At 32.6% G+C, this 113,364-nt stretch overlaps 12 protein-coding genes, 1 non-coding gene and 1 pseudogene across 14 annotated transcripts; 6 read left to right on the plus strand and 8 right to left on the minus strand.

Annotated features, from left to right (window-relative positions):
- Positions 1-5,097: 5,097 nt before the first annotated feature.
- TRNAD-GUC (transfer RNA aspartic acid (anticodon GUC)) lies at positions 5,098-5,169 on the plus strand. Its single transcript has one exon. It is a non-coding gene; the product is annotated as a tRNA-Asp (tRNA).
- A 2,060-nt stretch (positions 5,170-7,229) lies between these two features.
- On the plus strand, positions 7,230-7,401 carry LOC125810817 (small polypeptide DEVIL 3-like). Its single transcript, XM_049490306.1, has one exon. The coding sequence runs from the start codon at positions 7,230-7,232 to the stop codon at positions 7,371-7,373; it is 144 nt and encodes a 47-aa protein (XP_049346263.1). The 3' UTR covers positions 7,374-7,401.
- Positions 7,402-25,988: 18,587 nt separating this feature from the next.
- LOC125810808 (transcription factor DICHOTOMA-like) lies at positions 25,989-27,064 on the plus strand. The gene is made up of 2 exons (XM_049490296.1): positions 25,989-26,732; positions 26,825-27,064. The coding sequence occupies exons 1-2, from the start codon at positions 26,048-26,050 to the stop codon at positions 26,863-26,865; spliced, it is 726 nt and encodes a 241-aa protein (XP_049346253.1). The 5' UTR covers positions 25,989-26,047; the 3' UTR covers positions 26,866-27,064.
- A 14,677-nt stretch (positions 27,065-41,741) lies between these two features.
- On the plus strand, positions 41,742-44,429 carry LOC125810814 (cyclin-B1-2-like). Its single transcript, XM_049490303.1, has 4 exons — positions 41,742-41,956; positions 42,030-42,130; positions 42,985-43,082; positions 44,184-44,429. The coding sequence occupies exons 1-4, from the start codon at positions 41,831-41,833 to the stop codon at positions 44,282-44,284; spliced, it is 426 nt and encodes a 141-aa protein (XP_049346260.1). The 5' UTR covers positions 41,742-41,830; the 3' UTR covers positions 44,285-44,429.
- Positions 44,430-44,996: 567 nt separating this feature from the next.
- Positions 44,997-49,680, plus strand: LOC125810770 (uncharacterized). Its single transcript, XM_049490259.1, has 7 exons — positions 44,997-45,643; positions 45,737-45,859; positions 47,403-47,752; positions 48,125-48,869; positions 48,978-49,074; positions 49,164-49,218; positions 49,328-49,680. Exons 1-7 carry the CDS (start codon positions 45,163-45,165, stop codon positions 49,388-49,390), a joined length of 1,914 nt encoding a protein of 637 aa, XP_049346216.1. The 5' UTR covers positions 44,997-45,162; the 3' UTR covers positions 49,391-49,680.
- A 2,003-nt stretch (positions 49,681-51,683) lies between these two features.
- Positions 51,684-58,735, plus strand: LOC125810680 (nuclear matrix constituent protein 1-like). The gene is made up of 9 exons (XM_049490153.1): positions 51,684-51,838; positions 51,946-52,125; positions 52,906-53,115; positions 54,127-54,380; positions 54,493-54,763; positions 54,847-54,930; positions 55,367-57,396; positions 57,663-57,828; positions 58,211-58,735. The coding sequence occupies exons 2-9, from the start codon at positions 51,946-51,948 to the stop codon at positions 58,427-58,429; spliced, it is 3,414 nt and encodes a 1,137-aa protein (XP_049346110.1). The 5' UTR covers positions 51,684-51,838; the 3' UTR covers positions 58,430-58,735.
- A 663-nt stretch (positions 58,736-59,398) lies between these two features.
- LOC125810752 (probable histone acetyltransferase HAC-like 1) lies at positions 59,399-69,828 on the minus strand. 2 transcript variants are annotated; one of them, XM_049490235.1, is made up of 17 exons: positions 69,689-69,828; positions 68,595-68,806; positions 68,371-68,470; positions 67,972-68,143; positions 67,570-67,812; positions 66,118-67,430; positions 64,623-64,910; positions 64,265-64,537; positions 64,032-64,160; positions 63,558-63,758; positions 63,309-63,451; positions 61,905-62,208; positions 61,143-61,282; positions 60,559-60,637; positions 60,126-60,368; positions 59,637-59,860; positions 59,399-59,555 (listed from the first exon to the last, which is right to left on the minus strand). In XM_049490235.1, exons 1-17 carry the CDS (start codon positions 69,689-69,691, stop codon positions 59,495-59,497), a joined length of 4,128 nt encoding a protein of 1,375 aa, XP_049346192.1. In that variant the 5' UTR covers positions 69,692-69,828; the 3' UTR covers positions 59,399-59,494. The 2 variants fall into 2 exon arrangements, with proteins under 2 accessions (XP_049346192.1, XP_049346193.1); XM_049490236.1 differs by having other exon boundaries at positions 69,778-69,820.
- A 1,974-nt stretch (positions 69,829-71,802) lies between these two features.
- Positions 71,803-76,787, minus strand: LOC125810753 (uncharacterized). The gene is made up of 9 exons (XM_049490237.1): positions 76,558-76,787; positions 74,233-74,353; positions 74,005-74,123; positions 73,497-73,622; positions 73,270-73,390; positions 73,078-73,162; positions 72,691-72,804; positions 72,559-72,598; positions 71,803-72,144 (listed from the first exon to the last, which is right to left on the minus strand). Exons 1-9 carry the CDS (start codon positions 76,732-76,734, stop codon positions 71,992-71,994), a joined length of 1,056 nt encoding a protein of 351 aa, XP_049346194.1. The 5' UTR covers positions 76,735-76,787; the 3' UTR covers positions 71,803-71,991.
- Positions 76,788-77,914: 1,127 nt separating this feature from the next.
- On the minus strand, positions 77,915-79,851 carry LOC125810754 (cinnamoyl-CoA reductase-like SNL6). The gene is made up of 4 exons (XM_049490238.1): positions 79,428-79,851; positions 78,753-78,935; positions 78,427-78,580; positions 77,915-78,239 (listed from the first exon to the last, which is right to left on the minus strand). Exons 1-4 carry the CDS (start codon positions 79,806-79,808, stop codon positions 77,926-77,928), a joined length of 1,032 nt encoding a protein of 343 aa, XP_049346195.1. The 5' UTR covers positions 79,809-79,851; the 3' UTR covers positions 77,915-77,925.
- An 847-nt stretch (positions 79,852-80,698) lies between these two features.
- On the minus strand, positions 80,699-86,485 carry LOC125811111 (proline-rich receptor-like protein kinase PERK8). The gene is given in 9 exon segments (XM_049490605.1): positions 80,699-81,161; positions 81,243-81,404; positions 81,974-82,121; positions 82,779-82,858; positions 83,035-83,105; positions 83,515-83,601; positions 83,895-84,125; positions 84,128-84,307; positions 84,883-86,485. Coding segments are annotated over 9 exon segments (2,031 nt in total). The 5' UTR covers positions 85,766-86,485; the 3' UTR covers positions 80,699-80,972.
- Positions 86,486-89,005: 2,520 nt separating this feature from the next.
- On the minus strand, positions 89,006-91,481 carry LOC125811121 (probable endo-1,3(4)-beta-glucanase ARB_01444). The gene has a single exon (XM_049490616.1). The coding sequence runs from the start codon at positions 91,313-91,315 to the stop codon at positions 89,210-89,212; it is 2,106 nt and encodes a 701-aa protein (XP_049346573.1). The 5' UTR covers positions 91,316-91,481; the 3' UTR covers positions 89,006-89,209.
- Positions 91,482-95,441: 3,960 nt separating this feature from the next.
- On the minus strand, positions 95,442-97,713 carry LOC125810975 (probable endo-1,3(4)-beta-glucanase ARB_01444). The gene has a single exon (XM_049490472.1). The coding sequence runs from the start codon at positions 97,696-97,698 to the stop codon at positions 95,653-95,655; it is 2,046 nt and encodes a 681-aa protein (XP_049346429.1). The 5' UTR covers positions 97,699-97,713; the 3' UTR covers positions 95,442-95,652.
- A 5,172-nt stretch (positions 97,714-102,885) lies between these two features.
- LOC125810963 (protein trichome birefringence-like 19) lies at positions 102,886-104,480 on the minus strand (annotated as a pseudogene).
- A 4,866-nt stretch (positions 104,481-109,346) lies between these two features.
- Positions 109,347-111,208, minus strand: LOC125810918 (protein trichome birefringence-like 19). The gene is made up of 3 exons (XM_049490421.1): positions 111,137-111,208; positions 110,376-110,891; positions 109,347-110,161 (listed from the first exon to the last, which is right to left on the minus strand). The coding sequence occupies exons 2-3, from the start codon at positions 110,889-110,891 to the stop codon at positions 109,376-109,378; spliced, it is 1,302 nt and encodes a 433-aa protein (XP_049346378.1). The 5' UTR covers positions 111,137-111,208; the 3' UTR covers positions 109,347-109,375.
- Between the last annotated feature and the right edge of the window lie 2,156 nt (positions 111,209-113,364).

Raw genomic sequence — 113,364 nt, forward strand, 5'->3', positions numbered from 1 at the left:
TTTACCGGAAAAACTCAAAAAAATTTGAAAGTCTGAAAAAATCCGAGGTTGAAAAATCCGAATTTTATTGGTTTGGTTTGGTTTATAGATTTAAAATTCCGACACAAATAATTTGATTTGATATTTGAAAAACTCGAACCAACCCGGTCATGTACACCCCTAGCCCAAAGTAAAAGAGAGGAATAGTAGTTGAGATTTTGACTAATTGGGCCGAGATGGGGACTTAGTTAGCCCATTAAAATAGAAAGGTGGATGATGTCACACCCTTTTTAAAAAAAAAATTAATTTATGTATGTTTTGAAAGAAAAAAGAGTTTCTCCAATTAAAGTAACATTTTGAAAAGGGATTATTTTATTATTCAGAGTCGCCACTTGAAATTGAGTTTTGGTGTTCCAAGTCACCTTATTATTTAAACCCCTAATCAAAAGGAAATTTGACTCTTTATTTTTATTGGTCTGCGAATACAAAGATAGGGTAAGGAATTTTGTTGACCAAGGGGAAGGTATTAGGCACCCCTCGAGTCCCGTGGTTCTAGCACGATTGCTTCATTGACTATATATGACTTAAATTAATTTTCGGATATTGTATTATTAACTTAATAATAAAAGTTATTTACCTCATTATTTGATTTATTTTAAACCTATTTATATTATATTAATATATGTTCATTAATTAAAAAAAATGTATATCACATAAATTTATTCAAACATAATAAAGTAAAGTTAATAGATTTACAAATCTTGAAATGTCTTGTAATTTCTTTTCTTCTCCTTTTCTTTTTCATGTATTTGTATTTATTTATTTTTATTGTGGATAGAAAATATGTAGGTATCTAATTACTAGGAATTAGAATTTTTGTAAGATTGAGATTTTTGAGTTTGAGTATTTTAGGATTGTATTTTTTTTTAGTTAGATTTAGAATAGAAATAAATTTTTATGTGATTTGAAATTAGTTTTAGCAAGAAATTCTAAATAGATTAGGACTATTTTTAGAAGGATTTTTCCTTCTTAATTTTTAATTTTCTTCCCTTTTTTTCTCTTACTTTTTTTGTTTTCTTTTGCACGTTTTTCCTTACTTTTTTTTCATTAATTTATATTTTTATTATTATATTTTTTTTCATTCTGTCTCTTCATATTTTTTATTTATTTATTTTTTTTTTACGTTTTTTTTTTTTTTTTTTTGTTTGATATTCTGTTTCTTTTTTTTTTTTTTTATTCTTTACTTCTTATTTTCTCTTCTTTCTTTATCATTTTTTTAAATTATTCTTTTATATTCACGTTTTTTTTTTTTTTTTTTATGCTTTCTCGCCTTATTTGTTTATTTATTTAATTTAGTTTTCCTAATTATTCATTATTTTTACCATAAATCTCTAAATAATATTCATATATCCTCTTAATTATAATTCGAATTAAAACGATAATCATCTTAACACTTATTATAAAGACAAATTATTTTTTATCAAAAATAATATATTAAAAAAAAGCAGACTAAAACACATTCCTCATAGGTTTTCTAAAGCACTAATTTATATCCTAATCTAACAAGTCTACAAATAATTTCAACAAAAAAATTATTAAGTGAAAACTAAGGTCCAAGAAACATTAGCTATTCAAAATTAAATATCACGAAACCAATTTCAATATTAATTACATCTAAAGAGCATAAAATAATAATTAAAAAAAAATGTATGATACATCTTTTATTTTTATTTTTATTTTTATATTATTCTAAAGCAAGAAACGTAAACGGTTACGTTTTTCTAAGCATTCATAAATTCATCACAAACAATGGTAGATAATAATAACATGCGACTCAGAAAACTTCATATTATTGGAATCAAATTTCGTACGAGCATTCCAACTACATTATGCGAGAATTTAGAGTTACCTCGCTACGAAAATTAATACCACAAAAAACAACTGCTACGATCTACTGATTTCCAAAGTTAATAGCTAATATTAACTTTAAAGAGCCACGAATCCGAAACCTTGAGCGAAACCTTGAACGCTGACTTAATTTTCAAAATAAAACTCACTTTTTGTTATCTTTTTCTCTCTGTGATTTTTTTTTCTCTGTGTATGTGTATGTGTATTCTTTTTTCTTTACTGAGCGTATGTTTTTATAATAGTTTGGGGTGTGAGTCTGGTGCTAATTAAAAGGAACGTGATGGAGTGGGATTAGGATTTAATTTAAAATTTAGTTGAGAATTTTAGGATTGAGATAAAGGAAGAAAAATATTAACAAACAAATAATTTTAAAAAAAATATAAAAAAATAAAATAAAGAAAGAACGAACAGAAAAAGAAAGAAAAGAAAAAAAACGTGTAAAAAAATAAAATAAAAAGAGAAAAGATCGTGCAAGAGGGGAAGAAAAGAAAAAAAAATAGAAGAAAAAAAGAAAAAAGAAAAAAAATAAAATAAACTAAATGGGAGGAGGATTTTTAGTAAATAAGTTAAGGAAGTTGGGGGTAATTAGGATAAAGGTAAGGGAATTTGAAATTTTTAGGACTCTTCTTTTTATCTTTTATTATTATTATTTTATTTTTACTTTTCCATGATATATACGACTATTATTATTTTTTAGACTAGATAAAATTTGAAAGAATAAAACAAAATACGTTAAATTCAAAAGCTTTCTTTATTAAACTTTAAACATAAAGTGAGCTTATAATTTGTTGTAATTTTCAGTTTATTTTAAATAAAACCCTACTGAAATAATAATATTTAAGTATTAAAATTGGGTGTAAAATTTTTATGTTTTGGTCAAAAATTAGGTGTTCACAGATGATTGATGGTATTAGAATAAGAGCAACTTTCACATATAGCAAACACAAATATTATATTTGTATGCTATATCTATAATTTATATAATTGCGCTCCATAGCAAACATAAATATGTATATTTCGCTATACATATACAAAAGAAAGCAGTTGTATATAATTTGTTTCTGTTTCGGTATACATATACAAAAGATCAATTGTATAATATGTGTTTGTATAAAGCGAGAAAGAGAGAAAGGCAAAAGAGAACTAGGCAGGGGAATATTTATATTGTATAATTGTAAGTGTATAGGACGAAAATATATACATTTGCATGTGTATATACAATTTTCTCTCGTTTTATACAAACAAAAACACAATTTATACATTTCTGTTTGTATAAGCGAGAGAGGCGAGGGAGAGATTGGCGAACGAGATCTGGGAGAGTGGTGAGCGAGATTCACCAGGAGAGAGGCGAAATAACAACAGTTTGCTATGGGTACAATTAAATCAAACTATGTTTATAGCATTTAATTTGAATTAATAATTTGGTATTATATACAATTTTCCGTTAGAATAAAGTCTCTAAATATGAGTTTATCTAAAAAGATCAAAATTCTTAAAGGGAGAATACAAATATACGTTTTGTTTGAATTTGTTCATTCTATATTAGTGTTAGAGGGCAATGATAGAGACAGTTAATTAATACGTACCATAAAAACAAAGATCAATTATCTTGCCTTAGATATGCTGAGTATATATAGAACCTTAGCCTATTTTACGTGCTTAGTTTCTACAATGGCATATATTCCCATCAATACCTTAGTCCCATGGACAAACATTATTCGTCCTGATTTGATTGCAACACATAATATTTTATCTTCCATTTTCTTTATGCATTTGACTATTGAAGTTTTATTCTTGATAATGTAAGGCTGCATGTGTACGGTATCCTTGTGAGTCGTGGTTACTGGTCCGACACGTTCTTGGACCCGTGTATAGTGGGAGTTAAGTGCATCGATTGCGTTTTTACTATCTACTATGCTAAATTTTATACCTCAAACATTCCTTTTTTTTTTTGTATGTGCGTCATAATATTTTTATTATTAACTTTTTTAAGAATAATTACACTTGGAAATATTCAGATCTTATCCAAGACTAATTTGGACGTTCCTCTAAACAATGTCATATATGTTACTTGTATACTATATTTTTACAAAAATGTGTTTAATACACTGAGTTTCAGAATTAGGACGATCATATATAGTACTTAGTAACTTTTGTATCACCAGTCATGAAGTTGAGCTGCTTCTCTAATTTCTAGTTACTAAAATTTAGTTTAAACAAAGTTAGGATGAAAATCGAAGAGGACATCCTATACTATTGTTAGCGCGAATTATGCAAATTTGACAATTTTCTTAACCATTTTAGCTTGAAGAATAGCCAATTTAATAGTGAGTGTTACGTTACTCTAAATCAATAGAACTTATCTTGGTCAAGTGATTTAATAAAAATAATAATATACATTGATTGATTAACCATGATTAAGCAACATTCACTGCAATATTTGCTCTTGCATCCTTGATTGTAGGTGACTCATCCCTGATTTTATGTATTTAATTAATAAAAATAATAATAATATACATTTATTTTATATTTTCCGTTGCTGGATTTTTTAGGGTTTAGTATAATGGAGGAGTATCCTTCACTATGAACAATCAAGATGTAAATGATTAAAGAGTTAGACTTACCCTTAGCATGTTGTTAATTAAGTCTAGTTTTGCTTTCAACCGTGAATTCTTAAAGTTGAAATATAGCAGGACTACTTCAGCTAAAAGATTTAATATTAATACATTAATGAATTAATAAATAAATAAATTAAAGGACTAGGAAAAAGAGAACAGCTTGCCGCCAGCCCACTACTATTAATTAAATTTTATCATTAACAATGATTGCACAGCTATAAAACTGGAGATTTTCTCTAATGAGTATGAAGATATATCATGACCACATCAACTTTCAAGATATTCAGCTACTATATGATTCTCAATCCAGAAAAATTAAGGGTCCGAACTCTAGTTAAATGAGCTTGAACTTGTTCTTCATATTTTACTATTTGAAAAATTATGATGAGTAAAAAAAGTATTAGTAATACTTTAGATAACTTAACGTGGAACAATTATCGAAGCAATATAGTAGTAAAATCTTGAAAACATCCATCTTGACTCTCTTTTTCTTGCCTTTGACTAATTAATTGATGAAATCCTTACTAGGGTAAAGTAGATGTCAAGAAATCAAACATAAAAATACGACATCTTTGATTTACCTTACAACAAAGTCGTTGTAGTATAGTGGTAAGTATTCCCGCCTGTCACGCGGGTGACCCGGGTTCGATCCCCGGCAACGGCGCTTCTTTTTAATTTCTGTTCTTCACTTTTCATAACGGGCCGAAAGGAGTTTGACCCAATTATGATGTGGCCCAAAAGCGAGTCCACTATCTTCGTTGATTAAGAGTCAAGACTTGTCCACTTGATATATAGGCCGGCCTGAAGCTTTCTGGACTAATAACAGAACACATAAGAAAGAGCCCTTGTTACAATTCAAAACATAACACACGTATAAAATCTAGAAATTTGTACGATTTAAGTTCTGATTGTATAAATCCAAAATTTTATATATGATTACTCTAGCTATTTGATTATACAAAAAATTGTATACTTACCTAAACGGGCAGATATATACGCAGCTAACATAACAAACGAAACTATAATTATCAAAATGATAGCTATATAATCTTATTATGTCAAATTTTCTCAAAAATCTTACTCAAAAGTTAGGTTGCTCAAAATAAAAAAATAATATCTCGATACGGAACAATGTCTATCACGGCAAGGTCACTGCTCACGTGCAAACATGTCCTCCTATCTACTGTACATAACAAAACTAGATTGGGCCAAAACTTAGCCCACATTTTCATACCCCACTTGAAACTTGTGTGGACTTCACAATCTAATTTAATCTCCATTGTCTCCTCATCTCCCATGTTTCCTTTTCTATGCCTTCTTTTTCTCTAGGTTATGGTCTACCTATTTTTAACAAAAAATAATATTAGCCACTCAAACGTTATTTACTACTCCATTTCTTAATTAAATTGGTACTCGCATCAATTTACGTGTTAAATTATAGCTGCGGTATAACTTTGTCCATCAAAACAATTAGCTAGCATTATTTTTTTCTCTCATGAATATTTGTCGCATCCTTTATAAAAATAAAAACAAAAACTTGTGGTTAGTATTTGACAAATAAGCGATCTGATCTGTTCTCTCAACGTAACCTAGTATCAAGAACAGTTTCAAATTTGGAAATTAGAAAGACGCAGAGACAATGACAAAGCAGTCATTATCCGGGCAGCTTAGCTTCTTCATAAGAACAACAAGAAAAAGACTTGTATTTGACTTGCTAATCAACTGATGTTACGTCTAGAATACTCAATAGATATTTCAACTATATTTAGCCTTAAAAACATATAATACTGTGGTTGATTTTTATTATTTTTATTTTCGGTTACGGAATAAAGACAATGAAAAAGACCGTACGATTATAACAAAATTAACGGTGGTTACATAAATAAATTTACACATTGCCGTTGATTTTCTTTGGGTTTTCCACCCGGTGTTTAGAGCCCGACTGAATCTCTATCGTGCACGATAGGGTTTATTCGGGAGTAGTATTTTCTTCATGCATAAGACTCGAACATGAGATCTGAAAACAGATTGCAATTGTTATCAAAACATAAAGTGATGGGTAACAAACACTAGGCTAGTCATTGGAAGTGGAAGCTGCTTAATGAAAGTTATCAAAAGTAGCAAAAGACCGGGGACATGTTTTAATAAGTTCCCTGTTAACGGTGACATGTTCCTAAATTAAGCTGAATTTGGTTGGAATGAAAGTTATCATCTACTAATTTAATATAAATTTGTATATTTTTGTGTCCCCTGCCTCTCTGAAAGATTTTAATAACTTTTTTATATATATTTTACTCAAATAGAATATAGTTGATCGTGTTGGTTGTTGACCATAGTGTACTAGTAGAGCAGTTTAACCTGTGACTCTTTGACTATTGTGTTCCTAAATTACCAATAATTGACGGGTTAGAAAAGGGGAATTTTTCTAAATACACAATTATAAAAGAATTGATAATTAGAAAAATCTTTTAAAGATATCATTAATTGGAAGAAAAAAAAGAGGGTCCTAGTTTAAAGGTAATGTGTGGCTCGTTTTAGGTGAATATTGCATGTGTTGGACCACATGTACACTTAATTATAGTAGAGTACTCCTTCACTATAAGAAGACCTTTAATTTCCTTCTTCCACTTGTTGAAATATAAGATTCTTCCAATCTTGAAGTACTTGTTTAAATCTAGCTACAATTTGCTTCTCATTGTTGATCATATTTTGTGTATAATAGAGATGATGAAGGGCAAAAATGGAGCTAACTTAAAGTTAAAGAAGAGGATATGCAGTGGAAAACTTGGGAGGTTTCTAAAAGAGCAGAGAGGAAGGCTATACATTGTGAGAAGATGTGTAGTTATGCTACTTTGTTGGCATGATTAATTGCACACCTATAATTGTAAATAGCAAGGAGAAATAATAATATTAAGTTCATTAGAGCAATATAATTATAGTTGATAAATTGATCATCTAGTATTTGCGTTTCAAATATGAATTTAATTATTGTGTACCGATGCTTTCTTCTTAACTTAATTTGTTATGCATGTTAAACTTTATCATCTACTTAATTTATTTTCCTCTTTTCTCTTTTTCTTTGCTAGAACTTATAATTTCCCCTCCCCTAGCTTCTACTTTGCATTTTCTTATTGGAGTTTTTTGAGACTAATTGATATGGTAATAATAGGTGCGGATACACTGGTTTCAATTGAAATTCATAAAATCTATCATCGTTCAGTGTTACTACTTTGCTAGCTAGAGGCGTGCTTATTTCTTTAATTTAATTTACTCTTGAAAATGTATAAATTAAATTAGTCTTAATTACTAAATTTTTTTTTTCCCCTTGACTCCCAACTTCCAAGTTCGCAAGATGCATAACAACGTTGGATCCTGAAATTATTCACTTTTTCAAATTATTGGAATCGCAATTTTATTGCATGCATTTTACTATTGGGCAGTTGGCATAAGCCTTGATATTGCACATTAAACACTAATAACATAATATTTATCTATAAATTAAATAACGCATGCATGCACCATAAGATCAAATCTTGTATTACTCAACTAATTCTATGACAATATATAGGATACACAAGTTCGAGCTCAAGAGAGATTTGTATAACCCCCATTTGTATAATCGTTCAGTCGTCATACGTATATATAATATTTATGATATGCATGGTATATTAGTAGATATAAGAATCAATGTTTAAGGATCAACCATATAATGTTTCTGCCATTATTTGGATCAATAAATAATATCATGTAGAGTATATTATTCTATTTTTATACAAATTTACATCAATCTTATAATATAATATTTGTTAATTTATATCAGGAACGAATTAAAACGATCTAGCTTTGTATTTTTCCTGTAATACTCCTAATCCATACTCTATGATATCGTTCTCCTCAAAATTTCATCATATATGAGTGATATGACACATAAATAATTACTGGATCGATTGCATAAAAAGATAGATGTAGTGGAGTTATCATTCTTATTTTCCAATTAAGAATGTATTTGGATTAATGGCTTGCTGCACCCCCACGGCCGTACGCTCTTTCAAACAAAAAAAAAAATGTTAGGAAAAGACATGTGGACACTGGTCTACATACTACATGGTCACGTTGGAAAAACACGATAAATGTTATCACTCACTAATAATCTGTCTTTTCCTTTGGACTCATTATTTCATGTCACATTTTTCTAATTGAGCCCTTTACTATTAGAAATAATAGAGCTTGAAACTAATATAAAATAAAATAAAAACTGAATATATAGTAGGTACTTGAAGAGTTTAGTATGTGTGTTTGGTAGTATTTTCTCATATTCAGTTAGTCAAATAATTGAAAAATATTTTTAAAATAAGAAAGGTGAGGACTCTGCAAAAAATGTGCTCCTTGGCATGTTCTTTGACACGATATAAAGCTATCAAGTTTAGGTATATTACTATGAGAACAAAGAAAGGATATTGAAGTCTGCCAACTTTGAGAAAGATGATCCAAAATTTGGCATTGTTTAGGCAACACAAGTAGTAACAAATATCTTTCAAAATTGGATTTTACTGTGTCATATGGAATCTAGCTTAGGAGTATTAATTTACACGTACGTGTGTGGCTTGTTTAATTTTCTATAGAAGATAAGTCAAGATCACACAGTATTACTACTGTTTCTTTTGGTCCAGAAAAGAAAGCTCTCCAATTTCCCTGCTAGTAATAAAACTGAAAAGGATCTACAGATCCAAAAAAAAAAAAGTACTATCTACTACTCTAACCTTAAACAGTACAATCGTTCTAAATTTGTCAGCATGCTCTTTCTTTTTTTGTTTCTCATCATTGTGATATCGCTTGAATTTACATTTTAAAAATGTTACTAGGCATCTCCAATTCAAACATCAAATTTGGTGTCAGCACTGTTTTACTGTAAATCAACTTGAACCCACTGTATCAAATTTTATACCAAAAAAGAATATTTTTTTCTTTCTTCATTATTATATTATTATTTCTTATTTCTTATTTCATTTACATTTTCTTAATTCATTAAACAAATTATTTCTAAAACATTCACCATCTATAATTCATATTATTTTCTTATATAATTGTTTAATATAAAATTATTTTATACCATAATTTTTTAAATGATATAAATTGCTAGCAAATATTATACATTATACATAATAATGCATAATACAAATAAAAGTGAAATCATTAATGAAATACAATTAAATAAACATAACATAATTAAAAAAATTATTTTAAATTCTACATAAATATTCAACTTTCAAGATTACTAACATTCTATTTGGATCATTGTTACTCATTGTATTGTATTGTATTGTTACTATACCTACAACATTTGTTTTGATTGTTACTTAAAATGTTTTGTATTATATTGTATTGTTAAATTTCGTTGTTACGTAACAATGAAAACCCCTATTTTATGGAATAACCGATTTGGTGTGTTCCCATTGTTACTTAATTTCTTTTTCCAATTATATCTTTACATAATATTTCAAAATATTGTTTTACCCTTTACCTTATATTATTTAATTCTAGTCAAACCTCCTACCCTAGAATAATTAAGGATATTTTAGTAAATTTATATACGAGTACAATAAGTTTGCATTTTTTATTTTTGTGAAGGTTAGTTGTAGTTATATCCAATTATCCCTAACCTATAATTTATAGTAGAATCAACATAAATTTAATTTATTTTTATTTTTTTGGTTTTGGTTTCCCACCCGGTGTCCCTTATATTATTTAATTCTAGTCAAACCTCCTACCCTAGAATAATTAAGGATATTTTAGTAAATTTATATACGAGTACAATATGTTTGCATTTTTTATTTTTGTGAAGGTTAGTTGTAGTTATATCCAATTATCCCTAACCTATAATTTATAGTAGAATCAACATAAATTTAATTTATTTTTATTTTTTTGGTTTTGGTTTCCCACCCGGTGTCCAGAGCCCACATTGGAGATCCGACTAAATTCAGATCGGGCGCTCCCAACAAGATTTTCTCCATACCCAGGGCTCGAACCCGAGACCTCTGGGTTAAGGGTGAAGCACTCCCACCAGTGCACCACAACCCATATCGGTAACACAAATTTAATTTTTAAAAATAGTCATATATAGAAAAATTAATTTATAAAGAAAGCTAACTTTTATATCTAAAATTAATATTATAAAAATATTACATAAAAATAATTAAATATACAAGAGATTTAATTAAAACATACAAGTTATATGATGTTTAATTAAAAGTTTTGTATAATAAAATAATATTAAATTATTCAATAAAGTTAATTGGTGTGATGAATAGTGTTACACCAAATTTGGTGTAACGCTATTCACACACCAAAATGGTGTAAAATTTGGTGTTGAATTGGAGATGGTCAAATAATTTGGGAATAAAATATTTTTTCTTGTCGATCATATATCATTACTAATAAGCCAAACGACTATATTTTTTCTTTTAATTTTAAAATTTTCAGTTTCAATTCCAGGTGCATGAGTCAATTTATTACAATCTTCTTCTTTACGGATATAGATTATTATGATATCAAGGATAATTAGTGTCTAATGAATAGTTTATAAAATAGCCAGCAATTATATAGTTAAGTATACATAATCATTATGCATATTTTATATATTTCAATCATAGTAAATTTAATCAAACTGTAAATAAATTTAACCAAAAGAAAAATCTTGGATATTATTTTGTTGCGGACAGCAGCCACGTGCGACAGCCCCCACATTTCAATCTAATTATGATGTTAGTCCCATTTATATGAATTGGGCTTTGCTTTATAGGGATGGCCCGCTAAGGAACGCTGGGCTAATATACCGCGGGCCCATCCACTGCCTGAAATCAAGCAATCCGTCCCTTCCCTCTTAATTATTAAAAAAATTATCTAAATATACAGCTTATTATACCATACTTTCTAAAGAAAATAATTTAGTAGTATATTAGTCAATGAAACTATAGTTTCACAAAATTACTATTCACGGGTATAGTTTAATAAAACTTGCTATGAGTTGCGGGACCCATAAATGGTTTGTATTTGGAAACAAAAGATACACTCGACGGATTTGTATACAGTTTTATACAAATCTAACTTATGTCTCCTCCCTCCTCTCTTCACTCACTAATTTTCTCCTAAATCTCTCATCCATATTAATTTTGAATTTTGAATTCGATTTTCTCCCACCTAGTCGTGGCATCACAATTCAAGATAATTGCCCAAACATGTTTAATATTTTTTGATTTTTCTGTTTGTATACGGTTTCTATTTGTCTAATCTTTTTTATAATATTACATTTTGAGTCTTCATTTTAGGAGCTATGCGGTCCACTTTGTGAATGCCAATTCGGTTAAAGATTGTGGGACATAGGGTTTCCAGCAACGGGAAATATTTAGTACTTGCGGGGCAGTTTACAAAATTTAGAGCAATTGAAGGGAAGAGGTTGAATCAAGAGTTAAGATCCAAGCACAAAAACGATTCAATTGTTATGCAACAAATTATCAAATCAAGAATTTAGATTCAAGTTAAGAAAATTGCTTCTAAAAGCAATGAGTACAATAAAACGATGGGTTGTATACATTTTTAGTTTGCATATTTTATTTTCATGTATATTATCACCCACAATATTTAGATTCAAGTTAAGAAAATTCTTCATGATTTATATACATTTACATTTATATACAACTACCCCCTCCCAAGAATTTAGATTCAAGTAAAGGGGCTTTTTCTTTATGTTTTTAGATAGTTTATTTGTGGGTAAATCCGGTGTAAAATGGGTAATGGGGCGGGTATTTGAAATTTGGGTTAAATATTTGGTCAACCTGGATTGATGAGTATGATTGTGTCATATGTATAAAATGAGTCTTCCGTTACTGGGAGGGATAAATGTGCACTGGTTATTGAACGGCGAAGGCACTAATGGACGAAAAGTATGACGGAGGGTATTGACATACCATTCTTGAAAGTTCGGAGGTATATTTGTCATTTTCCCCATAATTGTATGTAATTAGTGTATACAAACTTATTTTTGGACATATTTTTTTAGGGTGTTAGATTTCTACTCAAAGAAGCATCTCAAGAATGCCCCACACATGCAATGTTATACAAATAATGATTTATATACATATACATATACAATTCATCTACTCCATAGCAATACATATTTGTATACAAATACATATATTAATCTATATACGAATGAAATTAGTTTTCAAATACATTTACGATGATGGTGTTCTTAGTGTCGAAGAAGTCATTTTAGGCAAATCAAATATAATTACCTTATTTTATGAGACTATTTTGTATTTTTTATAACTAAAATTACCGTCTTTTCATCATTTATTTAAAAAAATGAGTTTGTATAATTTTTAATTAAAAATTTGAGATATACAAGCGTTAGTCCGCATAGCGAATGAAATTATAGCTATGAAGAGTAATTATGTAAACTGTAGCTATGGAGTCTAATTAAGTTTTTTTTTCTCTTTCCCATATATGAAAATTCCTCTTCTCTAAAATTCCTACCATTCGAAAAAATTACAAAAATCTCTACTCTCTCCTATTTTCGGATAGATCACTTTATGCGATGTATCAGAACGTTGATTGATGTATCTAAAATTGAGATGCAATGTATCGAGACATTGAGAGATATATTTCAAATCGAGAGTTGATGTATCAAAACGTTTTGGAATGTATCCGAATTCCACCAAATTTAAGATTTTTTTTTAATTTAAAAAAGAATAGAAACAAAATATAATTAACTTTAACACTATGAAATTGATATAAAATTTATCATTATTATTTGGGTTTAAAGCAGAGCATATTATCCACATACTATCAAAAACATTAAATACATAAATGACCCCTCAAACTTGGCTCACCACCTCATCTTTGCGTGGAACAAATAGTATCAGGTAGGACTTAGGGGTATGAAGAAAACTAAAAATTAATCAACATGAGTTGTGGTGTACTGGTGGAGTGTTTCACCCTTAATCAAAGGTCTCGAGTTTGAGCATTGGGTATGAAAAAAAATCTTATTAGGAGTGTCACTCTCGAATGGACCCTGCAATACGCGATCCGAATTTAGTCGGAGCTCTAATATGAACTTCCGGACACCGGGCGAAAAACCAAAAAAAAAAAAAAAAAAAAAAAACTAAAAATTAGATTTTCAGTAACCTTCATTCCAAACAATATATTTAGATTTATAATAGTATTCCTTTGGAAACTCTGCCTACGTCAGTATTTAATATTTCCTGACTTATATTATTTATAGCTATTATGTTTACATAATTAATAATCATAAATGGACCTGAATAATTAGGCAAGATCCTTCCCGTTGGATATAATTCGTTACTTGAATGATTAGATCTTATGAAATTATATTGAATATTTGGCGTATTCACCATATTAACAATTTTTTACGGTGCGTAAATTAGGATCTTACTTTTTATTCCTTTAATTATATTCAATTGGTGTTATTTCACGAAAAACAAGTATGAAAAGGAAATTTATTGTTTCACAAAGATTTAGAATAGTAGCCCCTAATTCAAAAGTAGATAATAATATCTATTTGGCGAAATTTCGCAAATAGCCACTATAATAAGCTTACTTAGTCTCCTTAGCTTTAGTTTGCATATTTACCGATTTTAGTTATAGCTTACTCGTTTGTATAATTCGAAGGTACAATTACATACTTTGCTTGTATTTGTATAATTGAGTTATTTTCGTCAGTATTTGTATAAGTATAATTATGTTGGTAGACATTTGTAGTTATATATTCTGCATAAGTAAAATATAGAAATATACCATAAGAATAACTATAATTAATGATTTATACAAATGTGGGTACAACTGTAGATCTAATATTTAATTTGTTTTTCGGAGTATAAATATGATAGAAATTGAAATACGAATTTATACAAACACAAACACAAACATCTGAACTTTAAACAGTTATACAAATTATACTATACAAATTACATCATACAAAAGTTATACAAATTCCGAAAAGTATAAGTTTATATGAACTTTAAAAAGTTATACAAAAAAGATTGAATGTATTCAAAAATAAAACTGAAAAATCAGAGGAAATCACTGTCATTTACGAATACAAACCATCATCTACAAATACAAATTAAACGAAGAATTGTTAGTGGTGAATTATACAAACTTGACGAACTATACAAACTCGAACCGAAGCCACATAATTAAGGCTAAATATTACTGACGAATTATAAATTAGCTAAATTATAACTATGTGAACTAATTAACTTGTATATGCTTGCTTATTCGCGTTATGTGAATCTCTAACTCTTATTCTGATTCCAAAGAAAAAGGAATCAACTAATGGGCTTTGAAATGATTTGAATAGAGCCGCAAAATAATTTTTTGAGGCCCATAAGGGCAACCATTTAAATCTGTAAAATGATGGGCCATAGAACCCAATGGGCTTCTTTACTTCTTAATTTAAGGGCAAACCACATAAATCCCACTAGTTTAGGTCTTAATTATTAAAATTCTCAATAGTTTCAAATATTACTTCATTTACCATATTTTATGCTTAGGATACATGAGTCTGAATCCATGAGATACATGCAGTTTCTGTCGAATTTTAAAATTGAGATACAAAATTTATTTATTTAAATTAATTGATTGGAACTGATTTCCTTAATTAGAGGAGTAATTGAGGATTTTCAAAATACATAGATAATTAATTTCATTTTATTATTCTTTGAAATAGTAAATTCATTAATATTATTAATTTAAGATAACAACATGTATATCTTGGTAATGCAATTTGATTAATTTCAAATTATTACTCTTAAAATAATAAATTCATTAATTTGATGTATCTATATCAATATATGATGTATCCAACAAACTAAACACTTAAATACACGAGTGTCCTGCAAGTACATTCATATGTATCATAGAAGTATCTAGCATTAATTTCATGTATTTGTTATAGGTATCTAGTATTAATTTTATGTATCTATTTATATATATATATAATATTAATTTCATGTATCTTTTATATGTATCTAGTACTAATTTGATGTATCAAGTATCAATTGCATATGTTATATCCAAAAACATGTATCTCGAATACATAATAAGCATATACATCTAATTATGTGTATCTAAATATGGAATATACAAAAAGAAGAAGCATATACATCTAATTATGTGTATTTAAATTTCATACGTTATATCCAAAAACATGTATCTTGAATACATAATAAGCATATACATTTAATTATGCGTATCTAAATATGAAATGTAGTTGAATCTCATGAATTTAGGAACAAATCACGACTGTAGAGTATCTGTCGTATCATTAATATCATCGTGTTGTTAAAAATCATGTATCCAAATTTAATGGTGGATACATATACATGGTCAGACACCCCATTACTAAAAATACAACTCAGATCTTAATTAAGATTACTACTTATTGGATACACATGTTTCAAGGGCTATATCAAAGTAAAATTGGTACTACCAAATCCATGTCACGGTAACCAAAGAAAGCCTTAGAAGAACACCAGCAAACAAAAGCTCTCTACAATACTCCCTTTGATCTTTTGCGTTGTGGCATAACATAATCAAAACTAAGATTCATTTCTTCCGGAGACAAACAATCAAGACCCACTCTGAATTGAAGTTTTCTCTGTAGCAATTACTTTGATTTGATCTAGTTATAAATGAACAATACAGAATAATATTTGGGTTCAGGAGAATTTGTCGGTCATGGTGATGATATCTTGAGAAGAAGAGAGTAGATTATCTATTGTTAGAATGAAATTGTACGATGAAATTCATGAATCATAAAGGAGGAGACATAATTGAGTGATAAATATGGGAGGGGAGGATTAAGAGATAGTGGTTGATTTGGAGTGAAAGAGTTAATTAAGCAGATAATTAATCAATCCTAGTTTTAAGGTATGTGGGTATCTAATAATCTAATTGTATCTTCAAATAATATATTAATATATGGTATAAAATATTAAAAGTGGTAATATATGTAATTGTTTGAAAGTAAAGCTAATATTAGTATATATAGTAGTGATATATGTCTAATAAGGTAGTTTATCCTTAATTTAATAGGGGCAAACTACATAAATCCCACTAGTTTAGGTCCTAATTACTAAGATTCCCAATAGTTTCAAATATTACTTCCTTTACCACATTTCATACTTAGGATACATGGGTTTGAATTTGTGAGATACATGTATCTGCCGAATTTTAAAATTGAGATACGTATTTTATTTGTTTAAATTAATTGATTGTAACTGATTTTCATAATTAGAGGAGTAATTGATGATTTTTAGAATATATGGGCAATTAATTCTGGAAATTAAATTAATCAAATCTCTTAATATAGGGCAAATCAAGGAGTGTATTTATGTTTAATTAATTTCATTTATTATTCTTTGAAATAATAAATTCATTAACATTATTATTAATAAAAAACAAAAACATGTATATCTTGGTCATGTAATTTGATTAATTTCATTTTATTACTCTTAAAATAATAAATTTATTAATTTGATGTATATATTATCAATAGATGATGTATCCTACAAACTAAACACTTAGATACATGAGTATCATACAAGTACATTCATATGTATAATAGAAATATCTAGTATTAATTTCGTGTATTTGCTATATGTGTCTATTATTAATTTTATGTATCTATTTATATGATCTAATTTTAATTTCATGTATCTTTCATATGTATCTAGTATTAATTTGATGTATCAAGTATCATTTCATACATTATATTCAAAAACGTGTATCTCGAATACATAGTAAGCTGTAAGCATATACATAAATTATGTGTATCTAAATATGGAATGTAATTGAAACAATCGAATTTAGGAACAACTCACGATGTTAGAGTATCTGCCTTATCACTAATCCAAAAAAAAAGTAAAAAATTTCAAAATTCTTTCTTTTTTTTAGCATCTGAATTTTTTCTCACAAATACATATAATTTTAACTTAGATACATCAACTCTTAACTAGATACATGTACATCTGATGTGTATCCAACATTGTTGCATATCTAATAGTGTATTTATTATGTTAAGTAAAGCTTGGCATAACCCTTCCCTCTTGATTGAGTCGTTCCTATGCTTAAATCTATTCTCGGCTTGAATGTTAACGGATGAAGAGTCAATCCCTATAATGAAAAACTCATGAGTGAAAATAACAAATAGAAGTTTTTTGATTTAGTATAATATTGTTAATGTGTAGTACCTTTAACAAGAATCATTTGATTTTGAGAATCACCAGCCATTAAAGTATTTGAGAAACAACAAAATCAAAAAATATAAAACCTAATTTATAGAACTTTTTAAAATTGAATGTCAGAACATTATGAACTTTAACTCAGATACAAAACCAAGATACATGAGAATAATAAAATAATAGAAGCAAACATATATGTATAATGCTGATTTGAACATGCAAATATGTATTGAGAGGATGAAGGAAGAAAAAGGGAGAAGATGGAGGAAGAATGAGGGTTAGTGGATGTGGGGTGGGGAACGGCAAGTGTGATTTATGTGATAAAAATTTTGGGTTGTTAATGTGGACCATTAATTAAGGAGATTAAATTTAAAATAATTATCCAATACCATATTTAAGGGATTTGTGTATCTAATTAACTCTTTTAAAATATGTGGTATAAATATTAAAAGTAATAATATATATAATTGTTTTAAACTAGAGGTAAATATAATATATATGGTAGTGATGTATGTGTAGTTAGGTAGTTTTTCCATTTAATAGTAGCAACCCGGAATGTCAATTCCCAATCGTTACATTAGTTTCACTTGCTTCAATCAACTTAATTTCAACCCAAGGGGTAAAATTATTTGTAAGGCTAGGGGTGATAATTTTAGCCTATAAAATGACGATAACCCCTCTAATTTTTAGGCATGTTATTAATCAATCTATCTATTATTTTAATTTACTTTGATTAGAGGTGTACATGATCGGGTTGGTTCGGATTTTTCAAATATTAAACCAAACTATTTGTGTAAAAAAAATTAATTTATAAACCAAACCAAACTAATAAAATTAGGATTTTTCGGGTTTTTCAAATACCAAACCAAACCATTGTGTCGAATTTTTAAATTTATAAATCAAACCAAACTAATAAACCTCAGATATTTTTTTTTCTTCAGAATTTTGGATTTTTTCGGTAAAGTTTGCATACAAACATATAATTAACTTGTGCTCCAAATATTTCTTTAGTTCAACCAAAATACAATTATCTAAGGTGTTTCTTAAGAAAATAACACAAAATATGAGATGAGTACTGATGACACTAAAATATTCAATAAAAAATAATAATGAAATCATCATATAAAATAAATATTGCAAAGTCATAATGAAAATGATCATAATTTAAAAGTATTAAATCATGCTAAAATAAGTTTAATAAGTATTAGTTACATTACTAAATATTTAAGGAAAATTAAAATTAGATTATGTATTTTAATTGTCTAAACCAATGTTGAATTGATTTCCTTTTTGCATTAATATTAATTTGATTTTGATTTAAGTTTTATTATAATTATCAACATCTATGAACTATAATCTTTATTGGACCATTCCGAATTCTAAGTTTTAAACTTGAAATAATATATTAAAAGATAAAAACTATGAAATAGTATAAGAAATATTTTAAAATTATATCAAAGTAAATATTTTTATGTATAAAATAAAATTTTAAAATTAGGGATAAGGGTCTGAAAAATACCCCAACTTTGGTCGGATTTGTTGTTGCGATACTAAACTTTCATGAGGACCTATTACCTCCCTAGACTATTTAATACCGTATTTCAAACATATATATTTGCCCACGTGAACATAAAAAATAATGCAAAATTATAAATAGTAATGTGTCCACGTGGGCACATATATACCTTTAAAATACACTATTAAATAGTTCAGGGGGTAAAAAATACGATATTAAATAGTCTAGGAAGGTAATAGGTCCTTATGAAAGTTTAGTATCGCAACAACAAATTCGACCAAAGTTGAGGTATTTTTCAGACCCTTAGCCCTTAAAATTACATATATAATGTCGGGTTGGTTTGGTCTCGGGTTGTTTTTTTTTAGTTAAAACCAAACCAACCCAAATATAGTTGGGTTTTTTTTTCAATACCAAACCAAGTCAAACCAAACCACTACTCGAAATTTTTTTCCGATTTGACTTGATTTGCGGTTTGATTTTATTTATGGTTCGATTTTGTACACCCTAACTCTGATATAATGAATTCAACACACTGAGAAGTTGAGTTGATATGTAAGTCAAGTTAATTATTAAATAACTCTGTCAAAATATTTAAAAGGGATAAGGGTCTGAAAAATACCCCAACTTTGGTTGAATTTGCTGTTGCGATACTAAACTTTCATGAGGACCTATTACCTTCCTAGACTATTTAATACCGTATTTTTCATCCCCTGAACTATTTAATAGTGTATTTTAAAGGTATATATGTTTCCACGTGGACACATTACTATTTATAATTTTGCATTATTTTTTATGTCCACGTGGACAAATATATATGTTTAAAATATAGTATTCAATAGTCTAGGGAGGTAATAGGTCCTCATGAGAGTTTAGTATCACAACTGCAAATTCGATTAAAATTGGGGTATTTTTCAGACTCTTATCCCTATTTAAAATGAAGAACTTTTTTTGGTTGATAATATATAATCATAGTAAAACAAATAAAAAAATTATTAGATAATTAAATAAATTATATTTTTAAAAAAACTAACAAAGAAATTTTGTTGATTGATTGAAGAAGACCTGCTTTAATTAGAAGACAAGTGACAAACATTTTTACATGAGTTACGACAAAATAATATATACTATATATATTATTAATATGTAGTGACAAACGTATGGTTGTCTTTTCTTCCTCTTATTATCTTGCTGTATAGTGATTGGATTTTTTAAAGGTAAACAAAGAAAATAAATACCAGTATTACAAACAAAAGTTATTGCAAAAAATGAGCACTTCCCGTTATCTTCTCGATGCATTTTATTTAGACAAACGTTTTACTTTGTTTTCTTCATGCGTTGATTATTCATTAGAGAAAGATTTTTAATATTTTGAGTTAAAGAAAGTTCACTTGCTATAAAAATATATTTATACAATAAATGTAATGAATTGGTTATACATAAATATATCAATTTTATATGAAATACTAATTAAAATTTATAAAAAATAAAGATCAAAATTATTTTTAATTGTGAGTTTTGTTGCATTGTTATTTATTTAGTGTAAAAATCCATTAGAGAACTACCAATATTCCTTTGTGCTTCTACCTATTTGACTACACATAATTTTTTTCAAAAATAATAAATAGAAGTTGTGAATCTTTTTTTTTTCATGTTGTAGTATTAGTCGTATCCTTTTAATTTTTGTTATATGTTGTTGTTGTATTTTGATTATCACACTATTGTATTGTTGTTATTTCTTTCTTGTAGTCTCTAGACTTTACAATGCCTTTTTTTAAAATATAAATTAACTGCTATGGTTTCTTCATTCCTCTTCTTTTACTTGGGTTATGCACTTGAACCAAAGATCTTTCGAAAACAACCTCTCTACCTCTTCGAGGTAACGGAAAGATCTGCGTACATACACTCTGCTCTTTCCAGACCACAAGATATGTTATTGACTTATTGTTATTGTAATTTTTTTTTTTAAAATTTGAAACTTATAATCGATCTTAAATATAGCATAATAATTATTCGATTGACATATATTGCTTCCATAAGAATCAATTGATGAGATAGTCCATAACAGCAGTGCTAATTCTAAACAAAGAATTAAAGAGAAAAAAAAAGAATCAAAAGTGCTCCTAGTTATTCCATGGGGACAATGACATTGAATTGCAATTTCCAGATCATACTAAATCACATAGTTATTTTAAATTGCAAAAAAATCATCGAGTTGAAGTTTGGGTAGTTAATTATTTTGAGGGGATTCTTGAGAAAAAAAAAAGATTGGAATATATTTAAATCAAAAAATGAATGAAGAACATCAAAAGTATTTTTTGCCTTTTCCAAATAGTATTGTATAATATTCCTATCATAATTAGACAAATCTGACAGAAAGGCTATTCATGACTACACATCGGTGAGGTGAAATGACATCACTATTAATAATATGCTACTATTAATGTCATTTTCACCAAAAAGCATTACTACTATTTGATTTTGGAATAAATTGTACATGAACTTCAAAAAATTCAAAATAATAAAAGTATTGACCAAAAAGTTACCTCCTCTCCATGTGCTATATATTCTCCCCTCTACAATTGATGATTGGAGACTGACTTTACCACTAATAAAATTCAATATCAAGAAGTAAATCAACAAGGATAAATTAAAGAACAAGAACGAACATGTCCTATAAAAAACACAAACAAAATCATGTGCTTAAAGTGAAAATCCTTATTACTTTAAGGATTGTAACAAAATCACACATGTGTATCAATTTGATTATTTATTTAGTATAGAAATTACTAGTAATATTTTAGATGTTATAACGGGAAAAATAAAAAAGCGTGCACAGACATTTACACATGAAGAAAAGTGTACGATAGCGATAGAGTTGGACTTTCTGTATGTATATATTTGTTTGACAATGATTGAAGGACCCCTCTCTTATAATAATAATATTATATAATACCATAATTATAACAGTAATAAGGAGCTCCGGAGGATAGTATGTATACTTTTCCTATTTTATGATAAGAAAGAAACACAATGGTTGATTGTTCCACAACTTTTTCGAAACCATACAACTACAAAGACCCCAGCTGCTCCCAAGCATGAAATTTATAAATTAATTAACTAGTAGGTACGTACTAATTCCAAATACAATTAAATCCCCTTTATTTTTGTTGAAATGGACAAAAGATGATTGTACAAATTGCATTTTCTTCATATATAATTTATGATTAACAATGATTACGCCTCTATTTCTAGCATCTAGCATAGGAGGCACACACGGAGAATGAGAAAGAAGGATTGCTTCAACAATGACTTATGCTCGAGCCTTGTTTTGTAGTGAAATTATGGATTTGAATTCTTCTAATACTTAATTTATTTTTTGTCAATTCAACTTGGCTTATATTTGCAATAGAGAAAAAGATATTCAATTGAAATTCAAACATTTTCTTTTTCTATTTTTCACTTAGATGTGCTCGAGATGCATACACAGATGAAAAGAAAATGTTTTAGTTCTATTAGGGCATACAAAAGATATCTGGAACCAATTTTGTGTAAAAGAATGGAAAGTGTAATCTTGAATAGTACAAGTTAATTATATATATTTGAAACAAATAGTCAAGATATAACATGATATTATAAAAAAGAAATTTATACTACGGTGTATATTTGGAGTCGTCAACCCCGGCTAATGAGGCTTGCTAGGCTAACCCTCGAGGCCAAACTTGACATTTTATTTATTAATTTATTGATTTTAAACAAAAAAAAAAAATCAAAATAATAGAACATTGAGAAAAAATTAATATTATTATCCAATTTGTTTTGCTTGATAAGATATGGTGATAACTGCTATATTATTAAAAAAATTGTAAGCCAAAACTACATACTATATATTCTACATTTTTCATATAACACATGTCTTTGATTTAAACTAGAACTAGAATTTGAGAGAGAAACTCAGGAGAAGGGCGAATATGTCATTTTGCTACTTTGTATCGAGACTAGTAACTATATAAAATACCACATAGATTGTGTATTAAAAATAATATCATAATTGTGATGTAATTGATCTCTACATTATTAATTAAAAAATGATCAAACGTGAGACAAAATATTTGCACATATTTATCGTGGGATTATAATGTGGATAAAATACAGCTGGCCTACACAACTATTTACATCCACATAGCCATATTTTTAAGTTTGGACAATCAATTTTTTTTCTCAACAGTGTCGTATACATCTCTTTATAAATTTATATTATATAATAATAGTATGCACCTTAAAAGTATATACAATATATCCACATTATATAAAAGTGTACAATCATGTATAAAATCTTGAATAAAAGTGTATAACATGTTTGCTAGCTATAAAAGCGAACTTTTCATATGCTATTATTGTTCGAAATCGGTCCAAGGCTTCATAAAATGACTTTAAATTTAATTATATAGACAAAATACTTTTAGATTATAATTTTTTGCGTGTCTTAAACACACTACAACAAATACTTAATTTTGCAGTAATGATTGAGCGATAATAATATAATTGTCACTATATTTATATATTTAGCAGCAATAATAATATGATATTAATAATCAATACTCTATATAAATGTTCTTAGAGACTTTAGCGATTTTAAAGTCTAAATCTAATGACATTTACTAGTGATAATAAATATTGCCGGCCACCCAAAGAAAAATCTATTAATACTAAATGTCTCTTTTGTTGCTGTGACAACACCATCCATAATCCATTCCAAATTCTCTAACAAAAAACATATTAAATATTCAGGCCGACTTCTTCAAACTGGTTCAATAATAAGGTGAGGTTATATATATTGCCTTTCAAATATGATTTTCACCACTGAAATGTTCTAAATTTGTAATCTAAGCACGATTTGAGTTCCAAACACAACTACAATTTGGGTATAATAAGGTTGAACAAGAGTGATTCAGACAAAACACAACCCGTTTTTGGCAATAAGGTTGAAGCAAGAGTGATTGAGAATGTAAAATCTCTATTATAATGCACTTATCGTCCTAACCAAATAAATCCCTAGTACATGTATTTTAACCTCTTATTGCAGGTATACTGACATTTTTTACTTTTAAGTTGTTAGTTTCACCTTTTATGCACAGTAACATATAGTTATTTCTGACCTAACTATACATTTTTTAAAAATAATTAATTGAACTCGTACGGACAAAAGTGGATATGTGTAGCGAAAACACAAAATTAGCCTAGTTACGCCAATTAAATAAAACATTACAATTTTATTTACTTAGTTCAATATTTAACGGTACTAGGATCTAGGAGAGGTTAGAATCTTAAGAGAGGAATTCCTAATTTTTTAAAAGTATTTTAGGTTTACTGTTGAGGAAGATGTATAAAATTAGGGTTTGGTTGATGGTAAATTGAATGAACTCTGACGGAACCACACTACTAAAAAGAAACTGTGATATATTTGTCGGCTTGCTTAGGATGACAGACAAAAGTACGAGTACCTATCCACAATTTATTCACACACTCCAAATATAAAAAGCTCACCGCCTTAAAACTTAAACGTATACCCTATATATAGCTACTGCCCTTTTAACCCTCCCCACACCTTCATCTGCATCTCATTTTAAGTGATATACTTTTAAAGAAAATTGTATAAAATAGCAAATTATTAATTCAAATTAAATGTTATAGCCATAGTTTCTTTTATTTGTAATTTGCACAAACATTTCATGTTTTTTGTCATTCCATTTGTATACCGAAATATATAAATAGATCCAAATATACAAATGTAGGACCCAATTGTATACCGAAATATACAAATGCAGGACCTATTTGTATACCAAAATATACAAATTCATGACCCATTTGTATACGGAAATATACAAATAAACCCACCCAAATACATATATTTTTTTATGTATATGTATACTGAAATATATAGATTAATAGCCATAACAAACATAAAGTTTGCTATGGAGCCCAATTATATAAATTATAGCTATAACATACAAATATAATTTTTATGTTTGCTAAATCTAAAATTTACTCATACTTTTATGCCTATATAGTAGACATTTGATCATGAAAATTTAAAAAAATAATTGAAATCTTCTAGTTTGATTTGGAGTTTGATCAAAGTTTTTGCAGTTAATACTTAGAATTTAAATATATTTTTAATATTTGAACATGAAATATAATTTAAATGCAATTATTATCTAAAAATATATATAGAATTTTCCAAAAACAAAATAAATTTAAAAAGTTAAGATTTTTGTGTGTTTTTAAAATTTCAAATACAACTTTAAAGTTATAAATTATCTTGTTAAGATAAAATAAAAAATAGAATTTACTTTGAAACAGACAAAAAAAAAAGTGCATCACATAAATTGAGACGAAAGCAACAATATGGTCTTGTATCCCCAAGCTTTTGTTGGGTTCCATCAAATTAATATCTTCTGTTTGTCCATAAATGTTTTGCCTTTGGCTCTTCATCAGTGGCCACTGTCAATTTTTAGGATTTCCATCACTTTCCATGTCTTAAAGTGGATGAGGGCTAAAATTAATTTGTTTCCAGTACTACACATTTTCTCAGCTAGCCCTTCAAATTCTTTCCTTGATCGCTTTCTTTGTAACAGTATTTTTTCGAAAGGCTCCCATCAAGCTTGTGAAAGGGCAAAGGCCAATATAATGCTGTACTACTAGTTAGTATTTAGTGCTTTCTTTCAGCTGTAAACTTGTTCTTCAACAATAAAAGAAGAAAAAAAATGTTCCCTTTTGGAAACAGTAGTAATGGGAATCCTCTTCTTCACTCATCTTTTCTTAGCAACCAAATACTTCTACATCAACATGACCTTCCTACTCATCATCATTACTTAGGAGCCTCAAATGGTCACTTAATCGACTACTCGTATGCAACTAACAATTTGGTCATCAACAAGAGTAAAAAACCAGTGAAAAAGGATCGGCACAGTAAGATTTTGACATCACAAGGGAATAGGGATCGGAGGGTGAGGTTGTCGTTAGGGGTTGCTCGTAAGTTCTTTGATCTGCAAGACATGCTTGGTTACGATAAACCAAGTAAAACCCTTGATTGGCTATTTACCAAGTCTAAATTAGCCATTGAAGATCTCATAAATGATGTGTCAAAGAAGAGTATTCTTGATACTCCTTCATCTATTAATAACAATTCGGAATGTGATGAGGATATGATTGTTCCTCTTGCTGCAGTGGATGAATTAACAAAAAAAGCAAAGCAAGAGAGAGATTCAAGGGCAAAGGCTAGAGCAAGAGCTAGGGAAAGAACTATTAAGAAAATTTGGAACCAAATTGCTCCGAATAGAGAGGCTACAGCTTCACATTACAATAATTCAACAAGAAATTGGAATCATGACGACGTTAATCAAACAATCATGGATGCATCTACCATTTGTTGTACCTCATCACCGCAAGGTAAAACTAAACTATTAACATTGTTCTACTTTATTACACAATTTAATTGTCATTCCGATATATAACTTCAATTCTCTTTAATTAATTTACAGTTCAGAAAGCATGGGATTCATATCACGGAAGCCAAATCTGAAGGGAACAGCGTAAGCTAATTAAGCAAAATTTCCTTCCTGTTTAATTTTCTAGGTTCGGTACTACTATATAGTGCCCTTTATGTGTTTTTGTTTTTCCGATTTCTCTCTTAAGTTTTTGTGTACTTATAAACTTTGTTTTTGTAACTCAACTTTATATCTATAATATATGTATCAACCAGTACACCAAAAGTTTTACAAGTTTTTAATCGACTGTATAATTACAAGCAAAATAACAACTCATTGAAGTTAAAAAGCAACTAGAGAGAACGTTACCTGGAATTCGATCTGGGGAAATAACAGGTAGTCCATTGAAACTGAAATCATTTCCAAGTCTAATTTTCTCCTAAGTTGAATGTTGAAGAGCTATGAAAAAGGATGGTTGATCTCCGGCTTGGGTAGTCCTTCCTTGATGATATATCTTTTGGGGTTTAGTTAGATCTAAGAGTTATTTTTTTTACATGGTATCAGAGTATGACTCATCCCAATTAATATTTACCGATGATGGGCCCGAGATTAAATTGTCCATTCACCAGGTGTTCAGCCTTGGGCATGAGGTGGGTGTTGAAGACATCCCATTGGGAAAAAAAGGATAGGTCTACTTATATGGACTTGGGCATGGTATTAGACCTGTTCAGTTTAATGTTTACCAATGATGCCCCCCCTAGATTTAATTGCTCACGCACCAGATGTGAAGTGGGGAGTTGAAGAGTCCCCGTGGAATTTTAAAAAGGATGGGTAGTCTCCTTATATGAACTAGATTTTGGGCACAGATCCATTTTTCTACAAATCCATGGTGAGATTCCTTAACCCAGACACATCATTTGTAAGTTTTCTGTATTCCAAAGACATGGGGCAAAATTATGTTGAACTTTAGCTTAATAGAAATTATTTTAGGTGGAGGACCAGTAATTTTCCATCTTGACAAAGAAAATATAATAAACCATAATTAAGTATATATAAAACCCAGCTTAAGGAAAATTTTGAGTTGAGTGATAACTTAACCCTGGAAGAACTGGTGCAGTCTAACAGTCACAATGTTCTCTTCTCCTACAGTTGTAAGCCTTGTATGTATCAGCCAAGAAAAGAGGTCAAGTTAATTGCATATTAATACTACTGAAACTTATTAATGAGATTAATACAAATCTGCCACTCTCTGATAACTAAGTTCAACAATTGCTTACATCATACTAACCCTAGCTATTGTATTTCATAATTTTAATTAACTTGGCCCAAATGACAAAACTGATCAAGATTGGATATTAATTCAATCTATTATACTCCAATAATTTAGTATTGTGATATCTAACCTAGAAAGCCTATTTGTCTGGTCAAAGGCACATTCTTGTCATAGGACTGTTAAACAAGTTTTTATTCCTTTATTTTTTCTTTAAGTTGGCCTTTTTCTGATTTTCTTTTTCTTCCCAGCTTTAGATGAGTATAGATAGTAGGGTTGATTTATAGTCCATTCCACAGACATATTAAGAGCTGATTTAGGTCGTATTGAGAGCTAGCGCACATAAATTAATGTTCTGCGTTGAAAGTTATGAGTTCAACTAAATCGGCACCAACAATAGTACATTCACCCCTAAGTGTGAAGGCACCAACAATACCCCAGAAAACTATAACTGGAATGATAATAAGAGGGCACTAACTTGCATGTGCACATCATCCTATCAAAAAATTTAAAAGACTTCTTCTACTTTTACTGTTTTTCATATTACTAAATGCTAGCAATATAAATGCCTAAATTAATTACAATTTTCAATGTCTTATGTTGCATTATATATATAGTTGTAAGAACCTGGAACTCTGCTGCACCAGCAGAACCAGATAGAGATTATTTAAAAAATTAAAGATGCCAAGGTTCATACTTTGTCACAATACTCTTTCTGTTTCAAGTGAACTGTTCTTCTTTCTGTGTTTATTTATCCCAATTTTGTTCACTTTTCTCAGAAGAACTTACTCCATTTCTCTTATAGTACTAAAGTAATACTCCATTTTTTCACTATAATACTACTATCAAAAAGCATTCTTCCACATACATATACTTATGGTTAAAAAATGATCAAATAACTGAAAATTTGAACTTTCTCCATTTTTTGTGCCATTTCCATTGGATTTAACATATATATTTCGGCAATGTAAAATATTTAATAATTAATGTAACTAAAATTTTAACCTCTTATAACAGGTGATCTATCTTTTTTTTTTTCTTCTCTTTTTAGTAGTAGGATCTAACTTCTATATATGGATAGTGTAAAAGGGTACCTTAATTTTTTGAGTCCCACAATTGATCAATAATTTTTTTTTTTGCGTGGAAAATTATGAAGTACTTTGAGTATTTTTTTTATCGTCAAAAGAATATAGTTAACTAATTCACCGGAAAAAGACCTAACAATCTTGCATTGGTTTCTCTAAAATATACTCAATCTACTTTTAATGGTTCTCTCTATAAGAGCCCATTGGTATTGCGATTAAAAACGGCTTATTTTCAAAAACACATTTTTAAAATAACTTTTTCAAAATAGCTTTTCAGAAAAGTGTTTTTGTAATTTATTTTAAAAAGTGCTTATGAGAGTCAAATTACGATTAAGGCAAATATTAAGATTGTTTTATAGAGAGAAACTACTTTAAACATCTATTACAAAAAAATAAATTAAAATGTTCATATTCAAATTTTCAATCAATATTATACATTTTTTTTTAAGGGTAGAAATCTTTAATTGTTTTTTATTTTTTTAATTCTTTCCTAATCTTACAAAAATATTGTTGTTACCTTTTTCTTTGTTTCTAATTTTGTAAAATAATAAATAAAATAGAGAGAGAGAGAGATAAACATTTTAGACTTGAAAAAAATATTTCTCCTTTGTTTTTTTTAAGAAACATAAATTTTTAGTTTTTTCCCAATTGCAGAAAAACTGCTTTTGTTTCTATTTAAAAGCACTTTTACAGGTCTGCCAAACCACCTATTCTTTTTTAAAAAAAAATGTTTTTTTCTCAAAATAAATGCTTTTACACCCTAACAACAATGTCAAACAGGTTCTAAGTCTTTAGTATACTTGTTAAATTAAGTCTTAGGTCTAATTCACACTCCAAAAGCTAGCTCAAAAGGAGGAGGATTGCCCAAGCCTTATAAGGAGTCCACCCATCTCATTAACCACCGATGTGGAACTTTTGTCATTCTTTAACAATACTTTTACGCTTTTATATTTCTTCTTGTTTCTATAAGAGATTGGTCGACTTAATTGTTCTTAAAGACGAGCTACACTGCTACAGTGTAGAAATTTGCTATATTTGTTTTTTCTCGGACACCAAATATTTTAAAAAGTATATTGAAGCATCAAACAAGTATTCTCAAATCAAATTATCTACTTTTTGAATCAGACATTATTTTTTCACTCTTTTTAGTATTGTTTGCGTCTATGACTTGTTAGGCTAGATATTTGCTAGAGCAACTTTCACATATAGCAAACACAAAAATCATATTAGTATGTTATAGCTATAGTTTGCATAATTGCGCTTCATAGCAATCATAAATATGTATATTTCGCTATATATATACAAAAGAAAGCAATTGTATAATTTATTTCAGTATACATATACAAAAGATCAATTGTATAATATGTGTTTGTATAAAGTTAGAAAGAGAGGAATACAAAAGAAAACTGGGTAGAGGAAGATCGTATTTGTATAATCATAAGTGTATAGGACGAAAATATATACATTTGTATTTGTATATACAATTTTCTCTCGCTTTATACAAATACAAACGCAATGTATACATTTGTGTTTGTATAAAGTAAGGGAGGTGAGTGAGAGTGGCGAGCGAGATCTGAGAGAGGGGAACGAAAATATATGTATATATACAATTTTCTCTCGCTTTATACAAATACAAACACATTTTATACATTTGTGTTTGTATAAAAGTGAGAGAGTCGAGGGAGACTGCCCAGCGAGAACGAGAGTGGCGAGCAAGATTCAATAGGAGAAATAGCAAATTAGCAACAGTTTGCTATGGGGTACAATTAAATCAAACTATGATTATAACATTTAATTTGAATTTATAGTTTGATATTATATATAATTTTCCCTATTTACTATGTATATATACATATATTATCTTAAATTATCTATTAGAATACAAAATATGTCAATAATTAGAAAATATGAATCCGATTATTGAAAAAAGAAAGAGAAAAATTAATCTTTATTACAAAAAAAGAAGCTCTTAGATTTTAAAAAGTAAACTTCAAGTGAAATATATATATGAATGTTTTTACAAAAAAAATAACTAAGGCCTCTCATTGAAACGCGACTTTAGTTCCTCAAAAAGTATTGAGTCGCCCCAACTTTTACCATAGGTTAAATTACATGCACTAAGGGGTTGGTTTGTTGCTATTTAGGGTTATGCACGGTTAAGTTATTTCTGTATCCCCTCCGTTTTCATTTACTTGTTCACTAATCTAAAGACCTGTTTGGTCCCAAGAAAAATTGAGAAAAACTTGGGAAGCGGTGTTTGGCCATATAATTTGGCAAATTTATTTGCCAAGAATCCTCAGTTCCCAAAATACTTAAAAAAAAACTAGTATTTCGGTCAAGTTTAATATTTGAGAATTTTAAAAATTACTCCAAACTTTTATATTTTATAAAAAATACCCGTCATTTATTGATTCCAACTAATATTTGTTACTACCTCCTCCAAAAAAGTTCGAGTTCTAATTTGAGTGACAATTGAGAAAAAAGAACAATTTATTTTAAATGAGTTATAATTATAATTGAATCAGTGACAAGTTTGAGTATGCGATTAATGTATTGCTCTTGTCCATACTTTTATTTTGTTGTTGTTGATTGTTATCAATTATATTATAAGGTTATTTTTAACATAATATATTTATTATAAAATGATAGTACAAATTTATGGATATTTTTAATAAATTTTACATCTTATGAGTATAAATCATATTTTTTAAATTAGTCAAATATTCTTGAACAAATTTGGGGCCAATAAAAACATGGTGAAACTTCACCCAAATATGATTTGCCTAGAATATTTGAGAATTTTGGGTCAAACGCTAGCTAAAGGTAGATTTTTAATTGTCACTTCTACCATAACAAGAAAAGATAATTACTTTTCTATTTTACACTCAATATTAATTACTCCCTCCGTCCCATTTTATGTGGCAACATTTCCTTTTTGGTCAGTCCCAAAAAGAATGTCACATTTCCTTATATGGCAAGTTTATAAAAGTATAATTCCTCTTTTATCCTTGTTGGTCCCACTTAATCTTAAAATAATACTCCAATACATTTATGAGGAGAGAGAAAAAAAGTCTACTTTTTAAAGGGCAATTTGGTAAACATTTCAAAGTCTTCATTTATTTCTTAAACTCCGTGCCCGGTCAAATGTTGCCACATAAAATGGGACGGAGGGAGTACTTATTTTCCAAATCATTTTTCATATATATATATATAAAAGAGAGAGAGAGAGATTATGTAGTAAACTACTCATATTAATCAATATTTCTAGGGAAAATTACGCGTATAAGCAAACATATACTAGTTAATTAGTTAACACAACTATAATTTGCATTAATTACAATTCGCGACCTACTTTTAGCTATAATTATGCGGCTCAACTTTTTAGTTTTGTATAATTCGCACATTTGTATAATTCAGAATTTATATAATATAATTTGTATAACTTTTGTATAATTCAGAATTTGTATTATATAATTTGTATAACTGTTTAAACTTCTAATGTTTCGTAATTGCATACATTCGTGATTTCAAGTTTATACAAAAATAACTAAATCATACAAATGTACCCGCAAATTACACAAATGAGACATCTTAAATTATACTTACAACTAGGGGTGTACAAAATCGAACCAAACCGCAAACCGAGTCAAATCGGAAAAAAAAAATCCGACTAGTGGTTGGTTTGGTGTTGAAAAAAAAAACCGGTCTATATTTGGGTTGAGTTGGTTTTAACTAAAAAAAACCTACCAGAGAGACCAAACCAACCCGACATTATATATATAATTATAATTTTTTTATTTTATACATAAAAATATTTACTTTGATATCATTTTTATATATTTCTTATACTTTTTCATAATTTTTATCTTTTAATATATGGATAACGGTCTGAAAAATACCCCAACTTTGGTCGGATTTGCTGTTGCGATACTAAACTTTCATAAGGACCTATTACCTCCCTAGACTATTTAATACCATATTTTTTACCCCTTGAACTATTTAATAGTGTATTTTAAAGGTATATATGTGTCCACGTGGACACATTACTATTTATAATTTTGCATTAGTTTTTATGTCCATGTGGGCAAATATATATGTTTAAAATACGGTATTAAATAGTCTAGGAAGGTAATAGGTCCTCATGAAAATTTAGTATCGCAACAGCAAATCCGACCAAAGTTGGGGTATTTTTCAAACCCTTATCCCTTTAATGTATTATTTCAAGTTTGAAACTTAGAATTTTGAATGGTTCCATAAAGATTATAGTCCATATATGTTGGTAATTATAATAAAACTTAAATCAAAATCAAATTAATACTAATGCAAAAAGAAAATCAATTTAACACTAAGAATGACAATAATATTGAATATTGTTCTTTGGTTTTACATTAGTTTAGACAATTAAAGTACATAATCTAATTTTAATTTCCTTTAGTCATGTAACTAATACTTATTAAACTTATTTTAGCATGATTTAGTACTTCTAAATTATGACCATTTTCATTATGACTTGTTAATTTGCAATATTTGTTTTACGCGATTTCATTATTATTATTATTATTGGATATTTTAGTGTCATTAATCATATCATTGTTTGTGTTGTATTCTTAAAAAACACCTTAGATAGTTGTATTTTGGTAGGACTGAAGAAATATTTGAAGTACAAGTAAATTATATGTTTGTATGAATACTTTAGTGGAAAAACCCGAAAAAAACCGAGTTTTATTGGTTTGGTTTGGTTTATAGATTTAAAAATTCGACACAAATGGTTTGGTTTGATATTTGAAAAACCCGAACCAATCCGACGATGTACACCCCTACTTACAACCCGTAAATATGCAAACCATAGCTATGGAACATAATTAAATTTATTATAGTGACTATTTGTGAAAGTTTCCCTATTTTTAAGGTCATGCAGAGTCTAATGGACAAGTAAAAGTAAACAGATGACGTATTAGTCTAGTTATTCCATTTTCTATCTTAATAAAACAATAAATAGATTTCCACATAACTTACACACGTACTATTAGTTATGTGTGATTGATTATAAGGTAGCAACCAAACATGGTACTTTATGTGTTGAAATTTATATTCCCTTCTTCCACTTTTATTTATCATGTTGTGCTTTTTGAAAGTCAATTTGACTGATTTTCAAAATTAAATTAGATTACATTAATTCAATATTTTAAATAAACACATTAGATAATCAAAAACTATACGAAAAATACTATAAATTGCAATTTTTGCATATCAATATGATGAGAAAATACATCGTAAAATGTTAATCAATGTTCTTATATAATTTGACTCTAAAAAAGAAAACCATAACAGTTAAAAATAGATGGATGGAGTATATAATACCTAAAATGCTATACTAATTACCAAACATGATATTGTTGTTAATGTATGAATAATTTACTTCCTAACCAACAACTAAACTACTCCTAAGTCCGGATTGTATAAGATTCATTTACATTTTCCAAGAATTTAAGATAAATCTTTTATTCTAGATTATCAATTACACATATTATAGAAAATGGCTTGTAAATTGTAGGGGTGAGGGTCTGAAAAATACCTCAACTTTGGTTGAATTTGTTGTTGCGATACTAAACTTTTATAAAGACCTATTACCTCCCTAAACTATTTAATACCGTATTTTTTACCCCATGAACTATTTAATAGTGTATTTTAAAGGTATATATGTGCCCACGTGGACACATTACTATTTATAATTTTCCATTATTTTTTATGTCTACGTAAGCAAATATATATGTTTAAAATACGGTATTAAATAGTCTAGGGAGGTAATAGGTCCTCATGGAAGTTTAGTATCGCACTAGCAAATCCGACCAAAATTAAAGTATTTTTCAGACCCTTATCTCTAAATTGTAATTACATATTTTGGTATTTTAATTTATTACCCCATATTTAGGGATATTTACCTCGTTGTTGAGCTACTGTTGTTGTATCTGGCAATACTGTTCATTAATGTAAATGTGTCAATATCCTATTCAGTTTCACTAAAACTCCTGCAAAACCTTTTTTATGCCAAATATTGATCGTCTCCCAGTTAACTGAACAACAAACTTCCAATACAAATCATTTGGTTGCTCTTTCTTTGACTACTAGCAGATAACTCTATGTGCACCCAATTTTTGAATAACTGCATTAGTTTTGCACTTGTAAGATTAAGATCGATAATACTTATATTGATTCCGTACAAGTTCTTTATATTTTAGTATAATAAAACTAAAATCTTTCATGTGAAGTTAATGGACTATATAATACTTATAATTTAACACTAGAAAAAAAAAATTATTCTCAGATTGTAAGCTAAATTTTTTCTTTTGGATCTGGATTTCAACTTACGCCCCTCAACTTTAATTTAAAAATCAAACACACAACCCACCCCCACCCCCCACCCCCCATCGCTCTATTTTGACCCATCTTATTTTTTTTTAAAAACGTTTACTTTTTTTCATTTTGAATAGTAAAATATTACTCTAAAGAATCTTTTCCAAGAAAAGAATATTGTACGAAGAAATAGTAAGTTGATCAAAAGTAAGAGTAGCAAGAGAGTCAAGTAAATAAACCAATTTTAGCCCTTGATCGCTGAAGTTAGCAATATGAGCAGTAACCTTCAGTTGAAAATTCAGCTTATTATAAGACGTACAATATATTTGGGAAGAAAACAAGGAAAAAGTTCAGCTTATTATAAGCCGAACAATTCAGCTTACATTTTTTTTTTCAATTTTTATGTTCAATTGATCAATTTTTTTAGAAAATATTTTTTTTAGAAAAATAAGCTACACAAATTACATTTTATATAATTGGTAATGTCCTTCCTATCATCCAACACACATCATTTTCACCTCTAACCCCATTTCGATAGTCCCATCCCCACCACCCCAGAGTACCCCTACTCTACCTCCACCTTACTGTATATCTACTCATCTAGATTATGTATAAATATATTTAGGATGATATTTTAAATCATTTACTTCACTATGGAAGAATCCCTTTCTACGCTATGTTCTCAATAAAAAGTCATCATTCTTAGGGATGTCAATGAAGCGGTGCGGGTTGAGCTTAACCTACAAAAAATTTAATTCGCCCCGCCCCGCTCGACATAACAATTTTTTTCATTTTCGACCCGCCCCACCTGCATTATCTTTCTATTCATTGTAAGGAGGAATTCTCATCTATAAATAGTGATGTCTTCCTTTGGATATTTAAGAAGATGAGATACAAGAGAAATAGTGTAAGAAATAATGAAAAGTGTTATATTGTGTATATTGAGTTAGTGTAGTGAAAGAAAGAGTTGAGACAAAAGAAAATATTCTTAGTTTTCAACTATATTCACTATACAAACAAGAGAGTAATTATATGTTGAAGAAGGTATTCTTTTGTGGAGCTTTGGACTTGCAACTAATCCGGAGTTGTTTGAGTTGTACGATGTTGTTGTGCCCTTGAGGGGACAAGTCAAGAGTATTACTGCTGGATCGGTATAGATTATGCTGCAGTGACTTGAATCTCTTTAAAGAGAGCGAGATATTCGTGCCTCAACCTAAAGATTTATTTATGCATTTTTATCATATTATTTCAACTATAAATTACTTTTCAAAAGAACATTTTTCTCCATACCTAGCACACCCATAACGAAACTCAAGTCTCAAGTACTCTAGGAATTTCTTAATCATTTGTACCTTATGACTCTTTGGAAGTTAAAAGGAGAAATTCTTTTAGTTTTAGTTTTGCTTTTTTACCTAAAGACCACAAGAGGAATCAAAGATTTTTAGTTTATAGATTATGAATCATAACTTTTTTGACATGTCAAGTTTTAAACAAATTATTTCACTTATACATATTAAATAATATTCTCAAAATATAAATACAAGCTAAAATGCTAGTGCTGTTATACACAATTAGGGGCTATGCGCCGCCTGAGGCCCAGACCATTTTAAGTTTTGAGTATCCTCTACACCTAATGATATCTACAAATTTACCACACTGATCAAACATACTGACGTGCTATTAGGCATAAAACACAATTTTGTTGTCAAATTTCAGTTGATATTTATGCTCTCCAATTTTGAATATTTATAAATAGACATTTAAATTTACAAAAAAATTAATCAAATAAACACATGTATTTACGTAACATTCAACAGGACAATACACATCCCACGTAACATCCTTCATTTATGATACTACGTAAGACGTGTATATCTACTTTTGCATACTCAAAATTAAAGAGAATATATACATACAAACTAATGTCAAGTAAAAGAGAATATTTGAAATTATAATGTTGAAAGAAATGAGATTCATATACTTACCTTGAACTTCTTCAAATAGTTGCTTCTGATGAATCTCCTTTCCAGATCAAAGCATTATTATTTTAGATATACAGTGATGAAGAGAAATTGCTAGTAGTAAAATATAAATTTGAGGTGTTACCTTAAGTTTCTAAGTATTAACCAGCTGGTCAGAGTTATGCTCTGCTGGAGACCCATGAGTCACAATCCTCTCATTAAATTACTCTATTTATTTCACTTCTGGGGTCAAATTAAGGCAGACATGTAATGAGTACTATAAGTACTACTCCTATATTTAATTTAACATAAACAAATACTGCAGGTTTATATATTTTAATATTTATTCAATGACATCTTCTGTACAAATACAATTCTACAAAATAAAAGATTCACAACCTAGTTTTGACCTCTACCGTATATCCTCGAAAAGAAACGACAAATTAAAAATTATTAGCACGGGAATCCAAAGGAAACATCTACTCTTTGCTAATTACTCCTATTAAAGATGTAAAGACAAGCAAGCACGGAGGAAACGTATTATTTTTGGTTTCCTACGAGGTATTCGATATTCGTGGAGCCTCACTAATTCATTTTTGAGGACGGCTTTCCTAATATTTTTTTTTTCATATTCAAAACTTGAACCCGAAACTTCTGATTAAGAATGGAGAAATTTCAACCATTTCCATCACAACTCATGTTAGTCAGAAGAAGAGGAATTTCAACCACTCCACCACAACTCTGATCAGAAAAAACATACTAGACAGGAGAAATAATTTAGTTTTCTGATTTTCCTCAGTAATTAAAATTAGAGGTATTTACTTCCATTAATCACAAGTATAAAAATCTGAGGGGTCGTTTGGTAGAGTGTATTGGAGAAAATAATGCTTGCATTAGCTTGATGCATTATTAGTACCTTGTTTGGTACACTTTTCTAACCTATGCATAACTAATGCTTGTATTAGTAATTAAAATTAGAGGTATTTCTATGCATTAGTAATGCAATGAGTTCTAATGCATGCATTAACATTATTAAAGACACAATTATCCTCAAAAACTTTTTTTACATCCTTTCCATTATATTTGTTGAGGATATTTTTGTAAACAAATTTTTTTTCTAAAAAAACTATGTAATGCATAATATTTTTAGTACACCAAACCTTTTTTCCTGAGTTATCAAATAAAAGGATCCCAAATTTATTTATTTTTTAAAAAATTGGTACACCAAATCAAACATTGCATAAAAAAAATCTTATCATAACTAATTCAAGCATAACTAATACAAGCATTACTAATGCAAATATTACTAATACACTATATTTTATATTATTCTTGTACACTCTACCAAACAATCCCCAACTCTTATAAAGAGAAAAGTAAAGGCCTTTCCAGTACTAATCAGAAGATTTAGTAGGCCTTGTACAATATCTCTGTTAAAGATTGATAAAAAAAAAGTATTTCATTTGAAGATTTGAAAATTATTTTTGTGAATTGAAATAATGAATCAAATAGCGAACATTTGTAATTCGATGCAACGTTAATAGAGTCGTCTAATTAATTTATCTGAAAAGTTAGTGTTAGACTGTCACTGCGCTCTCCATCGTCTTACTTAATTATATATTTGACACGTCTCCTCACGTTTAAAACTAATACGTTAACCTTACTAATAATGATTGTTAGTAAACTTAAACCCAAGACTTTTATCTACTTGAATATCATATAGAATTTCGTAACCATATTTCATCTTGATTTCTTCAATTTGATATGTATCTACGCTCCAAGTCTACTTGTAGAACTAGAACTTGTATGTACATGATTTAATTTAGTTTTATTATTTTCAAGTCATCTTCATAAAATCGCAACCTTGTACAACATGATTGGATTTAATTTGAAGCATGGCTCATAAAGCAGACCAGATGGGACAGGTGAGATTTGTTTAATTAGTTTAATGGATTCTGGATTTTTTTGAATATTTTACTCTGCAAAATTTGACCGAATATATGCACAAATATTTACGTTGGAGCTGCTTATCTTATTCTTAGGTTAGCCATCAATGGTTATTTTTAATGAGTTACCTGCATACTCTATTATTTTACTCACGTCAAATCATATTATTTTATGTTATATAGCTTTAGGTTTTACAGATGAATTTAAAATGTCTTACACGAGACTAATCAGAGATACTCCGCAATTTTGATTTTTTTAAACTTTATCCAAAATAGTGGCGGAGTCAAATATTTTAATAAGGATTCAAAATCCAAAAAATAGACACATAAAGTAGTCAAAGGGGGTTCAACATCCACTATATATACCTAAAAAAATAGTTTAACTGAAACAAATCCAATTTTGAATACAAACACTGATATATATTGTTATCGCCAACGTATAATACACACAACAAAATAGTAATAACATACTAATTACAGATAGATTAATATAGAAGAATGTAACAAAAAGGGGATGAGATACTAGAACAGAGGGAGGGGATGAGAGATAATTGACAACCAAAGCTTCCACATAACCCTAGACCTTTTAACAATAACTAATTGGGCATGGATCCCATAAAAAACTCTCCAACATTTTACTCGGTCCAATATTATCAACTGGATCAGTCATATTTGCCACGTCTAGGCCATAGTCCCTTATGAAGTCATCATGGATCACAACATTAACCATGTATAAATAATATAATTTTCCACCAAAGGAGGTTCGAATGAACCCCTAAGGTGGCTGATCCAAAGTATGAGAGTCAAATTAATTAAAATTTGTGTGAATTTGAACAAGAATTTTTTGGAATATATTATTTTAAAAATAGAATTTGAATAATTAGTAACTAGGAGAACAATTTAAAATTAATATAGAAAAATATCCAAAATAATAGTTAAGATAAACAAATTAAAATAATATTTTTTTTCACACACTCTTCTTCACCGTGCAAGGATACAGAGGAGTTGTAGGCTCATATCTTATAACTTATCTAGAGAAACACGACATCCAGACTATACTTTTATACCTAGCTACAAGATTCGACCATCATCACTTCTAAAGTTTTCATATAGTGCTTGGATTTGAATTAGAGCTTCTAAAGTTAAAAGATAGCTAGTGTCTAGGATTTAAAGTTTGAAATTTCAATGTAAATTTTGAACTTTTTCAATAATCGAGACAATTTTTACACCTCATTTGGAGGGTCGTTATCTGTTATATTGTATTGCATTTTAAATATAATGTTTAATTTATTGGTACTTAAATTTTATTGTATCGTATTGTTTAAATTTATCGTTAGGTAATGATGAAAAAATCTATTTTATGTAACGATTGAATTGGTGTGATCGCGTCGTTACCTTAATATCTTCTTTTTATTTTGTCTTAATTTATTATTTAATAATCATATTTCATATTTTATCCTACCTTTTCATAGTAACTCTACCATGTACTCTATTTTTCTTTTAAGTTTATCATTCAAATTATTGATGTATGACATTATATATGTTGTGATGGAGGTCAATTCAATTTATCCAAATAGTGTATTCATTAAAACAATATCATACGATACAATACAATACAATTCGATATACTATGAAACGATACGTAACAATCATCCAAACAAAGTGTTAAGTCCTGTGTCCATGATATTCAGAAATTATATATACACGGAAAAATAAAAAAAATATGTTATATATACAATGTAATCTTTTTATTGAGGGGTTCAAGTGAACACTTTGAGCTTAGAGATGACAATGGGGCGGAACGGGTTGAGATTAACCCCAAAAATTTTAAACCACCCTACTCCATCCCGCATAACAATTTCTTTTTAATTTTCAACCAACCCCACCCCTGCCCCCACAAATCCGCCCCGGATAACAATGATCTTATGAATCCACTTTGCTCCATTTTAGTCCATTTAAGATAAATTAACCCTCTCTTACACTAAATACTAGGAGAAAATCTTGTGTATAGTACACGTGAATTATTCATCCATCTACTTTTATTTGTCCAATACATAAAAAATAAATGTTTATTTTTAATTCACAAATCTAATTTTTTCTTTTTACCATATAGCTATACAAATATCCAAATCACAATTCTTCTAGTATTTATTATGAATTTTGTCATAAGGCTATAAAAGAAATCCTGATCACGGCTATGCTTTAAATAACATGTCTAAAAGCCACAATACGTGCAAATAATTGTTCTTAGACACCACGAGAGGTCCAATTACCATAACAAACAATAAGACGGGCCCACAACTAAGAGGCCCAATTACACCATAACAAAAGGCTGTAACCTCAGTCTTGCTCCTCCTTTTCTTGTTCAGAAAGATTTGTTTCCTTGAATTACTCTTACAGAGCAAGAATAAGAAGACAGAAAGAAAGAAAGAAAAAGAAGAGCAATGGAAGATTCAAAGAAGATCGCACACGAAATTGGGGGAGTGAGAAACGATGCGTTTCGATTCGGGCTTCATGGTGTTAAGAGCGACATCGTTGGATCTCATCCTCTCGAGTCTTCTTATCACTCTGTAATCTACTTTCTCCTTACTATTATTGATTCATTTGCCTATACATATTTTCTGATCTCTCATTTGGGTACAGACGAAGGCTAGGCAACAGGAGATGAAGAGGAAGATACTTGCAAATACCTACGGGTCGGCTTTCCCTATGAAGTTAGAGCTCGATCGCCAAATTCTTTCCAGGTTGGTGTTTTTTTGTTACTCTTAGTATTTTATCTCTTAACGCATTGTTAGACTCTAGCTATAGTGTTAGTTTGGTTCGAATTCTGTGGTGAATGTAAGGGTTTTGATTGCGAAACCCCCTTTTTGTGCTTCACTAGGGTTTTATTCCTTTTTGATTGTGGGACTTGAATAGAGCGAAACTAATTTATATGCCTCAATCTCAGCCTTTTGTTTTACGGGCAAATTTATTGAGTTTTCCATGCTCATGGTTTGGGACTCATTTTTCTTTCTTCTTTGGATTTCGAGTCTTCTGGACCCATTAAACTGAATTCCCTTTTTAAGTTGATTTGTGTTATATTATGTTAGGAGTTCTCCCCTTTTGTATAGGTTTGTATAGGCAGAAAAGGATGTTTGGATTATTTGAGAGAGGGAATGAAGGAGGTCAATTTAGTTGCCAAACTGGCAGAGGTTAGTAAATTCACCGATTAAGTCCCATTACTTTGAATATAAATGGGAACTTTCACAGGAAAGGTGGTAAAGCCAAAGGTTTTAAGTGGGAAGATGAGCTAGTTAGGCTAAAAATTGCAAGTGTAAACTTGCTTCGTTTAGAAATAAATAAGGCTTTGATAAAGGCCTCTAGTTTCATCATCCAAGTCCATGAAAATTTCTGTCAGACTAGATGCAGCTCATTAGCAGATTCTCTCCGTAAATTCCTACAGGTAGTTGTTTCTCTCTCTTTTTTGGTGCAACTCTTGAAATTCAACTTTTCTTTTGGGGTTTTGAACAATAGTACTAATGCAGGAGTGTGTCTGTTTGACACAGAATTTGTGGGTCTCCCTTTTTGCTGAATTTCTTTTCCCTTCTAAAATTTGCAGATTTCAGAGGCCACCGGGGGCAATACCATCTTCAATGATTGGGTTAGAATCCCTAACCGGAGGGCTAGAGGACTTTGCTTTTGAGGACTACCTGAATGGTATCGAAATCCTTATGATATACTATCTCATTGAAATTATTTTTAATATGCTGCTAACATAAAAACTTGTCCATTCATGATGAATCCTCATAATACCCCAACATGTTTGGGATTGAGTTGTTGTTGTTGCATGTTGACCATGCTTTTCCATGGAAGATGCCTTTAATTGATATGGCTTTTGTTTGGTTGCCATTAACTCATAAGATATTGGAGCAAGACTGCTTATGGCACGTCTCTAAGGTCTTATAAAACTGTTTCACCTTAAACTGGGCAAGTTTGAACTATCTACTCTCTCTGTATAATTTTATATGACGATCTCAGGCTGGATACTAAATTCTATGACATATAAGTTATAAATGTATATAACCTTTGGAATTCGCTTGAAATATATGTCTTCAACATGCTTATATCATTCCAATAGAAGCATATCAGTAAAGGATAGGAGGAGTGTCAAAATTAAAGAGCGTGTAGAGAAATGTGTCTATATTTGGAATGGACGAAAAAGAAAAGAATGTCATATAATATAAGAACATATGGAGTAGGTAATTCTCATATACAAAGAAATTTATTCTCGTTTTTCTCTGAACTAATCCAAGGTAAGAGATGCTTCTCTGGAAGTAGAGAGTAGACAACCTGCTTAGCCTGATTAGACCTGATCTACTGCTTAATTGAGATAATTTGACATCAAATGGATGCCAGCTGATTCCATTGTAAATAATGTATTAACTTGTGCCAAACAATTCCTCCCACTTCCTGGAACTAGTTGATGCTAAATGTAAAATTTCCATGGTTTTCACTAAGTTCTTCAGTGCATAAGAGTACTAGTTTTCCTTCTAATGCCATCTCAGTTGATAGCTTTAGTTTTTGGGTGTTACTTTCCATATGTTTCTTATTCCAATTGACTGCTGGCAGTAGGTTCTGCTTCTAACCAGCTGTGTTGTGGAGTTTCCGGAGATATCTTTGAGATGTTGGTGAGGAAGGGGGGGTTGCTGTTGCATGCCATTGGTTTTTTTTGACTTGACTTTCATTTTTGAGTATGTCTGTATAAATGTATATACTTGTGGTTTTAACTTGGTACGTGTTTCTTGATGCTTCTTACAGATCCTAAGGAATCTGAGAGCTTTCGTCCAGTTGACATGCATCATGGCGTGGAAGTTCGCCTTGGGCTTTCTAAGGGACCTGTGTGTCCCAGTTTCATTTGAATCCTTTGCAATTGATTGAGAAACTGTTACTTGTAATGCTGCTGCTGCTGTGTACTTGTCGTCTCCTATAAACCTTGTGTCTTGGGTATTTTTAATATCAGCTGGATTTGGAAACACGTAATTAATGTTGTTTTTACCTTTTCTATTTTCTTCCAATTCTTTCTTTCTTACTTTTTATTTCTTTATCTTCTGCTAATCCGAACACCAGTACCAGCTCCAACTCAACTCCTTCCTTATCTTTTCATGTTTGATTGGATCACTAAGTATTGATCCCATCTCCTTCCTAATAACTTACGTGAACCTGGTATTTATGCCAATCGTATGTACATCTTTAGGGTAAAAGGAAGCCAAATTGCCATAGAGAAGGAAACGACGAAGAGAGAAACACTAATAGCCAAAAGATCAAAGACCAATCATGATTTTTATAAAGCACATTCGAAGTATAACAAAATGAACAAACAAAAACATATCTATTACATTGATTAGTTTTCAGCGTAAGATTATCAATTGACTTCAGTCCAACAAGAGTAGTTTCGCCTTTGCTCACATATAGGATTGCAATGAACAAGTGATAGGAATCTTAACATGTAATTAGGACAAATGAAGTAAGAATTTATTAATGAATCAATATTTTCTATTTATCGAACACATTGCACCTGCACACAGCATCCACCATTAAAAAAAAGGAAAGGGGAAAAAATAAATAGTAAAAGTTACGCCGTTTTAACACTCTGCTGCCAATTCCCAGCTGAAAGCAGCACTGTAAAACTCACGCAGCGCACAAACCCTGCCAACCTGAAACCCCCATCTCTGATTCTATTCTATCCCCTTAACTAAACCCTAGATTTCTTCTTTCTTCCATCGCCATCCTCTCCCCCATGGATTCTCGCCGTGTTCCTCGAACTGTGAGCGACCCTAAGGTTCGTCAAGTCGGGTTCTTCGCTCCACCCGACCGGTCCCAATCGGGTCCATTCATCCCATTTTCCTCTTCCCCTCCCGTTTCCGATCTATCCCCTTCCGGTAACTCTCTTTCCCCTGTTATGATCCCTCCTCCTCGTCACCTCTCCGTCGACGTATCCCTACCCCGTCCCGGTAATCTTTATCCGGCACCCTTGTCCCCTCTCCGACGTGATTCTATCCCAGTCGGAAGCTACAATCCATCTGAATTCTCTTCTCCTACTACCACTAACTTACCTGATGATACCTCCTCTCCTGGATGGCATCGCAGGGGGAGTTCTGGTAAATTTGCTACTTCTCTTCCCTCTGCAGGATTTGAGTTGCCTGCTGCCAAGCAGAACAGCTTTACTGCCTCTAGATTGACTACAGTCTCCAACGTGAATGCGCCTTTGGGATTATCAGGTTTCTCCTCTGTCCTGTATGTCAATACTACTAACTTTTTTTTTCTCTCTCATATTGCTATCATTGATAAATTTATCTATGTTTTGAATTTAGATAAGGATGGGGAAGTGCAAAAGGAACGAACTGCAAGTTCAAAGCCATTGAAAGAGAAAACAACCAAGGCTGAGAGGCGTGCTCTCCAGGAGGCTCAAAGAGCTGCAAAAGCTGCTGCTAAAGGTTGATATTTCCAGATTAGATTTCTTGGTATCTTTTTGTGTTTTTTTCTTGATATGCTTTCTTTTTCCTCAATGAATTGCTACAAGTTGTGTTTCTCTGTTATGTACCAAAAAAAGAGAGAAGATTTTATAAGGTTCCTCTCTGTTTAAAGTGGACTATGGTGTTGTTATTTGTCTTATAAATGAATAAGCCATGGTTATATTCTGTGTAGAGGCCAATTATTTGAATTAGGGGATCTTAGTCCTTCGTGAATATATTGGTCCGTTTACATGTCAGCACACGTTGTAATTCGAACTAATTGGTTTTAAGAAATTTACAGTTTATATCCTTGGAGAGAGGATCATTTGATTAACCTTTTGTTAATCAATGCCTTTTCTTTTCAATCTATTAAATATGAGTATTTCCTTGTCGGAACATATGATATTTTTGGGAAATGTAAAGCTGCTAGCCTGGTGCCATTTGGCCGAGAAATATCTAGAGTAAATCTATACAGGTTTGTCTTTCAGAGTATAGACAAAGCCCTGCAAATTTAAGTATCTTCCTTATGTTCGTTTATGGGGGATTAAAATGGCTGTAACAGCTAAAAGCTGTTGTTTTGCATTGATATTGATGATTCTATACTATTTCTCTACCTGCAGTGTAGTGCCAGAAAGCTGGCTTTTTTTGGTATCGCTTTGTTGCTTGACACTTCTTGGAATGCCAGATTTATATACGTTAAAAAAGTGAACTATTTGGTAGGGCTGTCATCTGAATATTTTTGGATCTACTGCTTGAAGAATGTATTATTTCCATGTAGTTGCAGCCATGTGAATTTTGTTTTCCTTGTGCTATTTCACATTTGTCATATTATCAAATACAATTATGTTTTTTTTTTTGTAAAAGAAAGCATTTCGAGCTAGGGGGCAGTTGAAAAACAGATGTTGGGACAGCTGACCTCGTTGCTGTGGTTTCTGCATTGGGACTTTAGGAGTTGATGGAAATTTCTCTGCTTAAATTGGACATATCATAGTTCATACTCCCTCATCTTGCTTTTGGGTGGACAGTATGGTGGTTTCTGTGTTCCGTACAGACTAAATTTACTTCTGAATAGATAAACCATGATGTTAATGCATTAAAGAGAAATGTATTTAGTGTGGGTCTTGGACATTTCTTTCCATGTGAATAGACAGTTGGCTTCATTTAGTGGTTAAGGAAGATTGTATCCTCACCAGTTTGTTACAGTACGGCACCTCTATGTACTGCTCTCCACAATCTTGATATTCTATGACATCCAAACTCTCTTTTGGCATTTCTATGTGCCTTTGCTCTGCCTACTGCATAGCATCCTCACTTGTCATTATTGATTTTCCTTGCAGAATTTCTTATCTTATTAGGATTTGATTCTTTAAAGTTGAAAATCATTCTTATTGGGGATATGTTGTGTATCTAAAGTATTACTGCAGGGAAAACGTTTTTGCTTTGTTCTTTGATTCATATTGAGTATTGTATCCTTTCTACAGAATCATAAAATTTATTAAGGGTTGTCATGATGATTATATGCCAGGTGAAGGAACTAAGACCACCACTGCTGCTTCTGAAAATTTAAACCCAGTAAAGATTGCCAAGGGCACTTTACAAAAGAAAGAAAGCCCTCCTGTTGCAGCTCCTGAAAAAAAGGGCAGTGATCGTGCTACAGATAAAGATAGGAAAAAAGATGTTCCTCATCCACGGATGCAATTTGATGATAAGAGTCGTGTGGAGAAGGCAAAGAAGCGCTCAGTAGTGAAGCAAACTGAAGCCAAAAACAGGGTTGAACTTTTTAGGCATTTGCCTCAGTATGAACATGGAACAAGACTTCCCGAGCTTGAATCAAAATTCTTCCAGCTAGATCCAGTTCATCCTGCTGTTTTTAAGGTATACCCTGAACTTATTATTTTTCTTGTTCCATCTATTTTTTCCTCTTTCTAGTTTGGGTTTGGAGGAAGGTGTTTTTGACTCATTGTTGATGTTATGTTGCTTAACGTTAGTCCCCCACCCCATCCCCACCCCACAAAACACACACAAAAAAAGGGGGAGTCATGGTCAATTATGGACTTTGACCATCTTTGTTAAATGTGGAAAATGTAATTAGAACAGTGTAGCTCCAGGACTCCTGAAGAATCAAGGAGAGCTGCAAGAGCTTCTTTCTAATTTGCTACAAGGGTATATGGGTGACTAGGAGCTAGTATCCTGCTAGTACTTCAAAAATTCTTGCATTGAGATCTTGTATTTTCTACTTGGTATTAGGTTGGACTTAGATATTTGGCTGGAGATATTTCTGGTGGGAATGCCCGCTGTATTGCTATGCTTCAAGCTTTCCAAGAGTCCATCAAAGACTACTCAACTCCCCCGGAGAAAGTTCTTATAAGAGACTTGACTGCAAAAGTTAATTGTTATGTTTCATTTTTGATCGAGTGCAGGCCCCTCTCAATCAGCATGGGGAATGCTATTAGGTTCCTTAAAACTAGGATTGCGAAATTGCCTTTGACTTTGTCAGAGTCAGAAGCTAAAACCACTCTTGTGACAGATATTGATCACTTCATAAGTGAAAAGATAATACTTGCAGACAAGGTAATAGTCAAGCATGCAGTAACTAAAATAAGGGATGGTGACGTTCTTCTCACTTATGGATCCTCCTCTGCTGTTGAAATGATTCTGTTACATGCTCATGAGCTTGGCAAGGATTTCCGTGTCGTAGTAGTTGACTCACGTCCAAAGCTTGAAGGGAGATTACTACTTCGTCGGTTGGTGGGGAAGGGTGTTAAGTGTACATACACTCATATAAATGCCATTTCTTATATCATGCATGAAGTTACAAGAGTACTTTTGGGTGCTTCATCAGTTTTGTCCAATGGAACTGTCTATTCAAGGGTTGGAACAGCCAGCGTTGCTATGGTTGCTCATTCATTCCGAGTTCCTGTCTTGATATGTTGTGAAGCGTATAAATTTCATGAAAGGGTTCAACTTGACTCGATTTGCTCTAATGAACTTGGTATGGGTCCCAGCCTCACCCGCTGTTCCATTGTTATTTTTTTATGCTTATAGCTTTCTTCAGGGATGGCAGCCTGTGTCTTACTAGCTCAGTCATGTGTCTGTACAGGTGATCCAGAAAGTATAGCTAAGGTTCCTGGTAGGATGGAAATTAACCACTTGGATGGGTGGGCTAACAGTGATAATCTTCAACTTTTGAATCTGATGTAAGTATCATTATGTCAGAGATGATATATTCGGTTTTCGCTAACCAGTCAAGTTCTTAGAGCTTACTTCTTATTTCCAACCCTTACAGTTACGATGCAACACCTTCAGATTATGTATCAATGATAATTACAGATTATGGCATGGTAAGTAATCAACGGTTTTGTTTATATCATTTCCTACCCTATATGGTTGCTGATGTAATTACCTAAACGAGCATCTAGTATAACTTGGAGTTTATCTCAATATATGCAGATCCCTCCAACAAGTGTTCCTGTAATAGTTCGCGAGTATCGCAGAGAATATTTATGGACATGAAAGGAACACAACTAAAATCTGCAAAGATCTGATAGTTGCCTCAAGAAAAGCAAAGGGACATGGGTTCTGACTACACTATGCACAAGTTTTTCGTCCCATCCTGCTATGTGCGTCTCAAAGATATAGATAGGGACATGGGTTCTGACTACCTTTGCGTAACATCTGTTAATTTATCTTCGGTTCATTTTTGTGATAATGATTTTGAGTTATGTGCCTCAGGTTTTGGGTTCTCTATTTTTAGCTGACCCCATGAAGAGTGCGATTTCTCCGCCTCTCAGGGCAATTTTTGGAAATGTAATCTCTCGATGGCAACAGATTTGTGAAATTGTGATGTTGATTTTCTTATGAATAACAAATTCGTTAAGTGAGTCACCTTCCACCTCTCCATCATGTTTCTGTCTGGTTTAGATTTAATTCTTATTTTGTGAGCGAATAACATGATTTTGTTATTACTCTAGTAGGATGCTTGATCTTTATGTTTCTGATAGAAAATGAGGAACTTGATATACTTGTCCAGTAAATCTACTAGACAAGGTTTATTTAAAGATGTTCTTCACTTTGAATAATGTCATTTTATGATTAACAAACGCAATTGATTTAGGACATAAAACTATTGGTGTTACCCCCTTGTGGATGTAACTTGCAATGCTTATGAGAGTCGGGGTTTCAAAAAGAAGAAAATGACTACTTTTCTTGAGGAAACAGAGGCCCTAGAAATTACGATGTGACATTCAATTCCAAACTAGACAAATGGTGAAATTAGTGTCAAGGATAGGACAGAAGGCAATCAGTTGCATCATAGAAAATGAACTTTAGATTCGTTCTTTGAAAGGCTATTAGACAAAGAAATTAAAAAGAAAAGAAAAGGGAAAGATTCATTAGTGGACACAAAACAATCACTATCACATCTTTGTTAATGATGAAATTACTTTGGCTAATACGTTTTAAAATATTTCCCCCCTTGATCCGTACGACGATGAGAATCCAAAGTAATTCCCGCGAGAGCCTGTATGAGTAAAACAAGAAGATTTAAATATTGCATTAAAAAGTCTGCCGTAATTAGTAAGCAAGTTAATTAATTACTCCATATGCTCGACACGATCTCCTAATAACAAATGGTCATGCTTTTATATTTTGATTTTTGAGCAGATAAATATAAAAATATCATTTTTCTCCCCTTGAATTTCAACATTCCAAATTTATAACAAAGTATAAATTGATAACCGAGTGTAGGGATTGTTTTTATATACTCCATATATATTTGGTTGAGAAAAACAGTGGAATAATAGTCCATACATCACAGTCGCTATTTATATTTTAATATCATAATTTCTACTTCTAGAATATTAAAAAAGGATAATAATTTGTTATGACACATTTGAAATTATAAAATTAATTCCAAATTTTTTATAATCATACGAATATGATGACTTATTTTAAAATGATAAATTTCGAAGTCTCTTGTTGTCTTTTTTTTCTTCTTACTAAAACTCAATGTTAGATCAAATTAAATCACTTGAATGAGTGAAAGTCAATATTTTTCAAGTAAAATTGACCAATAATGGATAATGCAACTGTTTTTCCAGAAAGAAATGAGTTAAAGTCACCAATTCCAATGCCTCGACACCGTGGCATTCCTATGCAGCATATTCCCATTAGCACGCCAAATTCTTCTCTATTTTTATAAATAAAACCCTTGGATCCCTTCCTATTTACTCCTTCACCCCCCCTCTAAACCAACTCATAATAGAACTTATAATACTCCCCCCTTTCATTTTTTAATTTCATCTTTACTATAAATAATTAATCCATAATACTTGTCATTTTATAAAATTAATGTCTAAATTACAATATTTTCCTATTATACTCTTGATAGTTAATTAACCTTGAAAATAAATATTTAACCAACATAGAAAAACTAAGTAAATAATTCATGTTCATTGGTCAAATTAATTAATTAAAATATATTAATTCATATTCATTGATTGAAAACTTAACTCCCAAAAAAATTAATTAAAGATAAAATAATAAATTTACATAATTTCTTAATACTCGTAAAATTTAAAATAATGACATATAAATAGAAACGAAACCAAGCTAAACTCTCAAAAAGCAAAACATCACTTTTGATACCTTAGGCCTAAGCCAATTCTTAACGGTGCCCTTAACTATTAGTAACTATTTATGATTGGAGGGCAATTGCGTCACTACAACGCGAAACACACTTTGGAGCTATCAATTTCCGGAAAAGACCCCTGTTAACGGTTATAAATACCGGGCGAGGAAGGTCGAAATGGTAAAAGCACATAGCCGAATCACTGTCTGGCGTGGGATCAGTACATAAATAGATAAAAAAACAAAAAGTAGTGAGGTAATTGTGAAAAAGCGAGGGAGCCGGAGGAGCCTCTTGTAAATTAGGAAATTCTCCGGCGAGGGTTTCAAATTCCGGTATCAGATTAACGGTTTTGCTATTTCTTGATTTTCCTATCATTCTTCTTGCCGAAGGTAGTAAATCTGTGATTTTCTGAATTTCTTGAGTTCTTGGAATCTTCCAGATGTCTACGCCGCCGAGGAAATCTTGGACCGGGTGGTCGCTGTCACCAAGAACCGAACCTGTTGACAAGGGCAAAGGCATCGCCTTCACGGGTACTGCTCAGAAAAGATTGACGAGCCAAGATTACGGAAATATGGATCAAGAAGCGCTAATTGAGAAGGTCTCCAAGCTCGAAAATGAGGTTAGGAAACTTAAGTATCTGTTGTTATTTGGAAACTTGTGGGTTAAGTTTAGTAACAATAATATTAGTAACCCAACTTTGCACTTTTATATGCCTATTGTTTCCACCCCTAATTGGATAATTACAAATTTAATTTACACTCATATGTGAAGCTGATGTAAAATAGGAAATCCACCCTTAGATTAGATGTTAGATGTAGGATTTCTGATCTTGGGGCTCTTCTTTTGTGTGTCAATTTGTCAAGTTAAGTAGTGATTTTCTATTTATAACTTTTGTACTTATAAAGAGAGAGCTTTGTAGTAATGTTAATGTTGTTTATCAACCTATTATTGCCCTCACCTTATTTCCTCACTTGTGGGATTACACTAAGTGTGTTGTTGTTGTTCTATTGCGCTCACATTATTGATGCTTTAATGTTTTTGGATTGTTATGTATCGTTTGATGTTATGTTTGTGAATGGAAAATCTCATTTTAGGCTGTGTTTGTTTTCCATTTTACCCTAACTTGCCTGCACCCCTCAACCCGCACAACCCGCTAAAAGGAGAATAAATTAAGAAGCTGTGGTTGGGCCATAGACAAAAGATAGAAAGTGCAAATGCTCACAATAATATGCCGAAGCCACTTGCAGGGTAGAAAGAAGAGTTATTGCTTTTTTTTTTTGTTTGGGGTTTTATGTTATTTTTTCTCAATATATCAGCTTCACAGTTGGTATATTTACAATGGGCGTTCAATCATGTCGACAAAGTTGTTTACTGCAACACTGCTTTATTTCTTCTGCAGCTTTTTGACTACCAATACAATATGGGTCTTCTCCTGCTTGAGAAGAAGGAATGGTCTTCTAAGTTTGAAGAAATCAAGCAAGCCTTAGAAGAATTAAATGAGGCCTATAGAAGGGAACAAGCATCTCATTTAATTGCTATATCTGAAGTGGAGAAACGGGAAGAGAATTTAAGGAAGGCGCTTGGAGTCGAGAAGCAATTTGCGCGAGAGGTACAAGTTCTACTTCTTTATTAAGCATTCATAGGTTTTAACATTCATTGTTCTTCGAAGAAATCGGCAACTCATGCCCGATCTTTCAGATCCATTTTCCAGTTCAGAAAAATAAATTGGTGACTCTAACTTGATTACTTACTGTGTTTATTGCTCTGGTACATTTCATCAGGAAAGCCAAAACCTGTTTCCTTTAGACAAGTAGGTATATCATTCATGATGCATTTCATCCTATGTGCTATTTAGAACGTTGCCAGTACTTGTTTCTAAGGACTAAGTAATCAGTGATTTAGTAGTATAGGGTATTAACACAACAACAATTTATAGCATGCGTTATAATTTACAATTTCAGGATAATAATAATAATGATACTATTATTATTATTATTATCATTATTATTATACTAAACTAACAATGTACAGTTTTTGAGACCATGTAATTATTGGCAGACATAATCTGCACTTCTGGTAAGAGCTATCAGATGTTTATATGGGATGTTATCTCACAATTCTGGCACCTGTTATATCAATTTTTATTTTAACCTATAATGATTTTAGTGCATATAAATCCATGTTGGTATTCTTTAAAGTAACAAAATTATAACAGTCCAGATTGACTTGTATGCTTGGCTTCTAGTTGTAGTGGCTGATTTTATTGATAACATGCATTTTATATGTTGAACTTGCGCAAAATTCCGGCTTTCATTTCCTTATAAATTACAAATTTTTAATGAATTATTTAAATGGCTTCCTCCATGTTATTCTTAGATAATAGCTATCTAGCAAGGTTCTGTCTATTGAAGTTCTTCGTGTTGTGATGACTGTTAGTTTTGGTGACTAATGTGATGACGCGCAACATCATCATGTCACTTAGGTGCCATGTGGCATAAAGTTGTCAATGTGGAAGGCTTACATAGGAAGAAGTCGAGATATATGGAGATCTCCCTTAGAATTCCATGGATTTGCATGGAGGGTATGTGCACTAACAACTATAATTATTGGTTTGATGCAGCTAGAGAAAGAGTTGCGTGAGATGCGCTCGGAGTATGCGGAGACCAAATATACCGCTGATTCAAAATTGGCAGAGGCAAATGCACTGGCTACTAGTGTTGAAGAGAAATCATTAGAGGTAGAAGCAAAGTTGCGTGCAGCTGATGCCAAGCTTGCTGAGGTGAACAGAAAGAGCTCTGAAATTGAGAGGAAACTTAATGCAGTCTATGCCCAAGAAAATTCACTTCAAAGAGAACGGTCATCTTTCAATGCAGAGTATGCTATTGGCTATCTATGAGACTTTCTTATCCCATATTTCACCTCTAATTTGTTCCCATTTAAATTCACAGTTGCTTGATAGTGATGCTCTTTTCTCTTGTTGTGTCAGGCGTGAAGCTTATGAGACTAATTTATCCAGACAAAGAGAGGACTTACAAGAATGGGAAAGAAAACTACAGGCAGCAGAGGAGAAGTTGGCTGATGGCCGAAGATTGCTTAACCAAAGAGAGCAGCGAGCCAATGACACTGATAGAATTTTGAGGCAAAAGCAGAATGACCTTGAAGATGAGCAGAGGAAAATTGTCACCGCTAACTCAGTTTTGAGGAAGAAAGAAGATGATATGAGCAGCCAGATAGAAGATCTTACTCACAAGGAGAAGGCAAGTTTCCTTTGAATTCTTCACGTGCCTAGCTGCAAAAGTGTAGTATGATATTTACCTTACAAGTTTTCCACTTGATACAGGAACTTGAAGATGCAAGAAAGAGTCTGGAGATAAAAGAGAGGGAGTTGCTCGATCTACAGGAGAAACTGAATATTAAAGAGAGAGTGAGTTCCTTTGTCCTTTCCTTTTCTGGGTTTGTCTAGTACGGATGGTTGAAAGTTAAGGCATTATTGATGAACGTGGCCTCTGTTATCTTGAGTTCACTTTTGTCTGGCAATTATTTATTACGACGAAGCCATCAATCCTAGAAATTTTATCAGTAATTATCTTCTTTTTTTTTCTTGAAATTTTTGGAGAGGAAATTTAGCAAATTGTTTTTGTTGAAAATTTTCCTTTGAACCTGTTCCAATTCTTTGAGTTGCCCTTTAAAAGCTTCCTCTGCCTTACGTTTTCTGTGGTTCAGTTTTCTAGTTTTCCTCCATCTTCCACCCTCCGAGTCTTTTGAGGAAGAGAGTAACTTGAAAAAGAAAAGTCAAGTATCTAAGATACCATTAAAGTTTGACATTTACCTTAAGACTTGTCCTTTCTAATTGTAAACAGGATGGTATTCAAAATCTAATGGATGAACAGCGAAGTGTCCTGCATTCCAAGGAAGAGGAATTTGAATTGGAACTGAGGCAGAGGCGGGCATCATTGGATGAGGAACTGAAAGGTAAGGTGCTTGAACTGGAGAAAAAGGAAGCTGAAGTTAATCACATGGAAGAGAAGATTAAGAAACGAGAACAGGCCGTCGAAAAGAAAATGGAAAAAGTAAAGGAGAAGGAGAAGGATCATGAGTTGAAGTTAAAAGCACTGAAGGAAAAGGAGAAATCTTTGAAAAATGAGGAAAAGTTTTTGGGAACTGAAAGGAAGCAACTAGATTCTGAGAAGGAGAATTTGCTAGCTCTGAAGGTTGAGCTTGAGAATGTAAGAGCTGAGCTTGAAAAGCAACAGATCAAGATTAGTGAGGATACAGAACAACTTAAAATAACTGAAGATGAGAGAATGGAATATGCTCGCCTACAATCGGAACTGAAGCAGGAGATAGACAAGTGTAGACTCCTCCGAGAAGATCTATTGAAGGAAGCTGAAGATTTGAAGCAGGAAAAAGAAAGGTTTGAGAGAGAATGGGAAGAACTAGATGAGAAAAGATCTGAGATCAAGATAAACTTGCAGGAACTTAATGAACAGAGAGCGAATTTCGAAAAACTGAAGCGCACTGAAGAGGAAAGGATAAGCAAGGAGAAGCTGGAAACAGAAAATTATGTCCAGAGGGAGTTGGAAGCCCTTAGAGTGGCAAGAGAAGCATTTGAAGCTACCATGGATCATGAGAAGTCAATATTAGCCGAGGAAACTCAAAATGAGAAAAGCCAAATGCTTCATGCTTATGAACAGCAGAAAAGGGAACTTGAAAGTGATATGCAGAGGAAGCAGGAGGAAATGGAGTCTGCACTGCATGCACAAGAGAAACTCTTTGAGGAAGAGAGGCAGAAGGAGCTCAGCAATATTGAATATTTAAAGGAAATCACCCATAGAGAAATGGAAGAGATGAAATTAGAAAGAGTCAGTCTGGAGAAAGAAAAACAGGAAATTTCTGCTAACAAGGGGATTCTTGAAGTACAACAGTTGGAAATGAAAAAGGATATTGATGTGCTTGTTGGCTTAAGCAGGAAGTTGAAGGATCAGAGGTTAGCTTACATTAAGGAAAGGGACAGGTTTATTGATTTTGTCAAGCAGCAGAAGAGCTGCAGCTCTTGTGGAGAAGGAATTCATGTAATTGAGTTTTATGACCTTCAAGCTCTAGCTGAAGCAGAGACTTTTGAGGCTCCTCCTCTGCCAAGTGTTGCACAGGAATATTTGAAGGATGGTCTACAAGGATCTCCGGGAAGGGCTAGCGATGAGCTGTCCCCTGGAGCTCTTAATACAGGATCCATGGTTTCTGCTGGAACCATGTCCTGGCTTCGAAAATGTACATCCAAGATTCTCAAATTCTCACCAAGCAAAAACATTGGAAATGCTGCTTCTGATTGTCTGATTGATGAATCTTCTCTGTCACAGAAGTGTGCAGGCATATCACCAAATAAAGAATCAAACAAAGGAAATCCAATGGATCTGTCTGTTTCCATGAATGTTCTTGATGATCAGAGGGTTCAACAGGATGATGGCGTTAGAGAGGTCAAAGTTGGCCAAGACAATGTAGAAGACTCTCATCATTCAGACATGAAAGCTGGCAAGCGCAGAACTGTCAAGAAAGGGCGTGGTAGAACTAGTAAAACAGAAAAAGCTGCAAATACAAGGACAGTTCTTGGAAAAATTCCTAAAGAGGGTGAGAATATCACCAATGGAAGTTTGGAGACTTCAGATAATATGAACGAGGAGAGCCAGAGAGGATCTGGTCTTTTGGGTGGAGCACCGAGAAATGCCAGAAAGCGTAGTCATACATCACAGGGAACAGCTAGTGAGATTGATGGCAATAATAGTGAAGGACAGTCGGATAGTGTAGCCAGCATTCGTGGGAAGAGGAGACAACAGGCTGCCCCTAGTGTGCAGGCTCATGCCGAAAGAAGATACAATCTGCGCCGACCTAGAAGGTACGTTGTTTGAATGCCTTCTTAATAATGCATAGACTTGTTCTACCGACACACCTAAAAAGATTTGCAATGTGAAGTAGGACCTTAGGACATTGCAGAACTTTTCTTGAGAATCACATGGAAAATTTTCATCCCTCCACCCCCCTCGAAATATATATATATATATGTTGACCAAGCATTATGAGCCACTGTTATTCACATGCTCAAGAGACAATTTTATTTAGGATAATTCATGGTAGTTGACTTGCACATTCTTTTGTTCTCAGTGCTGCACCAGCAACATCCAACGGATCTTTGCCAGACCCAGTCTCAGAATCTCAGGAAGAGAATCGGAACTCTAAAGCTTCCCTGCAAACTCCTCAGGTGAACAACAGTGAAGATGTAAAAGCTAGAAATTTCGTCATTGGTCATCCCACGGTAGCTGAGAGCCCTGTTAGTACTCTTTTCCATCTGTTATACACAATTTCATAAACATACTCAAACTTGTTGGAATATGTTTCAGAAGTTCTTTATACTTGAGCTACTTTTGTGTGGTATGCCCATATTTTATTCTCTTTTATTCCTTGGAACACCTCGTTCCACTGGATTTTACTACAGTTTTCTTTTGAAAAGGTAAAAAATATTATTTACAAAAGCAGCATTAAGTGCTGCAACCCTCTGCAGAGGGTGAGCAAATTCGTACGACAATTTCATGTTTGAAAAACTAGTGTAGCAGCATTAGGTGGTGCTGTTATAGACTGGTAGTTTCATCAATGTGATATATGTTTTTTTGTAACCAGCTGTTAATTAACATTTATTATATTTCTCTTGCCAGTTGAATGATGCAGTGGACAATCAGGAAAGCAGTGCTAACATGGCAAATGAGTTGTTGGATGATACAGGTTTGAGTGAAGAGGTGAATGAAACACCAAAACGACCTTCAGCTTACAGAGATGAGGAAGGGTCTGATGACAGTGATGATGAGGAGGAAGAGATAGAACATCCCGGTGAAGTCTCTGTAGGGAAGAAGATTTGGACTTTCATCACGACATAGTGGAGACCTAAATAACTGTAGATTGTGGTCGTGCATTGGAGGTAGCTCTAGGAATCTTGATTGGTATTTTGTTTCTCTTGCTACTTGTAGAGTAATTTGATGATTTTAGAGTAATGTGCAGTGGTGTGTATCCTTAAAGTTTAGTCAACAGAAATCAGTTTAGGGTCGGAAATTTGATTGTTCATATAATGTTGGTCCAACTCTGGGTGCATGCATATTGGTTTAACAATTTTTAGTATCCATATGCTTGCTGTCCCTAAGTTGACCATTGCAGCTGTAACACTAGAGTGTGCTTCTCTCCTGTATTTGATTTTGATCCTCCTTGTAGGTGAAATTGTGGACGACTGTGTAATTAGACTTGCGTACATATCTGAGATGCTATTTTCTATGTTTTGTTACTAGAGAAATGCTTTTCATGGTAAGAAGAAAAGTGGCTTCTCACTTGTGGTTAGATTCGTTACCACTATCTTAACTTTTAGTTTCATTACATTTTCTCTTCAATTTTCAAATAATAAATAAGTTTTTATCGAACACACTGATTTGCAAATAGTAAACACCAATTAAATTTGGAGAAAAAAAACATCTATATTTTAATGAAGCAAACACCAAACACACGAGAATCTACAAAATGGGGGCAAAGAGGCCTGTATTATAGGGATCTGTGTTATATGTTCAACAGGAAATTCTGCCACAGACACTTCTCTTCGACTATATTAACTACTTGTATTATATTTATCTACAAACAACTACACTTTAGCTAAATTAACTATTTGTACTACTATATTCATCTCCAAAAACTTCCTGAGTTCCCACAAAATGGGTATCTAGGGAGGCAAGCTAATAAGGCCTAAGCCATGTTAATCAACTACAGTTGGCCACTATGTACATTTCATGTTTAACATATATACTATGATCTTGAGCAGGATTTATGGCAATCTTCACAAAAACTTTGCCACCAGCTGATGAGATTGTGCATCGGATCAACGTTGTCAATTACAGAACTGGCTGTACACTTGCGATGAATTTACACTTGAACAATCATGGCAATGTAATTTCATGTAGTCGCTAACCCCTTTCACCTCTCTGAAGCAATGGATTCCTTCTTGCTACATGCTTTTTAATGTCCCTGCATCATATTTGATGAAAGTGGAGTTACATCAATTGTGAAGCAAAAACATTGATCAAAAGTTCAGGACATTAAACATACTTGCAACGGGGAACTAGGCAACTGATATCTTGACATGTCTGTGAATGCCAATGCAGTAAGGACCAGATTTTGCGACAAAGTGCGCATCCCCCTGGAACTCTAACACTGCACCGGCTCGCATGTTGAAAAAGTTTCCTCATTTTGAGGCATCCTGAGTACGAGCAGGGATTACTTGGGGTTGCACGGCATTGTGATGCATGCACCAGTATATCCATTAATTTGAACTGCAACAGCAAATATCTTGTTAGATGAACGGAGCAATGCTGAGTAGAACTATCAAAAAACTAAGAACGTTATATGTATATAACAGTTGAGACCAGCACTTTATCCCAACACTCAAGATTCAGAACATATTGCTTTAGTAGACCCTTCAAAAAAAAAAAAGTTACGACGAGTAGACACTCTACACCTGAAACACTGATAACTAATATAACTGACATGCCCAGTTCTCTATGTGATCTTACAAATAAGAGATATAGCAATGCACACCTTCAATGGTCTCTGACCCTCGAATTGCTCCTTTCCGAAGCCAGAGTCAGTTTTAGACAGGTGAATGTTCTTGTTGAGATGATACAATATCATCATTGAGGAATGCTTGGCACGACGGAGTGAATCAAATTGATAGTGATTTTTCTCGCAGAAGCTTAAAAAAGAATGCCTATTCTCGAAAAAATCATTTTCAATAATGGCATCTTGGTCCTCAGTGCTAGCAGGTATATCGTTCACCACAACCTACAAGGTATTCACCATACCATCCAATAAAAAAAAGGGTTAGTAATCCAAAATTTGTGAACCAACAACTTCCTATTCTCTAACTCCCATTCTATTCATTTATATCGTGTATTACTCCTCTCTTTCCTGTCATGTCTCAGACCCATCTCACAGCTGGTAAAGAACTTTTTTAAGGCAAAAGAGAGTTCACCTCAGAAAGTAAATGCTCTTCTCCACTACTGGAAGTGTGTGTTTTCTGCTCACTAAGGTTATCCTTCAACGCGAGACACCTGCAATAAGAAAAAATATAAATTTCATATTACGGAACATATTGGATATTGCTATTATGATTCTCGCAGAAGTAGCAACCATTTCTACACATCAGAAACAAATTCACTATTTACATGTCTTTCTACACATTGATATTACAAAACAGATTGAATATTACTATTATGATTCTCATGGAAGTAACAACCAGTCTGCGCCAAAGATATCTATTATTGACTGCAGAAAGGGTGCACGGAGCTGAAAGGGCTCATGTTGTTTAAAAGGAGGTGCAGGGGACATAGCGGAAGTGTGGAAAACTTTTTATGACTTAATATCCATAAATGGAAGAAAACGCTGAAGTTTTAACTTCCTCTCTAGTTGTCCAAAGCAGTATAACATGAGTAATATATTATACCATCAGGATGATGTAAAATATCAATCAGCTCCTCTCCTTCCCATATCAAATATAGTTCAAAAGAAAATTCTTCGAGGAATAAAAAGGAGAAACTAAAGAGGTGGAACTATCACCTCGCACATATATGAAAGTTTCTGCACTGCTTACAAGACCATTGACCTTCTGATAATATTGCTTGTTGGCAGTTTGTGCACACAACATGCAAGTTTACAATGATGAAATCTTCTTTCACGGGTAAGATTGTTTGCCCCAGCTGTCAATTCAAAGAATTAGAAAGAAATAATTTATAATTCATTCACACTATTGGAAAACATTTGAGTTCTTTGGGATGAACACACGCACATGCAGAGAGATACAAACACACACTCGCTCAGACATGTAAAAAAATATTTGTCTTAGCATGTCTCATCAATAATCCAGACAAAGAGATCAGTTTTATTAACAGCAGAGTTCATAGCTTCTCATTTGCTGATAATGACACCATTCATTCTGGATATTATAAATTGTTTTTTCTATTACTGCAAAATGGTAAGATGCTCATTAGATGTTGCAACCATTTTAGATGATATTTAAGGTTTATCTAATCCTCCATCCCATTATACCTCTTTTTTTCAAAAAAATCTAAAAAGAAGAAAGTTCATTGAACATCCATGAAAAGAAGGAAGTTCATAAAACCTCCATGTACTCCCCTCCTTTCTTTGCATATTCCTAATTGTTTTATCTTCTTTTTGTAGTTTTACACAACAATAAGAATTATGTGACAGATCCACTTTTACTCTCACACCTACTCCAACTAAGGACATAACTCAGAGCTAACAACAAAAGAAAAATCCTTCAGTTGAAGTATGCAAACTGCGGACATAATGAAGCCATACCTTTTGCATCACTAGAATATCTTTAGTTGCATCTGCAGAAAGATTGTCATGTCCAATTGCTTTTAACGTACTCTTTGTCATTAGCTTTTTAACTTTATTCCGTGAATCACCTCTGCTCTCTTTCTCAATATTCCTAACTATATCTTCTGCAGCACCCGACCAATAGTCTCCGTCGAAATATGGCAAATGAGCAGCACTTATTCTGGCACTATTCCTTGTACTCGGCACAAAAAAGTGGTCATATAAATTAGTGTAGTTCACCACGATATCCTCTTCAGAGGCTTTCCTTAACATTGACCTATACCTGCAGCCCAAAATAACATAATACATTCAACTCCATTGAAATACTGTGTTGAGACCAAGAAGTACCCCTGAAACCATTTGGTTAGTATTGAAAGCTTAAAGTTAATATTGTCTAACCAGATTTGAAGAATTTAACGCAACAGATGGAGAAAGGTAATATCATTTACTCAAATTGGAAAAGGTGACTCCCTGTAGGACTGAGACTAGGCACAAGAGAAATTGACAGCGCCCGACAAAGCACTATTCTGGAAGGGGTTTGTGGAGTTGGAAAATGGTCATAGCAAAAAAAATACTCAAAAGGAGAATTGGTTAACTCAACAGGTCACTAACTTTCTACAGGACCACTTCTGTAAAGTCAGCAAGATTAGGTGGATTCATGTGAAAATTTAGTTCTGCAGGAGATTGGGAAACAAAGAGGGTAAAGTGACAAAGCATAGCAATCATACCTTCATGCCCTGATGTGGACGGTTTGGAGGTAGTGGATCAGAAGAATTTGAAGGAATCCGAAGAATTCTTTTTTATATTTAGAAAGATTGGTTAAATTTTGTACATTTTTGAGTTGACAGAACCTTCCTACAAATATAAATATGATGATCTTCCAGAATAGAAGGGGATCTTCATAAGTCTTACGATGAATTTGACTGGCAGGCTAGATGGAAATGAGAAGGAATATCATTAGCTTTTTATTTAGTACTAATTGGTGAACTGACAGAATTCATAAGCATTCAGCAGGCTCTGGAGGAATTCCAGAAGGACAGAGAATTTAGGATTCTGAGATTTTGACAAATTAGAAGTTCATAAATGGAGGGATTTTATATTAGTAAAAAAAATCTCAGACTTTCTGAACTGTCGAAGCAAAATCTTTGTTTCTGAGTAGGCAAACTTCATGGTGTGATTTACTTTTGAGGTCTTGAAAGCAGAAAACTGATAATATGTGAGAACTTGTTCCCTTTTGCTATCAAAATTACAAAAGAAAAATTGCCCATTTCTCCATGCATATCTATGAAAAAACTAAAACATGATTATATTGATATCTAACACGAGAAAAGGGGGCAGGAAGGATGAGGAAGGAAAAAAGGAGCGCAATAGGAAGACACATACCATAACCGGAGCTTCTCTGGTTTTGGTGTTTTCTGAGATTCAGGATGGCAATACAAGATGTAGTCTTCACCTTTTACAGGGGGGCAAGCCCATAAATAGCAGGTTGTAAAACCTCGTTTCTTGCAGTAATCCATGTACCCAATCTGATGTGATAACCAAGAAAAAGCAAATGTTTCGTTAATCTAGTGATTCAACAGATAAAACTAAAATCTATATTTAAATATAAAAAGGAGAGTATTTTGCACTTACCAGTATTTCCTGGTATACAAAAGTTCGCAGAGCTTCCCCTTTCACAGTTTCTATATCAGGTTTAAAGTACTTGATAGAATCGAGATATGATATATAGACGCAACGTCTATTCGGAGGGGCACATTCTGATCCAAACTCTTGGACATACATTCCAAATAGGCAAACATCTACTCCTCCAATTTTCTGGAATAATAGAATCACCTTTTTGGACATTATGTCAGATTCAGCTCAAAAACATATATAGGTATTTTCAGAAGACATGAACAAAAGAAAGGGTGTGGACCACAAAATGTTAAGCAATTTCATTTAGTACTCCACAAAATCATAAACAAGCAAGTGTTGTCGAAAATATCAAGATAAGATCAAACTTCATGATACAATAAAGCTAAAGTTTGGATTGAGATTATAGCTTTAGTAAGGGAATCTTGCATTTTTAAGTCACAAGAAAGAATGCCAAAAGTTCAATTTTCTCACCTTTGATTTGTACTGGAACTCTGGAGGATAACCTTCATTGTGACAAAGATCCAAAAATGGCTGCTTTACTTTCAAATTTCTGTTAACAGACAATACCACTCTGACAATTAGATCTGCTGCACCAGGTACCTGCTCAAATTTAACTATTAGAAAAGTGTTTGTTATGTGGGTGACCCTAACCATAGTGAAAGTTTGTCGGGAACAACTATATTCAACCTATTTTAGTAGCTTACCTCATCAGCATCCTGTCCTGACAATTTTGCTCTCTCATTTCTTTCTAGGTTGAGGCGCCTGAACAGTCTCTGCTCAATGTGATCACTAAGCATAGTTCTTGGAAGATCTTGAGCTCCGATAGAAACTGGTAAAGGCACATGCTCTCCTGCTTCTATCTCCTTTAAACAACAAAATGGACATATGTACTTTGCTTGTCCTTCTAAATCTTTTTTAGCATTATAGAGAGCACAAATTTGATGTTGCCAGCATTCACACTTATCACATTGTACCCACTACAGATATCCCAATGAGATAAATTTAGCAACAACAGAAAAAATAAGTACCAACATGTGAAACAGAAAGTCATACTAAACTCACCGATTCTTCATTTTGATCATTATTTTTTGCCTTTTGAAACTTATTTTTGCTAATTGATAGTCCTTGGGATGAGACATCATCGCCACACGACTTCCTGAAACATTTTGTACAAAAGCAGTGCCGTCCACCAGCTTCGTCCACAGCCCAATAATAAACCAAGTTGCGCTTGATACACTTACAACATGATGAACAATATACAGGTCTTGGGACAAAAACAAGCCTATCGGTGCCACATAATTGGCAGACATTCTCAGAGATAGGAAGTACTGTCATATTTCCAGTTGATCCCTGCAAAAAATGCAACGGAAAACTAGTTGTCAAGCTAATTAACAAATTGACGAGCCAACATTAGGATATAGAGAGCCTCCATTGAAATACCACATGCACAAAAATAAGAAAATAAAACAACTACCCCTCAGTCTCAAACAGTTGGTCGCAGCTATATTAATCCTCTCTTACCATTTTACTCAATTTAACCTCATTGCCGATATCATATAAAATAGAAATAATAATAGAAATAAGCATAAAAAGTACTTTAGAATTTCTACTAACGTATAAATCTCTAAAAGGTGTAACAACTCCTAGAAAAGTATAAAGACGTAAGGTAAAAGTGCTAACTTGACTAAAACAAATTCTCAACTAATAGGCATCTCTTATAACTCCCTTCGCCTGTGTGAGCTTGCTCATATTTCCAGTCCTAAGTCCGAAAAAAGAAGAAGGTTGTGGTAGGTTGACAACCAATGTAAAACTAGCCATGAAGAATCCTCACATACAAAAAATAAAATAATAAAGATAAATATAAACAAAAGAGTAACCAAAAATAAAGAAGACAGGAAAAGAATTGAGGAGATTAGCACAAATACCTTTATCCTAATGCATGTACTTCAGTAAGTTTCAAATAACTAATTATATTTCTGCAAGCCCCACAATGTGTGCAATCTTTTAGATCCCCTCCCCCCCACCCCCTACCCCAACTGACCAAAATGGAAGAAAGGTCCCTTTTTCTAATTCTTTTTTTTCTGCAAGGATATTTGCCTTGCTAAGGAGGACTTCTCCATGAATTTAATAGGACAGTAACCAATACTGGAAATGCTAAGAAATGTCTTTAAGTTGTGCTTCTTTTACTTAAGCTATCTCTACAGTATGTGCTAATGCAAGAGCAAAAACTTATAGTTCGAGAAGGTTTGTGAACTCATTTATGCATAAATGTGAGACACTTCTTTACATATCTGTGTGACTTCTAATTCATTGTTGATACCTTATACCAGAACAATAAGAGTGATGACCATAAAAGAGAACAAGAAATTATACATAAATTGTACCACTAAAATATTATCACAAAATAAACAAGTTGAAGAAAATTTTACCCAGCAGTCAGACCAGCTCAAACAATAATCTATCAAATTCTTCTGAATTTTGTTACTCTTTAAGTCTTCTTTAGTTTTGATATCAGAACAACACTGAACATATATGAATTCTATGTTATATTTCAAACCTGATTATATTGACTGAGATTGTGGATATGATCCTTCAACTGCTCAATGGTGAAATAGTCCGTCAATGAAATACCCAGCCTCTTTGGATCTTCTGATCTCATTTCCATCTGATAATCAGCTTTTGGTTCAGTTAAATCGCTCCTTGCAGATGAAGTGGTCTGGTCATACTTAGATGCACTTTGTAACTCCTGTTGTTGATCATCAGTAGGCTCTATAGGAAGAAAAGACAACCTTTCTAAGCTCATCTGGGAAGAACTGTCAATCTCATTATAATCTGTTCCACTGCTGCATGTATGCACTGTCTTCTGCAGTCCACAATCATTAGTGAGCTCTGTAGAGGAAAAAGAACCATTTGCAACATGCAAGATGTCGATGTTGGCAAGATTGCAAGATTCACCAGCTGTATTCTGGTCCTCCACACAGCTGGCAATTTCGTTACTGATCTCTGTTTTATTCTTCTTGCTGCAAATAGGACTTTCAAAGAACTGCCCTAATGATAAATGTACAGCAGCAAGGGACTGCTGATTTCCAGAATCAGCATTGGAAGACCCACATTGAAGCACAGGGAGATTTTCCACCCTCTTCCGCTTTGATGGTGGCAAAGCAGCTTCATTGATAGAAGATCTAAAGCCACTACATTCCTCATTATGGAGAATCGCTACCATATTTTTGTCTGACTCCTTAACATCTGTAGGATGCAGCTCTCTGATCGGCTTGCACATCCCACAGCCAGCATATTGACAGTTTTGAAAATGAGATATCAGTGCTGAGTTCCAATCACACCAACATCTCTTTCCATTGCATACAGTTAAATGCAAGTAATTCATAAAAGGAATTCGAATTCTCCCAGCATCTACTACTCCACTATTGTAATTGATGTATAAAGCAAGAATATCATGTAAAGACAAATTATCTGAATTTGAAAGGTTTGCAGATCCGATTGGATGAACATCACAGTCAGACCCATTTGAAGAACCAGTATGAAGTTGATGAAGATCACGTTGCTGAATACTAGGTAACTGCTCTGGGAAAGGCTGGAATACACTGGGTAAACTCGATCTTTGTCTTGATACATTATTCATAGTAGCATCTTGCTCCACCAAATACCCATATGATCTTGAATTAGGCAGCTGATAAGACATTGCAGTTGGCAAAGTGTAGTCTTTAGAAAACCAATTAACTTCCGATTCTGAAGGCCAACGATTCAGATGAGACGAATCTACACTTTGTCCATATAATGCTGGAACGTTGTCATGATAAATATTCTGATTAGTCTCCAGGTATCTTCCACAGTTTCTGAGATTGAATTCAACTGACCAAATCAAGCAAAAAAAAACAAGTATAATAAGTGACTACACACACAAAAAAAAAAGTAGTAGTAAGAGTCGTGGAGAATGGAAGTACATTTAAGAACTAAAACATTACAAAAGTTCATAAGAAATAGAAATTACCTTCATCAGAATACTGCGGCTTAATTAGACTTTTTGATACTGACTCGGAGATACTTAGAAAACCGTTATCTGAATATGTTAGTCCATCTTCATAGGGTTCCTTATTGGCATTCCATTCTCCTTCGGAACATACAGTAACAGATGAGAATGGCTCAGGAGAATCAACAATCTCTTTGGAAATATATGACACACCGGCCGAGGAAAGTACTTCTCCCAATTCACCTGGCTTATTAGCTGATAATGCTGTATCAAAAGTAATACCTTTAGAATTTCAAATTGCAACGCATTAAATGTCACACGTAAATGAGAGAGAGAGAGAGAAGAAAACAGAAAAGATAGATCCATGTGAGGGTGCAAAGCTACTTGCCACTTTCAAAGCTACAAAAATTGTCAAAAACTCACCTGTTTGGAGTAAGCTGTCAGTCATACAAGAAGCCGTTAAGTGATCATGATGTACAGATTGCAAATTTGAACTGCAACAAAGTGCCTCATGCTGCCATGCTTGTGGATTATATGCTTCTTGCTGGAATAAATTTTGATATTCACGTGAAGGTATCTCTCCCACATGATCCTGCTGTTTTAATTCAAAACAAATGAGCTCAACTCAATGAAGCAGTTTAGACCAAAAATTAAACATTAGTCAACCAACAAAAGCAAACTCTTAGCTGGTGATGAAGAATTCATTCAGAAAGCAATGGACTATTGACAATCCTCGAAAAAAAATCCAATTAAAGAATCACGTGACAAGAGAATTTGACATGTTTCTCGGACTTAAATATAATAACCACCAAAGAAACAGACCTTACAAACTGCATCTACTGATGGCTGACTACTCAAGTCAGGCAAATTGTTGAATATCTGCTTGCCCATGTCCAAATTCCTTTTCCACATATAACTCTTGCTGCAAAGGAAAATAGTTTTTCAAAGTTAAGAAAATTATGCAAGTGTATCATTCACATGATATCATATGTCCAGGTTTTAACAACTTTGTCCATGGAAAAAACAAAAACAAATTTAGAACTTACATTCTATTTCCAATCATTCCATTCACAGGAACCCTTGTTTGATCATTGGTCCACTCAATCTGATTATCATTTTGTTTCTCACGCTGTTGTGAACCTGTGGTATTAAGCTGGAGGAGATCTGATGCCTCCTGGAATAAGTAGGTTCCTCCAGAACTAAATGGTACCCCAACACTGCCTCTGTTCAAATTCATCTGGCTTTCTAAACATTCCTCCTTCAATGAAAATTGAAAAGCCAACAAAATTAGGAGTTTTCTACACTTACCAGCTGACACAAACGTGTTTATATTACTTGCAGAAGTGATACTGACGCTATGCGAGTTAGAAATTTTTTGTTCAAGTGCCAGCAATGGCAAATTCAAGAAAGAAAAAGATCTTCTCAACAGTTCTGAAAAGCATTACTCCATAAAAATCTTATATGTGTGTGTGTGTGCCTATCCAAATTATATATATGTCTAGAACCTTTATATCTTTTTACCAGGAGAAAATAATTACACCTTTGAAATTCCCGGGACATCCTATATAGATTTTCATTTGAAGTACTTTCTCTTGTTTAAATGCTCATCCTCTCACTGTCCTGGTAAAGGGGTGGCGCCAACCACGTGAAGTTCTATTCAACAACTATGGTGAGATTACCTTAAACAAACTCCATTGGATAAACATAGACTAATTCCTACAGAATGGGAGTAACTACACATAGAACTTACCAATTAACTCGAACGTTCAGTGCAAGTAATTAGTATCCATTATTGATCCATTACACTAAACAACTAATCACCAAGAAAAGTTATTCAAGATAAAGAAATTTTAAAAAGGAATATTCAATAGAATCCTTAAGTCTAAAATTCAGTCCTATTCTATGATTGTCATGCTGATCAACTTGCATGCCACTGCATAATTCAAGGAAGTTTTTCGTATTTAAATTGTAATTCATACCACTCACATGCAAATTAGTAAACCTAATCACAATTCAAGCCATTATCATGTATAAAGCAATTAAGAACGTAAATTTTGTAGGGCAAAAAAAAAAAAGTTCATCAAAAACTATGATATTCTAACAAAATATTACAATTCAATTAACAAAATTCGTTCTTTACCATTATAATTCATTCGACGAAGATTAGGGTTTTGGTATAATTAGGGAGACGGCAAGAAAAATAAATTTATAGAGAAAAAGAGAACATACAATTTGATTTCTACGGGGAAAGACAAGTTTGTGTCCGCTTCGGAAAAAAAGGAGGGTAAGAGCGCGGCAAGGATTTGAGGCTGAACCGGATACGAATTTGGGTTGGATTCGGATCTTTCACTTATTTCTAGCCCACTACAATAAGTTTCAGCTTGGGTCAAAGGTCCATTAAATAAGCCCTAAGTTATTCAAATCCTAAATAAAAAAGGATACACTTATATTTAATACTGTATTATCCTTTTTTATTTAGGAGTAGAATAACTAATATAATCATATAATTAAGTTTTAAAAAAATTGCCAATAATTATGCGTGGCTGTAAATTGTGAAACTTACTTTAAATAGCATGTATTTTAAAGAGCAACTTTCACATATATCAAACATAAAAATTATATTTGTATGTTATAGACTTATAGCTATAGTTTGCATAATTGCGCTCCATAGCAAATTTTATGTTTGCTATGGAGCTTTTGATTTGTATAATTTGCTACAAACATCTAATTTTATACAAATTGTTCAGTTTTGTATAAATTCATTTATACATTATAATTTGTATAATAAGATCTGTAGTTGTATAATTATAAGTGTATAGGATGAAAAATATATGTATTTGTATTTGTATACACACTTTTCTCTCGCTTTATACAAACACAAACACATTTTATACCGAAATGTATAAAATGGCTAATTGTATATTGAAAATGGCTAGTTGTATACCGAATCAGATGACAAAAAAAGGAGATGTTTGTTGCGAATTACAATTAAAATAAACTATGGCTATAACATTTAATTTGAATTAATAGTTTACTATTTCATACAATTTTCCCTATTTTAAACACACCCTCATGTTTAGTGCATGACTACCTCATCTAAAAATATTAATTATTAAAAAAACATATTTTTATTTATTCAAATAATATTTCATATGCGGGTTTGATTCCTTTTTAGTCAAACATGAAAAAAATTTGGATAATAGGTGGTGTGGAGCTCAAACTCAGCACCTCTGCCTACTCTGGTATTATCTTAAAGTGTGTATAAAGAAGGAGAGTGTAGAGTACTGGCATCATATTTAGTATTTTGACATGAAACATAAATTTATGTGTAAAATACTTTAAGAATTCCAACAAATAGCATACATGATCCTATAACTTTAAAAATATAATGGGTTCAACTGTTCAAGGCAAAAAATAAGGTTGAACCCATAAAATTTAAATTTTGAATTTAAATCTTTTTATGACTATCTTATCCAATGACTTAAATGGTTAGAGAAAATATATTTTTACCTTTTTAATTATATACTCTTTCAAAGACCGTAAAATTCTCTCTATTACTCAACGGAATTTCATGAATTTCAACTTCTACCTGAAGAGAGAAAAATCAACATTATTTAACAAACATAATAAGGTTGTCAAAAAATAAACTAACACAATAAGAGGAAGTTACGGGGCACGGTACCGATTCATTTTATTTTATCAAAGATAACTGACCGATTAGTTGATTTGTTTTTAGTATGCAGTTTTATTATTCTTCAGACGTCGGCCATAATTATGGTGTTGGAAAGTTTACTGGTTAATCACTGAATGCCAACTGATTACATGCAAACCAAATCTTACGTTATTGCTTTTCTTTTTCGTCTGCTTACAAATTAATGTTCCTTTCTTGATTTGATACACTTTGATCTCACCGACATGTATACGACTATATAATTAAAAAACATTTTGATACAGTATACGTGTCTTTAATTTAAAATCATAAAAATTAAAGTCTTATTTTCATCAAACTAAGACACACAAACAAATAAGGAGGGAGTATGTTCTCTCATATAAAAGGGCCTTAACCAGGTTGAAAAAATGAGATCCATATTTACGATGGCCTTTGACTCGTGAGTGATGCATGACCAGTAGAAAGAAGATCCTTCAATCCCATTATCAGTGAATCATTCTAAACAATACAGTAGATTACATTATGGGAAGGTGAACTAATTTATAACCAAGGGGACAAGTCACCTTGGGTAAAAATGTTAAAAATTGGAAGTAGCCCCCAAGGTTATTACTAGGTTTAGTTTCAGTACACAACTATAATTAATCTGTTTATAAAAAGAAAAGTAAAAGTCTAGCCAATATTCGTCATCTGGGACAAAGTACAAATATGAAAAAGCACTTCCAACCTAGCAGTCATGAATCCTGTTCTATGTCTTGCTGCTGTCTTCTACAGTTCTACCTTAACCACCATCGTTGAATACTGGAGATCGGAGTATGCATGAATGGAGCATATCGTTGAACCAGAGGATTTACATGCCTCCCAATTGTAGCCCACATGCTCTGATGGTAACCAGCAGTAGCAGGAGCATGATACATAAGCTTCAATAGCTGCACAAGAGTTGAAATACATGTCAATGAAAATTAAGGATAGTAACTACATGATGGGACACATGCAACTTCCATCAAGTTTAAACTCTCAAATATGAATGAACATATTTAATAAAGGGCTGGGTAAGATATTTGTTGGCAGCATATGGGTGTAACTGACAATACAGTGCGCATGACCAACAATATGAATATGTTTCATATTTGCTGTTTTATATCACAAAATTGAACTCTTCCTCTCCAACAAGAATTGCTGACATCATCACTAAGATGCAAAAGAGGTCGAAAAAGAAACAATAAAGAAGGCACAAATCTAGAAATTTCATACATTGCTTTCAGCAAAAGAGCTCATTCATCTAGAAATTGCAAGGAAAAAGAAGCTGAAAATACTAATGAAAATGACAGAATGACGCATACCTGCCAGTACATAAAAGTTTGTAGTATGTTACGCTGCCACCTGCATTTTGAAGGAAGTGGAAAGCTATAAGCATAAAATGGAAAGAACAATGAGAATAACGAGTATAAGCACCAGTAAGCTCAGATACTAACGAAAATAGGGAAACAACTAAAAGAAGTCCCAGCCCAATCTCAGCCTGTGAAGACAATATGCTAAGAGTAGTTGTGTTTGACTCGACCCATACACAAGCCTCTTCCAAGAATTTCCTGCAGATGTTGTCATATAAGTTCAGAAACAAGGAAAAATATTTCTAGCACATCCCCACCCTTCACACAACCCACAAGAAATAATCAACGGCTGGCACAAATGGAGAAAAGGACATCAAATAGTACACCACTAAGAGATTTACAACATGAATAAATATTTTTCCATGACATCAAAGATTTCCCTAGGATGTTATTCAATTTTAAACAATTTTACAATCTCTCATTTCGAGAGAGAACTTTTCTTTTCACAAAATTAAAGTACAGTTCCGCTACCTGTATAAAGAAGATGTGTTGAAGTTGCGTCGAAGAAACTTCGCAACATGTTCAAGTCCTCGGCATATAACGGGAATCAAAGCAACTGCTCAGCATTGACCAATAACATATGTTACTGAACTTAGACATCAAATCTATAAAAAATACTAAGAACGAGAAGGACAAACAAAACCAAGCCAAACTAAAGCTCACATTTCAAGGAGAGATGTGAAGTGACAAAAGTAAGGCAGTAAATGAAGTAGAGAAAATCTTTCGCCATAATAACTGACTGAAGCCAAACTTGCAGTGCCTGCAAATTCCAAGCGCTAGGCTTCTGCAAAAAGGTGAAAAGATTTATCAAAAGTTGCCTCCTAGACCAAAAGATTTGAACTAGCCTCAAACAAAGAGAGGAGAAAAAAAAATCGGCATTCAGAATTTACCCCATATAATGCGTATAATGAATACAGGGAAGAACATGCAGTTCCTGCAAAGGCCAATCGATATGCTCTGTTTGACAGATTTGTAGGTATAAGAGGAAAGATTGCAAGAACTGCTACAACAAGGACCTGTAAAGAAGGGTACCAAAAATCAATCGCAAGTTACTGAAGGTTATAAGAAGTCATGCTGAAAGGCAATAATCCTCCAAGGAATTTTTCCGTGATGCATCCCTGTTAATAGAGAGGCATCACTGCTAGAAAAAGTTGGCATGTGGTAAAGAAGGGCCCTATCAGTTTCCATCACTATAAAGGAGATGAGGTCCTATCTTTGAAAGTATATATACACATAATAACCTCTTTGTGCTAATAGAGAGTTAACCATTGCCAGATAGAGCAGTTAAAACATTTTAATTTGTTGACAGGAAGCAGCTAATTAAAACTTTTTCACACAGTGCAAAATTTAAAAAGACAATGTTCCAAAATTCAAATCACTACGATGAAGATATGGTACCCAAGCATTCACTGAAAATTGTATAGTTTGACGGTTCCATCGCGGTGACGTTGCACTTGAAGTTGGAGTTGGAGTTGGAGTTGGAGTTGTGGATGTCCCAGAAGTTCTACTAGCTGCCCCTGAAATAAGTTCCATTTGGATGAAAATACAAATTTACATTTGAAATGAAGATGTCTACCCGGAAGAGGAGCTCTTATAGTCATTCAGAAATCCGAAAGAAATTCATACCAGAGTTACGTTGTCTTGGCTGGTTGTTAGAAGTTGATGAAGAAGAAGATTGTGGGGCTGATGATCTTGCTGATTGGGATGAACTGCTGGTAGTCATTGGTTCAACAACAAGACCAGGATCCTGGACAGATAGATGCACAATCAACAAAGCGAACCGCAGAAGAAATCTCCCAAGATAAAAATAATAGTAATAATCAACTGATTATTTAGAATCATCTGAAATTCAGTCAGACAGAGCCAAGCTTAAGTACTCATCAGAAAGGGCAGATAAATCAGTTACAGAAAAGTTAAAATTGGAATTCACATTTCATTTCACTTCATGTTAAATATTTCTCAGTGTAAAGTCCATAATACTAGTAGCTCAGGACTGCTGCACCAGTATATAACAGAAAACCACCACCTAGTTTTATCCATCCCCGTTGAAAACTGGGCAATGAGGGTTTTATAAGCTCTCATACAACGAAACAATATCCAACAATGGTATAAGCAATAGGAACTTATACAGTTATTCAAAATAACCACGTCATAGAAGCTAAAGAATAGGGTGACAAAGTGCAGAAGAAGAAAGCAGGAGGATTGTCAAATAAAGCAAACATGAAATTCTCAACACAATTTCATCAAGCCCAAATTTGTCCAACACTGTATTTAGGAATGGCAATGGGGCGGGGTGGGTGCGGGTGCGGGGAAGAGCGGGTTACAACCTTTGCGGCACGGTGCAGGTTATAGCTTTTGCAGGGGCAGGTTTAAATCTTTTTTAATAAAAACCATGTGGGGTGGAGCAGGGTGCGGGTTTGAGATAAATCCAATAAAATCACTAAAGTATTTCTTCCACTTATCTTCTGTTTAGGCTTTAGGCAAGAAAACCAACTATCAAATACTTACCAGATTAACCTTTTATTTGCTTTTATTAGCTTAATCACTTGGACTTATTTTCAAAGAATCAATAGTTTATTTTTTTGTTGTCATTGTGTTATGTTAATTGAGAATCCATTTTTCCGCTATTCTTGGGGATCACTTTCTTTTGTCATTGTGTTATAATAATCAGTTCTCTTTTAATTCTTCAGTTGTTTCGTCATTTTTTGTATATATTCAAATAGTTCTAAACTATCAAATACTTGTCTTTTGATGAAAGGTTTCACAGCTATTGCATCAGTGATGTTTTTATGATAGCATAAGCTATCAAAGTCATTCAAAAAAGTTCTATTTTATAAAGAAAACAATAACAAATTTTGCGGGGCGGGTTTGGGCAGGTTGAAAGAGAAAATTTTGTTATGTGGGGTGGGGCGGGTGGAGGTCTTCACGGATTTATGCAGGTTTTCCCCGCCCTGCCCCGTTGCCATCCCTAGCTGTATTTATTATCAATGCAATAATATAACAACTAGCTAAGGAATAGGATGACAAAGTGACCTGCATGAATTTCAAGAGATAAAGTGACTTAATATATAAGGAAAAGGCCTAGGTAAACATCAAACTTAACGCTCTTACACTCAACTCCGCAAGGGCAAAAAAGGATATTTTACTGAATTCATATAGACAATATCAGTTTAGACTACAAAAGCCCCAAACACTGCATTGAGATTTCCCCGGAAATATGTAACAACTTCAGCTAACTTTCCAATAGCAGTTAGTAGTGGAAGGAGTATTAGTTAATATAGGAGATGCGGAAGGAGTGAATTGCAAATAATAAAGGGCCTGGATTAAAAGTAGCTAAATCAAGTTTAACGTCTGAGATTAGTCGAGAGGTTATCATATACACGTTGAGGGAAAGAGTGGAGACGTGAAAGAAACTGGTATCCTACAATTCTCAACTTCTTCCTTGCCTCTTCTCTCTTCTTTTCAACTCCGTTCTAATCCTGTCTTCTTCTTCTTTCGTTTCAGATTGAGATCAAGGAACTTCATCTAGGCTATATTTATTTAGTTCTGTTTCAGTTCTGTAATTTAGGTCAGTGTATTGTTAGATTGTTAGTTTCAATTTCAGATAATCGAAAATTGTTCCACAAACATTGACTGTGTTCTAGTTTAGTTACTTTTCTATTGAATTTCGAGTTAAATTCATAACAAAATAAAGCCTTCCGAATCAACATATGGATATTAGATCCATTATAACATAAATCCCGCTATTAATAAAAATACGAAATCCAAGGATCCCGGAGCAGTTAGGGGAAGAAAATACTGTAACAGATATAGTGTATATACACATGAAACGCAAATTCATCAAACTAAGCACCAAATCTAAAACCAAGTGGAGTCTGCTATGTAACTCAGGTATATCTGTTCCGTTTTATTCGGCATGATGAGTCAATTAGAATAAGAGGGAATACTGACAATGTAACGATGGTAGAACTTGCGCTTGAAATGGTCGACAACATCGGAGCGGGAGCCCATGTGTGGAGGAATGAGAATGTTAGACCAGTAATCTGCCCATCTTGGATCATTCTCATAGTCATATGCCGCCGCCGCTATCTTCTTCAATTTCTGTGGATCCTCTGCCTCTTCTCCCATCTCTCTCTCTGCTAAACCAGTGGAGTCGTCGTCGTCTGTTCTACAATTCTTCACAGTCGTTTAGTCGTGGAGTACCTAGAAATTTCCTCGCATTTCCTTTTCACACGTCTAATTATTAGAAATATATTTTTAATTAATAATATGGTTTACTTTCAAGAAAATAATAACTTTTAACAGTTAAAAATAAATTAATTTTATTTTGATTTTGAAATAATTTAAAATACACTTTTTCATAGAAATATTATGTTATTCGCTTTAGGTAAACGACATATTTCCTACAAATAATTAACCACATGAATGGAGCTAGTACTAAGGAACATGGATTTCTTTTTCGTAGAAATATTATGTTGGTATATATATTTTATTATTAAAATAAAATATTAAATGTATATGTTAGCGGTATAAAATTGTGATGGAAGATAACTATTACTAGTTTCTTGTAACTCTCATCACCATTAGTTTCTTATAACTTATGTAATACCTATCAGATTTATCTACCTATATTACCACCGCTCAATATTCTACCATCGATTATATGGAAAACTTCTTCATCTATAAATAATGGTGCTTTTTCCTTTGTGAAGTATCAAGAAAGATGAGAAGAGTGAAATAATATTTAATATGTACTAGTGAAAGAGAGAGTAAAAAAACAAAAGAATAATATTCTAAGTTTTCAACTATATTCACTATACAAAAGAGAATAATTATATGTTGAATGCATGTGTTCTTTTGTGGAGTTTTGGATTCTTCAACTAATTCGAAATTGCTTGAGTTGTACGACGTTGTTGGGATGCTGTATTCTGGAGGGGACAAGTCAAGAGTGATACAGCTGGATCAGTGTAAATTATGTCGCAATGGACTTAAATCTTCTTAAAAAGAGTGAGATATCCGTGCCTCAGCCTGAATACTTTTCTATTCATTTTTGTCCATTTATTTTCAGCTGTAATTTTTTATATTTGTGTTATATTAGACCAACATATTATACTTATTAGTATTACTACAGTCTACATAAATAAATTATAAAATTATTGAATATAGTGTTGTGGTAAATTGAGCTGAAAAATAACTTCTGCTCACAAATTCGATTATCAATCATGACATTACCTTTATATAAATTCCTGACTACACTTCTCTAATTGCTACCTTTTTTGTAATAATATTTTGAGTTAAGTACCATACAAATATTATTATTCACTGTTTGCAAGGAAGGCGTTGTGACGCATGGAATAGTAATCTACTGAGCTTTGACTTAGTAATTCTGGGAGGAATTTCATTATTATCAACTGCTACTGCAAGAGGGCTTTGATCCCCAGACAAGTGGCCAGATATATTCAAGCCATTTTCAAGTTGTATGGCCTCTTCCAATGTTCCAACTATTTTTCCAAAGCAAATATATCTTCCACACGCTCCATAGTCCATATCTTCATAGACGTAAATATGTGCTTCTGCCACTTTACTTACTTCTTCAGTTGCTAGAATTCCTTGTCTTAGCATGAAATCGCCACCTACAAGTGAACATTTCTTCAAGTTAGTAAACAAATCGATCAATTCCCAATCTATTTTATTAGTTTGATCCATAAAATTAAATGTGAAATTTGATGCAAAATAGAGTTGCAATTGCTAAGCTCTTCTCCAATCCTCAATTAAGTGGAAAATTTTAAGTTATAGATTATTGATTGTGTGAAAAAATACCTTTGAGGTACGGGAGAGAAGTTTCAAGGTGAGCGTTTGGGAAAGATGGTGCCATGAGAAGTCCAGGACATAAAGTAACAAGTTTCACCTTCATCTCCCTTGCTTTCCTCCAAGCAACCTTTTCTGCCCTGGTCTTGGCCAATGCTAGCCAAAGCTGTTTTTTCCGTGAAAAGATTTTAAATAGTAGAGACGATTAATAGTAGAGGTGAATCAAGAATCTAGAGTTAGTGAGAGTAAGTGATCGTATTATATGTATACATTTTAATTCTCTTAGTATTCCGTCTGCCTTTTAGATGAAAATGAAGAATGAAGGCTAACAAGTATACCCTGTGTTCTCTACAGAATGTCTCATCACTCCAAGAGCTCTCATCTATGAGGTTTGGCAGGTCATTTTTCCAGATGCATGCAAGTAGAGAAGAGGTGAAAACGCATCTTTTAACATATGCTGTCCTGCCACAAGCTTCTATGACATTCTTTGCTGCTTCAGCTTCAATAAATGCCATTCGTTCCTGAATCATATTGGCTTGTCAGCATATCTTTGAGATTTACACAGGTTGAATTTTGTTTAGTAGAATTTTTTTAAAAAACAGAGCTGCTGCACTAGGTGAAATTTAAAGAAATTTCTGTTCATCATATTTTATATATATATATATATATATATATATATATATTTCAGCAACCTGATGTGTAAAAAGGAGGTTGAAGAAGAATTGCTGCTTCAATTATTCTGATGCTAACCAGCCAGGACTCAAGATTAAAGAAGATAGTTACCTTAGAGTTGAGAAAGATCAAATCCTAAAGTTGTGGTCCTTGTGGACAATGAATAATATAATGTACCATTCCAAGTTAGTCAACTACCAAATAGAGTGAAATGAAGAACACAAGTTCTATGTAGTGATTAATATGAAGATACTTTTACATAATCGATCATATGACTGAAACAAAAGTTATTGGTAATCATTTATAAACTTAAATTCAAGAGAAAGAATATTATGACTAACCGTGTATCCAGAGATCCCTTGCGGATCAACGAAAGATGATGTGTGGAAAACAACATGACAACCTCTAAAAGCATCGCAGAGGCTATCTAAATCATCCATTCTTGCCACCACAACACTCTCCAGTCGCTTCATTTCTTCCCTCATCAGCTCCTTCATGTCCTCAAGATTAGCTTGATTTTGAATAATAACTCGAACAAGGTAACCATATGCCAAAAGCTTCTTGATCAAGTGAGAACCAAAGTAGGAGTTTCCACTGGTGACACAAACAATTTTCCTGTCTCTTGCATTCAAACTGCAGATAAAATTACCACTAGAAAAGAACATTCCATGATCATTCCTCTGCTTTAGTGGCTCCAATTCTAAGGATATTGCGACATCCATCCTTCTGTTCAGAGCCTTAAGGGTATCATAGTTAGAGAGTGGCCTACTTATATACACTTATACAAGCTCTGTATGTACCAAAAGATAATAAATTAGTTAAGTAGTAGATAAAATGGTAAATATGAAAGAAATATGGGATGCTGTGATTGTATGGAAGTACTAATTGCAGGAGTTTTTGTCTTTTAATGTCAACTAGAATGTTAGGTAGTGTTTGTGGAGGTAAGTTCACCTCAATTTTTGCTATCATTGAAGCACTAAGTCTATATATTTAGAAGAAGAGATTTATATTTAATTACTGTAAGCCAATCAGGTTCCCCATCTACACCTACCTAACATATTGGTCATTCATCAAAGTGCGAGATCTTCGATACTTATATCAAAGTCAAGGCTATAGTATTTCACATTGGGACAGTTAAAAAAATCACTTATTGATCTGTAGAAGGGAGAACTAATTAAGCTAAAGATTGGCCAGTGTCTCTGTCTCATGAATTCACTCTTGGATCATTTATTATTTTATGGAAAATGTTAAATCAACCATAAATAACTTGCCGAACAATTTTACAAATTTTGCGGCATGAAGGCAGCGTACGTGGAGATTGCAAAATCATCCAAAAGACAAGTCATACAATTGATGCTACTACTTCCACGCTCATTTAATGGTACAGGACCGGAATCACAATTATTTGGTAGCGTATATAAGAATGGTAGTATTAATAATGTGCTTTTATAAGTCAATCCAACACTTGTTATATAATAATTCAGGTTAAGTAATCATCTGACTCTATCAACTATTTAATGACATGATTAATTAACATAATTGAGAATCTACGAGTGAACTTTGGATGGTTAAATAGCTAAATGGAACAATTTTTTGTCCTTACAGAAATTTTATAAGGTAGTAACTGCATTTGGTACTCAGTCAAACGACCCTTGATTAACATTTTATCTACATTGTATGAATAGAATGTTGATTTCAGAATGCTACAAAACCAGTTGTTTGTCGTGTGAAGACAACAAAAAAGAGTAAAAAAAGAATGCAGATTTCAATGCTAGCCGAAAAAAGAAAGAATAGCACAGTGATTTACAATGTTAATTACAAGTCAGATCTCTCTGTGAAAAACCACTTGTCAAGGGCAATTTTTTTGATAATGAGCCATTGAGAACTCAACTTTTATAGCTGCCTTGGGAGTAATTGAAGAAATCTGAACTGTACTCTTGACTTCCAAATGCCATCTTTTGAAACATTCTTATCTGTGCAGATTGTTCCCTTGACTCAAAAATTCCACTTTGTCCAGGTTTCACGCCATTGGACAGATCCGACAGCTCATCCATGGAATCTAGAGCTCTAACCACCTGAAATGGGAGGAAAAAAATCAGGACTGCAACGAAATGAATCATAATGAACTGCCTGACCTGCAATAGCACTCAAATTACCTGACTCATCCGTGGCCTCTTAGAGCCTGAATGACGAACGCAAGCTGCAGCTGCTTCAATCATCCGGAACATCTCACCCGCAACAAAGTTGTTTCCAAGCCTAGGATCTACTACATCTTCAAAATTTTCAGTCTCAAGTGCTTGAGCAAGCAAAGGTCGAGCCTACAGGATAGAATGTAACATTCTCAGCTTCGATTTAATGAAAGCACTAGTTGGATGACTTGAGAAATACGTATGAGCAAACAAGGAAAACTCTAAACAATTCCATCACTAGTGTGAATAGCAATACTAATTGTCAGACAAGGTTGAGAGGAATTTTAACAACACCCTAACCACTAGACTAAACCTTTAACTTGTGTCCAGTGGTGTCAATACTTGTATATATATATTTATTAAATCAAAATTTGATCACTGTATACAATGTAATTTTCCCCGACAAAGGGTTGTCGCTTGACACCCTTGGGTCAGGGTGGGTCCGCCCATAGTGTATTACCATCTCCCAGAGCCTTTACAGAAAAATTTTGGAAACCGACCTCTATTCTTCCTCAAAAGAAATAAACATCCCAGAAACCTGAGTTTCCCCCCTATATATTAGGGCACATGCATGGCCTAAGTTTCGATATTTTCTTTCTCTTTAATTCAGCATACAAGGGATGCTTGGCCACAAACTCTGATTAAGCATCAACATTAATCATTACAGGAAATTAAAACAACTAAAAATTTGAACTTACCCATTCAACCAGGCTTTCATCCCCTAAGGGTTGAGACTGGTCAACAGGTTTCCGTCCCGTAATAAGCTCCAAAAGCACAACCCCATATGAATAAACATCAGACTTCTCCGTTAATTTTCCACTAGATGCATACTCTGGCGCCAAGTATCTGAAATCATTTATGTCAATGTCAAGTAATCAGCTGAACACATGCCATACAACTACAAAATTAGTCATTTTGATTAATAATTTAATATCAGTTTAACCCATTTCTGTGGGTAGGATCAGTGGTATAGCCAGAAATTTCACAAAGGGTGTCCAAAAATAGCAGCTTGTTATGTTAAGGGTGTCCAAAATATGTTATTTAATCATTTCGTGTATCATTTTACTTATATATATGGTATATTTTCCGACGAAGGATGTCCAATTGGAAAATCTAGGTGGCTGACATTTACGTTATGGTTCTGAGATGCTGCATAAAAGCAACTGTTTGACTGAAGACCAAATCCTGCCCCCATACTAGAGTACAAAGTTACCAACTCGAGGCTGATACCAACTGAAGGTTGTTCTTGCAAGTGAGGAATCAATGTATGTTAAATTAAGGTCAATTTACTCTCTCCCCTGAGGTTCAAAGTGAAATGGAAGTGACAAAAAGTAATACTGTAGAAGTTTTAGAAGTAAAAGCAGCTTTAGGATAAAAGTTTTTGGAGATTACTTATGGTGCAACTGACCATGGTGTTGATGATGTTGTCAGATAACATGATGTAACAGAAAAAGACCAACTAAGATTTCTTCAAATGTAAGACTTAGCACATGTATGACCTACCCAAAGGTTCCCATCACACGAGTTGTCACGTGTGTACTACTGGCATCACCTGCTAACCTTGCAAGGCCAAAATCAGCAACCTGAAAGGAGGAAATGCATTGTCAAACTGCATAAACTATAAGCCATAGTGAATATGATTTCCTCAACACCATTACAGCATGAAACACGAGCTTTTCAGGTTCAGATGCCTAAGTTCAACAAACAATGACAAACACCAAGTCACAAACATAAGTTTAGGTTGGATAAATTGCCATACCTGTGCCTCGAAATTGATATCCAAGAGAATGTTTGATGTTTTGATATCCCTATGGATAATGCGGGGATGACCTGAGAACAACATAATCAGCAAAATTTCAGAGGATAAATCAGTAAAGGAAAATTGCAGAACATAAAAACATGCTCTATTCCCAAAGGAAGTCCATTCAATTTGGCGACATTACAACTGAAAAGATTTGTCTATTTTAGCATTAGTTCTCATTAATAAACAATGTAGTTACCAATTACATTGACTAGTCAAGGTTTTACACTTCTATAATGAAGGGTGGTCGAAATTAGGCCTTTTGATGGATAACACATGCTAAGCGAAGAACATTGGATATTGCATCTGAGCTTCTTTGGAGAAATTTAACCACTCTTTAAGCCACTTTGTCCCCATTAGTCCTTTTATTAAGTCTCCAGAAGCCCTAGGTTTAACTAATGTGGACAAGAGTAAATATAAACATAATAAGAAAATTACAGTCTTCATGCAGATAAGCAAGTCCACGTGCTGCACCAGCAGCTACTTTTACTCGGGTAGCCCAATCCATAGTTGGCATGCCTTTACCTGCAGCATTTAATCAACGATAGAAGTTACGTTAGCATCATATCCGAGACTAGAGAACATCCTTCTCAGTTCCATCTATGTTCATAGAAATGTGGCACAGTATAAGGCCAATTGGTTGAAGCCGTTGTTAGCAGCTATTCATGTCATAATGGTCATTACCAGCCATGATAAGAAAAATAAGTAACTCATCTTGGAATTGTGGAATTGGAGAATTCAACATAGAGAACAAAATCTAGAGTACAGTAATCCAAATACTTCAATTCATTAGTTCATTTATCTCAAACCTGTCTTACCATGAAGGTGATAGTCAAGCGTGTCATTTGGCACATAGTCGTAGACAAGTAATCTTTGCTGCTCTGAGATACAGTAACCAACAAGTGAAACCAAATGGCGATGGTGCACACGGCTGATAATTTCAACTTCTGCTCTGAACTCACGCTCCCCTTGTCCACTTCCACTTTTCAGCTGTTTGACAGCAACTTCTCTTCCGTCGTTAAGAACACCTTTGTAAACATATCCAAACCACCTTCACCCAAAACACTATTAGGAGAAAAACCATTTGTTGCCTCTGATAATTCTTCGTAAGTGAACCATGATCTTGAATTTCCAATACCCCCATGGTCTGGAGAGTACATAAAATTGCTTTGCGAGCCAGTTGGAGCTAGATTAGTGGAATGTTGAGACCTTGATCTCAGGAATGATGTATCTGGAAAAATAAGTATTTCAGTAAGACTCCAAAAGCTGGGAACGGGATAGGTTGTTATTATATTATAATAAACACTAACAATACTCGAGATAAGTTTGCAAAATTGACAAAGTGGAACATAATTTTTCTGATCTGTACTCTACATTATAAAGCTGATCCACAAATGGAAAGGTAAAAAGAGAATATGGACAACTAAGTTACACAAAAGTTCAGAATTCTTGTTTTCTTGGGCAAAGTGATTTTGTTGTGTGCACTCCACTCTGTAGCAAAGGGGAAAAAAGAGTGAATTATCATGCAAAAGAAACAAAAATATGCCTTTGATGTTCGGTAATACAGATGAGTCATCTGTAACTTCGAAAAAAAAGAACAAATTGTACCATTAATTCCTTCTACAAAAGGATCATTATGGTTCACGTGATATAGTTCCTTGTCATCAATACAGTAATACATGCAAGCTAGAGTTTAGGAAAGGATGAATACATTTTTATCACTCTGGAAAATTGGAATGTTTTAGCAATAAACAAATTCCATACAGCAAAATCCATAAGGAAATTTAAGAACCTTGAAAGCAATACCTGAATTTGGTGAGGAAGCAAATGGAGAGGGTCCCAGGTAATTGAGATTAAATGCACTCTCTCTTTTCTTTCGCCTACGTGTAAACCAGACAGCAACAATGACCAAGCTAAGGGCCAAAAACCCAGCAACAACACCAATTGCCGCCACACTTCCTGTCTTATTTCCCCCACCATTTCTGGCACTTGAATCTGCAGTGATAGCAGGCTTAGGGATAGCAGTGGGCTTCTCTGTAGGAAGGCGAGTCACAGGTAATGGAGGGGGAGCTCCAGCTGGAGAAGTATTATTTGGGGGAGCAGGAGGTGAAATAGAAGGGGGTGGAGATGTTAAGAGGTTCGGTGGAGGGGGAGCCAATGCAGGAGGTGGAGGGGAGTTTTGTGGCGGATTTGCAACAGGTGCAGGAGGTGGAGAATCAGGGGGTGGTGGTTGATTTTTCACTGGTGGTGGAGGAGAAGGTGAAACTGCTGGAGGGGGAGGAGGTGGGGAAGGAGGAGGAGCAGGAGGAGGAGAATCTTTTGATGGTGGGGGTGGAGATGAAGCTGGAGGTGGAGAATTAGCTGGTGGAGGAGCCTTAGGAGAAGGTGGTGGTGGTGGTGACACTGACGGCTTTGGAGGAGGCGCCGAAGGTGGTGGCGCCGCTGCTGTTGGAGGTGGAGGTGGAGGTGGAGGAGATTCTGCCGGTGGAGGTGATTTTGATTCTGATGGAGGAGGAGAATCTGGAGCTGGTGGAGAAGGAGGTGGAGCTGAAGAGTCAGGTGGTGGAGGAGGAGGAGATGAAGAATCAGGAGGAGGAGCAGGAGGTGAATCAGAAGTAGAATTTGAAGGTGTAGCTGTGGGGAAAGTTGGGAATGGAAAAAAAGAAGAGGGAGAATTTGGAGAGGCCATATTCAGTAAAGCTCTCAATTCTGATCAAGAATTATGCAGTAAACTCCCAAATCCACATTGGAATTTCTCAAAAACCTCTCATTTACACACAAATCCAAGAATGCAAAACCCCTTCTTCCCAAAAACTAAATCCTCAAATTGAAGTTGCAATATTTTGCTTAGAATCAGCCTTTCTCAAAGCCAAAACTAGTCTTAATTAAACCCTAAAATCTAAACTACTAACAACCCAGATCAAAAGATTCCAAAGTCAACAGTTAAAGGAAAACGAAACAGACCCAGATCCCTCAAAAAGACATTGGAAGAAAGGTGAATGCAATGTTAGTAGTTCAAAAGTGAAGTTACCTCTTAGAGTGTTGGGTTACAGGTAGGAATGTTGGAAGATGAGGAATGGTAAAGCTGTACTAAACCAGCCATGAAATGAGGGCAAATGGGAACGTGGTTGCCACTTCGGAATAGTCTTTTAGTTTTCTTGATTTGGTAATGTCAAAAGAGAGCGAGTAAAATCAGAATCTTGAACAAGGCAGAGACAACATGGGGAGGCCTCAGAGGTACATACATACTGATGAACTCAGCATTTACGTCAAACAAAATAACTTAATGTGTGTGTGTGATAGAACGTTATCAAGAAGCTAAGTCAAAGAAAACATCATGAAGCCCATGTTCAAGATAGGTTAATGGTTTTGTGGTCTCTGCACACAATTGCTAACAAACAATCATAGACCCAAACCAACACTAAGTTAAGAATGTAGGTAGTATTAAAATAGAGTAGTAGTAGTAGTTGTCTTCTCCGATTTCATTCCTTTGTCAGCTTATAACTGTCATTATCTATCGAAAAACTGGAACAAATATATGTTATTAACAGTAATTTACGAATCACTATATACTACTCTAGTACTTAATTCCCTAATTAGCGGGCACGCGTGAACATCGGCTCTGTTGCGCTACGTTTCCTTTTTCGCTTGCTGCTTAGTGTCTTTCACTTTTCTTTTCTTTTTGTCTTTTCTGCTCTTTTATTCCTTTTTTGCTTCCATGAAAGTGATTGGTTAGATAATAAGCATTCTTTCATTTTTAAAAGTAGGGTAAAAATTTATTTACATTTGTTATTTATATTGAATGATATTACGTTATCATGGTTACGTAAAACGAATTAAAGTTAATATATATATATATATATATAATTTAATACTAAAAGTGTAAGCTAATATATGTGTTATGTAGTTATTGAAATAATAAAAATACATTTTTACCCAAAAATAAAATAGACTACCTACAAAAAAAGACTAAAATATATTTGTGTTTAGGCAAGTGGAATAATCAAATTTGAAGTCTAAGCTAACTTATTAGAATATTATAAAAGTTTGTTGAACAAACAAGAGATAATAATGATTTTACTTGAACAAATTAAAGGTAAGAGTGAATTTTGCACGTTGATGCCGAAAGCAAAGTTGATTTCCATTTTGGTGACCTTTGTTTTGTCATAGACATAAAAAATATGACTCGTGAAATTATAAATATTTTCTTTTATTTTGATTTTTTTTTTCACTTTGTATGAATTTCTTTTAAAAAATAAATAAATTTTATAGTCTGAAATTAAAAATACCGTGGAATATATCAAAATATCCTTAATATTGTGATTTTAAACATGTCAAGTAAAAAATTAAAATTAATAATTTAATTTTAAAATATAATAACAGTAAAAGTACAATAAATAAATTAAAACAGAAGAGTACTTACTAAATTTAGTTTGAACTACTCAAGCAACTACTGATTAAACCCTTCCTCCAAAAGTTTGAAACTTTTCACCCGAACCCCAATTTATAGTTTATGCAATAAGAAATTATTGAACTTCTCATAACGTAGAAGTTGTTAAAAAAATATGTCTATGGCAATGAAAATGAATACATGTTAATTGTGTAGATTGTCTTTTTGTTTGTTGTTGAATTATTTCATTCTCCTTGTTGCATCAAATTATTGTTGATTTATCTAATTTACCCCCAAAAAATATTATTATTTGCATAATTAAACAACTCTCACTATCCTTTTCAAGATTTCCTACTTAATATAAAAATATATAAGAAAAAACCGATGTGGTAATGAGCGTGTAGCACGACATTTCTTTCTATTTGTAATTAACGAATATTTGGCAAGAAAATACTGTAAAATCAATCCTCTGATCATCTTTAAAATAGAGTAATTATTTTTTCATGACGCGGGGAATATTTAGAAAGAAGAACAAAAAAAAAAGTAAACAGAGTTGTATTTACAATTATTTAATCAATAAAATCTTTGTTTTATAAAAAAAAATAAAAAAAATAGCTCGAGTCAATGCAAAGAGTTTAGATGGCACCCCTTTTATTTGTTGTCACTTCGCTGGACGCGCTGTCCACCAAACCATGATTAAAAAAAAGGAAATTGAAATGCAAACGCTTCAAAGAACAATATAATTACAAAGCACATGAATATCTGAAAAGATCTCACCCCAAAAAATAAAACTAATGATCCTTCGGAGTGGCCCACTCAAGTTTGAAATCCCTTACCATTGAAAGGAAGGAGTTTGCCTTTTGAATTGAGTTCATCACACTGTATTTGCCTAGTCATCTCTCCTTCTTGATTTTCAAGCTATTGAATGGGAGCGGAAAAAAAAAAACCTAATGATGTAGTAGCAAACTTGGCAGTTGCACCAGAATTCAGCCATACTGTTAGAATATAATATGTCTGTCTAATCACAGCTAGGAAACTCTAGGCACCAACTAATGTTTTAGGTTGGGTCCCTGAAGGCCTACTTTTTTCTTGCATCAAAAGGTTAAAATCAAACATATGTTAGAATCTATAAAGAGTGTTTTTGTACTCGTCTTCTTCAATGGAGGCAACATATTTGCACGCAATGGCACACCTTCCTACAAAGGGTGTCATCCAACATTACTTTGTCGATGACATCACTAAATATATATATGTAAAATAAACATCAAATTGGGACAACAAAATAAAGCCTTAACGTATACATTTTCGGACTTAAATTCATACAAGACAGTTGTAATAATAGGCAGATACAGCTTGTGTAAAATTCATTCAGCATATATGCCACTGTTTGCACGAATAAATTGGTGTAACTCAGTGAATCTGCCCACTTGGTTCCACAGGTGGTGTTCAAGTGGCATTTTGCTAGGTGGATAAGTGCCAATTGCATAGTATCTCAAAGTTCAAGATATGTAACAGAAACAGAATGTAGCAGCAACAAAATTCTACTTAGCAACTCCATTGATCATGGTGCATATTTGTTCATGTAAAAGAGCTTCAAGCAATGGTCCAGTGTAAAAACATGAACTTTGTGACATATTGGTTATTAAACACATTGGTATGAAGTTAACAAATGGAAATGTTTAATCCATCAAGAATAAACAATCTAACAAGCATAATTAGTGAACTTCTCAAGTTTAAAGCTGATCATTTTCTGCTATGAATCCACCACAAAAGATTTGAGAGTGAATTTCCATCATCATGACTGCTAAGGTCCCTCACTTCATTTAGAGCTTGCTTCTGCTTATAAATTGCTTCCAAGGCATAAACAAATCCTTTCCATCCTTCCTCAGTTCTGTTTTTGGGTACACTAGTGAGTGCCCATTTTACGAGCTCCTTCACATAATCAACATCAGAAAACACAACCTCAGTGATTGGCAATATTGGTAGAACTTGAATCCCCAGCCTAATGTCTTTCCTCTCAGCTGGTGCAAACCAGAGAATGCTGTCTCTTTTTCTAGACCATAATATACCAACAACCTTATTGTTCTTGACAAATCTTGGTGCATATATTTTGTTGTCTCCTTTTACATGCCACCAAGTCTGTGCTGACTGAATTTCAAAGGCTGCTAGAGTGGAGCCAAGCGAAACAAGATCTGCATCTCCATACGCGGATCCCATCAGTGCTGCTGAATAATATGCATTAATTGCTTCACTTGTGCTCTCTTGGTTTCTTCCAAATGGAAATTCAGTCAGCCCTGCAGCCCAAGAATGTAGCTTCCATAAGTCAAAACACCTAAGACGCGTGTAATGCTGGTTCTCCTTCGGTCCCAAGTTCGTGTAGTCTTCCACTAAAGAATAGGCTTGACTCTTGTACTGCTTTCCCCATGCAGGATCAAATCTTGTAAGCACTGAAATGCCATATATATAGTATCCCAAATGAAAATGATGATCATTGTAAATTCCAAAACCAAAATCACCTGTTGTGTCATTTAACCCATGTTTAGTCACAAGTCCACCCCATTTCTTGTCATAGAAGAAGCCATTGGCACCAAATGTTCCGTTTAACCAAGGTTCTATCATATCCTTCAAGAATTGAACAACTACTGGTGTTATCTTAGGATAAGAAACCTCTTCTGCAATCAATGCCAATCTTGCTGCTCTAGCAACCAATTTCCCATAAAAGTAAGACGATGTAGCAGATATGTTTGATGCATTCAAAGTCTTAACATCGTTACCAAGTGCACGAATAATTTCAGGGATTGATTTTTTATTCAAACCTTTAATCGAATGCCATGATACTGGGATTGACTCTGCTTCAAGATCCCATGTATCTCCAATTACACCAACAAGCTCACCATCCATGCTACTGTACTTGACATCCTCCAGCACAGTTACTGAAGCATCTGCTTTTGAAAGAAGTCGAAGATGGAGGGGGTGAGCAAGCATAAGCAACTTCCCTGCACCCTTCACATCCCACTTATACTTGAGAGCAAAAGACCCCAAAATGGCACTTCCCGAAACAGGATAAGTCAAGCTACACTTATCAAGTATTTTCTCAAATTGGGAATCAGAATCAGCCAAGAGAGCAATCCGAATAACACCCGAGAACCCACCAGACTTAATGGTGGATACATTATCAGTCAAATGAATCGGAGCAGACGCATATAGGATCCAGGTTTGACGATTCCGGAGTCTGATAGTGTACTTAGTAAAAGAACTATCACACGAGAGCTTGCGAATTGGATCAGCGGTTGAGATTGAAATTGAAGTGTTCCCATTGACAGCAAAAGTCAAATAAGGACTACCTCTTACAAGAAAGAATCTAAGGTTACTCGAAGGCAAGTCCAAAGTAACACTAAGATCACTGTATGATGAGATTACATGGCGCTGATTTGGCTTAGGATTCTTGGAAGCAGATATAGTCAAATCAGGGCGAAAAATCTGTTCAATGAAATCAGAGGAAATGTTCTGAGATGGATAAGAAAAAGAAATGGAGGAGTTAGCAGAGCGAATAAGATAAGGTTGAATATACTCGGGCTGATCACCATTCTTGAGTACAAAATTTTGAAAAAATGAATTAGTGGGCAAAGGAGTGGATACAAGCTGACTAGAAAAGTAATCTGATGGTTCAGGCAAGACTAAAGATTTTCCTTCAGGGAAGAGAAATTGAGTTTTTGGGTGCAAGGTTAATTCAGCATTATAACCCTGAACCAAAACAGAAAATGCATAAAACAGTAAAAGTGGCACCATTTTCAAGCTGTTTAGGATAGAATATTCACTGTACAGAGGATTTGGAGCACCAGCTCCCATTCAAGATGATTAAAGAAGAGATTTTTGGAAGACCCTTTCTAATATTTTGGCTACTTGGTTTAATTTAAAGGGAAGGTGGATTAGGAATGGATAGAAATTCTGAATCTCAAGATTCTATATTGTCTAGTTGACTTTGAATAAGTGAGAAATTCAGAACGTGACATCTTCGTGTTTCATACTTTTTATGAAGTTGTCAAGAATAGCTGGCTAGCACAGCTTTAGTTGCTGAAAAGTCCAAGATTTCTGCAAATTTAAGGGGAACGAACATGAGGAAAAAGAGGAGATGAGAGAGACAAAAGGGAAAAGGAATACCGGCTAATTGCTTAATTTCTTGTGTAATTAAAGTTAATTTCTGAATATTAACGTTACACAAGGACAAAACATATTGACCTACTCTCTGGTATTTGACATTAACTAGTGAGAGTCAGATATAATAGAACAAATTATAGTGAACGTTACCAACAGAGATTTGGTAAACATTTTGAGCCGTTGGGTGCTGACTGCTGAGGTCAATTTACAATAAGTGGTTATATTTTGATTAGCACATCATGATCTAGAGTATAAACAGTGTATACTTTAGGAAAGTGCTTCAAGAAACGGTAAGTTCAAAGTTGCTAGCTGAAACAAACAAAACATCACCCACCCCCTTTATTATTTGAGTATTATAATTATTACTCCCTCTGTTTCTATTTATATGTTAGTATCATTTTAGATTTCATGTGCATTAACAAAATAACTAGCAATCCATGAACATGAATTAATTTATTTTGATTAATGAACATGAATTATTTACTTCATTTTTCTATGTTGGTCAAATATATATTTTCAAAAGGCATATAACTCACAAAGATAAAATAAAAAAATAATATCATTTATACATTAATTTTTTGAAATAACAGATATTAAGAATTATCTATTTGTAGTATTGCAGTATGGACGACATGAAAATGAAGGGAGTATTTTTTTTTTTGGGAGGAATGATGAAGGGTTGGGGACCAAAAGGGACATTTACAGGGAAAAAAAAAATTCTATCCCCAATCGTCTCATATTCAACATATTAGTGAAAATATTTATTTCATATTACTTGATCACTAACTAAATTAGGATAGAATTAATTTTTTTTTAATTTACTCTACAATTAATATGGTCTTTGAAAGTTTAAATAAATTCTGAAGATTTAAGAATTTTTTTTCAAGAGGCTAATTAATATGCACAAAGGGGAAAACAGTAAAGTTGATTAATCTATTAATAATTTCTTAATCACCGTATAAAACGCACAAACGTCATTGTGTAGAGATGCAATTCGCCAAGCTAGAGCAAAGAAAGCCGTCCGACTCTTAAATCTTCAAAATAGGAAGTCAAAGACTTTTTTTGGGGGGGTTTAAGGGTTGCTTGCAGTACCGGAGCATCAAAGGCTTTTGAGATTTACACCTCCTTATTATAGAACCTAAATAAAGGCTTTCAGAAGCTTCCTTAGAATTTAAGCCTTTTGAAGCGCCATAATTATAGCTATGGTTAGAAAATGCACATCTAATTTAGAATGGAGTGAGTAATTTTCGCTGAATCAATAAAGATATAAATGAGTGTCATGAAGGGCTGAGAACCTAAGAGATTTCACCGGAAAAATAACTCTCTTTTTTTAATCAAGCACTGGAAAAATAACTCACTCGTACGTCATGTTAAGGCTAAATCAAAAAATATAAAATGGGCGTTTTGGTTTAGAGATGCATTATGACTTTAATTTGTAACCTTTTAAGGTTATTCGTAAATACCGAACATGTTACTATATTTTCCGGATTTATTTATCTACAAAATAAATAATATATACAGATTTTATTCTTATTTTGAAGAAAAAGGGTTGATTTCTAATTAATCCTCGAGCAAATAAATATTTTAAAAGTAGAACGAACAAAAATAAGAGGCTTCATTGACGATCAAGTCTGTCACCATCATGCGGGCTGCGGTCAATGTGCTTGAATCATCGCATCACATCATTTATATATTATTTTATATCTAAAGTTAGTTAGTTATTTCAGAGCATCGCATCACATCATTTATATATTATTTTATATTTAAAGTTAGTTATTTCATATTCTATCTGGTATAAAATAATATATAGATTTTTTTATAATTTATATATGAATTAGTTAAGCAGATTTCTTATTTATCAACTAAAGATCGTATTAATTTTTTTACATAAATAGCTTTATTTTCTATTTACCTACAAAACATCACGTAGTTATACATAAATTAATACATGAATAAAAAGACCTTTAGCGGCATCAAAAGTCGCCACAAAAGCTCAAAATATCGTCACCAAAAGAGCCCTTAATAGAATAAGCAGAGAAAATAAAGAAAAATTAAAAATTATTTAGTGGAATACTTTTGTTGCTACTACTTCTATTTCAATTTCCAATCTCAAAATGCAACTTTTTCCTAGAAAAGAAGAGAATTTTGACATTGGATTTAAGTGAGAATAATTTTTGGTGGAACAAGTTTGGAAGTGTTTAAGTTGCAGCAAATAGTCACGAATGATCTTTATATGCAAAATGGCTCTCTTTGACAGGGTTCTAATTGATGCATTTCTAAAATTTATCAAACTATCCTGCAACTTCAAATTTTTGTCAAGTATCTACTCATGAAGAATCAAACTACAAAATTGTAACCTTTCTGCCTGGTAAAAGCAGGCTAGCTTAATCACGCTATAATAACTACAAGACCTCATGGATGATCAAAGATTACATTTTCAAGTCAGACCTCATGGATGAAATACGTACTAATGTGTTGAGAAAGCCGATGAGAAGGCTTGCTTTGAATGTATGCTGCATCATATATGCAACATCAACACAGTGGTACTAGATTATCATTTGACATGGTTAGAAAGTTCATGCTGTAGAAACCAAATCATTAGGTCTACCTTGAGGAAGGCAAGTCAGATTACTAATTAAAATAAACACGTCAAAGACGGATGTTACCATAGATAATTCACTCACATTCAGAACTGGATAAGGTGCCATCTACTGGTAAAAAAAAAACTACTGTAAAGGAAATGGTGCTATTAGAAGCATCTAATAATAAACAGTTTAAACTGAAAACACATTCAACAGTTACACTATTTATAAGCAATGACACAGTATGTAACCTTAGGCCCTTATAGTAGAATATGTACCTGAAATGGTTGACTTAGTTTTTCACTTGAGTTGTCAGATATCCGATGCATGAATATACTCACCTAGCTCCTTCACATCTTTGTATCCCTCTTTACTGATGACTCTTAACCTCATTCCATTTTAAACAGCCGAGACCAGATACTGTCAGTACTCCCTCAAACATACTAGTGGAAGTAAGACTGCAACACAGCCTACTCATTTCCTTTAATGTTTTTGGACACCATTTTCAACGATGCTGAAATGTTCCTTTGCCTCTAACCTCTTACTTGCCTTAAATGTATAAGAACATTATATAATAAAAGTGGCAATTGTTTCACTTTCAAAATTCTCACCAACAGAATATTTGAGTTAAAAAGAAAAAGGGAAACACAAAGAAGGAACAGACAAAACCCCAACAATTCCCAGATTTCAAGACAAATTTAGAGTAACAGCTTCCTGCTAGTTGAAAATCTGAAAAGGGGTCAAAGAATATAGCAACCATGGAGGCAGGCATACATGTCCAAAAAACAAGAACAGAGATCGAAGAAGGATTTTCAAGCAGCAGCACACAGAAAGATTTCAGCTTGGAATTTTCAGATCACCAGAAGATCAATCAGTTTTCATTTGCAAACAAGTGTTTCTATTTTTCCAGTGCTATAAGAGATTTGGTTGGTTATATTACATCTCCACTCATAACAAGCAGAACTACACTAACTATTTAATGTATATCTCACCAGAAATCCAAATTAAGCATTTATGTCTACGAACATTAGCGTCCTTCACCTCATGTGATTTGATAATTTCACATCTAATATTAGTAATGTCTGAAATCAACCTCAGATACACAAAGATCAACACAGTAACAATATTCACGGATTCACCTACTCAATTTGGAAATTACAGGTACCACCGATGATCAACTTAGCAAATTATTTGTACACTGCATTATTTTTGTTTTTCATTCTAAGGAACCAAAATTTTGGCAAAGTTGGACTTTTATTCATAACAACTCAAGATCTGGTGGAAAATTACAGCAATCATATCACAGAGCATTGCGCTGCAAAATAGCGCTCCAAATTTATATAGAGAAAGAGAAAAGACAAATACCAAATCACCAAACTAAATATCCTTTTTTTGTTCCCATCAGATCATATTGAGAACACTCAAATGTAAAACACCGTAAAAGAATCAATGAGAGTAGTGTCTGAACCAGCAGAACTTGCTTCCTCTATCAGATTCCCCCACTTCATCATCTCTAGAATGAATCCACCATAGAAGATTTGAAAGAGAATTTCCATCATCAAACCCAGTTAAGCTCCTAGTTTTGTTCAAAGCACCCACTTTATCATATATTGCTTCCAAAGTATACACAAACCCTTTCCAACCTTCTCCAACCCCTTCCCTTGCCAGAGCTGGCAGTGTCCATTCGACCAACTGCTTCACAAACTGCACGTCTGAAAACAGAAGTTCAGTAATGGGCAATATTGGTAAGACCTGAATTCCAAGTCTACACTCTTTCCATTCAGGTGGAGCAAACCAAAGGCCGCTATCCCTTTTGTTAGACCATAAAACACCCACCACCCTGTTGTTTTTTGTGAATTCTTCCCCATATAAAGTGCTTCCCTCTTTCACATGCCACCAAGTCTGTGCAGAATGAATCTCTAAAGCTGAAAGGGTCGATCCAATGGCAACAAGATGGGTATCCCCATAGGCCAAACCCATTAAAGCTGCTGAATAGTATGCATTAACTGCTTCACTTGTGCTCTCCTGGTTTCGTCCATCAGCAAACTCTGTCAATCCCCCAGCCCAAGAGTGCAGCTTCCACAAGTCAAAACACCTCAACCGGGCATACTTTGAATTTGATCGCCTGCTTAAATTCATAAAATCCGCCATAAGTGCATAAGCTTGTGGCTTATACTTCCTCCCCCAGATGGGATCTATCTTGGCTAGCACTGCAATTGCATAAAGGAAATGACCAATATGAAAATGGTGATCATTATAGACCCCAAAACCAAAGTCAGCTCCCGAATCCAACGCCCCTTGCTTAGTCACAATTCCACCCCATTTTGATTCATAAAAGAAACCATTTGCTTGAAAAGTCCCCTCCAACCATGGTTCAACTGTATCCTTCAAGAATTTGCGGATTGCCGGGATAACATCAAGGTGACAAACCTCTTCAGCTATCAATGCCAGCCTTGCTGCTCTTGCAATCAATTTTCCAAAAAAATAAGATGATGTTGTAGATATTCCCTTTGAATCCAAGGCAGCAACATCCTTATTCAACGAATCAATTATTTCTAAACATGCCTCCTCCTTAACACCTTTAATGGAATGCCATGTTACAGAAACAGGGTCACTCTTCAATATCCATGAGTCTCCAACAACACCAACAAGCTCACCATCAATACTATTGTACTTAAAACCCTCCAAGACAGTTACCGAGCTATCCGCAGCAGAAAGGAGCTGAAGATGGAGGGGATGAGCCAGCATAAGCAAGTCACCCCATCCCTTCTTTTCCCACTTGTACTCCACGCAAAATGGCTGCTTGAAAACAGCATTACCACTTGTAGGATAACAAGAACTGAAACGATCAAGAACTGCTTCACTAGTTTGATCAGAATTTGGCAAACAAGCAATCCTAATAATACCCGAAAACACACCAGACGTGATAGACGATACATCATTACTCAAATCAATGGGGGATGAAGCATACAAAACCCAAGTTTGCCCATTGTTGAGCTTGATAGTATATTTAGTACGATTACCATTGGGAGAACATTGAAGAATGGCGTGAATTGTGGAAATCGATATCGCTACATTTTCAATAACACTACACGTAATGAAGGGGGAACCTTTAACAAGAAAGAACCTAAGATTGCTAGAGGGAAGGTCTAATGTGACACTAAGATCATCAAAGGATGAAATTACATGGGGTGCATTTGGATTGGGATTATTCAACGCTCTGATGGTCAGATCAGCAATAAAAGTCTGGTAAATAAAAGCCGGATTGTGGAACTGAGATGGGTAACAAAGAGTGAGGGATGAAAGCGACGATTTGACGATATATGGGTGTATGAATTCAGGTTGATCACCATTCTTGAGTACGAAATTTTGGAAGAAAGAATTAGTGGGCAAAGGGTTCGAGAGGAGATGAGGAGCAAAAAAGGCAGATGGGTCAGGTAGAACAGTTGATTGGGTACCTGGGAAGATGAAAGGCTGTGAGGATAATGCCATGGCAAAGGATTGTGAGGAAGATGAAGTTGGCTGTGGAGGGGTTTTATAGGGTTTGTTAGGTTTTTCAACACCATGATTGATAAGATATCGAAAGCTTAAGCGCGTTAATTTGATCTGAAAAATAATCAATACACAAATTATTAATTGCGTCAAGTGCATATTTTATTTGTGTTGAAATGTCAATTTTGGAGAAGTAGTTGAGAAACATACATACCTGTTCGAATAGCCGCCAGCAAAGAGGAAAGAAATGGAAATTTGACTTAGGGCCCGTTTGGCCATGCTATCATTATATGGTATCATGAGATGAAATTGAAAGTTTATTTGGACATGTGATATGAAATTTTTGTGTTGTATATTTTCTCATAAACGTAAAAATCTCACAAGTTGTAAAACTATTAAAATAGCCCAAATTGTTTATTCAATCTTATCAAATAAACAAAAATTATAAAATCGCATAATAAAATATTACAAAGTTATTTGTTCTTCACTTAAATAATTGTTTCATCTAACTTTAATTTAATTTAAAAAATTGAACATAAATTGTACTTGATATGCTCATATCTCTCAACTACTCTTACAAATAACCTATAAAGTAGAAAAAAACATACATTAGTGAGTAAATATTAACTTAGAAGTTAAATGCACTAAGATAAAAATTAACAAACATCACTAACTTCTAACTATTTACAAGAAAAATCAATAGTTAAATATTATTGAAAAACAAAATTTTAAAAAGTTACCACAAGTTTGAGTAAAAAACACTTCTAATAAAATTTAATCAAAAAAATTATAACTAGTCCACTTGACTAAATATTAATAACCAATTGATCAAATTTTCCCAAGTCCTCAATCAATTGGACTTGATATCCTTCAGTCATGTGAACGAACATTTTGCAAATACTAAGATTAAGAAAGTGCGGCATCGCCAATGAAAATTGTCTTTTATCAATATTATGCTTAGTCATAAGATTAAGACGTTTTTTTTAATTATGAAAAATCAAAAAAGTATTACTCCCTTCGTTCTCATTTATATTCACCAAATGAATTTCTACTTTATCATTTATATTCACCAAATTTAAAGTAATAATAAATTTTATATTGGTGAGAATAATAAATTTTAAAAAGTAATGATGTGATTATAAATTTTATTTACATATGAAACAAATGGTTAGTAGATATAAATGTGGGGTTGTTTTAACAAAATATAAACTCATGGATCAATTATTGTATTAAAATATCTCAAATCATGATATGGAATCACATGATGATTCCATATCATGGTTTTTTGAGAATATGGTATCACCTCTCATGGTATGGAATCAACGTAAAATCGCATGTCCAAACGCTGATTTCATCTCACGACATCATATCGTGATATGGTATCGCATGGCCAAACGCCTACTTAGTTTTAACGAAATTTCAAGAATTCAACTCCATGAAAATAATGAATTTGACTTAGCTTGCTATAATGCTGGAGCTGAAAGAAAGGGAAGAGTTTGATTGCAAGTAAAGATGAGTATAGTAGTTAATAGATATCTGTAGGTCTAAGTTAACCATTTGGGAAGGGATTAAATTAAATTGGATAATTTAGGAAGCAAGAATCAGATATCAGTGTTTTATTATAGATTGGCTAAATTGTTTTTACATGTTACTGAAAAAAAGTCCTACGTAATAATTTATTATACATAGTAAACGTGTAATTAATTTATTTCAATCTACATTTAATAGTACTGTATTGGAAACTATAGATTTTGCAAGTTTTTGTTGGTTTTTCAAAAATTAGAGTTTTGATAAAATTCAAATAGTACACTGCATGAGGGGATTTTCATTCTACTCAGAATTCAAATTTGAGACCTCTAATTAAGAGTGGTAGTATAAATTTTGTAGTTCATTTGTCACGATGATAGCAAAGTGAGGATGTGAGACAGGCCATTGATTTAACAGGCATCTGGTAGAGTTAGTGTGGACACAATGGAGGGGGGAATTTCTGAAGGAATTGGAAATCCACCGATCAAGACACACTCTTATTTTCTCAAATCAACAAAGCACCTGTCCCGCTGACTGCTTATTGGACGTTGATTAAGGACCAGCCTTGGGTTGGGCTGAAAATTTAGCCCATAACGAATGGACCAACTTGCCCTTTTATCCACCCAATTGGTTTGACAACAAAATAATCAAGTTTTTAAACAAGGATAAATTAGCTAACTAATCAAAAATTTCAACATAATTATTAAAAACATCTATACTTTAAAATAATTATTAAAAATGTCAATATGTTAGTAAATAAAATGTATCCTAATATAATTCATCTACCTTCCTTTTATTTCTCAAATTGGACCCACTTTTTTACTCAATTAAGTGTGAAAAAAAAAAAAAAAGACTCCATTATCCACTTTTCTCTCTTTAAATTTTCTACCGAAATTCTATCATATCTTTCTTTCTCTCTCTCATGATTTCCTCAACTAACTTAAATCTTGCATTCTTAAAATCAAATTCCTCTATTTTTCTGAGAAATCTCAAAAATCATTCAAAAGATTTTCAACTTTGTTGAAGTGGATTCGACTGATTTGCGATTTTTTCCGTTAAGAAAGAAAAATTTTAAATAATCGATTGGGATTTCGAAGTGAATTCAACTAATTTCGTTGAACTTCAAGATTGTCGATGAAATATAAAAATGATTAGGTATTTATTAGGGAAAATTGTATATAATAGCAAATTATTAATTCAAATTAAATGCTATAAATATAGTTTGATTTAATTGTACCTCATAGCAAACTGTTGCTATTTCACCTCTCTCCTGGTGAATCTCGCTCGCCACTCTCGTTCTCTCCCTCGCCTCTCTCATTTTTTATACAAACGCAAGTGTATAAAATGCGTTTGTGTTTGTATAAAGCGAGAGAAAATTGTATATATACATATATTTTCGTTCCCCTCTCACCCCTCTCCCAGATTTCGCTCGCCACTCTCCCAGATCTTGCTCTCTCACTCGCTTCTCTCACTTTATACAAAAAACGCAAATTGTATAAAATGTGTTTGTGTTCGTATAAAGCGAGAGAAAATTGTATATATACATATATTTTCGTTCCCCTCTCTCCCCTCTCCCAGATCTCGCTCTCTCACTCGCCTCTCTCACTTTATACAAAAACGCAAATGTATAAAATGCGTGAAAATTGTATATATACATATATTTTCGTTCCCCTCTCTCCCCTCTCCCAGATCTCGCTCGCTCACTCGCCTCTCTCACTTTATACAATTGATCTTTTTGTATATGTATACCAAAGCAGATTACAACTGTTTTCTTTTGTATATGTATAGCGAAATATACATATTTATATTTGCTATGGAGCGCAATTATGCAAACTTTGTTATATCATACAAATATGAATTTTGTGTTTGCTATATGTGAAAGTTGCTCCATTTATTAACTGGTGACTCTTTAATTTGTTTGGAAGTGATTCAAAAATGGTTATTGAAAAAGTTATTCAAAAATGGATCTGGATCATATTTTGTATGTTCAAAACACTTTGTTGGATGACATCAACAATTCTAGTTATCTCTTCAATGAATTGAAGTATTTTTGCATCTTTCTCACATGCAGAAGAACCAAAAGGAGATGAAAGTACATAATCACCGTACCAGTCATATTTCAAAGTAAAAATTTATATTTTTTTATTTGTAATTTTCTTGGGATACAAACAATGAATGATTGAATTGTTTTGATTTTGTTGTATGTTGGATGCTTGGAATACAAAATAATTTGAAATCTTCTATAAATTAGACATTGAATATAATATATTTTTGAAATACACAATAGATAAGAAATACAATTTTTGTCTTGAAATACATTTATTGTTTTGAAATACAAATTTTGATTGTTACTATGATTGTAAATTTGTATGTTTTGATGACTAGAATACAAATATTGTTGGAATTTTAAGAAAGAATATACGTTTTTGAAAAAATATACAAACTAATGTTGTATCCTTTCTAAATGAACATGTGTTTACATAAGTATATGAATACAAATATACTTCTTAAATAACTACAAGTCCATTTGGTATATCTATTAGAATGAATACAAACTAATAAAGAAATACAAATGTCATTATCCAAACCCAAACATGAAAACCATAATGAATACAAATTCACATATCATACATACTGGAATGAATACAATCAATTACTTTTGAAATTGTAACGGATGAAAATTTTAAGTGAATATTCTCTCCCATGATTTTCTCTTTTTTGTTATTAATAATTGTATTCTTTCAAATCAAACAAATAAAAAAAATACATAAATCAGAAGAATAACAAGCTAAAATATTGACATTTTTAATAAATATTGAAAATGTTAATAAGAGGTCCCATTAAATGCTAAAATAATGACATTTTGAAAATTTTCCCGTCAAAAGACAAGAGTTTAGAAAACACTTATCAGGGAAAGGTTTAGAAAACCTAACCTTTATTAACATAAGTTTATATGCATCGCAAGGACATAGCATTGCTTGAAGATTTGATTACGGACATAGCAAAGCATGGTTAAAAGTTAAAACTGCATGGACTACTAGAACTTGTGGAGATTTCGTGTAAGATTTAGTACTATTATTATTGTACCAAGAATACTTCAACTCATTCTTTCATCTTCCTAATTAAGCATAATTCTGTTCAGTGGCGGATCCAGGATTTAGAGTCTGTGGGTGCCAAATAGACTTATCGATTAAATTAATTTTATATTTGATTGAATTATTCATCTTTTCGATATATATCATAAATCAATCAATAAAATATAAATAATAAGATATTACACTTTTATTGAGTATTTAATCAAATAAAAGAAAAGTCAAAAGAGTAATAATGTAATTAATTTAATTTAAGTCAATAACAATTATAAAAAAAATAAAAAATTGTGCCAGCTGTTTTTCCTTAAAAAAACGTGCTTGGAGCTTTTTTTTTTCTTAAAAACCGTATGCAACAAATTTCTCAAAAAAATTGGTACAGATGGGATTCAAACCCGCAACATCAGCCTTCTAGTTGCCCTCCTACCGTGGCATCACAAGCCAATTTTGTTCTGTGGGTGACACGCTTTATATTTATATAAATATTATATGTATATATAGAGTTTCCGTCGAAGTTCGGGGGTGGCGTGGCACCCCACAGCCCTTCATAGATCCGCCACTGATTCTGTTTCTATCTCTGAATAAATCCATCTCCTTCCATCTGTAGAGTTGCTAACAAAAGCTCATTCCAAGTATCAACAGGTCCTGGCATACACCAATGCACACAATCAGGTATTTGCTTTTCATTTGGCCAATGTCCATAATAACTTGGATGTCCATCTGGTCTCATTACCATAGCTTCAGTTGTATCAAGCAATTTGAATTTGACACTGCCCCTTTTTCTACCTTCCCTTTCTGCTGCCTTAAATTCCTCCAATTGAGTCATATACATCTTCTTCGTATCCGTCCAATTTCATTTCTTCCTTCTTGAAGGGCCTTGTTCTATTGCAATTCCCTCCATTATTCCATTCCCCATTCTCAAAATGTGAAGGGGAGTATGGCCTTAGCATTACCAATCGGCCCTTTAATTTCTTCAGGTTTAAAAAGGTCTTGAAAGCTGTACGAAACGCCATTCTGTATCCATAAAAATGGCTCTGTTTTGTAACATTTTTATCATTGCATAGGTAATATCCAATGAGCTGATCATTTTCGTAGTACAAAAATGGCCTAAAGAACCATTGGCCTCCAGAGATTATGACAATATCAGCTTTGTCAACCTGACTTGCCCAGGCATCATCGGCCTACCTTGTCGAGATACAGATTCATGAGAGTGTAACTAGGATCAGTTTCATGGGATTTGATCAACAGTGGAGACCACAGGGCCATGATTATAAAGTTGTAATCTTTATACAACCATCGCCTGAATCTTGTGTCCGGAGTCTCCGATACGTCTATAGGAATGGCCGCCTGAGATATAAACATGATATTTTGATTAGCAACAATGTAGGAAGCTGGATATTACGAACTATGATTATGCCAATTCTCTCATCTGAATTATGTCATTTAGCATTTCTAAATGAGTAACATCTTATCATATTTCACTTGCATAAGCATCAAATCGTCATTTAGAATGTAAGATGCATCGTGGACCGAGCTGCCCTTTGTATAAATTAGTACGCAATAACTATCATAGAGATTATTTACATTTGAGTAACGAAAATTTTATGAGTAGCAGAAAACATAGCAAAATGGGATGGAAGCACGAAAATTGAATGCTTACGTACGTACACTAGATAGAAGGCACACGAGGGACTGCATTTGGTTTCTTGCTACTGAGTCTCCAACAAAAGCCAAAGTCTTTCCACGAACAATTTCCAAAAATTGATTAGCATCAAATAGTGGAAGTTCACAATCATTTGGCTTCCATCTCCAATGTAAGAAATCACTATCCGGTCTTCCATATTTCATACAATTCTGTCGATCATCGATCACACAGTTTGTCTCATTTGTATAGTATGGTCCCTTTGGATTTGGCACCCATTTCCCCACAAAGATGTTACATAATTGCTGTTTCTCCCCTGTTTTCTCTGAATTGTTAGTAATTCCTGGAGACAGTAGTTGGGTAATGGCCTTATGATTAATAGGGAGTGATTCAATATTTTGTAGCAAAGAATAAGTGTTAGTATCAAATGAAGAGAAAGTGATTTTGAGTAACAGAAGTAACGTTAAGATTGGTAAAACAATTTTTCTAAAGCTCTTAAACAGCTCTGCTGGACCACTCTTCATCTGCAACTGATGTTTCGAAGATCAAAATTACTTATCAAGTTATATAATACTACAGTACTACTAGTGGCCATGAAACATATTATGTGAGTTATATATAATATATGTTTGGTTTTATGGACTACTTGTAATTAATTAACAGCATAGTATATGTACATTGTACACGAAGAGTTGTACATGATTTGTACTATGTAGGGGTGTTCTGGATAATAACCGATCCAAACCGAAAAACCGAACCAAAAAGATAAAATAAAATCGATTTTATTTGGTTTTGGTTTGGTTTGGTTTTAGATTTTTGAAAATCGATAGTATTTGATTTGGTTATGATTTTATTCAAAAAAAAACCGAAGAAATAACCGAACCGATGAATTATATACATATATTTTATTAATATACATACTTAATATATTGTTTTTATAAACAATTTTAAAGATCTTACATATTTTCATTAAAATTTCTTTATAATTTACTTATTCAAAACAAAAATTCCCAAGATGAAACATTTATCTTATTGATTTCATGTATATGAGTGTCTATGACAATTTTTGTGGGACTGAAAATATTATTGTCTCTTCCTTCTAGATCAATATAGTGAATTTTAAAGCTTTATTGGTAGTAAATTTAATGATCGAAAGTTAAGTTATTTAAGTCATTCTAACTATTTTTCGTTTTGAATGGATTGTTGTCACTTTTTCACATTTTGAATGAATTGTTTTTTTATTTTTGTGTATGGTTAATAACCGAATAACCGAACCAAATCGAACCGAAATCGATAATCACCAAATCGATAAATATATATTATATTTGGTTTTGTTTGGTTTGGTTTTGATAATCTTAAAACCGATTAAGTTGATTTGATTTTGATTTTGACCAATAACTGATCCAAACCGACCCGTGAACACCCCTAGTACTATGTATTCTAATATACACTTCAATTTTGCTATTTAAAGCTACTTTCATAACAATGGTTATATCATCTCTAAATGAGAGTATATCTGCCTTTTCTAAAAAAAAATTTGCCTTTACTACCACAAAAGGCACATATGTCCAAAAATCTAACTTCCAATGGGTAATTCGTTTAAACTAATACTTATTTTTTATTTTTGATCTAATTATATAAATTCAACTAAAAAAGATCGACTGTACGTGACCCAACCTAATCCATAACCCAAATTTGATGGGTAATAATCTTGTACTTCTTTTATTTTCTATTTGTTGTTGAATAACTACAAATTTTTGATGGGTAACACAAATGTGATTTTTGTGTTAGCAAGGACAAATGTTGTAATTTTTGTGTTAAAAAAAGAATAGTTAAGTAACTTAAATGAAAAAAAGAACTCATAATTACGTTACCATCTATGAAATTTACTCTTAGAATGAAACAATACCTACTGTTGACTTTAAAAGAGAAGGTGGATATATAGAGAATCTGAGAGATCGTCCATTTGTAGTTGACATATAATTAGAAGAAGCTTTATATATGAGTAATTCAGAACGTGATATCTTAATTCGTGTAATATACTTTACTTTCTTTTCTTCTTTGAAGTTGTCAACAACCACTGGCAAATTTTAGTTACCAATCATGAGACAAAAATAACTATGAATTGTGGTGTAGTGATGAGATTGTTCACCTTTAATATGAAGTTTCGTATTCGAGCCTTGGTCATGGAGAAAATTCCCCTGGTAACGCCACCCTTAATTAAGCCCTGCAGTGCGCAATCCAAATTTCCAGAAACGGAGTGGGAACCAGGAAAAAAATGAGTCAAAAAACCGGTTAATTGCTTAATTTCTAGTGTAATTAAAGTTTGAATCATGAATAGTATAATGAAAACGTTACACAAGTGGTAAGGAAGGACATGAAATATGACTACTTGACATTCATTCACTAATTAACAATCAGTCAACTGGATCCATTCAACTGAATAAGACAAAATATAAATAACGTTACTAATTATTAACTGAGATTTGGTAGACCTTGGGGTGCTCAAGTCAATTTCTATTAATTACGCATGCAGAATGTAATATTTCATTCCAAATTGATATTATACTTCAATTGCTTAAAACATGATGTTTGAAGCTGTGCCTGCGAGTATTTAGCGTAGAGTTCATGTGTGCAAAAGGCTGATGGGAAAGAACTAGACTTTAATGGTTTGGTTGTTATCAGTTTTGGTTTGATTGTTCGATTATTAACCATATATCAAAGTAAAAGAAACGATCCATTCAAAAGGGAAAAGAAGGCAACAATTCATTCAAAGGAAATGAATTGTCTTCATGCCATTTTGGATCTTATAATTCTTATACCAGAACTTCATTTGTCTTCATGCAATGTTTACTATTTTAAACAAATTCAATTAGTACTAAAGTGAAGAAGGTGCTATGAAAATATATACTTATTAAGTTGCAAGCATCACATGTCCAAGCAAATTAGTGTTGATCTTTTTTTACTTATTTATCAATGAATGCATATCATTCTTAAGTTCACATTCCGATCCCAAAAAAGATGAGCATTTATCGTTATTTCTATTTTCGATTAAGATTGAACTCATGGGGAAAGGGAAGAATTGAAAATTGTTTCTATTGGTCTTGCATTTGATCAAATGCGTTAATATATGAAGTACTAAGATTTCGTTTATGGCTACATAACGTTTTAGTGTGCATGTCTACTTCTTTGGTTGATCTATAGAACCATAGTAAATTAATCCTCAGTATTTTATTTTATTTTCATTTTTGTGTTTAGAGCTTTATCTCTTTCATTACGATTGTATTTACCAAATTATATATTTCATAAATTGTAAATATCTTTATAATCGCACGAAATACGAACAAATTAACTCCTCCCTCTGTTCATTTTTAGTTGTCATGTTGCACTTTTCGAAAGCCAATTTTACTAATTTTCAAAATTAAATTAGATTACATTAATTTGATATTTTAAACAAAAAATTAGATATTCAAAAACTATACGAAAAGTATTATGAATGACAATTTTTGCATATCAATGTGATGAAAAATACATCGTAAAATATTAGTCAAAGTTCTTATCATTTGATTCTAAAAAGGAAAATTATGACGGTTAAAAGTAAAAGGTGGAAGTAATTTGAAAATAATAAATGAGAACTTGCTATATGCTGAAGCTAGAAGGAAGGAGAGTTTGATTGCAAATAAAGATAAGTATAGTCAATAGATATCCCTAGCCTCTAGGCGTATGCTAACGTTGGCATAAGTTTAATAGGAATTAAGCTATGTAACTTGTTATTTTAAAAAAATATAATTTATGTTATATTATTATATAAAAATATAAATTTATGTTGAGTAAAAATTATTTGTTATTTTTATGTCAAAGATATTTCCGTCACATATTAGTACTTGAAGTGCTTAAGAAAAAAAATTAAAAATCATTAAATTCGAGGTCAAAAATTAAAAACCACTCAAAATAAAGGCCTCGACATCCTTTGATTAAAGACAAACTTGGTTGGGCTGAAAATCTAGTCCATAACAAATGGACCAAATTGCGTTTATCTCTGGCAAAATTACACAAATACTACTTTTTAAAAAGGTATAAATATTTTTATTTATTCTAGTTTTAAAACTTTCATTGTGTACAACTTTTCATATTCCTAAAATATCTCTATAAAATGCATTAAAATGAAAAGAATTATAATCAAGTATAGATCCCATAAAACTTGGCATCCTTTTTGCCAGTCACATATTTATTCTTCAATTTTTCTCACTCTTCCATGAAATTGAAAAAATAAGTCAATGTAAATTTTAATTTAATATATAGTATACGATATATAAATAATTTATGAACAACGTATTATGCTTCTTCAATATACCTAATACCCGAATACAATAATATACGTTCAAATATGAATAAATATAAATAAGATATAGAATACTTTTTGTGTAACATACAAACAACATTATATTATATACTCTAGTATATACCAGTTAATATATATAAAAATTAATAATATTAAATATAGTATAAAATAATGCAATATACGTAATATATAAGTACAATAAAATATAAATTTCTTCAAAGAAATTGTATAATATATACTACCATATGGATAAGAGTGATAGATGAATATGTCGGAGTTCTCTAGAAAAGTAATTACACCCTCCGTCCAACAATAGTTATCTACTATAAGAGTATTATTTTGAAATGTCCAACAATATTTGTCCATTTTATAAAATTATGAATAATTTTACACTTAGTTCCTAATTTACCCTTATTATCAGTTATAATTATTTATCTATTACATTTTTCATGACATTGTATTTATTATACTCAAAGGGTGATATAGTAAATTACTCTTCTATTTATAGTATCTTAAGAAATGTGCAAAATCAATAATGAACAAGTATTATTGGACAAAGGGGGTAATGTGTTTTAATATACATTTAATTTTGTTAACACTAATATAGGAAACTCCAATTTTAGCTTTTTATACATAGAAACATTTCTTGGTTTATGGTATAAAATCCTATATACCATGTATATATAAAGTATTCATGGTAGATTATATAATTTAATGAAGGGATTAATAATGGTAGATTATGAAATGTTTTATGTGACAACCTTTATGGACCAACTATTTGATCGGTGCCTTTTAATTTATATCCACTTTTTCAAATTATTTAACTAATATTCAATATCAAGGGATTTGGCCTGAGAATATCTGAATTATAGGAAAACCGGAGTTTTTGTGCGGAATAAATATCTTAAGTAAGTAACATAAGGCAGAATATCAAATTGTAAAGCTTTGATTACTTAAATATACATTGATATAAAACTTCTTTACAAATAACTTATACCCTTTTCCTAAAACAAAGTAGACAAACATTTGAAAAAGTTATTATACGGTTGTTACCAAATTCTAAGCATAATTCTGTTTCTATCTCTGAATAAATTCATCTCCTTCCATCTTTAAAGTTGCTAACAAAAGCTCATTCCAAGTATCAACAGGGCCTGGCATACACCAATGCACACAATCAGGCAATTTCTTTTCATGTGGCCAATGTCCATAATGATTTGGATGTCCATCTGGTCTCATTACCATTGCTTCAGTTGTATCAAGAAATTTGAACTTGACACTACCCCTTTTTCTACCTTCCTTTTCTGCTACCTTAAATTCCTCCAATTGAATCATATACATCTTCAATTCGTATCCATCCAACTTCATTTCTTGATTATTGAATGGTCTTGTTCTGTTGCAATTCCCTCCGTTATTCCAATCCCCATTCTCAAAATGTGCAGGGGAGAATGGCCTTAGCATTACCAATCGACCCTTTAATTTCTTCATGCTTAAAAGGGTCTTGAAAGCTGTACGAAATGCCATTCTGTATCCATAGTAATGAGTATGTTTTGTAACATTCTTTTGATTGCATTTGTGACATCCGATGAGCTGATCGTTTTCGTAGTACATAAATGGCCTAAAGAACCATTGGCCTCCAGAGATTATGACAATATCAGCTTTGTCAACCTGACTTGCCCAGACATCATCAGCCTTGTCGAGATACAGATTCATGAGACTGTAATAGGGATCGCCAGTAGGATCAGAGTCGTAGGATTTGATCAACTGTGGAGACCAGAGGGCCATGATTGTGAAGTTGTAATCTTTATACAACCATCGCCTGTATCTTGTGTCCGTAGTCTCCGATACGTCTACAGGAATGGACGCCTGAGATATAAACATAATATTTTTATTAGCTGATGATTTTTCCAATTCTGTTACAACTATGATTTTGCCAATTCTGTTATCTGAATTATCCAGCATGAACGTGAGATCGAGCTCCCCTTTTTATCAATTACTAATAACTATATATCATAGAATGATGAAATTTAGGCATAGCAGAAAACAGAGAAAAATGGAAGCACAAAAATTCAATGCTTACATTAGCTAGAAGGCACACAAGTGACTGCATTTGATTTCTTGCTAGTGAGTCTCCAACAAAAGCCAAAGTCTTTCCACGAACAAGTTGCAGAAATTGAGTAGCATCAAATAGTGGAAGCTCACAATCATTTGGCTTCCATCTCCAATGTATGAAATCACTATCCGGTCTTCCATATTTCATACAATTCTGTCGATCATCGATCACACAGTTTGTTTCATTTGTATAGTATGGTCCCTTTGAATATGGTACCCATTTTCCCACAAAGATGTTACATGTTTGCTGCCTTATCCCTGTTTTCGCCGAATAGTTAGTACTAGTACCAGTAATTCCTGGAGAAACTTGCTCCGGCTGATCAAGAGGGAGTGATCCATTTTGACTTGATTCAAAATTTTGCAGCAAAGAATCAGTGGTAGAATCAAATGAAGAGTAGCTAATTTTGAGTAAAAGCAGTAACGTCGCGATTGGCAGAACAATTTTTCTGAAGCTATCAAACAACTCTGCTACACCACCCTTCATCTGCAAGTAATGTTACTAAAATCAAATTTTTGTGACCAAGTTATATAGTAGGACAATCAATGATGGAAAAAACTACTTTTAACTGTTTAAATGTTTGGTATTATGGACTAAATGATTATTATCTTGATAAGACTCTTTCAAAATTGAACTAATACCCTGGTTCTACAATATAATAATTGTAACTAGAAGCATATTATATGTACATGGTGAGTTGTACATGATTCGTCATTAAAGTGAAACATTACCTGTTATACTTCAACAGATAGTGAAAATCACTAGATTCTTGAGAGTTGGAGAGCAAATTAATGTAAAATATATATTTCTGCTTTATCTGAATGTTTTAACATAACTTGCTTGTATGTTTAATAGATATACATAGTAAAATTCAATTATCTTTCCCTAGGTTCACACGGAATGTCTTACTATCATTAATAGAACTTATTCACAACTTACTCATACCGACCTTAAAGCGTTACTTTATTAGTACTTGTATTCTTGTCTCAAAATAAATGTCATTTTAAGTATTCAAGAAAAAAATAGTACTAATTGTTTCTAATTATATTAACGAAACACTTCTTCTTAATAGTGCTCAATTCTGGAAAGAAATTCTATCTAATAAATTGGAGTAGCTTAGTAAATTATAGGTATATTTATTATTTTTCTTAATGAGCATGAAATGAGATAAAACAACACTTATTTTGGAACGGAGGGAGTAATTGAATAATGATTATGCTATCCAATTTCAATAACTTGCAGAGGAAAAAGGTGAAAAATAGGTTGTTGGAGACTTAAACATGGCGTAGCTTGGTGGCAATTAGCTGAATGATGATATATCCTGAGTACTTTGCATTGCTTTTAATTAGCTCCTTCTTATCTATGCACTATTTTTGCCTTTTCATAAAGTACATAGTTTTCACGTGTGATCCGCCATTGATAAAAAAAAATAGTTCCCTTAGGCTTAGGATTCCAAATTTCAAACTTAAAGTTATTTTGGCACGGTTGAATATTTTACTAAGTAATTCAAAATATAAAGAAATAAACTTACACAATAATTCAACATCTATTAGTATAATTTTTCGATGGAGAGGGTCCGACGAAACCCCCTCCGCCTCATACATTGACCACCCACTTGAAAAGAACATAAGCAATAAAAATCAAGCAAACTGGATTAAAAAATGTGTAATAGTCTCTAACATGTCCTACTTTTATGTGATAAGATAATACAAGGAGAAAAAAACAACAAGAACACTAATAATTTCAGAAATTAATTCAGAAGAGTACGTATCATAAGAGTTGAAAATTAGAATATTTATTTCAACCGAAAAGAAATTTTGATTGTGATTCATGAACAACCTTTATTTTTCTCTTGCAGGACAAACATACCCAATAAAAGTGGATTTAGCAGCTGGCATTTTCTTTTATTTATATATATATTATTCAAAAGAGGACAAATCTTATTGAGTTATTGTTACTAATCGTTAGTTTTAGCTGTCAAACTCTTGTTCTTTTTGCAAATTTTCATCAAAGTATAGTATACTTCATTAATCATTAGATAAAAGATGTTTTTTTATTTATTTTTACCTTAATTATATTTATTTACGTATGATTCGAGAAAAATGGTAATATAATCGGAAACTTCTAAATTTGAACTACTGTAACACTGCGATTCAAATTGATTTAGCCTATTGGTGACTTGTCTTCCATTGGAAGGACCTACTTTCTATATTAAGATATGACATTGAATTAACTAACTTGGCCCTATATTGTTGCTTTGTGGGCTACAGTTTGCAAGTACATGGTGATGATCGCATAGGTAGGGAATCTTTTCATTAAATTGTTGTCATGTGATCAGCAGGTCACAAATTCAAATTAGAAAAAGAATATCTCGCAAAAATATAAAATAAAATTGCGTATAATAGATTTTTATGATTCGATCCTTTCTCCAAATTAAACTACGCACATAGCCGGAGATTACTATACCGTACTACCATTTTATGGTTGTTGCATATACGATCTAACTTGTAATTTATCAAGTTTTAGATTCATTTCTCAAATGATCATATTTTAAGTGCATCTTGAACGACATGTCTCAAACGAATAAATAACACGATCATTAGAAAGGGAAAATATAGAAATTAGTCTAAAATGTGCCCAAAAATTAATGAGTGCTTGTAGAAACTTTTGCCTTGTAATTTGTTTTGCAACTCTTATAAAATTTCTTTTAGTACCATAGTTTAAGCACATAAAAAAAATTCATTTCATTAAGATTTACAAATCAAAATTTAATACACAACCTAATGATATGCCGTATAGAATTTTTATACGATGGAACTCATTTTTTCATGAAAAACATATTATTATTGTTTTAGTATTAAAATATTGTGCACAATTATTGATGTCTGATTGAGTATTAAAGTAGGCCAAAGGAATAACAATTATGTGATGATTAATAACATCGTCGTGTATAAGTATT

Source organism: Solanum verrucosum, unplaced genomic scaffold, assembly GCF_900185275.1.
Source record: "Solanum verrucosum unplaced genomic scaffold, falcon-dt-bn FXZP01000032.1, whole genome shotgun sequence".
NCBI classification, from domain to species: Eukaryota; Viridiplantae; Streptophyta; class Magnoliopsida; order Solanales; family Solanaceae; genus Solanum; species Solanum verrucosum.

Coding starts and splice junctions, on each gene's coding strand:
- LOC125810918 (XM_049490421.1), bottom strand. CDS start 110,891: ATGAAGGGTGGTGTAGCAGAGTTGTTTGATAGCTTCAGAAAAATTGTT. Junction 110,162..110,375: donor TTGTGTGCCTTCTAGCTAAT/GTAAGCATTGAA, acceptor TTTATATCTCAG/GCGTCCATTCCTGTAGACGT.
- LOC125810754 (XM_049490238.1), bottom strand. CDS start 79,808: ATGGATGTCGCAATATCCTTAGAATTGGAGCCACTAAAGCAGAGGAAT. Junction 78,936..79,427: donor AAGGGATCTCTGGATACACG/GTTAGTCATAAT, acceptor AATATGATTCAG/GAACGAATGGCATTTATTGA. Junction 78,240..78,426: donor TTCTCTCCCGTACCTCAAAG/GTATTTTTTCAC, acceptor GTTCACTTGTAG/GTGGCGATTTCATGCTAAGA.
- LOC125810975 (XM_049490472.1), bottom strand. CDS start 97,698: ATGGCATTATCCTCACAGCCTTTCATCTTCCCAGGTACCCAATCAACT.
- LOC125810752 (XM_049490235.1), bottom strand. Junction 64,538..64,622: donor ATGATCAAAATGAAGAATCG/GTGAGTTTAGTA, acceptor GGATATCTGTAG/TGGGTACAATGTGATAAGTG. Junction 63,452..63,557: donor TTGTATACCAGGAAATACTG/GTAAGTGCAAAA, acceptor TTATCACATCAG/ATTGGGTACATGGATTACTG.
- LOC125810817 (XM_049490306.1), top strand. CDS start 7,230: ATGATGAAGGGCAAAAATGGAGCTAACTTAAAGTTAAAGAAGAGGATA.
- LOC125810680 (XM_049490153.1), top strand. CDS start 51,946: ATGTCTACGCCGCCGAGGAAATCTTGGACCGGGTGGTCGCTGTCACCA. Junction 52,126..52,905: donor TCTCCAAGCTCGAAAATGAG/GTTAGGAAACTT, acceptor TTTCTTCTGCAG/CTTTTTGACTACCAATACAA. Junction 57,397..57,662: donor AATCTGCGCCGACCTAGAAG/GTACGTTGTTTG, acceptor TTTTGTTCTCAG/TGCTGCACCAGCAACATCCA.
- LOC125810808 (XM_049490296.1), top strand. CDS start 26,048: ATGTTCCCTTTTGGAAACAGTAGTAATGGGAATCCTCTTCTTCACTCA. Junction 26,733..26,824: donor TTGTACCTCATCACCGCAAG/GTAAAACTAAAC, acceptor ATTAATTTACAG/TTCAGAAAGCATGGGATTCA.
- LOC125810753 (XM_049490237.1), bottom strand. CDS start 76,734: ATGGGAGAAGAGGCAGAGGATCCACAGAAATTGAAGAAGATAGCGGCG. Junction 74,354..76,557: donor AGTTCTACCATCGTTACATT/GTCAGTATTCCC, acceptor CTATCTGTCCAG/GATCCTGGTCTTGTTGTTGA. Junction 73,163..73,269: donor TTCACATCTCTCCTTGAAAT/GTGAGCTTTAGT, acceptor AATGCTGAGCAG/TTGCTTTGATTCCCGTTATA.
- LOC125811121 (XM_049490616.1), bottom strand. CDS start 91,315: ATGGGAGCTGGTGCTCCAAATCCTCTGTACAGTGAATATTCTATCCTA.
- LOC125810770 (XM_049490259.1), top strand. CDS start 45,163: ATGGATTCTCGCCGTGTTCCTCGAACTGTGAGCGACCCTAAGGTTCGT. Junction 45,644..45,736: donor TGCGCCTTTGGGATTATCAG/GTTTCTCCTCTG, acceptor TTTTGAATTTAG/ATAAGGATGGGGAAGTGCAA. Junction 45,860..47,402: donor TGCAAAAGCTGCTGCTAAAG/GTTGATATTTCC, acceptor ATTATATGCCAG/GTGAAGGAACTAAGACCACC.
- LOC125810814 (XM_049490303.1), top strand. CDS start 41,831: ATGGAAGATTCAAAGAAGATCGCACACGAAATTGGGGGAGTGAGAAAC. Junction 42,131..42,984: donor GATCGCCAAATTCTTTCCAG/GTTGGTGTTTTT, acceptor TAAAATTTGCAG/ATTTCAGAGGCCACCGGGGG. Junction 43,083..44,183: donor TTTTGAGGACTACCTGAATG/GTATCGAAATCC, acceptor TGCTTCTTACAG/ATCCTAAGGAATCTGAGAGC.